This window comes from Blennius ocellaris, assembly GCF_963422515.1.
Source record: "Blennius ocellaris genome assembly, chromosome: 19".
NCBI classification, from domain to species: domain Eukaryota; kingdom Metazoa; phylum Chordata; class Actinopteri; order Blenniiformes; family Blenniidae; genus Blennius; species Blennius ocellaris.
Genome location: NC_137668.1, coordinates 17,050,072 through 17,176,579, shown reverse-complemented (window position 1 = coordinate 17,176,579; position 126,508 = coordinate 17,050,072). Strand labels below are relative to the sequence as shown.

The 126,508-nt window shown below is 41.0% G+C and overlaps 4 protein-coding genes across 4 annotated transcripts; 2 read left to right on the top strand and 2 right to left on the bottom strand.

Moving 5' to 3' along the window:
* Positions 1 to 13,762: 13,762 nt before the first annotated feature.
* On the bottom strand, positions 13,763 to 17,521 carry zfand1 (zinc finger, AN1-type domain 1). Its single transcript, XM_080515131.1, has 8 exons — positions 17,429 to 17,521; positions 17,029 to 17,071; positions 16,640 to 16,679; positions 16,375 to 16,502; positions 16,182 to 16,273; positions 15,907 to 16,025; positions 14,670 to 14,825; positions 13,763 to 14,111 (listed from the first exon to the last, which is right to left on the bottom strand). Exons 1-8 carry the CDS (start codon positions 17,481 to 17,483, stop codon positions 13,935 to 13,937), a joined length of 810 nt encoding a protein of 269 aa, XP_080371257.1. The 5' UTR covers positions 17,484 to 17,521; the 3' UTR covers positions 13,763 to 13,934.
* A 597-nt stretch (positions 17,522 to 18,118) lies between these two features.
* On the top strand, positions 18,119 to 20,889 carry chmp4c (charged multivesicular body protein 4C). The gene is made up of 5 exons (XM_080515156.1): positions 18,119 to 18,426; positions 19,401 to 19,578; positions 19,857 to 19,965; positions 20,112 to 20,238; positions 20,416 to 20,889. The coding sequence occupies exons 1-5, from the start codon at positions 18,216 to 18,218 to the stop codon at positions 20,475 to 20,477; spliced, it is 687 nt and encodes a 228-aa protein (XP_080371282.1). The 5' UTR covers positions 18,119 to 18,215; the 3' UTR covers positions 20,478 to 20,889.
* A 996-nt stretch (positions 20,890 to 21,885) lies between these two features.
* gimap4 (GTPase IMAP family member 4) lies at positions 21,886 to 25,320 on the top strand. The gene is made up of 3 exons (XM_080515176.1): positions 21,886 to 21,998; positions 22,586 to 23,356; positions 23,929 to 25,320. Exons 1-3 carry the CDS (start codon positions 21,968 to 21,970, stop codon positions 23,937 to 23,939), a joined length of 813 nt encoding a protein of 270 aa, XP_080371302.1. The 5' UTR covers positions 21,886 to 21,967; the 3' UTR covers positions 23,940 to 25,320.
* Positions 25,321 to 28,038: 2,718 nt separating this feature from the next.
* plxdc2b (plexin domain containing 2b) lies at positions 28,039 to 121,854 on the bottom strand. The gene is made up of 14 exons (XM_080515010.1): positions 121,683 to 121,854; positions 79,644 to 79,867; positions 70,796 to 70,942; positions 67,837 to 67,906; positions 60,567 to 60,689; positions 55,176 to 55,294; positions 53,403 to 53,502; positions 47,377 to 47,472; positions 47,146 to 47,227; positions 42,484 to 42,544; positions 42,171 to 42,324; positions 37,074 to 37,112; positions 32,808 to 32,974; positions 28,039 to 31,888 (listed from the first exon to the last, which is right to left on the bottom strand). The coding sequence occupies exons 1-14, from the start codon at positions 121,768 to 121,770 to the stop codon at positions 31,769 to 31,771; spliced, it is 1,590 nt and encodes a 529-aa protein (XP_080371136.1). The 5' UTR covers positions 121,771 to 121,854; the 3' UTR covers positions 28,039 to 31,768.
* Positions 121,855 to 126,508: the final 4,654 nt, after the last annotated feature.

Genomic DNA, 126,508 nt, shown 5'->3' with positions numbered 1-126,508 from the left:
TACTTTCTGCATTAGAAACCATGTGAAGACGCTGAAAGCCACATTGAGCTGCTTTGAACATGGATGTTCACACAAAAGAACACAGGATGAGTGTTTTTATTGTGAAAAGAGTTTATGTTCTGTCTTGCTTTTAAGTGGGGAATCGCCTGTGGACAAAAGCAGTTCACCCTTATGTACATTTGACTTATAAAAAACGTTATGTATGTCTCCGGCTGCATCATCTCAAAAGTGAGAATCTGTACAGAAAAGCTGCATGTACAAAACACTCTCATTTTAGTGTTAAAGTTGTAAAACCCACGTTTAAATACGGCTTCGTGTGGCTTTCTAGCTTATTGATATTTCCCTCATTGTGGACTGGTGAGTCGAGCCAAACGTAAGAATGCATTTTAATGTAATGGCGCCATCCAGAGGACAGATAAATATTTACTTTTACAGGATTTCTAAAAGAAAGGAAAAGTTAGATGTATTTGGAAACTTTGTGTAAAAGGAGAGGACAGTTTTAACATATTGAATCCTTGAAGAGTTAAGAGTCTGGGTTACTGCTCATGCATCGCCTTTAAAAAGTCTCCAAGGAATTTCTCCTGATTGGGCAGATGAATATCTAATGTGTTCTGGCCATTAGGTCAAAGGCCAAAATCACTATCATTGCAGTTTTTAAGTCTTTACAACATATAGACAGGCTACAATTGTAGACTATTAGTGTTTGTTTCTATGACTAGGTGGAGGAGGTTCCTGCTGAAATATCACAGTTGGACCTGGCTCCTGATGATGTCATGATTCTTGACACCAAGGCCACGGTATATCTCCACTGTTTTTCACTAGCTGCTCCTAGTGAGCTGCTCCTCCGGGATCGGCCTGGTTTTGGCTGCCCGCATCGCAAAAGACGAGAAGAAGAGCTTCATGGGTACATTTGGATTTGAAAGGCTTTCTTTAAACACGCTGAGAGGATTTAATTACATTGTTCTTTGAAATGCTGTCATGCTTCTTATTCTCTTTAGCTTTAGATTTCAATTTCATCCCTGTCTTTTTGTTTATGAGTCCAGTTTGCTGCACTGCGTTACTATTGCCTCAATTTTCAGCGTCAAATTCAAATCGTGTAAATATCACTGGTACAAAAAAGGAGTAGAAGTGGCAAGGATGATGCTGCGTTCAAATTAAAATAGGAATGTAGACGAGAAAACATGTTCACTGAAGCTGAAGCGACGACTCTTAGCAGACACACACTTGAAGAAAAACCACAAAATAAAGTTTATCCACTGTTGTGGATTTGTGAGTTTTTTTTGTGCTACAAAACATCAACAATCATAAGGTTTAAACAATGAATATAAAGTACAAAAGAATGCTACTCGTCGTATGGTAATAAAAACAAATGAGAGAATGAGAGTGAATTTTTATTTTTTAATTTGTCACTGCTGAGGTGGGGCGGCAGCGGGGAGCTGTTCGTTTGCTGCAAAATAGCCAGCAATGTTCTGCAGCTGATGGACCTGCCCATCACTTGACACATAGAACCACGCGACAGGCACCACCGGCGTCGGAGGAGGGTTGAGAGGCTGTTGTTGTCGCCCTCTCCTCCGTGGTCGTTTTTTGCCCTAAAAATAGAAAATACGTTTAATCACTAAGTTGATTAAAAAAACTAAAACTGTTTAGCAGTTTCATTGATGTCTTGTGAACATTTATGAGTTTTAGGTGAGGAGAGAGTTCCTACATAATTTGACGCCGTCGACCAGCCAGGATGCCTGTCGGCGTGGCACTCTGCCTCAGCTTTGGCCAACTCATAATAGCGCTGCTGCCCCTCTTGTGACAATGCCTTCCACTGTGGAGAGACGACAACACGTTGTCAGCACACACAACGAGAAGCCAGCTTCTAAATATGAGTAGTGAATTTGTAGCTCCAACATGTAGGAGCCGACAACTCACCCTCCTTCCGACCTCGGCGTTCACGGCCGCACTCCCCTTTGTCCCGATCGCTGCTGCAGCGATGGCTCTCTGCTCTTTTAAAAATAGCATGAATGCGTTGGGAGGCTTTTTAATGTGCGGCTCGTGATTGGTCAGGTGAGGATGTTTTCGTTTCCTGCAGGAACCAAAAACAAATGTTCAGAGCAAGCATTCAGGAAGACTTCAAACATAAATGGACGTGTAATAGGATGTCTGGTGTTACACTCCAACATGTGATTCACAGTCAGGCCTCACTGACACTTAATAAACGGAGGTTTTGTCGCTGAGCAATGACTCAGAGCTTGAAGTAAAGCTCTGGTAAATAAACTGAATGTATTGATGTTCATGTAGGTACAAACAGCCAGAAGTGTATTTAGAGCCAGAAATGGACAGTGGGACTCACCTCGAGGTGGAGGGTACGGGAGTCGGAGGAGCAGCAGGGGGGGCGGGACTCGGGCCCCCTTCAGCCTGACCTTCAACAGACTGGAGACAAAAGAAAAGTGTTAAAAGCACAAGTTGCACAAGTTGAGACTGTAAAGATCAACACCAGGAGAAACCAGATCACTTTGATTAATCATGAGGCGATACACACAGAGTGAGGTGGAATTTAAAGGCTACTTGCAGGAGGAAAGTTTAGTTTTGTTGACTGATTAACCGGTTAAATAATCCCTTGTATTAAATTCAATCTCATTTGGATCAAATGTGTCTTTTTTCAAAAGCGTATTTTGTTGTGTAATTAAAAGAGATATCATTTATCAATCAGAGTCCCACATTGTTCTCCATCTTCAACGTCTTAACAAGTGAAATCGCAGCTATAAGTTCCAGTGACTGAACGTCTCACCTGTCCCACGCCAGCTTGGCCAACGTCCAGCTGACGGAGGGCATCGGGCTCGATTGGGAGGAGCTTCCCCTGATGCCATTCCTCCAGAAAACTTTTCAGGTTGTCATCAAAGTGAATCCGAGAGACAGAAAGAGCATTGAACATTAGGATGAGGCTCACAGTAAAAAAACTGTGGCAAGAATAATGATGCAAACACTGGAACTAACAGTTATTAACATCAGAAAAGACTGAATGTTGTGGAGGCGGAGAAAGAGGAGACGGACGAAGGAGTCGAGTCGCTTTTTCCTTTATTTTCTCCAACCGTCTGACAGTTCACCTGTCAGATAACCAACCCCCTGTGTCACCGTACTACCCCTTATAAACACCTCCCACTATCAACACCACACCACGTGCCCGACACACCCACTCCATTCTGGTTGGGAGAACCTCCCTCTCAGGTGCACACCACACAGGCCCCCCCCGAACAATCAGAATGGTACTACTACAAAAAGCATTTTTTTTTTTTTTCTTTAGTCCCACTTGGGTGGTCTGCACAGCCGACCATATCGGCTGCGCTGCACCACCACAGGAGGAGGTGCAGGAGGAGGTGCAGGTACCGGCACCGGGGTTACTGCAGGTGCAGGCGCTGTGGCAGCTGACGACTTGGGGGGGCGCCCACGTCTTGGAGGCTGTGCCACCTCCACCGGCTGCTCCGGCATGGTGTGGGCCGGCTTCAGGCGGTCCAGTGAAACCCGGACCCGTTTACCCCCCATGTCCACCACAAAGTTCTTTGTCCCTGCCTCCAGGACATGAAAGGGGCCGTCATACGGCGGCTGAAGTGGGGAACGGTGAGCGTCATGTCTGATAAAGACATATTTGGCTGTCATCAGGGTTTTTGGGACGTATGACCGGGGAAGGCAGTGATGAACTGGGACCGGGTCGAAGGTGTGGACTGCGCCGTTGAACCTTGGTCGTCCTGCTGTGACCCCCCAGGGTTCAGATGGCTGTGGCAGGAACTCTCCGGGGACCCGTAGTGGCTGCCCCAACACCAGCTCCGCAGACGATGACTGGAGATCTTCCTTCGGAGCCGAACGCAGGCCCAACATGACCCATGGCAGTCGGTCAGCCCAGTTGCTGTCTGTGAGTGTGGCTCGGAGCGCGGCCTTCATTGTGCGATGGAACCTCTCACAAAGTCCATTGGCCTGTGGGTTGAATGCCGTCGTCCGGTGCAGCTGCACTCCCAGGCCTTTAGCCACCTCTGTCCACAGCTCAGACGTGAACTGGGAGCCTCTGTCCGAAGTGACGTCCAAGGGCGTGCCGAACCGTGCCACCCAGGTGGCTATAAAAGCGCGAGCTACCTCTGCCGACGTTGTTGAAGCCAGCGGGACCACCTCTGGCCACCTGGTGGTCCTGTCCACCATGGTGAGGAGGTGAGTGAAGCCTTGGGAGGGAGGCAGCGGACCCACCAAGTCCAGATGCACATGGTCAAACCTCCGTTCCGGGACCAGGAACGGTTCTAGGGGGGCTTTGGTGTGACGCTGTACCTTGGCCCGCTGACACGCCACACAGGAGGCTGCCCAGCTCCTGACGTCCTTCTTGAGGCCCGGCCAGACAAACTTTGCCCCCACTAGCTTCACCGATGCTCTCACGCCTGGATGCGATAGGGCATGAACAGCATCAAAAACCTGCCGTCTCCAGCCAGCAGGTACCATGGGGCGGGGCTGACCTGTAGACACGTCGCAGAGGAGTGTGGCACCATCGTCGTGGAACAGCAAATCCTGCAGTTGTAGACCTGTGGTGGCTGTCCTGAAGGCCTGGATGTCAGAGTCCACCTGCTGGTCGCTGGCCATGGCAGTGTAGTCCACCCCAAGGTGCACAGAGTCCACGTGTGCCCGGGAGAGGCAGTCGGCCACAGCATTGCTTTTTCCAGCCACGTGCTGAATGTCTGTGGTGAACTCGGAAATGGCAGAAAGGTGGCGCTGCTGCCGCCCAGACCATGGCTCCGAGGTCTTGGACATGGCGAAGGTGAGGGGCTTGTGGTCCACAAAGGCAGTAAACCGCCGACCTTCCAACAGGAACCTAAAATGGCGGACAGCGAGGAAAAGAGCCAAAAGTTCTCTGTCGAATGTGCTGTACTTCCTCTCGTTGTCGCGCAGTTGTTTGCTGAAAAACGCCAGAGGCTGCCAGGCTCCAGCCACCCATTGTTCACATACTGCGCCCACTGCGTAGTCCGAGGCATCGGTGGTGAGCGCTACCGGTGCCGTGGGAGATGGGTGGGCCAGCATGGCGGTGTTGGAGAGCGCAGCCTTGGCCTTTTCGAAAGCCAGGATCCTCTCTGTGGACCAGTTCACGTCCTGCTTGGCCTTTCCGCCCCTCAGGGCTTCATAAAGAGGCCGCATCAGCTGAGCTGCATGTCTGATGAAGCGGTTGTAAAAGTTCACCATGCCCAGGAACTCCTGCAGTGCCCTGATGGTCTTTGGGCGTGGAAAAGCAGTGATTGCTTTCACCTTAGCCGGTAAGGGCACCACTCCCAGTGCTGCCACATGGTGGCCCAGAAAGTCAATCTCTGAGAGTCCAAAACAACACTTAGCTGGGTTCACGATCAGTCCATGCTCCTGCAGTCTTTCAAAAAGCTGACGCAGGTGTAGCAGGTGCTCCGCGGGCGAGGCGCTGGCCACCAGGATGTCATCCAGGTAGATGAATAGGAAAGGTAAGCCCCTTAAGACGGAGTCCATCAAGCGCTGGAACGTTTGTGCTGCACCTTTCAAACCAAATGGCATCCGCAGAAACTCAAATAGTCCAAAAGGTGTGATCACTGCAGTTTTGGCTACATCCTGCGGGTGGACTGGCACCTGGTGGTAGCCTCTCACCAGATCCACCTTGGAAAATATTACCTTCCCTGCCAGGTGGACAGAAAAGTCTTGGATGTGCGGAACAGGGTACCGATCATGTGCCGTGACTGTATTAAGGCGTCGAAAATCCCCACAAGGCCTCCAACTCCCATCAGATTTTGGGACCATATGCAAGGGGGATGCCCACGGGCTGTCAGAGCGCCGCACGATACCCAGTCTCTCCATAGTGGCAAACTCCTCCTTAGCAATCGCCAGCTTTGCCGCATCCAGTCGGCGGGGGCGAGCAAACACCGGCGGCCCAGCCGTGGGGATATAATGTTCCACTCCGTGTTTGACTACGGCTGCTGAAAACGTGGGGACTGTCAGTTCAGGAAACTCTGCCAGGAGCCGCTGGTACACATCCCCCGAAGCCAAGATATTAGCAAGGGACACCGCTTCTCCTTTCCCCAACGTGCAGGAGAAGGAGGAGAATGAGACGGCGTCCACTAGGCGGCGATTCACCATGTCCACCAGGAGTCCATGCGCACACAAAAAATCTGCTCCCAGGATGGGCACGGACACAGCAGCCATCACAAAATCCCATCCGAACTGACGGCCATTAAAACACACATTCACGAACCTGGTGCCAAATGTGCGGATGGAAGTCCCGTTCGCAGCATCCAGAGGCGGCCCTTTACCGCCGCTCTCGACGTCGGTGAAGGAGGCGGGAATGATGCTCCGCTGGGCCCCGGTATCCACGAGGAAGCGCCTCCCGGATACAGAGTCTTTAATGAAGAGCAGCGTTCCGATGTCCCCGGCGCTCATGGCTGCTAACGAGTGCCGGGTCTGGCGTTTCCCTGCACAGAGAAGGAGCAGGGCGGCGTGCAGCGCTTGGCTCTGCTCCCGAACCGCCGGTGAAAAAAACACAGCTGGTTGTCATTCCTGCGCCGATCCGTAATCGTCCCGACCGCAAACTGCGCTTCCTCCTCCGGCCGGTGTTCCGGTGGCTCCGGCAGGACTGCATGCACTCCGTACTGCCGTGATGCGAGCAGGAGCTTGTCTGCCTCTTCCGCCAGCCCCCGATAGTCCTTTGTGTGCACGAGTGGAGAACTCGCCAGCGCCGTGCGGACCGGAGCTGGGAGTTGACGCAGAAACAGGTGGATAAACAGGAACTCCGCGTCCCCCGATCCCCGCAGCGCCAACATGTTCTCCATCAGCTCCGTTGGTTTACTGTCTCCCAAGCCGTTGAGAGACAGGAGACGCTCGGCTCGCTCGGCGTCGGGAATCTGGAACAGCCGCAGGAGCAGAGTCTTGAGGGCGGCGTACTTTCCTTGCGCCGGCGGGTCCCGGAGCAGCCCCATCACTCGGCGGGTGGTGGAAGAGTCCAGAGCTGCCACGACGTGGTAATACTTGGTGTCGTCGGCCGTGACTCCTCGGAGGTGGAACTGCGCCTCGATGTGCTGGAACCACGGTTCCGGATGATGTGGCCAAAACTCCGGTAATTTTACCGCTGCGGCGTACACCACGGGCGCACCGGCCGCCGCGCCGCCGGGGATTGCACTGCTGCTGGCTCCGGTCGACATGTTCGCTTGTCAGGGTCACCAATGTGGAGGCGGAGAAAGAGGAGACGGACGAAGGAGTCGAGTCGCTTTTTCCTTTATTTTCTCCAACCGTCTGACAGTTCACCTGTCAGATAACCAACCCCCTGTGTCACCGTACTACCCCTTATAAACACCTCCCACTATCAACACCACACCACGTGCCCGACACACCCACTCCATTCTGGTTGGGAGAACCTCCCTCTCAGGTGCACACCACAATGTATGATTTATTTTCTAATAAACACAAATCACAACTAAATCGCTGTAACAAGAAACGCTGAGTGGAAATGCACAGTGTGAAATGTTACTTTTCACACTCTCTTAGTTAAAACTTGAATGTATTTGGAGTTTTTCAGTAACTTAAAGAATACAGAATGATTTAAAAACAACAGAATGTGTAAACATACTCAGCCAGAGGACCAGAGGCTTGTTGCAATGGTGGGACCGGGTCTGGAGCGAACTCTTCCCCCAAAATGTAATTGAAAATGTCCATTCTGGAGATGGGAAAAGCGTTGAATATCAGAATGAGGTTCACAGTCACTTTAAAGCCAAACATGTTACAAGAATAATGACATAGACACTGGCACTAATAGTTCTTAACATCAGAAATGACTGAATTTATTTAATGAACATCAACCACAATTCAATAGCTTCAGGATAATCCAATGTAAGATAAATGATTAAAATAAACCGAAATGCAACAAATGTAACTCTTTCTAAAGCTTCTGGGTGAAAATACAGTTTGAAATGTTACTTTTCCCACTCTGCTAGTTAAAAATACTTCCGCCATATTTAAACACAGATAACAAAGGAGATTAAACATAATTAGAACATTTCTGAATTAATTTTGAGTGTAGCTGCCGCTCGGTGATACGTATATGTGTCTAATAACAACAATACTAGTGAAAAAGTATCAACAAAATACAAGTAATAGTGATAAAGTAGAATTAAAATGGCAGTTGTTTATTTGTGTTGCCATGGAGACGGCCTTCAGGTCATCACATTAGCTTTAGTAGCTAGCTGTCAGGCCTTGATGGATTTGTAGTCCTCAAACAAATGATTGTTTTTCGATAGCCAATTGACCAATTTGAAGGATTTTTGCACTTACAGCATTTTTACAGTGTGAAATGTTACTTTTCCTACTCTCTTAGTTAAAACTTGGATGCACTTGGCACTTTTCATTTTTTTTAAACTAAAAAGTTTGTCATCAGAAGTAAACTGTATTAAACCACCTCAGAGATCAAGAAGCAACTTAAAGAATCCAGCATGATCTAAAAACAACAGAATGTATAAACACTTACGCGGTTTGTGGCTCTCGCTCTTCATGAGGAGGCTCAACGGGGTCTGGTGGTGGATTTTTACTCCGAAGAGCCTCCCACTCCGTTCTTAGCATTCTGACCATTCTGGAGATGGAAAAAGCATTGCATATTGTTTGTATGAGCGTGTTTGAGAGAGAGAGATATGATATATTTTTATATATATGTATAATTCAATAACAACACAATCTCGTGAACATGTAGCAACATTAGCAACATTAGCAACACCAGCACTAAGTGACAGGAGTTGATCAATCACGTAAAAATAAACCTGGGAAATGAGTTGATCAATCAAGTGAAAATCAACCTGGTGAATTTTCCTGCATAAAAACTTACTTTGGTTGTTGATGCCGGCTACTTTTTTTCTCGTGGCTGCTCTGAGAAGGCTGACGGAGGACTGAAGCCTGGCGTTGGTTATGTCTAACTGCCAGTCAGGTAGTAACGGCTTTCTATTGGCTGCCACTGAAGCTCGTCACTGATTGGTTTAAGCTGCAGTCACCGCTGATTGGTTGCAACTGAACCACCGTTAGCGTAGCTGCAACTTCAGCTACGCTGATATATCCACAGTAACGGGTCAAAAACACTGGTTCTCTGTTACTGACACTTCCAACTTATTGAAGGAAAAATTACACTTTGAATTTCTTGATATTTCTACCGTTTTAGTGTTCCTTAATCAATGTAACCAATTTTTAAAAAATTTAAATTTTCCAGAGTTTGTATATATATATATATGTATATATTGATATTTATGTTTATATGTATTCATTAGTAATTATAACATATTAATTAGATATATATTAAAACTATTAGGTCATATTTGTTGGACGGCACTGTCAAGTTCAGCGACGCAGCGGTCCAGTGTTTCGGATTAGCTGGTTTCCATGTTAACTGGTGACCAACACCAGATATAACAAACCAGACAGAAATCCGTAGCTGTCCTCGCCACAGTCATTTACCCACATTTAAATTGGTCATCAGTTAACATGGACGCCAGTTAATCCGAAACACCAGCAGAAAGTTTGAAAGTTTGACGGAATCACGATACCTTATTCTTGCAAGTGAGCATAAAGAACTTTTTCCACCAGGTGAAGTATACCTGCTGCATTTTGTCATATGGATTCTGGTCAAACTCCAGCATTTAAATTGTATTTGAACTGCTGAAGGACGTTCATGTGAACAATGACACATCGAGAGTTTCAGATTTGTTATTCCTGGAGCTTAATGCTGCTTTTGACGCACTTGACTACAACATATGACTTGACATACTTGTTGGTAATTTCTGGCGCATTAAATAGGTTTAGATCTTGCTTGCAGGACAGGAACTAGTCGGTGCATAAATCAAAATGATGAGTGGATGTGTCGGAATGTTTTCCAATGTAAGGCAGAAAACATGGGAGGTAATTGTTTTTGGCCCCAAAGAAAAAAGGCTAAACTCTCATTTTGACTCCATGTCACTTGGGACATGAAATCAAGGCAGAAATCTGGACGTGATTATGGACTCAGACCTAGAATTCAACAATGACATTAAGAAAATAACTAAATCAGTTCACTACCATCTGAAATCTATTGCAAGAATTAAAGGATTTCCAACCAAATGAGATTCAGAGAAACTTGTTGATGCAGCTTTTAGTTTTTTCTCCTTTCTTCGTTGCTTTGTTTTAATGTGTTTCCTTGTCAAGCATTGTGCGTCGCCTTGTGTCTCAATGGTGCTGTAGAAATAAACTTGTCCTGCTTTAGTGTTAATAGACCTCTCTCTTTTAGGAAAATGTCCGGGCGCTGTCCAAAGGGGTTCAGTCCATCATGGGCTACAAACCAGGCCGCGGACCCGTCCTCGCAGGTAAAGCAGGATCAGAAACGATGGCGGGGAAACCTTGGAAAAAACACGGCAACAGAAACAAGAAGGAGAAAGTACGCGAATCACGAAGCATCTTGATGCTTGATGAGGTTCACATTACTGATCATTTTATCCTGAGTGGAAAACTTTTAAAGTTGACATATAATTCCAAAAGAATAAGTGTAACGACGTCGGCAGATGAAGGCTTCTAAATCCTTTAAATACTGAAAGGACCGGCTGTTTTATTACGGCAGTACATAATCTGCCTTGTATGCTCTGGTGTGAAGATCATGATTGATGCATTCCCTCAACTGAACGTTTTGCAGCGTCTGATGTCTATATATATGTAAAATATATATATCATAGATATAAATATATATAAAATGAAAATTGTCAAGTAAACCTCGGAGGTAGCAGAGGAGTACTGGGTTATTTTGGTTGAGTATCCACCCAAATACTTTGGGAATGATTATTAGAAAATAGTATCCTCAGTTGCCAAACTGAATAAATAATGTTTGCGATAAGAGCATCAATTAATTTCAATTTAATTAGTTAGATATCAATCAGTCTTGGACTGTATGAGAAATATTTAACTGAATTCTCTCCGCTTTTCATTCTACTCGCGGGACGTTATCGCCAACCATCGGTGGATTGCGGTTTAATAAGGATTATTTATTCTCCGATCGACTTAAATACTCTTTTTATTGGTGCGTGCATATGCAATATTGTATGCAACAATAGGTTACGTTAATTTGCTCTTTTATTATGACGACTGTACTCAAAAAATAAAGACGTATATCTTGTGTAATATTTTGTATGTGTATATAGTATGTGTAATATACAAAAATTATATAGTGTATGGATTTCATAGTAATATTGCATATTATCATGTATTATCATTTCCATTATTATTATTATTATTATTACGATCCATACGCGTTTATTTTTTCTCTATGAAGAGTCACATGTTAAAGAACTTTTATTATGCCGGCTTAGCCGAGCCTTTTGTGTTGTTTATTGGTGACAATAATTTTTGTTTTTGTTTATAATAAAGCAAGACATTATTTGGTGACTTTTAAAATGATTCCTGTGTGACATTGTTTGATGAAACTGGCTTTTCAAGGGCTGAAAGTCCAGAAACATTAATCACTTATACTGAATTTATTGCTACTGTTTCATTGTGTTTTCAGTTTTTAGTTAATCCGAACTAATATCATTATGACTTTCTGACTTTTCTAAAATAATACGAAAGAGCTCAGGGCCCTATCTTCCTTCAGTTTCACTTCTACTTATTATTATTATTATTATTAACAATATTATTATACTCAATTATAATATATAATGTATTTTATAATAATAAAACATGATAAATCTCAAAGACAGACCTTATTTCTTTAATAAAAAATAAAATCCCCCGCTGATTGTTTTTGTAGCATTGTCTTTTATTTCATTCTGTACTTATATGCAAATGGTTTCATAAGAGTCCTTGGTCGTTCTCTTGTGCCAGAATTTACGCCTCCTGGTAGGCCTACTGGTAAGTTTCTGCAGGAAGCATCACAAGGCACATAACTCTTTCTTCTCTGACGGCCCAGTGTGTAATCTGGGCTGGGTTCAAAACTCCCCCAACAGGGAGAAACCTTTGTAGAAACCAGACTCAAAGGTGGAGGGTGGAGGAGAGGAGAGGAGGGGAGGGGAGAGGAAAGACAGAGATAGACTTGGTGGAAAAAAAACGTGTGTATTCTGCTCATTCACAAAACATTCTTCTCTTTTCTTTGCTCTTCTCAATGTGCTGTTTGTGTGTTTTTGTTTGTTTACAACAGGCCAACCATCGCTGTGGAACACCTTCTCACACAGTCCAACAGGGAGACCTGCTCCCCAAACAGGACAGTGAGCTGGACATCATTGGACCAGATCTGCAGGTTGAAGTGCGGGATGAGGAGGAATGTCCTGATGTCACAATCAGTGATCAGCTGATCTCTGTGAGAGACCACCTGAAGCAGCCCACTGTGGGACACCATGGACAGTTCCCCTCCTCACAGTCCCTCTGGCCATGGTGGCTCCACTCATCCATCATCTCAGGTAATGAAGGATTGAACAAGAATGTTTTACAGGCACTAAACATAGAAATTATTCATTTGTACATGCTGTGAAGAACTCGTTACAGAATTTTTCAGCTTCCATGAGCAATTTGTGCCACATTTTTAAGCACCATGCACTGAAAAAAAAAACTACAGAATAAGAATACAACTGATGCAAATCATTGCCAGAGTTTCAGCTGCCAACCTTGTCAATTAGAAACCGTACCAAAGAGGGGATTATTGATGTTCAGCATAGTGAACCTGTTCATTCTGGTCATCAGATGACATGAAGTGAGCCTCGACACAAAGTAATCACATGTGTCCAGGCATTATTTCTAATGCTTGTGTCTTTCTTCCAAGGATACTAGTACCAAGGACACTAGCACCAGCAGCCACCACCAGCCTGGTCCATGTTTCCACACCAGCAGCCACCATCGGCCTCTTCACCTGCCTGGTCCTCCCTTGGGCAGAGTCAACAGCTGCAACCAGCTGCTTGGCCTCAGTATCAGCTGCACCAACCTCCACCAGCGCCACCATCTGTCGCCCCAACACCCCTTCGTCACCCTCCCTCTGTCCCCTCTTCATCTTCAGGTTCCGTTGCATCGACACAAGACGTGTTTCCTTCTTATGTGAACCGTCAATTAAAATGGAGGCACAAGAGGGCAGCACTTGAAGATGAGAAGCCATGGAGAGGGGGGAGACACCAAAAAAAGCCACCTTTCAAGGAGGACTATCACTACACATGTAAAATGTGTGGCCTCTCAAAAAACAAGAGCACTGGACACACTCAAATAAAGGGGAAATGGTACTGACCAGCATCTGGCAAGACTCTGATAGAATGGAGAGAGAGCCTGGAAAAATAGCTTCTGTCTTCTTTTTATTGCAATATTTTTGTTGGACAAATCTAAGACGCAATCATCTGTCAGTTTTGTGTGCAGAAATAAACTTAATTTCCTTGTAAATAGTTAAAAAGGTGCCTTTTTTCCACCCTCCTCTCTTCCTCCTTTCCCCCCCTTTTTTCCGTTTTCTTGCCCCACCTTAGCAGTCCGTTTTGCCCCATTTCTGGCGCTATGGATAAGGCATCGGCCTCCGGAGCTGGGGATTGTGGGTTCAAGTCCCACCTGGGTCGTTAGGCAATCATGTTAAAAAAGTGCCATTTTGAATGACTGAATATAATCAAATCCAACTGGTTCCCCATAATTTCCATTGCTAATTGTATCATTTATGACTCAGTCCAATTCTAAAATTGATATTCATAGACAAAAAACAAACTGCTCACCAGGGATGGGCAAAATAGATCATTGTTTGGCCACAAAAGTTTAATTCACTATACCAGAGTACCAAAATTGAAAGGGCTATTGCACAATCATGGTATGTACTATTAGCTACATGTACATTCTTCCTTGCTTCAACATGAATTTGGACAATATCCGGTGAGTTAGTTACAAAGAAGTGAAACAGTGGCTGATGTTGTCCACATCATCTGTAAACTGTCCGATAACTCCTTGATGTCGATGAGTCATGTCTGTGTCACATAGTCAGAAACGTCCTCCAGGCCCGTGCACTCATTGTCCAGATACTCTAGGATAACGTTACCCCCATTATATAGGGGCGTGTCTGGGTTAGATAGCAGGGAGAGGAGCGTATCATCCATCCGGACGGCATCACCTGTCTGAGGATGGCATAACCTCAGTTTCTGCAAATACAGAGGGGAAACTCTTTAGATGCATCAATATTTACTAAGGTAGTGGCATATGTGTATATAAAGCTGATTTAACTTTGTTTAAGCTGGATCATAACTGATTTAATTCAGAGTATCACTTAGACCCTTGAGATACTTTTTTACCACTACTAAAATAGAGAACTGAAAGAAACAACCAACAAAACAGTATGTATGACATCAGTATTATGGTCAAAGCATCAAGGACAGACACTCTTACATCAGCATTAGAAATCAGTGGTTAAACCCTCTTCCTGTAAGTAGAGGTCTTTTCGTGATGCCATCACATGCTATGAGCAGGACAGTGTTGGTACTTCAGCATTTCAAGTATGTAAACAGCTTTAATCTAAATGTAGATATGGAGGACAATGGTAATAAAAAAACGAGACAACGTCTATTACAGATAGAAGTACTGAAGTAAGAGTAGATGCAAACAGAATGTAAAGTGAAACGAGCAGATCAGGAGTTCAGCATCAGTAACAAATGTGTTTGCAAAATTTTGTGTATTTGTCAGTGCCCCTGACGTCGTCTTACCTTCGCAGTCGAAACATTGTTGTTGTTCTTGAGGCTGGCGAGTGAGGCTGCATAATCCACAACTTTTCCCACACTCCACTTGGAGGAGAAGAACATGGGCTGGCTCGAGTCTTTAGATTCTTTGGGAAGATACACCTGAAAATAGGTTCTCTCTGTCTGAAAAGCAAAAACAGAAGAGCACTTGAAACACTGAAAGACTGACCGGGCCTTTATAGTGTCAAACTGCAGGGTAGCACAGACAGTGGTCCCTGCCATCCTTCCAGGGATACACTCTGACCAGAGCCCACAGCCTCATCACTGACTTCTCACACCTACATCATGCACTGTACCTGCTGTTGTCTCTGCATCACTGCAGAAAAATACACATTCTGAAAATGTTTCATCCACCAAACCATCAGACTATTTAATATAATATAATATAATCATACAAACACTGCTCCACTCAATCCTCTACCTGTACAAGACTATTATATCCTCACAAACCACTTAAAAAAAACAAAACACAAAATCCTAAGATGTGGTTGATGACATCACTTTTTATTTATCTTTAAGGGTATTTTTGTTGCTGTTGATCATTTGATGCGTCACTGAATTGCTATCCATCCATCCATCCATCCATCCATCCAGCCAGTAGATTGTAATTTATCATTTTCTACAAACAGCAAATAACAGCTAAAATCATACAATGCAACCTATTTTCCTTCGGCATGATTTTAATTTCCTAGATTTTAAGATGAAAGGAATAATGCCTTTTTTCAACTAGGCTATTAAGTAATGTTTAACTTTTAGATCACATTATTGAAGAATTATCCAGCATATCTGGGCTCTAGTTGTGCATACCTTAAAAATAACTGTAGCATTTTGGTTGTATATAAAAAAATTGTTTGTCGTGTTCCTTTAAATCTAGCTCGTCAATCAAATTGTGCTTAAGGTGTATTAAAGATTACTGCACAAAAACTCAAAAATATTTTTTATTAATGAATTTCTGTCCAATTTACAGATGATACCACAGTCCGGATGTTTCACACTTACAAAGGAGTGATCTAGAATCTAACGTATATCACCCTGACAATCCAAAGTAACTTATGAAGGCCCAAAAGCCATCGAGCTGTTAGGCCTTTCTAAACCATGTCGGTCATTACATGTCATAAGTGTCTTTCGGCCCGTCAAAATGCGTAAAATACCCCAATCAGAGTGAAGCCTTAACTTTTAAAGCCACAAGCGGATTGGATGTTACCTGTGGCAGTCCCTTGTCTCCGGCAGCATGCATCTTCAGTTTCATTAGAGCAACTTTAGCTGCAGTGGCACTGTTCTTTGCTCCTCTGCGCCCTTTACTTTTGGATCCCTCCTTCGACTCTGTGCAGTAACGAGACAGATTTTCAACGCAGAATTAAAAGAGAACGCTTTTAGTGATTATTGTTTGGTTATGGCAGCGATGATAGCTTTGCTGTTTAATGCTGATCCCATGTGGACAAATGAGGAACAACAGAAGAATATGAAAAATAAACTGACCTATAATCTTCTGGACTAACTCTTTGGTGGCAGCCATTCGAGGTTTTTGCACCTCCAATTTTTCGCACCTGTGATCATCTTGATGACGGTGGCTGTAACACAAAAACACGTTAATTGAAACAGAGTAGAGGTCCATAAAAGTTTTGTTGCTTTGAAACAAAGTTAAAAGAACAAAAGAGGAAAAGAGACTTACGCCAAACAGAAATGTTTCTCACACTGTGGACATATAACCGGTAGCAGCTCTTTTCCTTTGCAGTCTTCAAATGAGCATGGATAACTTTTAGTGCCACCAACACTTTGGACGTCCCTTTTCACAGGCTCCTAAAGAAAAGCAAGATCACAAAGAAAAACAGGACACTCAACATATAGTTAAAAGAAAGAGAAGAACAACTCCCAATAATAATTCCAATGCTATCATCTGAAAACATGAACACTAAGTTGTAAACGGTATGACCTACCTCTGAGCATGAGTGGGCTTCTCTGTTTCTGTGGTCCAGACTATAACATTAAGAAGAAATCATGTTTCAAGCTAAGTTATGGTCTCCACCTGGAGAGAAAAATACCTGCACTTACAGTAACAACGCATGTTTCAGTGTTTGTTTGTAAACTTAAATTAAACTAATTCATGTCTTTTGATAATGGTAACAGGATCCTGCTGAAATAGCCTGAAAATGTATGATTGTACAGTCTCATCTATCCAAATAAAAAAGACAGCAGTGGGGCTTGAAAAACGGACATGTATCATAACTTTGGAGCTGCAGAAATATATATTGTAATTCAAACAACGTGACTATGAAATTGAACATCTCTACTTGAAATAATTCCCAGAAAGAGGATAATAGCTTACCAGAAAACTCCATTGCAGGAATCACAGACAAACGGAAGAAAATCTATAAAGAAAACAAACCGAGTATGATTATTCTTTTGATTATAAATCATACAATATAAACAGAACAGCTGCAAAGTCACCAAGGATTCAACGTTATTGACCCTTAATACTTCGCTGACGGTTGCTCACTCCGTTGAGAATACCAGAATCAAAAAACGAATTTTTAGAGAAGATTGAGTTCTTTTTTTTTAAATATAAAGCTGAACACTTCTCGTCACAGATAGTGGTTAGTTTGTGAGCTAACTTGGCTAACAAGCTAGTCATGCTCGAGAGTAACTTCTCCATTAAAAAACGACAACCTAGTAATACCGTCCCTTAAACGGTATATTTGTGCTAGTTTAGGTTAATTTCAACAGACCTTTGACATTGCAGGACTCTATCTGACAATGCTTTCCAATGTCTAACGCAGCCATCTGTTAGCCGAAGAGCTAGCGAACATGTCAACACGAACTCTGACCCCGACACCATGATCACGTGACTATAAAAAAAAAAAACGGGATCTTTTCATTATTTTCAAAAAAAAAAAAAATAATAATAATAATAATTAATAGTAATGTTTCTTATTTCCACAATATAAATAGTTTTATGTATCGTAAGAAAAATAATTGTTGTCACTCACGGCAAAACTGTATCCACGGTAACGAGACGTCAGAAGTTAACATTAACTAAATAGCGAAATAAGATAGAAAAAAACGAGAAAACTGCGAAACTGTCGTTTGTTGTCTTACAATTTTGCATGAATGTTTTTAACTGATATGAATTGACGTCACAATAGTTCTCTTGGAATGGTACTAAAATTAAAACAAAACACATTTATTGATCGAAGAGATAGCGTTAAAAGTTGTATCTGTGCTTTGTAAAGCGAGTACAGAGGAGGAGGAGGAGGAGGAGGAGGAGGGATGATACCGCCAGGTATGCAGACGTCACGCAGGTGATGATGAGGGTAAAGGTGTGGTGGTGGAAGCTGACTGGCTGCTTTGAATGGAAACTACCAAGTCGCCAAGCAGGAAATTCTGCCCTCTACAACACACACCCGCCTGTAGAGAAACAAGAGACAGGACGGCTGTACCCGCAGCTCCGCTCCCAGTTTGTGATCCTTACATACCTGCGTAGTTTTAGTCTCCAGGCTGCGGGAGGGAGACAAAATGAGTAAAATATCCAGCTTCTTTAAGGGGGGTTCCTCCAGCACCTCCAAGTCCAAACACAGCCGGTCTCGGGGGGCTCCGTCCCCCCAAGAGGCCATCCACAAACTGCGGGAAACCGAGGAAATGCTGACCAAGAAGCAGGACTACCTGGAGAAGAGGATAGAGCAGGAGCTGGCCACTGCCAAGAAGCATGGCACTAAAAACAAGAGAGGTAGGAGTTTATTTTATTTCTCTCAGTGCACCTGTTGTCCACCTGCCATGTAGGCCATGCTTTCCACCTGTTTGCTGAAACCTCAGTTATTGAATCGTTTTTATCAAAAACAAGAACATTAATCTATATTATTGACATCAAGGACGATGTTTGACCTCACTAAGGTGGTAATTTGTGTCTATTTATACCTGTTTTCTCCCTTATTAACTCAGATGACGTCATGTAAACACGGAAGTGAGGTCTAGCTATTGAAGTTGGACACGATCACAAAATAAACTTGGGAAAAAAAACATGATTCATAAACTTAATCTCAAAGAACAGGTCAAACTCTGATGAAACAGTTTATTTTTTCTATTTTCACACTACTCAGATTTGACATTTCCTGATAAAACACTTTTTGAGCATGAGTGTATCAAATTGCGTTTAAAAGCATTACATTTCCAAAGTTAGAACAGCGCCATCAAATAAGTCCTTCGAGGAATCACAAGTGTAGTTTCACATAAGGGCAGTTTATACATTTGGAATCTACATTTGTATGAATTGCAAATGGAAAACCTTGTTAATGAGCAACTTGATTTATCAGACTTTAGACTTTGACATGCTGAAAGGGTTTAGTTGATTGAAAACACGATAAGTTCCTTTGACACACTTGTATGACTGATCTGCAGTTGCTATATTTAATTGCTTTATTGTGGGGTAAATTATTCACAATTGATTTGTAGGCAAGAAAAAGTTATATAAGGAGTTTGTAAACCTGAGAGATTTTCTTCTTCTCAGGAATCCTATTGTACTTGTCATTGTGGTGTATTATCTTAGTGTTATGCATGGCTCACCTTTAAGTCCACATAGTTCAGGGAGGAACCATGTTTCCTTTGTTTGTGCACGCCCAGATGCTTCTCAGCCAGAGGAAAGAAATAGATGAAATTACAGGTGAGGATCACACAAATGACTTAATAACATATTTCCTTCATCAGCTGCCCTGGCGGCGTTGAAGAAGAAGAAGCGATTGGAGCAGCAGCTTACCCAGATCGACGGCACGCTGTCCACTATCGAGTTTCAGAGGGAAGCTCTGGAGAACTCGCACACCAATACAGAGGTCCTGAAGAACATGGGCTATGCTGCCAAGGCCATGAAGCAGGTCCATGAAAACATGTAAGAAGAAATAAGATAGAAATTAGGTCGTTTCGCGCCATTTGTTCTATTGGAAATAGTGAATGTTTCAATATTACCTTTCAGTATTGAGAATAATAATAAAGTAGGTCTCTTCTCAGAAAAGCTGAGATGTAAATCATCCCCCATATTCACTGAAATAAAACGATAGAATGTACTGTTTACATTTTTTATTGATCTTTTTTTGAATAAAAAAATAATTTGAATCTAAGTTTTTCCAAATGTTAAATCTATTTAATCCATCTCCTCTGAATCTTCAGGGACGTTAACAAGATAGATGACCTCATGGCGGACATCACAGACCAACAGGACGTGGCTCAGGAGATCAGCGAGGCGATCTCCCGACCTTTCGGCGAGACGTTCGATGAGGTGCATATTTTGGTCTTCGTCTCGATCCAAATGAACATCTTCCGGTTGTTTTGAGAAGCCAGTGTTTGTGTGCGTGTTTGTGCTTTTGGCACAGACTGAGTGTCACATGCTGGTGTGTTTCTCATTTTCATCATTCGTTTGGTCAGGATGAGCTGCTGGCTGAGCTGGAGGAGCTGGAGAATGAAGCAGAGGAGGAAGGAATGCTGAATATGGGCGGACTCCCCAGCGTTCCGAGCGCCAACCTGCCTTCATTACGGCCTGGTCAGCGTGCAAGTAAGTCTGGGACACTGTGATATTCAATGAGACTAATAATCACAGACAGCACTCCATTGCATTCTTTTTGCATGTAATAAAGTAATATAGAGTTTGATTGGATACCTTTTTTCAAAATGTCTTGAGTATCTAATGACCATAACCACATTCATGATCGACTGTTGTTCTTCCTTACAGCCACCAGGAGAAGGGTCGAAGAGGATGAAGACATGCGAATGCTGTCGTCATGGGGAACCTAAGTACACTGACCGAAGTTAACATGAAATAAATGTTACATTCAAAAAGTGCCCAGAAAGCTACATCATATTTGTTTTTGTATCATTATTGAAGGTTTTTGGGGTAAATGAAGAGCATTACATTTTATTAAAATAAGCTTTGTGCTTTGCAGCTTTTAGTCCCTCTTTATGGTTTGTAAAAATTCAAAGTGAAGGAATAAAGATTTTAGATTTGTCTGTCTACTTTGTCCTTTTTGTTTTGTTTTAGTTAAACTACTTCTCAGACTGCTAACGATAATTTTGGACAGGCGATGTTATTTTCCAGGGTGAAACTATCCAGGCAGAATTTTTGTGCAGCTGTAAATATTGCCAGATTTAACTTTAATGTTGTACATATGTTGCTTCTTTGTCACAATAAAAACCTTCTACTTGTTGACATACTGTCTCTACTGTAAATATATGTTACTCTTGTTTATTATAAGACTAGTTACATGCTGAACATTTTTGTTTCATTCAATGTTTTTTGGTATCTGGATTTCAATTATATAGTACTTTTCCACCAAGCGAGCAGTTCCCAAACTTTAACTGCATTCACCCACCAATGGAAGCAGCTGCCATGTAAGGTGTGCAGTCCATCCATTTCAACATGTGGATAGTTGGGGAGTCAAACCTGCAACATCAAATTGAGAAATGACCCACTGTACCAACCGAGGCAAAGTCACTCTTTTAATGTGTTTAGTATCCTGATCGCTTAACATTCTTAGTTGCCTTGTTTTAGTGTATTCCCTGGTAAAGCAGTGTGATGAGCTTTATGTCTGAATGGTGCTATAGAAAGACATTTGCCTTGCCTAATAACACTCTTGAAAAAAAGAATATATGAAATATGTATCAGCTATAGTTATGTATACAGTAATTACTATTACATTATATATGGTGGTAACAAAGGGTGCTGACACAATACAGAATGATTTTTTGGTGCCGCATCTGATGGTCTCACCTGTCTGAGTTTAAAGACGGAACTCAGATGTTATTTCTCAGAATATTTTTTCAAGATTCTGACTTTAAAGTTGCAACAAAATTACCTTTAAGTTGAAATACTAACTTCAGTATTCAGATTAAATTATTTTTTTTTATTATTGTGACGAGATTCTCAGAACTCTGATTGTAATATCGGACTTCCTAGAATTCCGACTTTGAAGGTCAGAATAAATTCAGAATTCCGACTTATTTCTTCCCTTTAAAGTTGGAACAAAATAAATGCATCCATTTTTTTATTTGATATTTGTCAGGGAGCCCTAATCCTCTTCCGTAAATCTGAAGTTGCATTGGTGTGTTTATTTGCAATGAGCTGAAGTGTTCTCGCTGTGTGACGACGCTGCAGTGAGTTCAGGTTCCGGGTTTATTGTGAAAAGCCGCTGCGGGCTGCCGGTAAGTTCTGCCATCAGGAGGAAGTCTTTTCTTCGGACTAACCGCCCAAAGACAAGTAACCTCTACAGTCCCGAGTAAAACCCACAATGGCAGAAAATAATCCACTGGAGACGACGGGTGAGTTTATATATTTACTGTTTTCTTCGCCTTTCTTGCTTTCTGACATAGAAATTCGAGGCGGGGCCCTAAAAGTTGGCAAACTGTTTCCCGGTTCAACAACTGAACCGGAGTTTGACACGTTCACACCGACCTACCTTATAAACACACAATAACTATAGCTGGCCTCTATTTACCTGCATATTTTCGTTGTTAACATCTGTTAAGGCTTTATTACCAAGGAACTTCAGCTAAAGGCTGTTGCTTAATACTTGGGAGAGTCAGTTCCATTTTAACTTGCATCATCCACAGAGAGCTATGACAGTTTCTATTAAATGAATCACGTCTTTTACTACATTAATATATATATTTTTAAAGATACATATTTATCCAAAGATGATTGTTGTGATGATATTGTGAACTCTCAAGGTTGTTATGAATGCAAATGTTGATTATAATTTACTTTTACATTACGACTGCAATACATATTTTTGACCTACTTTAACAAAAAAATTTTTTAATATTGGGTATGATGAAGGATTCAATCTCAATAATATTCTTTCTATTTCTCCTCTCAAATGCTGAAATCGCTGTCTCCCTGCATGTAGCTGGAAATGCCTCTGGACCAGAGGACGAGGCCAAACAGGCAGCAGCTGCAGCCAAGGCGGCCATGCATCTGCCTGAAATCCGTTTGGTGGTGCTGGGCTGGAGGTGGCCGGGAAAGAGCCTCACAGCCAACACCATCATGGGCAGGGAGGAGTTTCGCCTGGAGCGAGCGGCTGAGTTCTGCATCAAGAGGGAGACGGAGGTGCAGGGTCGCCAGGTGACCGTGGTGGACACTCCGGGCTGGTTCTCGGCCCAGGACACGCCCGCGTCTTACAAAGAGGAGTTGGTACGGGGTGCCACTCTCTGTCCTCCGGGCCCACACGCCTTCCTGCTGGCCGTCCCCGTGGGGATGTTCACAGAAGTGGACCGGGCCCGCATCGAGGAGCATGTGAGCCTGTTCGGGGAGCACGTATGGAAACATACCATCGTGGTGTTCACCTGGGCAGAGGTGCTGCGAACCATTTCCATCGAGAGGTACATTCGCAGGGAGGGCAAAGAGCTGCAGCGGGTGCTGGAGAAATGCAAGCGAAGGTACTTTGTCATTAATAATTGCATATTTGGGGAGCATCCCCAGGTAGAACGTTTAATGGAGAGAGTGGAGAAGATGGTGGCAGAGGAGGGAGGCCACTATATTCCTGAGGTTGACAAGGGGGAGAAGAAGCCTCTGGATGAAAACAGGAATCCCACCGGGGACGTGCAGGAGCTGGGGGCCCGGCCCAAACAGAATTCTGGACTGGCTTTGTCGGAAGCAGCGAAGTTGGAGTCGCTTTCCAGTGAGTGAAGCTTTTTGTACTACTGCTAGTCAGAAGTCCCATAATGAATTTCACATTTTATATTATGACTGTTTAACCCAATCATGGTGAACACAGAATCGCCACCTTCTGAGTAAATAAACACTCATTCTCAGTCTTTTCAAATTTGATGATTTTGTAGTCAATTAAGAAAAGAATTAAGACTATTGTCACTATCCATCTAGTTCATTACAAGTACAAACTGAAAGTTTGATTTTAGGATGCAGTGTCTCAACGGTAAGTCTCAAAGCATTTCACGACTGCATCTTCACAGCAGCAGAAATCTGAGGCTCAGGGAAATACCATTTCCAAGAAGGTTATTTTCACTTAAATATACGAGAGGAAATCCTGATAAAATCAAATAATGAGAGCATAAAGCTATGAATAATTCTGATCAGAACATGTTTTCATTTCTGAGTTCCATTACAGTTGGACATTATGCTGTGAAACCTGTTAGAACAGGAGATAACATTGTTTAAAAAAACAAACAAAAAAACATGAGCATTCCCTTTATTTTTCTGTTCTGAATATCATTAAATGATCTTTGTATTTAGTTTCAGATTAACAAGATGATTTGAAGGATCCTCAGACGCTCCAGACCCTCGACTCACATCCACCTGCTGACAAATCTCATGCGGAGCAGAAAAAGGGTGAAATAACTGAAATGTTACTGAATGTACAATCCTGTGTGATTTATTCTATTTATTTTTTAAAAATCCAACATGTTACTGCCTGTATTCTCGACATTGCAGCCCTCACAGAGATATGAAAGGGCTTTTAACTTTTTTTTTCTTTTTTTCCATGCTGTCCAGAGACTTTTTTTTAATGTTTTCACCTGTAATCATGTCAGGAACACAATTGTCTAGATAGCAGTTTGATGCGAGAAACAAACACTCATCTATAAAAAGCCACCATCATTATTACACCCCATGCTTACACTCCTCTGCACTGACAGATCTACACTGCGAAACTGTCACTGTAATATTCTGCTGTTGAGGGAATCAAACATTTCCCACTTGTGACCAAACTGTAAATGTTATTTTTTTTCTCATGCGCTGTAATGTGTGAACTGCTTTAGAGCAGTTGCGTAGGTAGTTATTGATCAATGTTTCAAATCAAGTCGATCTTTTATGTGTTGATATCACTTTGTAATAGATTGATCTATTGAAAGAAGAAAAATAAAAGAGGAGCCACTATATTAGCTTTTGAGGAGTTGAATCGGTTACTACACATATTGATTTTCCGAAGCTTTCCTGTATCTAGTAAGTAAGGATGGTTTTCTGTCACTGGTCAGTTTGTTATCTTTTCATTTGTTGCTGTTAGTCGATTAAACATTTTGGGGTTTAGGATCTTTTTTTTTTTTTTGTTATCTGGTTTGTCAGTGACGTAGCCTAAATACCTCCTCATTCACACATCAATGTTCACCGTGATTTAAAAAACAACCTCAGGTTCAGAAGTCAGAAATGACCTGATGGGTGGAACTCTGTTTTTATTAGTGTTTAAGATGTTACAGTTATTTCATATTGGCATATATGCATGAGGAGCACAATCATTCCCATTTACCCATATAAAGAGAGTGGGATGATACTAACATCTAAAAAAATTTATATATCTTTATTGCTGCTTTCATATCGTTTCCCACCATTTAACTCTTCTCAGTCTCTCTTTTTTTTAAATTGTGGTTTAAAACTCGCATTTAAAAGTGCATTGACTGATATGAACATCACAGATTTTGTTCTACAGGTAAACCACAGGATAGATTTTGGTTTCAGGCCAAACAAAGAAGACCCTGTTGCATAGGAAACTAGAATTATTGCATGACATAAGGAAACAAAAGAAGAAAAAGGAAATTGCTGATTCATTTGTATTGTAATCGTCACATTGTTGTTGCAGTCTGAGTTTTAAAGTTGCTGTTTTATTGTTTGAGATCTCAATAAAAAAAAGACTTCCTCATCCCTCAGTTTCGATTTTTCTTCATTTACAAGTTCACGTTTGAACCCTGTGCTGAAGTAATATTTTTCGATCTTTTTTCAAGTCTGTGTAAAACTTTAACAAACCAGAAATACCAGAAGAATGGGATGGTGCTCTCTCAGTTAGATTTGTTAGATACAAATCGTGACCAAGACTCTGCCCTGTACTTCGCTCTAACGCTCTTATATGAAAAAGAGAAGTTAATCCAACTGAGGTATTCGTGACTACATGCACTATGTGCACACATTAACTTGCATTAAAGAGTCAAGAACGCATTCAGGCCCATTCATAAGTCAAAGGAAGTTATTTGTGAATCCTCTCGGATCACAAAGAAGAAACTTCCTGGAGTAAAGAGATCACTGCACAGGCAGGTGTAGCTGGTTATTCTGTAGCTTATCTGAGCTTCTTTACTTCATCACGTTCACAAAATGTAAAAAAAAAAAAAAGAAAGAAAAAGACACCAGTCTGCACTGAGATTGTGGGAGGCTTGAAGACATGGCTGGGTCGCTACATAACAGAACTGCAGGACTCTTCTGGATGCAGCCACCTGGAGCTTTGTTTTATTTATTTATTTATTCAAGTGACAGAGGAAAGTCAGCTGCTGTGGACAGACACTCAACTCCTCCACAAAGAGCTAGCTATCTCTACAGTCATTCAAAGCCTCATTTTGCCAACTGTACTGACTGTAAGAACCAGGAAGTGGATATAATCACTCACAGTAGTTTATGATTGCTGTCCGACCTGGTTTGGTCACTTTTAATCGCACAATCAGACACGTACTGTGATTGTTTGGCTCAGTTTGTTGACATCTTTGTAGTTATATACCACTGGAGCCTGAAGGTATCATTGTTATAACTAATATTTCACTGCATATTAGCATATAACACGTTGACTTACGCTGCTACACCTGGTTTAGTGATGGAAAGACTCTTTTAAAAAGACAGTTAAGCACATTCAATCATTCAAAAGCAAAAAAAAAAAACAGATCGGTAACCAGGAACAAAGCATGCACAAAAGGTGCCCTTGGAAATGTAACTGGATACAGTACACCTTTGCAGAAGTGCTTCCTGACAGTGTTTAGGCTCATACTTGGGGTTTGTTTCACAGTGCTGCAGGAGAGTCAAGTTACTCTTAAGAAATTCATGAATCCAGAAGGCTGGGTCGCCTTTTCAGGCTTCACGCTGAATTACTGACCAACACAACTGAATTCTGTTTGACATTATAAAATAAATGTTTGACCGCAATATGATCTGCACCATTTCCTGTACAGAGGAAATAAATGTCTATGTGATGATCGACTGCACATGACATTTGGCAAGAGGTTTTTAAGTGACATTTCTCTCTATTAAGCCATGGAGTTAGTGTGTCTACAAATAAGATTCTTTATCAATGAAATGTTAACTTAGTTTAATAGCCATTCGAGTCTTTTTCAGTGGGATATCTATCTATCTATCTAATCAACACTTATAGTCCTTTGAAGGAAACGTTTTAAAATGATTTTGAGGGTGACAATTGCAACCCTTGTGAAATGATTAAGGTTGTCTCACTTGTGTGATTTTATTTGTCATTTTTTTGTAAAAAAATGCTATTTCCAGTCAAAAATATATGTGTATCATATCTGTTTTTGAACATAAATCTGACAAATCATGTTGTAAAGCAGGCATGCTATACATTGTTGTACAACGTTTTTCTTTTCTTATGGAATCTTAATCTAATCTTAATTCTTTATTTTGGTTTTAAGCAATATGGATGGAATCAAATACCTGCAGAAAGTGTGTAAAAAAAGCTGTCAGCCACTACTTAATATTAATGGAAATATTAGTAATAAACGTGAAGCGTTCGTTTCCATAACAACCTGCAGCTCTCTGGTTTGGCCACGAGATGGCAGTAAAGCTCGGGCCAACGGCATAATCCACAGCACTGGTATGACCTTGCTTAACATAGATTCATTAACTTGATTTGTAAACTGCAATGGCTGGCTGCCCAGCCATTAACACCCACCTTTTCTTGTTTACAATGAAAACATGCAGTGGTTTGCATTTTGTAGCACACACTGGTCATTCTGTTTAAATAACAGCACTATACTTTACAAACTATACCACTGAGCTGCCTTTGTCTCAACACCGTAAATTGGAAAGTCGGAGATCAGTGTGATATCACGTTTCTTAAATCTGCTTTGCTCCCAATTTGCTGAAGTCGCCTCCATGTCTCTTCTGCCGTCGTGTTTACTCAGCTTTCTCTCACCGACCTGCATCCGCTCCGTCTGCAGACAGGCACTATCTACCTGATGCAAGGGTTCCACAGAAACTGGGCACACAGCATTTTTCACAGGTTTATATCTCAGGGCCAATAGAGTGTTTAAAGTAGAAAATTGCATTTTTTTTCCCCCCATAGAGGTGAGGATGGATTTTGTGGGTTTACTGAAATTGAGCACAGCAAAAACATTGGCTTTCATACACATTTGTGTTCTCTTATGAATTTTTCCACGTAAATGATGGTGGTACTTTAGCTTTTAATAAGGCAAATGTAATCTTTCAGCTGCACAGTTCCGTTGATTGAATCAATATTTTCTGCCTAATTGAACTAAAAGGGGAAAATTGCAATCCAATAGCATTTAAAAATGCAAGCTTTAATGAAAACATCAACAATTTTGTGTCGAGACACCAGACACACAAGCGTGGCTGTTTTTAGCAACATTATTTATTATTTCAAATGTAATCAAAACAACAGTAGTTACAGAAATTACAGACAGCTATGATACCATGTGGTCTTATTGTGTGCTATGAAGTGTCATGAGATAAAACAAGGTCAGAAATGGAAGAAGGCTCCCATTCTCGTTTCTATATATTGAACTTTTATGGATTGTCGCTGAATCTGTGATTCAACATCAGTGAATCCAACTCATGAGATAAGAAAAAAAGAGCACACAGCAGGTACTTATCTTAACAACAACCACTATGCTGCTACTCACCATCTAAAATAACATGTTAATAAAGGAGTGAAGGCAATTAGTCATGCCTGTTTGAAGCAAGCAAACTCTTCTGCTGCTTGACCTGTTCCTGTTTCTAAGATATGACTGTTTCAGCTTCGGCAGACCAACAAATTCAAGCGTCAGCCACTCCCAGTTTAACTGTGGCTGTGAAAACACTTGCAGTTTCAGGTGGCAGCGTACAGCAAGCAAGTCTTCCTCCACAGGGACCGATCGCTGAGGTCACTGACCTTCAAACCTAAAAGTTTTGTGCAAAGGGCATTTAAATTAGGAAATTGTATCTGTGGTCGACACCAATGAGACAATATTAGTGTTATTGTCAATAAGGGCAATTATGAAATATTAAACTCGACTACATCTTTGGACGAGGTGTGTTCTTACTGAGAAGGTGAAAACTTTAATCTCAGACAAACAAGATGGCCGTTAACTAAACCCCGCAACTTGGTTAGTGTTGTTAAGTGCGTATAGTGGTTTGATTTTGAAGGTGAGAATAGAAAGAAGAATAGAATTTATTGTCACTGTTTAAGAATCAACAAAAAAAAAAACCAGCGAGTCACCCTGAACATCTAAAAATGAACTTCACCTCGAGGTTTGAGGGAACTGATAACATCACTTGTTAAAGGAGAATATTCCCACGTCTTAAAGTTCATAATTGAAAACTCCAAACAACTTTCATGTAAAATATTACCTCCTCTAAAAACATTGTTTAGTCATTAAAACTCATATCACTGTCTGAAACTTAGTGGGCTGAGTATATGTTTTGGCAGTAAACATTTTAAGTGCTTAGAAATTATGCTTTTGAAACAGTGTAATTGTGTTTTACAGTGATTAATATGCTCATCAGCTCACGGTTAGTTTTGTACAGTTTAGCAGAGATCATCAGAGCTAATAGTTACAGGATGTTATTACTTCAATTGTGTAATATACAGTATAGAATTTTTTAAAAAGGTGTTACCTTTGATATATGGGTTTTGAGAGGAATGATATAAAAACACACCAAACCAAAGACGCATTATTGAAGCTTGGAATCTGGAAACTTATTGTAACAGAATGATTAAACCAAATCAGTCACCATATATCAGAAAAATCACCAACAACATCGTCATTCATCGACGCTAACACACAATAACATGATTGAAAGGTCATTATAAAAATCTACAATTTGGAATTTAGTTTGAAATTACTGCAGTCATTTTCCAAAGTTAACAAACTGAAGAGGCTAGGATAATAAAGTTAGACTATGTCACCCTTAATTTAATTTATTTAGTTATTACAGACAGAGTCATCTCGAAATATGATTAGTCCGGAAGATGTTCAGATTTTCTAGGAGCTGCCTTAAGGTCTCCTTTGCCCTTGGAGGCTCAACGATGACAATACTTTGATGTATATTCTCAACTTGGATATCAAAACCCTTTCCCAGTTAGTCAAATGTGACAAAAGAAATCAACAATGTTGGCCTCTTGGCTATGATTGGACAGTTGCTACGAGGGGAGGAGTTCAGCAAATAGTCAAAAGTAACGTCCGGGGTATTAAAACCAGTCAAAACTCTAAAGACATCCTCAGACTTTAAAATGACACGAAAATGCGAGTCAGACCACAACTATCACTGTGAGCAGTGAGGCAATGGAGGCTGTGGTGGAAGCTGAGGTAAATACTTCAGAATATAGCTCATTTAAATGCTGATCAGTCTTTGGTCTCAATGCAATGGTGACGAGATGTGACTAACAATAATTCGGATGATTGTTTTCCTTTTTTTTTTTTTTTTAAATGCATTCGAGTTGAATGGATGTAATATTGCACATTTAATTTTCAGTAGAATTCCAGGATGTCGAGATTTAGTGTCTCTAAAAAAACAAACAAAAAAACGAGTCTACAATCATTGGTGTAAAACATGAACTGTGAAATCTTGAACAGTATAAATGAGGGTTCAAAATGGGTTTTGAACTGTGACTGAACTAACTCCGACAGTATTCACATTTAAGTAAAAAAGTAGAGAAAAAAAGGCCACTCTTAAAACATAAAAAAAAAAGTTCTTCTGTATCATCACTGCTATACGACAAATGTTTGCTCTGAGTTACCTGAATCTGCAAATATTTGGGCCTTGGTATGTACAATTATTGTGTTGACATGGATGAGCCAATCATTCCACATGAACACAAAACTGGTTATGCTTGGCAATGTAAAAATAAAAATAAAATGAATCCATACTTGAACCTCCGCTCTGACAAGAAAAGAAAATAAAAAAAAAAAAAAGAAATCCACTCAAACCAGTGTGTTTTCCGGCTCACACAAGCTGTATCCAGATTCCACTGAATATAATCAAGAAAAGTCATCTGTGCAGAGCCAGCTCAAACGTACGCACCTAGAAAGCAGGTGGATATCCAATCTCCACTGTAAACGGCTCGTCTGTATTCACACACGTATGAATCACACGTCAGAAAATATATTCACACTCACAAGCGCCTGTCTTGTAAATTTGCATTAGTACCACATGTAAATTGAAGAAAAAAAAAAAAGTGTGCATGGCAAAACTGTGCAAAGTCTAGTCGGGAATAAAATGGCACGGCAGTAATGAATCCAAAGTGATAATAAACAATAAAAAAAAAAAATCAAAGGGAAACATAGTGTGCCCATCACCCAAGTAAAACACAGATATTGTCAGTGAGCAGGAAAAAAAAACAAAAAAAACAGCCAAATGTCCCAGCGATGCCGAATGCTCAGAGCTTGACTCCCTGCTGTCATTAGTGGCGGTGACAGGAACACTGCTCACATCACGACGAGCGGCCTCCGCTGAGTGGAAAAGTCAATTAAGCCTGCTATGGTATTGAAAAGCAATACCGACGGTCTGTACAGATAAATGTGCCAACCCTGGTGAAAACAAAGCACTGGAAGGAAAAGGAAAAGAAGTAAAAACTTGATGGATATACAAAGGCCTATACTGTATAACCCCACCAACAATGAAGTGGAAATCTCTGTTCACATACTTGTTTCTGAAAATATATATTGTATACTTCACCCTGCTCCAACCCTCAGATGCCATCAACATCATCATCTCGGCAGTCAGGCTGTACAATACCTCCACAGCAACATGATGGCCACAGTATGAACTTTAAACCGTCCCCGCTCTCCCCTCCCTCAGTCCCGGCAGGTCAGTTTCTTGCCCAAAGAAGCTGAACAAAGGGCTCGTCTAGGATCAACTTGCCCGGATTTCCTCCCTTCCTAACGTCACTGTCTGCTGCATGCAGTCCCATCGGCTGCTCGATGGGCCGACGCCACAGTCTGAACAAGTCATTGTGCGCACCGAGCTCCTCCGCTGGTGAGCACGTCCTGGAGGTTCCTGGTGAGAAGTTCCCATGGAGCAGGATGGAGGAGGGCCGGCATAGGAAGAGGGCTGAGAGGAATGTAGACGCCCCCCCCCCCCCCCTCCTCTTCCCTCAGCACTGCTCCGACTCAATGAAGCCCTCCTTCTCCTGGCCCACTGGTTCCACCTCTGCGTAGGCTGGGTGACCCGAGCCGCGGCGGAACTTCATGGCCGGCCACCTGCTCGGGCGTCTCTGCAGAGGTGAACAGGACGGGAGTTCAGGACAGATGTCACAGCATCATCAAGATCAATGAATGTGTGTGAAGAATGGATGGTTCAAATAGGTGGAAAGAGCAATACACTCCCTCAGTTTTCCAAAGTTTAACTGTCTTTATGCATTAAAAAAAATACAAATATTCCATTACGTAAAACTATTTGAATTCTGAGTTTGATGGACAGTGGAGCTTCTTTTGAGTAAAACAACAGTTGACACCAGAAGCTCCTGTGAGCGACGGTGACCTTGTAATATTGACAAGGACGACTTTGAGGTGCCATTTGTCTTTTGAGATGTTTGAACATCATTCGGTGTCGTGGTCTGAGAACAGCTCCCACTCTGCTTCAGTAAGTCCACTTTCATTTACAAACAGACTGTGCTAAGTTTCATCATCTCCTCTCGGAAAATCACAATGCATATTTATGAGTCAGAGACTTGGCTGTGGAACTGTTACAATAGAATCTCAGAAAGTTGGAGAAACTTCCAGCTAAATTGTAGTGATGTGCATTTTTCTGAATTTGTGAGAAAACTTAAATGTTTCACTTGTTGAATTACCAGACAAAAACCATAGCTTTGATATGTAAAAAAGGAAAATACATATATAATACAGAAAGAAAAACTCTGGGAAATCGTTCATCCTAAGCTCAGGTGCTAACATCTAACAATGTTTACAAAAATTAAAAGAGGAATAAACAGACATTCCAATGGTATAAGATGTACTGCCAAGAAACAAAATAAAGAAATAATCTTGCAACCACAAAATGCACTACCTTTTTATATTTCCAAATATAGGATAGTTCATTTTCAAATCCATATTTACACTGAAACCACCAAGAAAATAAAAAAGCACAAATTTGTGACATTTCCACACAGGCTCTAAACCTGTAAAACACTTCACCTCGATGAGGAAGAGGCTGGCTGCCGAGGTTGGATGGTGGTAGATGTAGATGGTGATTAGTACGCCGGCGATCATGATGAGCATCACCAGCAGGATGCCCAGGATCAGACCTGTATGCAACGGATGTGTCCCTGGCACCTTGTCCACAGCACTGTCACCTGACATCGCTGAGAAGCAAAGAACAAATCTGTTAGTCTTTATATACTGATGTACATAAGCTTGTCTTTCTCTCAATGTTGGCTGCAAAAAAATTCAAGAAGGAAAACCTGAAATGAAGAGCTGAAACCCTGCAATTGTGTTGTCAAAGCACCAGGGGGCACTCATCAAACATCAATACCCTTCAGCCTAACGCGCGCGCGCACGCACACACACACACACACACACACACACACACACACACACACACACACACACACACACACACCTCAAAAGTTAAATCTGCTAGATATCATCAATAGGAAAAGTCTATATAGTTTGATAAAATTAAATTTTCAGATCATCTGAATGTGTCCATGGAGGTTAACATGACATTTCTTTTACTTTGAGAGAAATTCAAGGTTAAGGGTTTCACAGTCTTTTGCAGTCTGTATTGTGTCTCTTTAGGTATTCATGAGCAGTTCTTCTCTCCCATAAGTAGGAATAAGAGTTAATCCCATGCCAAGGTTAGTATGGTCCAAATAGGAGGTGGAAGAGGAGCTATAGATTCTGAAAGAGTCACATTTTAGCCTCCAGTCATGGAATTGCAAACCGAAAAGACTGCATAATGAGTCCGTCCTTCAGTGAGCCTTAAAGGTCGTCACTCGTTTGCAAACCACTTCATCACATTCATGTTTGAACCTCAAAGTCGAGCCAGCAGGTGTTTTTTTTTTGTTTTTTTGAATTCTTTTAAACAACCTTCTGTGAACCCACTGGGGATCTCTTATTTTCCTCTCTTGGGGAAACAATTTCAGGAAACACAAACACAAAGTGAATTCCAACTGCAATTTTTCCACCCAGAAAAGGACATTAGGTGAGAATAAAAGAGGTAAATACAAAGACAAACAGTTCTCTCATGTTCCGGCACAAATGAAACCAGCAGTGAGGAGGCGGTCTTCATTCCTCTTAAGCTTTATCTCTCGCAGATTTATTACAGGTTTCAGACCAGCTCTGTTCACATATCTGTGGGTTTCTACTTCTTTGCCCCTTTGACAGCCTCTCCTCAGTCTCCACCCCGGTTTTAATTAGCAGCTACAGCCTTCGCTGAGCCCGTCAGCGAACCAGCAGCTCCCCTGGAGCCCTGCCTCATTGATTTCCAGCACACAGAATAACCGGGTGGTAATCAAACCTGTCCGATGCGTGTGGGCAGTCAGTGCGAGTGTGTGGGTCTGCAAGTCAACATAGCCATTACGCACACGCACACACACACACACACACACACACACACACACACACACACACCCTCGCTGAAAGTAACACTACGCGTGGTTAATCTGTTGTGCTGAAACAAAACAACTGATTACTTCCAGCGCCCATAATGCAGCGGAGGAGGTTTTCATGGTGTCATTTAGTTTGAGTATATAGTCAGTCAATTTTAAATACACAGTATTAGAAGCATCACTCCTTTAAAAAGAACACAACTTGGCAGTGTTATGTTGGGACACGATTTGGCTTTTAATCAAACAAACAGCCTGTAGGCATTTTATTTTTTTCTTGGTTTTCCTTGGAGATCTATTCTCCTGCTATTCATCCGTCACGGCCACACGGTTTCAGAGGCGTCTCCTTATTCAGATGGAAGCTCGAATGCAGCAGGCTGTGGTTTTCTGGGGTGTTAGCTGGGCTTTACCGTCTGAGCACTCATGATCAGAGAACATAATCAGTGGCAGACATTTTTCCATTGCAAATATGGCAAAAAAAAAAAAAAAAAAAAACACCTGCTGCACAGACTTGAGCTGATCCTTATCAAAGCTTCTCTAAACATGGACTGAGAACTGCTCCTGTTTGTTTTGTCCACGCCAGTGTTCAGATGGCAACCCTTTACACTGTACACTTTACACTGAAATACGATGCACGTGAGGAAAAGAGCACCACAATGTGTAATTATGTATAACACCACAATGTGCAATAAAAGAAAAGTCCTATTTATTTATTTATTTATTTATGCATGCATGCATATTTTAACTCACCCTTATCTGGACCAAACTGACTGAGTCGATCACACCAACACCAGCGTGGCTAAGAATAATTCCGTGCTTCTGTCTGTGAATATCAGTACAATGCAGCCCGTGACAGGGACACAGCGAGAGAAGCAGCGCTGGTCCTCAGCGGATTGAATGCGTTGCTAAATTAGCTTTATCCTGATGACTGCTTGGGCCTGAGGAGACTGAACGAGCACTAATGGACAGCCCGACTCTTCGACAGCAATAAAATGCATTAGAGCTGTTGAGAGCGGCGGAAAAGCAGCCAATCTGTCCTTTTCCTGCTCTGCATTAGTGCCACAGCTGCAGCACAGGGGTACAACTGTTCTCCCACTCCGCTAATGGGTCTCCGGAAACAAACAATACAAAACTGAGCAGACCTCTAATTCAGCCCCTTTGTAAACAGGTGCTGAGGAGCGGCGGTGGCTGGGAAGCACATCCCGAGAAAATGACAAGCTTGCTGGTGTTGTTCTTCATCTGCTCAATGATTGTAGGTGTAATCACCTCAACCTTTCAACCACAGTCAAGGTCAGTGGCCTCTCTGGTTTTACAGCTGGAAATTAAAGCTGAATGTTGAAAATTATACCACGGCCTCACTAATCACACCTTCACAAGGGCCCCGATGTCAAAGATATAATTTTTGTCATCTTTGATTTTAAACAAAGCCATATGGGGGTAATTTCATGTTCTTTGTGTTGCGTGTCCCCAAAGCTTTCCTCACATTTCCTTTTCACTGCCTTTGTCAGGTATGCGGTGATAAAGGCTCAGATGCATGAGAAAATGCGGCGCGATATTATCACAGCTTCAGGTCCAGAGCGCAGAGGGCTGGAGTGATGGGAGACATGCAGCGCTTGTGTAATGAAAGTGTGATAGAAGCGGCGGATTTCCAATTCCTCTCAAGCAGGAAATGAGACATTTGAGGGGCTACCTGGGAAGACTGATGGGGTTCAAAGTCAATTCAGGACTTTGGATGTTTCAGACTAATTAGCAGCTAAAGAATACAAAAAAAAGGGCTGGATTCTGGAGGAACTGTAAGAAATGATGCACTTTCACACAGAACTATAAAAAAAGCCTCAACCTTGGACCGAGGGATCATTTCTGTCTTTTACACCTCTCATGCAGGCAATGTTCTGCTGCAATGATTGAATGAAGCAATGATGATTTAGAGCTGAAATGGAATTGCTCTCAATCAAATCTTATCAAACATAGCTCTCAGGGTGGGATTCTTTATGGGCAAGATATTAAAGTGATGAACTCAAATACTCTATAGGTCAATGGCTTAAAAAAAATCAAAAGCGCATGTGTAAGTTGCACCTTGTACAGAGTTGCCAGGACTCGCGCTATATTTGACAATCTAGAAATATAAAAAAAGAAGATAATTATCAAATATGCATAATTCCCAACTGAATCTGATATAATAACAGAACACATCTATACGTTTTGTGGCAAGAATGCTTTAAATGCTGGAACACTGACTAACTATGTTGTTATTTTTTTCAATAACATAATACACATTACAAGTGACAGCCATACTGTAGGGCATTGCAAACCGTTATGTGGTTTTATATGGACATATTTATTAATTGTGTTGTGCTGGCTTTTGGGATGGTTTTTTTAGTGGCTGTTCAGCTTGTTTAGTCTCAGACCTGGCAACCTTGACCTTGTATGTCAAAAATTCTGTGATATATTTGGTTGTGGTGGAATCTGGGAGTAAAGTACGTCCTGCCTTGTCTGACTGAACCCACACTACATTTCAAACAAAAGCATAACCAACCACAGCTGTAACTTTTGGCCGTAAAGCCTCTGCTCCCTATTGCTTTGCCTCACACCCGTCCAGACACTGTAATTGATCGCTGCGGCCCACAGAGGACAGTTAAACATTATAGTCGGCGGCTGGATAAAGTTTATCAGCTGATTGAGCCATACGTCCGCCGTAAAGATAAAAAAGCAATCAGGGACCAATACCTCAGTGGTAAAATCAAAACCAGGAGGCAGGCAGGGAGACAAATGCAGGCATTAAGAAAACAAGAGAGCCAAGCAGCCGCAACAGCTTCTGTTATTTTGACGCAACAGTGTGGCGGAGGATACATACCCTGGTTATCTCTGAGATGAAGCGCAATCTTGGTGTCATCTGTGAAGAGATGAAGACAAAGCAACCATTAGTGTCAGACATAATCATCAAGGAATCTCTTTGTAGCTTGTTATTGAAGCTCAGATAATATAAATAACTCCCCAAAGGCTCCAAATCCAGTTAACCATCTTTAATTAGTGAGCCATCTTGCTTAAAATCTCGTTAAAAATTAATGCTTTGAATATAATGGCTCAGCATCTATTATTCAACACAGAAAAGCTGTCTGGGGTTAACACTACTTGTGAAATATGGAAATGTAGTATGACCCACTTCTTCTGCAAGGGTAGGATGCATTTACACACACCATCGGATTCACATTATGGAAATTTGGCACATATACCACCAAGTGTATTTCATTGAATGATCAAATGCAAAAGATTTTCAATTTTCAAAACGTGTGAATGCAGCCATGTTTCAGTGCATGAAATTAATCATTAAAGGAAATGACATTCGGAAACATTTTTGACCGAGTCTGAATTGCACCAGAGTGAAGGCCATAAATATGAAATAACATGGGATCGGTTTGGATTTCAAGACATTTTCCCTCATGCAATAAAGTTAATGCAAATATCCCCTGGAATGTTATTATTTTTTAAGATTGCACAATTGTGAGTTTAGTTGCATAGAAAAATATGAAGAAAATAAGTGATATTTCAATTATATGCCTGAATCGAGCATAAGAAAATAGTTGTTTTGTACTATTACATCAAACATTTTTTGTTCATAGTTCTTTTTTTTTTTTTGTGTTATGGCTTGTATTTGCTGACTATCAGGTTTTGTTTGGAGGGGATCCAGTGAATCTAAAAAGAAAAAAAAGAAAAAAAAAATCGATGACAGTTCTCTTCAGGGTCGGGTTTAGATCAGGATCACAGCATGGCACAGTACATTTGTTGTTGAAGCTGTCGCAGTTTAGCAGGTTTCAGAAAACAATATTCAAATTAATTACGTTACTTTATTCTATTTTCACACTTGAGTTTAAAAGTATAACAACCTGACCCTAGCTGTGTGCCTAATCAAGAGGTGTAATTTTACAACAATACATGATTCTGCGGAGCTCGTCGATGATAGACTGTCATTCGATCCAGCTGTCTTGCGTCACGGGGCTGATAGGACAGGTAACAGTGGCTCACTGCCTTATAATATTTCATTTTGCAGCCTGAAATCAAATATCAGAAGATTTAAAAGCTCAGATGTTTCAATCCGTACGTTTACATTTCCCCTCCCGAGCTTACCTCGTCGCCCTTTCCCCTTCACGCTCTCTTCAAGCTGCGTGTCGCCAGCACGTGCAAGCACCCCGCCCCCAGCCTGCACCCGACCCTGACATTTGACCCCTGCAGCTGAAGAGACAGGTCGGGGAAACCGATCTGCTGTACGTGTCCGACAGTCCACTGGAACAAATGCAAATACCATAGGATGCCCCCTCGACCTCTCGGATACCAACACATGCACGGACCACATATTTCATCCCCCAGTAGGTCTGCTCGTCCTCGCGCCACGCCCCGGTTTGATCTGCGGGCCCGCTCGTCGTGTCTCACCTCGCCGCCGGACACTTTCTACACCCTTCCCTGAACTCGCTGCATCTGTCCTCGTTACAGCAGCGATGCCAGTTTAAACTTGGCACCCCGCCAGATGATTAATGGGGGTGTGATGAGGGAAAGTTTGACCTTTGCTCGAGCCAGCCATGAAGGCAAATGCCTTTTTGAGAAAATGAACTAGTGGATGACCCAGCTGAGGATGTATAAAGTCTTAAAATAGAGAGAGACAAAAAAAAATTATCAGTGGAATTTAAGTAGAGTGGAATAAGTAGATGCAGCACTCCAGCAGTATAAAAGAGTCTGCTTTAGGTTATTTGGATGGGGAAAAAAACAACATATTTTGCAGGGCTGCTATGAAGGATTAAATGCTTTAAAAGATACTATTTTGGAGCTCAAGTTCAAAAATCAAATAAAGATTTAACAAAGCTGTAGAGAATAAAAGAGAAAGCCAGAATAAAAAAAACATACAACACACTATAAAGCATATTGGTAATCTGTTGCTGAATTGAAGATACTGAGAGTTCAGCTGTCAGGGATCAAGGCAACTAATATCAACCTTTAATTTCTTTTACTCAAGGTGAAAGCAAAACAACTTTTCAGGCTGATTGTGTGCAGTTAGAAGAAAGTATTTCTTTTCAGCCCTTGTTCCAACTTTTCCCATTACGTCCCCTCAGGCGAGGTCAAACCCCTGTGAACATAACGCTCATTGTTTTCGAAAAACTGTGCCAGTCTGAATTGTCCGACAAATTCGTGCTGATTTAATGTTCCCCAAAACCATGGATACATTTTTTTTTCCAAAATGTACCGTTCACCAGTGGAAGGAGTAAGTTTTGCTCAAAAAACACATAACCCCAACTCGAAGGGTGCTGGTGCTGATCTCAGTTGACTTTGGGCAAAGGCAGGACACACAGAGCGACAAACCGTCACACACACTGACCTCCATATTGGTGCTTGTGCATGTTTTTAGACAGTGAGAGGCTAAAGCACAGGGAGATCATGCTAACTGCACACAGAACGGCCCACAAGCGGCTCACAATGTGGGAAATTAACCAAATGACCTTGATTTCTAGGATTCATAGACTGAAAGACTCAAAGAGATTAATATTTTACTTTGGAGGTCAAGGGGCTGCCATTTCATGGCATGATTTCTTTTCTTCCATTTTCATCATGATAAGAAATTTGTGAATTTTTTTTTTTTTTTTTTACTGCACTACATTTATTTATATCACATTTGTTACGATAAAATAAAGTTTAGTGCAAAAATATTACGTGTAACAATATTTTCCATCTGTACAAAAAGACATACCAGATTTTGGTAAAACAAGAAGAGTTGTTTTTCATATCAACCATTAACAATCATATCTCGTAATGTGTTAAACATGATTAAATCAAGAATTCCATCTTAAACCTTTAGTGAGACAATACACAAGTAGCCTGAAAACCTCTGCTTCAAGCAATATCATTTTCATTCTCCTACTCGTTGAAGCTCCATTAATTTTTGCTTTTTTTACTTGAATCAACCAAAGATAAATTATATATTTTTTCCATGTTTTCATTTCTTTCAGTGGCTACGCTTTTTACAGGCATTGGAAATAAATATTTTAGGTTGTATCACATCCTGCAACAATTCCACTAAGCCAAAAAAACCCAACAAAAAAACGCAGTGAATTCATTCCTCACAGTGATTAGAGTGGACGTCTGAAATAACTGTTTGTCCATTAGCTCATTGCATGGGGTCACAGACAGACAACACAAGTACACGAAAAAGCAGAAAAGTAATGAACAACATGTTTGCTTTTACTATTGATCAGTGGTTTATATGGCAGCATGATGATACATGAAGCTTCAAGTCATTGTGATCCAATATAATCACAACTAGAGTTGACTATCAAGAATAAACTACTTGTTTACAGATATAAATTGCTTGAATGCTATAAAAAGAGAAATTAACTTAAAATTGGGACTATCAATTCAGGTGACTCGCCACTCTGCCGTCAAGAGACAAAGGAAAAGAAGTAAACAAAGCTTAGAGGACACCTTGGCTGATTTCCCATCATCAGCAATAGAAGCATGCTCGCGACTTTCAAAGTGAATTTGCATTAGATAACTCCAGAAATCACGCTGCAGTGTGGCTTGGGTGAGCCTCCTGCTGGGGTGCAGCGAGTCACGTGCACAATGCTGTAGGGTGCAATGTCAAAGGAAGTTAAAACTCTTTGGGCTTTGGCTGTTTTCACGCAAGAGATTTAAAAAGCACTTAAAATTAATATTAAGTGATGTCATGAAGTGAACTTTTCCTCTCATTCTGCAGTGTACAGGTTAAGCCTGATGTTCATAAATTTCCTTATTGCCGTCAACAAGGACATTTGGCTTTTTGTGTATATATAATTCAAATATATTGATTTCAAAATGCAATACTTGGAGTCATATATTTGCATTTGTTAGACCTTGAAGATTTACCTCGCACAGCACTTTTAGCTTGTGTTGTTATAATTTCTTATGCATGCCATGTTGAGGGATTATATTTCTTGTTTGGCCTCAGAGCGAATTTGGGCCCCACCAGAAGAGCAAGAGGAAGTGTGATGCCATGTGGACCAGGAGGGAAAGAATATGGGTGGATGGATAAGTGTTTTTTACAGTATTGAATATCGCATACATACTCTGGTCAAAGGACACAAATGCTGGAAAGCTGAACCTGATTAAGTACATTCACATGATTTAAGCTGTGTGCCTGTCCTTGTTGTTATATTGAAATATAGGAATTAAAACATGAATGGAAGCACATTTTGATTTGTGAATCTGGTGTTAAAATGGGTGAATTTGACTTTTTCTTCTCTGCTCTGATTTTTTTTCTTCTGATAATGTATATTCATTCTGAATGTCGAACAACTACCAGAAAAAAATGTCTTCAGTGCTAAAAGTTGTCTTTGAAAGAGATCGTATTCAGTAATGAGCTTTTTCAGGGAGCCATTTAAAAAACAAACAACTAAATTCAAAATCCATTCAAAATAATTATCTACTTATTGCAACAAAGTTCTGTTCCTCAGTTCTATTACACTTCAAAAGCAACATTTGGCACAGACTGGCTAACTGGTAAATTGATAAACTGCTTTGGTACAGTGAGAGGATGATCAGGTGATATTTTCAAGTATGATTATAAGCCAGTAGAGCTGAATGAGTCGATCGCAGGCTTGTGCTTATTTAGGAAAGGTGAGATTTGTCCTGATTCAATCTGCACTGGCACAAACACTGTTTCGGCGCTTTGCTCCACTCCCTGCCATCAGCAATTATTTCTTTTTCAGCTTAAGTAGCAAGCTAGCAGTGCATAATAATGCATTTTCTGAACAAGAGAAATGTCTCGGGCATGTTGTGAAAGTGGAAACACGTCAATACCAATATAGAAGAGTTCCTGCAAATGCACTTCATTTAACGTCGTGCCAGAACAGAGCATCCATCATTGCTTGATTTAAAGCAAGTTCAGGGATCCTGCACGGTGAGCGCCGTGGCCTTCATCCAGCTGCTTTACCTTCAGTGGGGACGCTGGTGGGAGGGTGGGAGGTGAAAGGCGTGTCCCCTTCTGCAGTGGCATTTCTGCTTCTGGCTGTTGTTTTGGCGACGTTCGTTGTGGTGAAGGGGTAAAGGTAAGTAGTGTCCACAATGTCACACATCTTGTCCTTTGTCTGGAAAAAAAACAAACAAACAAATAAAGTGAGACTCTTTTGTCATGCAAACCAAGAGCATAAAAGGGCATCCATCACATAAAGGGGCTATATCATTAACAAACTTCAATGTGTGAAATGACAGAGTGGCTCAGTTGATAATTTATCATTCATGTTCACCTCATCTGGACAGCTGTTGTCCACCCAGTCCTGTCGATGGCGGTCAAAGCCACTGGAACATCTACAGGCAACGCAAACAGCCGTCACTCAAAAGGACAGTCATCTGTCAAATAAAACCATCTCGCATTTCACAAAAGATACAAGATTGATTAACAGCCTGATGTCATGCTAATGATGCATGACGCTGCCCTGAAATACGGTGAGTTATTGCAACTGAAACAGAGACGCGTGCATCAAATTATATAACAGCCCTTTTGTCCAAAGCAGTAATATCAATTACCGGAAAATGTCAACCTAATGGAGACACTAAAGAAAAAGTGACAACCTCCAAATCTTATGGAGGAAAAAATAAAATAAAACATGGCATCTTATAGTGATTCACTCTGCATTCAAATGTTCAACATTTGACCAAAAACATGAGCAGAAGTCATATGGAAGAGTTTTATGTTGTATATTAGGACTAAACCATATGAAATACCACGGACGTGCTTAAATACAATATACAATATAATTTTTTTTTTTTTTTTTTTTTTTTTTTACAATGAAAGTCCATAATAATGAATGACTCCACAGCACAGAACAATTAAATATGGTTTGGTTGGATATATGTTGATACTTCAATACAACTGCTCCACAGTTTGCATGGGATCAGACCAGCAGTCTACATGCTGTGTTTTCACACCTTTCACAAATAAACTGCATGAGCAAACGATAGCAACAGAACCTGAAAGTTGAATCAAGATCTCTTCTATATCTATATTTTCCATCCCGATTCAGTATTTAAGCTCAAACACATGTTGTTGGACTTTGCGAGGAAAGTGGAGTTCCATGAGAAAACCCAAGCACACAGTGAAAACATGCAAATGCCACACAGAATCACCATCCGATTCTAACCGGGGATATTCTCACAGTTTAGCCTCAACCAATAATACTTTCAGTTTTTCTTCACTGATTCAAGCTGTTCAGCAAACATCTGTACCTCCCACCCAGCGCCACCCTCTGAGGTCTGAATCCTGAGCTTAAGGCGGGAGCAGCTTTGTGCGGTACGAAGAGCCGCAAAGTTCAATCAGGCACGGGGGCCTCGGGACGAGGGTGGTGCTAAATCAACAGTGCATCGCGGTGTGAGACTTCTTATAACCTCATGAGGCAGTAATTGAGGCGGCAGCTACTAATCCAGCTTGATGTAAACGGATCAGAAATACAACTTCTTCTCATTCTTTCTGCTGGGAATAAAAGTAAATATGCAAACTCTCTCACACACTGCGCGCCATTCACAAAAGAATCATACAAATATAAAGCGCCTGTGACTCATAAAGTAGGTGCACGGTGGTGTTTGTACTTTGTGTATCCCCAGCAGGCCTTATTTTCTGGTGAACACATTGTGATGGTAATGGCTTTATCTGAAGGGGTCCATCTCCATCTTGCTACATCTCTAATCATCCCATTTCTTTTATTCCTCAACCCCCCACAACACATTTCTGCCCATCTGTTCATTCAGGCGAGACAGATTCCTCCGCTTAATCCCCCAACTTTTCCTCAAACTGCTTTCACCACCCGAAAGGGCAGCGCAGGAAGCAGAATGAGACGCAATAATACTGAGCAGGTCTGGGCTAACCTGTCCCTCCTGGGAGTGCTTGTTTTGTACCATCTCGATAGCATCCATCCCAGCCAGGTACCGCCGAACACAGTGAGCCACAGTGATTCTAATTAGAAATGGGCTGAGGTACTTCATTTGAATATAAATGAACTGATGAGGGAGATCATTTCTGCACAGGTTGCAAACGACACAGCAGGATAGATGGGCTGCATTATAGGCTTTTCATTCTCAATCTTCCATGGAATATACACTTACTTTGTGCAGGGAAAAGAACAATCTATTACATTCACTGCAGTATTATCCATTCCATACCAACTAATAAAGATATTTTTTTTATAAAAGCTAGTTGGTCATTTTGGACTATTTAAAACATTTTCACACTTCCCGTAGATTCAAATTCACATGGAAATGAGACGTGTGTGTCTTTTTTTAATGATAAATGTATTCTGCTTCCTCAAAGAGGATCTTCTAAATATTTCTATTTTAATTGGAACCTTGTCATGTTCTGTTGGGCATCATAACATCAACAAGTTCTAAATGCACTGTTTTATTCCCTGTTCGAGATACAGTAAAGAATATGAAGTTATCAGTTATAACTGCAAATCCCAATTTGTCAGTCCTGGAACAGGACGAATAATATTTAATTTTGAAATGTGGCCTTCCTGTTTACTGCTTCAAAGGCAGGACTTTTGAAAAGTTGAATGTGTGAATTGTGACAATTAGTCAAAGTATGTTTCTCTTTACTGATTTTACAACTAGAAAAAGAAAAAAACTTATTATTTCCAAGGACAAAACAAAACTTTGGTATGTAACAACAGGAAGTATAAAGCATTCGAGTTGGAAATATTGGACTATAAGTCTTTTAATATCACATTTTTGAGAGAAATATTTTTTGTTTGAGTTCAGAGTTACAGACTGCAATCGAGTCTCATGATGATTCTGCAGACTACAAAAACAAACAATTCAACTGGAATATTCATCCAGATGTCTCCAATCTTGCTTTTGTGCAAGACTTTTTACTTCTAACAATGACAGATTTTTTGTTTGTAATGAAGAAAGGTTGACTTATAACAGTAAGAAATTAAGAGATTAAGACTTTAACACTGGTAATAATAAACAAAGCTTAAATATGACTTATCACAAAATTGAACAGAATTTTGAATCTTGTTAACATGAAAAATAATCTGTATTCTACTACAGATTAAAATGCAACATCAATGTTGCTCAGCCACCAACAGTCCACTGCCACATCTGTCCTGCTTCTTTAAGTCGCCCCTGGAGGAGCTGTACACATCTGCCACAGCAAACAGATTCAAGTTGTAACTCAGCCTGATGAGAGGATGTGCGTTCTCCCTTTCCCAGCACTTTACAGCGAGAGAAGTTCATTAGGGCTGTTCTCTTAAAATGTCAGAGCCTTTCATTAACCCTGGAGCCAGCGGATCGCTATGGTTTTTAATCAGTGCGTGTTTAAGGTCCGTTTGCCTCCCCCCCCCCTAAAGGAGGTGGCTGAAGGATACAAAGGGTAGAGTCTGGATGATCTATGAGATATTAACACAGCAAGAGCGCTAATTAAAATGCCTCTTAATGAGATCACTGCCACAGGCGTACAGTATCTCTCCACGGCGTCCATAAATCGCTGAGCTGGTAACAGGTTTGCATGTCGCTTAATGGTAATTCTGTTTCCCTCCATGTAAAAGGCACAGGAATTAAGGATACAAAGCCAATAGTGAATCAAATAGAGAATTACAAACAATAATGTTCCCATAAAAAAAAAAAGTGTTGTGGGTATTTTTCCTCATTAAAAAATGGCATTCAGAATAAATGTGTCCATAAAAAGCAGTGTGATACATTCATATTAGGTATACGGAAAAGTAAAAAGAAACTTAAACCACCATTACAACTCTGAAGAATTGATGTTCAGATATTATCAAGAGAGCGAACATGCATAAGTTGAAACCTTCTGCACTTCAGTGGAGGATTAATTCTTCGTCTCCCTGTCTTTCTCACAAAGACCCTTTCTACTCGACAAAACAAAACCTCACCACATCTCACATTTCAGCTGTCAGGAAATTCTGGGGAGGAACGTTAACACTTCTTTAGCAGCTCAAATATTTACTTTGGTTTGAAGTGCAGGGAGACAGGAAGGATGAGATAAAAAGTGAAGCAGAGGCTGACAAAACAGGTGTGACTAGAATGAGCTGCTGTATCGTCGCTTCACTTTCCTGATAAGCACAACTGTAGGAGAAGAATATACTGGGATTGATATGCAGTCCCATAAAATTAATTCTACTACAATTGATAAGTACTTCAAACATGGGTATTTGTTTGCCTGTAAATTTAAGAAATCAGCCGAATGATCATTTCATTCATCACATAACTAGACATTTTCTTTACACTTTAGATTTTACACCATGATTTGTCACCACTGTCATCAACTAAATGGCAACTTATTTGACCAACTAAACTAAAGTTGACCTAAAAATCCACTTTACCGTTGCAGTCTGAAAAACTTCCTAAATGAGGCTTTATACTCCATTTGAAGACAGTAACATACATTTAGCTGCAACACTTAGTGAGACAAACACTGGACAGAACAACAAACAAAAGAAGTCAGACTTTACAAGCTTCTTAACTTCTTAAACTGTTCAAGAAACTTTCACCACTTAATTCTAAACAACCAAGCTGATGAGAGGCCCTAATATTTGTTGTGGTTTGATGACTTGATGGTGGATGCAGACCATTTTGGGATTTAGTTGCATGAGAAGCCAAATGACCACAATCACCTCTGGAGTTGCCATCAAGGAGACACGGCTCTCTGTTGGTTGTTGGAAAGAAGGCAAATGTGTATTTCCCGAGGAAATGAGCAGTGTGATGTTAGTTGGTATCTGACACACCTGGCTGCGTAATACGTAATGAAGGCCCAGTGGAAAGATTAGCAATGACAAGAGCCTGCAGGTATAAGTAATTACCTCCATCCAATGTGTGGTATACCTCCAAACAAAATACAATGAGGAAATAATGTATTGAAATGAAGAATAAAGATGACAAGTATCTTGGAGTCCGACCTGTTGAGCCGATGGCACCAGCTGCAGTTGAAGTTGATCTGTGAGGAGACGCAGGAGCCACAACTAGTGAACTGCAGGCAGGCTGCAGAGGAGAAAACAGGTCAGATCATTTACTCAATGGGTTCAGTTTAGTTGATAGGAAGGCAGGAAAGTGGTCTTCATGCTATATAGTAATAAGGAACCCACTCAGACCACCGAATGAGCTATAAGATTACAATTAAATATTCTTACTGGGTAAAGGCATCATCTCCACAGCAGTAGAATTGGTGATCCTCGTCTTCGTCAGCTCCACGCGGTGGTACTCGTAGATCGTCCGCCGTCTCACATCTATAGTTTGGTAGAGGAAAAAAACAAAACAACACAAAGGGAATGAGCAAAGCCACCATAACAAATCCTCCACCCTGAGATAAAAACTGGGACGAGCGGTCCCTGAAGAAAGAGGAAAAGCAAGCGGCAGGCAGATTCAGGTCATGTGGGATGCCAACGCAGCACTTTATTCCTCCCCTCGCTTTGTGCCCAAAGTGTCAGCCATGACACGCCAGACACCACGACTTGGCAATAGTCCGTCGCAATTTCCCCTGGGACCTGATATCAATCTGACCCTGTTGAAAGGCTGCCTTCCCCAGTCATCTGTAACAGAAAGTCATCAGCGGAGGTAAGATGGAGCAATTGATTAGATACATCATTGACTCCAATTGCATCCTGGTCCTTGAAAAGCCTCAGAGTAACTGTTGAACGGCGTGTTTGCTTTTGCTGGCAATGTATCTCCACTGGGATGACTCATTGTTTGGAAATAAGTCAAAAAGTCACTCTTAGTATTATAATTTCTTAACCGATCCGACGAGGCCCTGCCACTGTTGATGTTGTGATTATTTAAACCCTAATTGGATTTTTATGTGACTTTCTGAGCAGGCGCTCAAGGAATGACACACTAAAATTGCAGAATAAATCACTGCGATATACTGCAATATGTACGGCGGCATTGCTCAATACGTGACATTTCTTATAGCGCTTGTATTTGCTCGACCAATGAGCTACAAAATTGAAATTCAATAAGCCAGAGACTGGCGGTGTACGAGAGATGACTGAAAATGTCTCATTTATCATGGGATATTTAGCAACTGACAAAAACAGTTTTAAAGTTATATTTAAGGAGGCATGTTTAGAGATAAGCTCACTGAAATGAGAAGATCAATCCCACTTCCATGTGTCTTTGTTAAATAGGTAAATCCACGAAGGGGTTAGCGTAGCTCAGCATTGAAAAGGTAAGACACCTGTGACCACTTGTTTACATCATAACATGTTTTGCGTAATCTTTGTAAAAGTGTACAGTAAACAGATATTGTGCCTGACCTTTGATGACAACATTTACTCTAACTGATATTGCGTACACTTGCAGGATTGTTATGGATCATTCATTGTAAGTCTGAACATTCCTTTAAAGGTCAAATTGATCTTTTTTGTAATTAAACCACAGACTGGAGCTCATTATTATACTACTATAGCATAAAAACAGGCTGGAACAAAGAAATTAAAAAGAAATAAACCAATAAATAAAATTGATGCATTGTGTGTACAAATTTGTTCTAATTTCTCTTTTTAGTTTCCATTGTCCATAGACAAATCCACATTACAAAGAAACATCACAAATCATCTAATCCTCTGTGCCACTCTGCATTCAGTCAGTTTACCATCACTGGAATAATTCTCTGTGAAATGTTCCTTTATTTTTCCTCATGGTTGTTTGATTTTTGCTCTGGGAATTGTGGCCCACGTCTGCCTGCACTGTTGTTCTCATGTGATGATGACGCCGTATCCCTGCAGGCCTGCTTGGCTCGATTACACACAGGACGACTGATCAAAGCGGCGAAGGCGAGCCAGCTCGGCGCAACCTGAGAATAAGACCACCCTTCCTCTCCCTTCTCCGCTCCCCCGGTGACTGACTTCCTCCCGCCTCGAGCAAAGGGATTATCAGGTCCTTAATGATACGGTGGGGTGCCAGAGGCAGGTCATTTCCCCTGCTCCACGCTGCTGATGTGTCGGCAAACTGCACAGCCTCACTGACCTCTGATTCTCGGCGAACTCAATCCAATATGGCCACCACATAAACCATCTCTAATAGGCATTCGGTTCGAGTGTGCCATCAATCAAGTAAAAGAGAATCATTTAACCAATCATCAAACAGTAAGACGAGGTTATAAAAAAGACATTTGGGGAAAAAAGAAGGCTTACCTCCAGATGTTCACTCATTAAACACACAATAAGGGCGGCTGCGGATGACTAATGCATCCATATCGGATAGATTCATATGAGACATATGAAATCTCTCTGTATGCTTCTACTGACAGAATAAATCGTAAAATATGCTCAATCAACCTCTGCAACCTCGTGTCTAATCTTTCCATATTTAACATCAGGTTGGGCTTAATTGCATTTGTGATTAGATGGATTTGAAGAATTTTACCGAGCATTAATTATTGACAGCCACACACTGTATCTAATGAGCAGCTCCAGTCTGCATATTCCTGAAGCGGATCAAGATTATAAATCCAGGTACTGGCAAGAAGACTTAAAAAAGGATTGAGGCGGTCTCACCTTCATTTGAAGAATATCTCAGTTTGACTGATAAGGTGTAATCCAGCATTAGGAGAGTATATTAAAGCCTGGGTCTTGACATGTGTGTGTACCTGACCTGTTAATTACAAAACCTGTCCACGGGAAACTCACTAATCTTTTCTCTCATCTCTTGCCTTTACAGGGTGGACTGTGTGCCTGCATGCTGCATAAAATGTTTTATTTGAGCTTTTAAACTGAAGCGCTGCAGCACCGGGCTGAAAAGAATTTCCCTCTGGTTGCTCTGCAGTAATTGGCCGCACAAACACTTAACAGAGCGGCTACAGGCTTCCTCCCTATATTAATGTATCAATTATTAGAAAAAAACAACTATTGATCAATGATGACAATCACAAATTTGTCACAATATCTTCCTAAATTGGATTAAAACCCTATAAATGAGATCCAATTGAAATCAAGGCAGATCTGCTTCCAGGGTGTAGATCCGACTTCTTTTTTAATTTCCCTGTAAAAAAAAATGCCCACTCAGCAGCATTTTCTTTACAACCTATACTTGTACTTTATATGCAAGAAGCAAGAAGACTTGAGGTAACACATAAACTATAACCACTTCGAGGAATGTGCTGATACGGTCTCCTTTTGTCATATAAAATCTGCTGACTCAGGGACTAACCTAAATGTTAGTCCTTGTCCTTTTTAATCAATCCTTCCATTAGAGAGTCTTTTTTGCTAATTTGCATCACGTTAATGACCATCATCAGGAAAGATCTCTGACCGTAGAGTCTCCTTCTCCACACCTCGTGGGGCAAATCGGGCTTTTCAGACCCGCATGTGTGAGATGCAAAAACTGCCCTTTTGTTTCAAATATGAGCTGATGGGACTTTGCAAATATCAAAAGCTCCACAAGAAAATTAAGTCTTGTTCCAGCACATGTAAAGTTTTTAATTTCATAATGTTGAGTTAATAAAAACTCCATAAAACACAATTTCCATAGGCATGGTGACTGTCCAAACACAGTGAGGGGACTTCAGGAAGGGATTCTTTTTTTCCCTTTCATGTTAGCTTAACAAATGTATAACAGATCAGCAAATGTGCAAATAACATATTCCATCTTGTTATTGTCTGTTCGGCAATAGGCTCTATCGTGCTCTTCGTTTGTTATTCTCCAACTCCACTTACTGTTACCTTCCAGACGACAGAGCAATAAAAAACACAATAACTTTAGTTCTATAGCCCAGGGCTTAAATTGTAAATTGTAAACATATAGATTTAATGACATTAATGATCTAAAATAACAAACAGTGATAGGCCAGTTGTAAAACAAAACTCCAATGTTTGATAGAAATGGAAACATTTTCAATAGTTTCTGGGATGTTTTTTTATGTTGTATTCAGCCTAAAAGAAGCTTCTTTTTTTACTTTATTTCTTCAAAGACATTTGTTTCACAAAAAGTAATTAAACATACATTTGTTAACATTTTGTATTTGTATTTTAACAGTGTGGAAAACAAGAATGGTTGAGAGGATAGGAGCACAATGATGGAGATTATAAGATAATACTCTTTTTTAATTAATCCAACAAACGAACAAAAACAAAGTAGGTTATTGGCTGTAGTTGAGAAGAATGTGTCCCATTATTTCCAGAGAGCATCATATTTATACTTTTGGAGTTTTAAACTCAAAATCATGCATACTATACACTTTGAAGGAGGGATTCTCCGTTTGTATCACCATGAAATGCAACACTTCCTTTAGTCACATGGGATTCATAAATTAGTCAAGTCCAACATTTTATCAAGAAGAGATTTATGTTTGGCTGCTTCATCTCTACTTGAAGAATATAGCATCTTGTTTTCAGATCAAAGATCAGAGCAGAAAAATCAGAGCACACATAAGAGACATGATGTCATGTTCAACAGGACACTCTGGCCTAAATCTGCTTCCATTCAGGATTTCATCACTCCATCACAGAGCAGCTGGTTTCATCACACTGTGTCAGATGCATCAAAGACAGCTTTGGTTTATGAAGTCCGGGAGGACCGCGCTAACAGGTTCTCTATTCAGATCTCTCAGTGCCAGCCGTAACCTTATGGAAAGAGATGCCCTACACAGGCCGTCAGATGAGACAGAAAAAAGTCCACGTCAAAAGAAATCCCCCACCATTTCTATAGAACGGGTATCTTTAAGATTTGTGTTAGTCGCACCAAACTTACAAAACAATTATTATCACTACTGCTACATAGAGCACAAGAGGCCAAGTGGGGGATGAAAAAAAGCTCCTGAGATTTTCACTTTGACAAAAAAATGCTCTCCAACTTAAACACGCACCAGCAAAACACAGCGTAAATTACTGAATAAATCAGATTTGACAACTTATTATTGCAGCAGACTAGGAATCAGAGTCCACCAGAAGTCTGAGAGAGTTAGGATTAGATTAAATAAAAAAAAAGCTTTGAAGTATGTCTTGTATGCTTGTATTTTGCTTTTAGATTTAATAGGTCTAAATTACAGTAACTCTAAAGTCAATGGGACAGGCAGATCTGGAGCGGTGCCCAATGAGAAGAGGTGATGACAGTGGAAGCTAAAGCAAACCAGACAAGGCTGAACCATCATCAGGTCCACTCTTGAATATACCCTGAAGGTAGTTATGCTTTCATAACTACAGTTGCTATTGCAATGCATGTCAGCGTTTCCATTTCTGGAAAACAGTTTTCTATGATGACCAGAGGAAGATGCAAGCTGTAAAAAATAAATAAATGAATAAAATAAAATAAAAAATAACTGTAGTTTTAAACCAAGCAAATGGAATTCCTCCACTGGCTTGGTTTAAAACTACAGTGATATATATATATTTTAAAGTATGGAGCAGGGCTTGGGTATTGCTTGTGCAGAATACACACTTTTTTGTATCTATGTGAAAGAAGACAGTGAGAAATGAAAAGGGATAGAGGGAATATGGTGATAAATACTAATACATTTAAAGGGACTAGTTTTGATAAATAAGCTACAGGCAAGAAAAAAGATTTTAGCACCCAAAATCCAAAGACATCATTAGCGTCTTATGCTGTGGCCACAAACTGTGTTTTATGTCCTCAATCTGCACTTTGAAAGAACCTCCAATAGAAAAGAATCTTATCAAAAATATCAGCTCCCAACATGATGGTATGCTCAACAACATCAGCAAATCATTTCAAAGATGAGGATCTGAAAATAAAACACTGGAGTTATCCTGAAGGCTGAAGACAGTTGGTGTGGAATTATAATACGACGCAGTATATGTTTTTAAAATGTGTGCAAGATATTCTTTAAACATGAAAAAAGGGTTTTGATCGACAGATATATAGTATAATGTTTCCCCAAATCATACAAAGTGCGAAAATGAATGCCAATATTACCCTGAAGTTGGATATTTTAAAAACAGTAGCTCCAAAAATGCCACAAAGCTTTGTTTTGCATGTGATCTAATCTTAGGTCTAATCAATTAAGGTCATGATATCTTGCATGGTTTTGTACCAATTGGTGGGTTGCAATGCTATTTTTCTTATTATTTTCAAAAGCCTTGCAATGAAAACTAAACCAAGCCACATTTAAAATATGTTCAAAGTTGGCATATGGGTGAATACAGACGTTCCTTGCTTGTCCATGTGAAGGGATATAAGCCAGAGATTCATGTTTGAGACTCACTGGGTATCTGCTGGATCTTGTGGACGACCACGAAAGCATCAGACAGGCCCACCTTCACCGGATGATTGACAGAGCTGATCTGTGACACCTCAATGGGGATCTGAAATTGAAAAGTGGAAATCAATTATCGGGACAATGACAGTCTGGGACCGGCTGTGAACTGGTAACAGGCAGTCTGACCATACTGACAATCTCCCATAGGAATCTGCTGAGGCAATGAGCAGCTTCAGTCAGCATATGGCTATCTTTGGAGCCCAGAATAAACATTTCAAGCACAGATGGGACAGAAATAAGCAACAGCTTGGTGAAGACCGACTCATCTCTGGAAAAACACAGGATCTGACATCCGTGGTGTTAAAATCTGGCATTTTGACCGTGCACACCAAAAACACATATGTGCACAGTACAGTGACAAACATGTGACATACAAGGATGGATTGGTGATGGAAAAGTGATATGAAAGTGCAAAACACCTCTTGTAATATTTAAGGTTATGTAAGAAGTTGGATTTTGTGGAATGGTCGAGTTGGTCATTTTAAGCCAATAATAGCAGCGTAATAAAACATTTTGGCAGCCTTGAGATTAGCTCGCATGAATGTGTGAAAAGAACAAATTATGTAAAAGCCATAAAAGATGGAGCCCTGCTGTTATAAGAACTGCAATCATCATAGATCATTACTTAGTTATTGCAATTTCACACTCCTGGAGCAGTGTCTGCTGGATAATATTTTTCATTACCTCCTCTTTCTCTCCACTCAATTAAGTTGTTTTTCAATACATTCATGAAATGTGGAAGTGAACAGACACCTCTGGGCTCTGCAGTGACCCGAAACATTGTTACGGCTTAAAGCACAAGGAAAAACTTAAAATACAATCAAGTGATCTTTTCTCATTAGTTTGTGAGTAATGTTGGCATCAATTGTCTGTATGTCTATACAGAAAACACAAAAATACAGCTTTAAAAAAAAAAATGTGGATGTGAAAATAAGAAATACAGCTTTTTTATTTGAAATAAAAAAAAAACGTATGTATGCGTGTCTTGAAAAGCCATTATTTTGAAACAACTATTACTTGGATTCCCCGAACAGATCAGCGGCTCACGACAGGGCAAACACAGAGATGTTCTACCACATACACTCACAAATGCACCAAGAGGCGACGTCGGGTCACAAATAAATCTCAAACATGTTTTTGGACCCTGGGAGGAGACCCACACATGCCCAGGGAGAATATGAAAACTCCCACAGAAAGGCCTCATGCCTGGACTTGAACCTGGGATATTAGGGTTATTTTATTATTTTTGTCTGGCTGTGCTCAGATACAGGAACAAATAACAGATATTCACTCATACTTATTCAAACAACATATGAAAAGTGAGCAAATGACAAAACCCAGAAACATTGTAGAGAAACTACAGAAATTGTCACGTCAAGTCAAATGAAAAAAAAAAAAAAAAAATCTAACATTTATGCAGCAAAGGTCTACATGATTGCGCATAAAAGCAGGATTTTCTTCCAGGAATTTGGCGCTTACAAACTGAATGTCGTTTCTCCAACCTTGGTTCTGACTCTGGAAACAGTGACCTAAACCAGCCAGAGCTCTAGGAGTCGTCAAGATGAATTTAAACCTTCAGGAGGCCAAGTCAAGATTTGTGGCAAAGCGGCATGTATGACACAGTAATAAAAGCTTTACTCATTCATCTGGAAAATGACACAAAGTAATAAAGGAGAACGGGGGGGGGGGGGGGGGGGGGGGGCATAATTGATTCCATACTTCTTTATATGCAAAGACGATCCTGCCAGTGTTGTGCAGCGTGGCCTGAAAGGTGAAGCTCCCCAGGTTGTAGTTGTCCTGCAGGTGGACGTGGTCCCACTGCACCACCAGAGCAGTACCTGAAGGAGGGAAACAGAAACACACAGTTCATCGTCACATGCAGGACGACACAGAGAGAAAGGTGGATTAAAGGAGATGACAGCGATTACAACAGCTTGTGTCTCCTGTGTGAAATGAACTGCTGACCGGACAGGGAAGACCTCGGGGTAACGATGATGTGTGGAAAACGATCTGTTTTTGAGGGATTATACTTTGGCAGAGACTTCATTCCCCTGGTGGTTGTGAGGTGTGAGGTGACTGGCACTGATATGAAAATACTTGACTCGAGAAGAATGAAGCCGCAAGAAAACCAGAGGTTTTTTTTTGACGAAGCCGACTCAAAGGTGTGGCCGTTACCGTGACGGACTGTATGCAGCTCAGGCAATTTTCACAACATTGGTAGTTTCTCAGAAAAAATGTGCCGAATGACAGAATAGTAAATTACTTTTGCTGTACGTTGGAATTGAAGCTTTAACAGGGTTTCTTCACGAGAGAATTCAGGGGAGAAAACTTGTCTTTACCCAAAACATTTCTTGGAATATACCAGATCATCATGAGCAAAACTGCCCAAAGAAGAAAATATTTATATTATGAAACCTGTTCTAGTTCTGCATCATTAAGGGTAGTGATATGGGGGAGTGGCATTGGTAATAAGGGTTCTGTGCCCAACAGAAGCCTAAAGAATGCCTGTTAATTTTATTGAAATTATACTGAAGTGACTTGAGAACTCCATGTTGGGAGGTGGAATAAAGAATAGTAAGAGAATCTGCAATGTCATATATATATATATATATATATATATATATATATATATATATATATATATATATATATATATATATATATATATATATATATATATATATATATATATATATATATATATATATATATATATATATATATATAGAGAGAGAGAGAGAGAGAGAGAGAGAGAGAGAGAGAGAGAGAAGAGAGAGAGAGAGAGAGAGAGAGAGAGAGAGAGAGAGAGAGAGAGAGAGAGAGAGAGAGAGAGAGAGAGAGAGAAGAATGTGACACCTAGAATAGAGTTAAATTAATAAACACGTGTTTCATTATGCACTGATACATTCAATATTTTGTATAATTTGTTGTAGCTTAAAAAGTTGCTAAAATACCACTGTAATAATGACTGTAAAAATTCATGTTTAGGAGAATGTGATTAATCATATTTGGTTTGGTAATACAGCATAAATGTAAAGATTAAAACTTCAAATCAAAGATAGTCATAAGGAGGATTTGCTATAATATGGGAAATAACTGAAGCACCAGACTATATGTTGATTTACTGTGGATTCTGTTGAAACTATCGATATGAAAGCCGTTGGCCCCCAGAGTCAGTCATTTGGCTCTGTGCCACGGCAATAAAGGTTTGTTAACACAACCGATCAATTTTTCCATCACACAACCAGAGCGCCTCCATCCAGAGCAAAGCCGAGCTTTCCTCTTTCCTGCCGACAGTCTGGAGAGTCGAAGCCACCGGTTGTACCGGAAACCTTATAATAAATTACATGTGGTGTTTGGAGGGCCTCTTGCACTGGACATGGATATTTCATGTGTTGAAGCAGGAGGTTAAACTAGTATGGGTCGAGCAGTATTGGCATTTAACATTGTGGGACGAATAATATTTTCACAGCTTCATGACTGGAGGTTAATGGGACCGACACGCTGCACAGGGACGTATTAGCAGAGGACGAGAGAGGCAGCAGAGTGTCAACAGCAACTTATGGCAGGGCGGGTTCACTCAGTCAGCACAAGTTAAGTCTAATCTAAGTCTGCTTAAAATGTGTCGGGCTGAGGAGGGGGGTCTGTGGTGCTATCCGGGGCTTCCCAGCTAAAAATACAGAGGGAGTGAGGAGGCGTGGAGGGAGCAAACACCAGCCTTGTTTGTATTGCCACCGGCAAGCTTAACATGCTGTTTTAACTTGAAGCAAACAAAACAAATCCAGCCTGTAAGGCCAGCGTACCCTCATCCCGATGAGGGTTTTTATTTCTCTAGATGTAGTTACTCAATTTTTGGTTGTTGTTGAATTTACTCACATTTTATTCACCATGATTGTCACTTAGCCAATTTTCTAATCAGGCCACACTGAATTATTTAACACAAATCAATTTCTACTGTCAAATAAAATGAGGAGCATCTTTAAAAAATGAGAAAAATCTGAATACATCATTGTGAGAAAGAAAAACTAAGGAGTGATATAACCAGAGAAGCAACACAGCCAATATGGAAGGCTGGAAGTAACAGATAAATAGTACACGCATTATTATAATGAAGAGTACTATTGAAGTAATATTGTAAAATATGTCATTTTAGAGATACTTAAATACAAATCACACTGTCTAATCTACTTCACACATTTTAAAACCACAAGTTACTTTTGAGAAGGAATTAATCTTTAAAACTAAATGTTTAGAGCTCACATGTTTATTCTTCTAAGAGAGAAATACAATTGATTACCATTGTGTAATTTTTTATATGGTACATTGATTGTTTATGACATTTGAGATATTTCCACAGGGGAATTGAATGTCAGATATTAATTCAAATCTAGTAATAAAGTGAATGAAAATAGTGTAGCTTTTCAAAAGTCCCAGCAGTGCTGGTATAAGTAGTAAGGCATGACATAAGCTTATTCTGGACATGTAAACCAATTAACCATCATTAAACACCAAGAAAGAACAATCATTTCAGTCAAATAGTAAGAAAACAAAGCTGGTGTCAAATTAAAAGCAATTCATGCTGCTGCTTAGCAGATGAAGAGATGATTAAATGACTTATTTCAGAGAAACTGTGACCTCATAGGGTAAATACACTGTACATGTATTGAAACACCAACCGATGAAAATCTACTTTCTTGCAGCTCATTAAACTGCCCGTCAGCACACTAAGGGCTCCTTAAGCCATTTCGTTCCTCTGATAACAACACTGATATGTAGAGAAAGCAGTTTCGCTGCTGTGTTAGCCACTGATTGCAGTTTAACTAAAGAGTGTTGATAAAAACATCCTGAGAGGATGCCACTCAGCCACTTCATTATTCATACTTAGTCTCGCAGATCACTGAGTGGGTGAGCTAATCAGAGATTTGATCAATGCTACACACTTGGTGCCTCATGTGTCCATCACTGTGTTGATGAAATGACTGAAGTGGAACTGATGAAGTTGCAGATGGAAAAGTAGTAATTATGCACCGATGAGACACATGCAGTCACACCTTCCAGCTCACTTTGTGTCTTACGGGCACCTTTCGGCTCACTCCGCTGAGCCTGCAGAGCTGTCGGACTCACTGAAGTTACAATGAGTGTAAATGGACTCTGACAGCGAGTCATCTTAGTGGGGCTTATAAAACCGAATCTTTAAAAGAATTCTGCCATTATTTCTCCAATTTTATTCTCCTCAGCTGTGCTTTTCTTCACTTTGACTCATCAGAATATCTTCAATGACAAAATGAGTACTTTTACTATCAATCCTAAGTCAGGGGTGAATACTTGTCATTATTCTGTACCTGGGGTGGAGTGAGTCTAGCTTTGTAGTTCTGTGCCTGTCTTGATGTAATGAAATTGTTATTTTATCCACAGCTGCTGGTGCAGCAAGTTATAAAATTAACTTGTGGAATCAAAAATTAATGAATACTGGTGTGGCGCGATGGGGTATTTTTACCACGGTGCTGTCACTGTGCTCCCACTGGCAACAACAAGTCATACTCACAGTGCCGGGTGTTGAAAACAGTTCCCAACTCCAGAACTGTAAATTAACTGGAGGACAGCTTGGGAGGAGGTCTTCATTTTGTCTCGACTGATCACATGTATTCTTCAATCAACAATACATTGGTGGTCTAAGGATTAGAGAAGCTGGCTTGTGACTTAAAAGGAATAAATCCCTGGACTTGCAAGAGACTTCAGTTGGTACAGTGAAAACCACCAGTGTGGTCTCTTGGTACTGCTGCAGCCCACTGCTCCTAAAAAGCTTTTGTCTGAACAGGATAGGTTAAATACAGAGAAATAATCTGCCCAAGGGATTCAATGAAGTTTTGTTTTGGTGAACGTTTGAGAAAAAAGCTTCACGTGAGTCTTAAGCTCATTTCCGTCTGAATCTAAACTGAATCTGAAGGCTGGTCAAACAAATAAATGCACAATAATTTCCAAATGTTAACACTCAAACTTTTGCACAGTGGAAGAAACCGCAAGTACATTCTGAAAATGTTCACATTCAATTTTACTTCTATATATATAATAACAATCTGAAATCCTCAGAAAACAGGAGCCTTACTGCCTTTAGCATCCATGTTTTTACACAACTCAACATGGCACTAATGTGTTTCACTCAGTTCTCTTCCACAGTTGTACAAGTTCTCAGCTACAAACACCGTTGCCCTCTTCAGATCAGTTCCAGGAATCCGTGTTGTGTTTATGACCTCTACTCTTACTGACACAGGAAGGAAAATTAGGGACAGAAGTTACTTTTACTTAGAAAAGTCAGTTAATCTCAGCTATTTTGACACTTTACAAGGTCATGTCTCACAGGCCAGTTTTAACCCATGGCTGTCATTTCTCACACTTGTTTGTACATAACAAAAAATAAATAAATACTTTGAACACCTCATGACTGTGCTCAGTAATACTTTTCAAAATGGATACTCTGATTCCTCCTTAACATACGGCGCATGAAGCACTTGTGGACATTGACTGATGGACGGCGTACGGATGAGCAGGCGGGCTGAGGATCGACAGGCTGCCTGTTTGGTTCTAGTCTGATGAGCTCTGGAGTAGAAGGTCACACAGTTAGCCAGTGACTCCGCTGCAGAGGGATCAGACGACAGTGACGGACATGATGGATAACAACCATCATGGACCACGAAGGAAAGATGTGGAGATTGAGGAGGGGCATCTATGTAGTTTAAAGTGATTATGTAGAATATAGAGGCCTGTGAAGGAAGCTCCATGAAGAAAGGAAAAAAAAAAATGTACCAATGAAATTATATTTTTAAGGACATATTGGCTACTTAAAGTCTGTGTGGCTCTGGTACTTGTATATTTGTTTGCATGTTTTCTGACACGTTCTAATGAAGGAGATATCCAAGTAGAATATGCAGAATCTACACCAAAGCAGTGTAGAAGATTGATGGATATTGTATGAACCAACACATTTTTGCCATTTTTCTCAGTGGGAGGTCTAAATCAAACATTTTGCAGCCAGTTGAAGTGCAGATTCATGCCTTCCATTAAAAGAGACTGAAACGGATTCTGGCAGAAATTACTCATCAGGGGTATTACCGTTGTCAAAGTAGATGACGGTAGAGTTTCTGGAGACACTGGGGTCAAAGTTGGCCATGAGAGGAGCGATGTACTGTGTGGCTGTCAGCATGCGGTGGACCACGTCGCCAGTATAGATGAACCCTGAAGGAAAAAAAGAGACAAAATGCTGGATATTAGTGTTTCAGAAAATTGCTTTCACATATAGATTGTTGAGGATAATTATAATATAAGTTCAAAATATGCAGGCAGATTCCACCAACAATCTTCCCCAACCCCCAGTTCTACCTTTCCTCCATCAATAAAGCTATTAACAGATACAGTATCTATGAGGATGACAACAACATGTCTGCCCTCCAGTCCAAAGAGCGAACTCTTCATTAAACGACAACCATCGCTTCCCTCCCAGTCTCTGGTCCGGAGCTGGAGGCAGCTCCAGCTCGGAACAACCATTAATTAGCACTATTATCTTTGATCAAAAACAGAAGGACAAATCAGAGGGGCTTTAGAGGAAGATACGCCATTATGTGCAACACTCAGGGCTCTAAACCTCATGATTTATTTAAATTCCTCAATTGCAGTACTTTCCACAATTCTTATCTTCATCAGTCATGGTCATTAATGAAGAGACTGTGACAGTAAAAGTAACTTTGTGTTAAAGTTTCTGATTGATGCATTTTGTCAGAAACACAACGGTCCCACAGCGAGGAACGTGCTCAGACAACACAACCTGGAGCAACATCATTTAGCAGCATGTGAAGACAGATATTCCAGAAAAACAAGGAAAACACCTACGATCCATCAAATGAGAGCAGCCTTTGCATAAAAAAAACAACAAAAAAACCATTTATAATGATGACAAGAGAATCCAACATCTTAATGTCTTAATTTATATGCTGTGGTTAGAAAAAAAACCAGCTGCTGCTGCAGGATTTATTCAAGACACAAGGTATTGTTCTCACTTTGACTCGATTGTAAAAAAAGCAAAAGCAAAAATAGAATGAAAATCTCATTGTCATGTTTCACCCAGAACAAAGAGAACACACCTGACATTTGGGTCATGCAACATCGTGGATTCAAAGATTGAGCACATGTTGACACATTGAGATTATAGGATCAGATGTTGGATTAAACAACTAGAACGCATCGGCCCATTCTGCCTTGTATCAACTGGTCATACTGCTGCTGGTAGTGTGATGATGTGGGGGGCTGTTTGCTTCCTCACTGCCATTAGGAAGCTTGTCATGTTCTTCCAATTATGAGAGGCAACAGAATAAAATAATCAGGCACGCCACAGTGAAATATATCCCCTTTTAGTCTGATGTAGAGCAATATTGTTTAAGAGGCTGCAGAGGCATGGAGGCAGAAAAACCTCTGCTGAGAAGGAAAAGAATATTCGGGGGGAAAATGCTCATTGAAGCCAGGCTCATAAACCCCTATTCCATGTCACCATATGTCTCTCATACAGTGAGAGAGTTATAAAAACACATCTATCACGCTGGAAACCACAGGCAAACCTATACCATGAGGGAAATCAATCTTCTCCCAAAGACCTCTGTGCTCGGTATTACCTCTATATACAGCACTGTCAGCACTGAGAGCAGGAGAGGAGTGAATCAGATCTGACTTTATTTAGTCATGTGAAGTCACGACGGCAGAAAAATCCACCTTGCAGAGGAGTGATCGCGAATTAGTCCTGCAGGATGAGTTGCTGGCGTTACAGTTACTTTAATCTCGATCAAAAGCATCTCACAAAAGAACTCAGGCTTGAACATTTTTAAAGTTAGTTTAAGTGATGTATTCAATGAGACTAGATGAAATGACTCCAGTATTGAAAATATCTGTTAACAAAAAAGGTGCAAAACATTCTACACATTTACAGTATACTTTAAACGTGGTTTAAACCTATTAAAAAAGACATAATGGATAATGTAAACAACTCACAAAAAGATATATGCGCTTTGAGTGAAATTTCAGAATTAACATAAAAAACATGATAGCTTTTACAGGTGAACTTAATTTGACCTTCTCTTAACTTTTGAATGCACATCTCTAACTGCTCCATGTTTTAGTATTTTATGCACAACTTGATGTTTTCTAACAAGAAGCTTTATGGCAAAATTCACAACAGGTGTTTCATCATGAATCAATCAATAAATGTCTTTGTTCAATTAGATTTAGTATTTAGCCAGACTTTCTCATTTTACTGTTTACATTTTTGACATCGTGAGACCAAGAACACACCGAACAACTTATTAACATTACCATCAACAACAACACTATCACTGAAGCTTCATGCAGGATTTTCTCAGATGCAAGTGTTCACTGAGTGGAAGAGTCACACAAAGTCATAGAAGGGGACGTCCTTTGGCCATGTCCTATACTAATGACCACTTCTTTGTGAACGGTGCCCTGTGGAACTGGATGATGGCTGCCACTCAACCTTCAGGAACAATTAAGGGAGATGAGAGGCCCCCAAGAGTGACATCAGACCATTAGAAACCTTTTACATCAGCGTGGCCTGCATGCAAGACGACCTGCAAGGGTACCTGAACACACTCCCAGGCACAGGCGTTGTCTTGCATGGACCAGGGAGCATTAACGCTGGGCGAGGGACCAGACGTCATGGAGAGCACTCTGCATCCATCAGCCTCTGTTGTCACCGGAAAAGTGTGGGCAGGAGGGTCTGGTCAATACAGAACTGCCCCGTTGTGTTGTTGTTACAGTGACACCCCCCCCAATAACGTCATTAATCCAGTCATTGTGCTCCTGCATGAACACAGGTTTATTTCGTCTTCATGGACGATGATGCTCCAGCTCGCCGAGGTTACCTCATGATTGAATGGCTGATGGAGATGGGGTTACCTCAAAAGGAGTAACTTACACTTTCTCCAGACCTGAATCTCATAGAAGACCTCTGGGATCAGCAGAGCCTCTGTGTAGAGGCTCATAGCTCAGTGATTTCCTTGTCATCATAGTTTTAATATTCAGGTTAAAACAACGTTTTATCATGTATCACGAATGAATTAAGAACAATGAGCGAATGAACTTTAGCTTCAAATATGTAAAAAAAGCCTTGTATAACTAATCTAAAAATCTTTAGCAGAAACGGCACAACGGGGCAGATAAAAGCGTTCAAGTTTTGTCACAAAGCATGAAGTACAGAAAGAGCCAGGTTTGTTTAGTCTACCTCTGAGAAAGCACAGTGAATATAAACGCAACGGTGCGGCTAAACAAGGAGCAGTATACTTTCTTTTATCTGACGCTCCACATTCCATCTCATCTCATATTTTGCCAACATCCAACTCAAGCATGTTCTCATGTCTCCCTGTCATTCTTTTGGCTTCACTTTCAACCTCTGAAAATAAATCCCCCAACCGAAAACATGCACACACGCACACTTCGCCTATAGCCTGGCATCCAAGGTTTTTTTTCTTCTTTTCTATAATATACAGCCTTTTACTTTCCAGCAATCCAACCTATTTGACAGTTTAAAGAAAATCAGACAGCTCGATACACTAAAGAGGTGCAGGCTGCAGGGCACTCAATACAGAAGCAACTCATTCATTATGGACGGCAATTCGAGCAGAAGGGTACTGGGCAGAGCACAATGAAAACCGCGGGGAGACAGCAAACAGACGAAGGAGAAACTAGATGGCGTGATCGAGGTAGGGAAAGTATTTTAGGAGGGTGGGATTGTGCAGGACGTTTCTGTCTTGCATGTCTGTGTGTTGCCTCTCACAAGACGTGGATTGTGTATGTCCAAGAAAAACATGAAAGAGAATTAACAGTCCCGCCAGACTAAAGCTTCAATTTATTAGACATTGTGTTTAGACAAGGTCTTTGTTCCTTCAGACAGAGCTTAGTTTAACCTACAGGATATTCTCTGTTTTATTGGAGATGTTTGGAGCTCACAGGAGTCAGGGCAGGGTCTACATGCACACTCACTTTTAATTTAGTAAACATTTATTCTTGTGTTATTGTTGAGGACACAAAAACTCATGTACAATAACCGGAGTCATCAGAGAACCTCTGTATTGTGTGCAAGGTCTGCAGTGTAGATGAATGCTTGGTATATTATATAAATCTGGGTAAAATATAGATCTCACAAGACTGCTGATGTGTTTCCTGCAAGTCTTTATTTGTATTCTGCTTGTACAACAGCTGGTTTGATAAACAGCATGCCACAGCTGGATATTCGTCGATACAGCTGGCAGTGGTCAGATCGTATATCATCAGTGATATTCACCGCTGAGCTGTAAACACATCGACATGAGAACTACAGATTCCCTGTTCTGCCTGTCACTTCACTGCAGTATGTGGTAATCACAGTTACTCAAACCTACTGCCCTCCTCACTGTGAGAATGACTTTAATTTCATTTATTTTCAAGACAAATTAGAGGAATCTTCTAATGTGTCCTGACTTGATTGAGACTTTGTTTGCTGTTGAATCGACTGTGTAAAATATGGATGTATTTAAACAAGAAAAGATCAGTAATAAGGGACATTTCTGAGACTACCACTGGATCAAAGCTACAATCATTTTACTTTTGAATTTCCAGTGTTTTGATTGGTTATTCAAGACCTGAAAAGATTTTAAATGCCTATACCTCTAAATACAATACATACTTAAAGCTGTGATTCATGGCATTGTATATTTCCTCACCAATCAATCTATTGGTCAGTCGACAATCAATTTTATCTTTACACTTTAACTGTTTTCTGCAAAGTATGCTGCTATTGATATTTGAATAGCATCATTTCACATATTAAATTAAGACATAAGTTGACCGTGGGCCGTACGGTGGAGCAGTGGTTCGCCTCACAGTGAGAAAGTCAGAGGTTCCAATGACCGTAAAGGCCCTTTAATGTTTGTGATTGTCTGTTGTGTTTACATTGTGATGGACTGGCGACCTGTCCAGTCTGTACACTGCCGATAGTTAGCTGGATTGGCTCCAGTGCACCACGACCCTGAACAGGACAGAAGTGGTATAGAAGATGTATGGATGGAGGAATAGATGCACAAGATGCCCTCTAATGGCTTCAGAAATTACAATGGAAACTACCCAGGATATAAAATGAATGACTGCAGTAACTATAGAAGCCTGCATCAGGAGGTCGGATGAATAAAGCATTAGAGCTTCATCAAGAAGGCCACTGTTTGTATCTCATAAAACCGCAAAACTATCTACCAACCCATCTGTGCACATGATCCACCACGAGCCAATTTCTGCAAACATTTCTTCCTGTTGGAGGGTTTTTATTTTCCACTGTTGCATATGCTCACTCGTGTGGAATTGGGTTTTCCCTCTGTAAAAGTGTCAAGAAATAACTGTGTTGTATTTGGCACTATACACAAAGTTGAACTGAATGATACAAGACACCTTTAAAATTACGGGAAAACACTGCGGCACAGAATAAAAACCTGATTCAAGTTGGTCAATGGCACATTACTGAAGATAACAGTGCACTAACTACATGCCTCTCTGCACCTCATACATTGTTTTTTGAATAACTTAGACACTGGAAAAGGAAAACTGTGCTTTGAACAATCTAGCAGAGCCGAGTAAGATCAATCCATCCATCTTTTATCCAGTTCAACTCAGGGTTACAGGGCAGATCCAAGCTGACTAGAGACTAACAGACAGGTTGACAGTCACAAAGCACCTGGAATGTTAAATGCCTCCATTCCGGAAACCTGTGCATCCAGCTGGTTTGTATTTGCAGGAGTTTGTGGTCAGCAAACAAAATCTATGATGTTGCACGAAAGTAAATCATTTACCTGTTACGACGGGAGTGTGTACGTTAAGATTTACGATATGCAAAACCATGAAAGTGGACTTGGACCTCAGATGTTTCATTAGGCAGAATTCCAAACCCACTCTTACTGCCCGTAACCTTAGGATGTTGGAGGACTGGCTGCTGTGCCGTTCACAACGTTATTGTATTGGGTAATTGTAAATCTGGTGCAGTTTCATCACGCTACATGGCCAAAAAATTATCTTTTCTTGCAGAGTTTCAGTGTAGGAAGCATAAAGAAAAATATTTGCTATAGTTAAAAACGGGGAGTTGCTTGAGATGGTGTGGTGGCGAGAGCTGAGGAAGAGCGGAGGGCTCCATCCTGAAAAGGAGGGATATGAGGAGGACGTCTCAGAGAAAAAGTCCTGGAGGCCTGCGAGAGGCAGATAGCCGCCGCCTTCTCCTCTTCGGTTTCCCTCCTCTCCTCCTCAGTCTCGTCCCTCCATCTCTGTCTGCAGGAATGCAAATTCTGGTTATCTCCTCTGCGCTCCGAGCGTCTTCTTGCCTCCTCTTCATCATTCAGAACATTTTCTAAAGCCAACTCAGCATCAAGTTGGGAAAAACGAGATGGCGATGATAATGACGATAAGAGACACAGCGAATTATTTCTTTATTATTCCAGTGCAGTTAAACGCAGCACAGCATCTTTCAAATAGTTGGTTAAGAGCAGGGGTTTAGTCTTTGATGTGATAATAGTGGGCTGGGGTGTTGCGGTTTCGCCGTCGAGACTCAAGTGGAAAATTGTTTTGCACACGCTGGCGAACACGTCTGCCATGTCATGTGTCTCACCCACACATTCACATTTCCTGATCCCCCCCCCCCCCCCTCCCTCCTCACCAGTGTGTATCAGGGCGTACTTGCCCGCTTGGCAGAGCAACTCCTGTTTCCAGTCCAAACCCACTGGTCTGGTTTCTTCTCCAGCTCAGTCTGGTGTGCAGTGGCTGCTTCTCAGCGTTGGGAGCGGTTTGTTTTTTTTCTGTCCACAGCTCTTGCAGACTATCCCGCGGAGGTGAGGGCTCGAAATGCTCTTGTATCAGGCCGACTGCTTGGCTGGCAGAGTGTTGTTGGCGGTTTTGTACAGCGGCTTGGTCCAGACGAGGGTTCTCAACCCTGAATCTTCTGATTTACTTTCCCAGCAGCAACATATGAACAAATAACTTATTGCTCGGTAGAATTTTTTTTTCCAGTATTCCAAGGTAGGAATCTTATTCTTTTACAGAGGCCAGGTTTCACTCAGGACTCACAGAGGACAAGAAACACATTCGGACATACTCGTATACGGACAAATGCTGTTGGTCTCTTTTGAAATTTCACAAATGCCTCGGTAATCCAGACTCATTTCATAAATCTCACCACATTCCCTCCTGAACCCCACAGCAATAAAAGCTGTCTGTGTACAATATTGTATGCCAAGCAGATGCACCATGTCCAATAATAACACTAATAACTACTACTGAGAAGGAGCAGAGTCCAGGAGTGGTGTTCACTTACCACCAGTCGCCACGGTGATTTCACGCAGGAAATGTCCATAAAACGGGAAATCGAAGGACAGATTAACTCTCTGTGAGGGGAAAAACAGACAGATGACCCCAGTCAGGAAGATACAGGCAGGTGGAGATCAGAAACAGAGACTGTTCTCATGTGAGAGACAAGCTGATGATTTACATCTGAAGGAAAAGGGGAATGTAAAGACAGAGGTGTTCAAAGTGTCACATCCATTCTGCTTTTTGTTTTTCCTTCTTCTGTGTTAACACACAAAGGATATCTACAAATTGTGTCACATTCAGATCAAAATTGGAGTGTTCCTTGTTCCGTGAAAAAAATAGATGATGCTTTTAAGTGCTGAAGTACTTTTTATTTTTTGTGACTGTAGCATCTATGTGTTGTTTGATGCAGCTTAATCTCACATTTTATATACGTTTTTTCCCCAGGACACAATACAAACGTATTGAAATCATGGCCCACAAGAAAGAATTTAATAAATGGTATAATGGATTAAAGTAAATATATATACCTCATCTGTCATTTAGAAATCTTTTTCTGCCCTCAAGAGAAAAAAACCTCCAAATAGATGACATAAAAAGAGGATAGTGTCTGACCACCAGTTTGTCAATGTGCACTCACAAATAAACTTAACTCCAGACAAAAAAAGTCTGTTTTAATGATGGTGTTAATGGAATAATTAAAAAAGAAATCATGATGTGTCAACATTTTGACTTATGAACAGTTTTAGCCTAGGATGTAGAGAAAAAAAATCCGTCATTATATACTGAGTATTAATGTCACTCATCTGCTTTTCAATTCTTGGCAATGCCAGGCTCATAAACATTTTAAAATATATGTTAACATCAACTAACACATCATAAAATCATATGCAAACCATGGGCATTACCACAAACCATGGCTTCAGTAGTCATTATTTTTTTCCGCGGGATGAAAATGCCACAATCATCTCCAGATATTGTTGCTGTAAACATGCAGCTTTTCCAGATGAGCTCCTGGATGCTGCTGATGGGAGTAATCCTGTGGCACATCAGGCTGAATTTCACTGACTGGACAACTGATCCAGAGTTTAACTTCTGCAGTCCTGTGATGAAGTTGACCCCTGTGGCTGTGTTTTTTTTTTTTTTTTTATTAGCCAATTTGCTTCAGTGTTGGGACCGAAGCCTCGGCAGGCAGCGGAGCTAGACAGGAGAGACTTTTATGTAGTTTCTTTAACTGCCATCATAATAAACTATTTATTTAAACTGTTCGTCTGTGCCACAGATCATTTCAGCACAGATGATTTTCCATTCTTCTTCTGCTGTATTCTCACACATTTTTCAGCCCAGATTCCTGCGCCTCTCTTTGACTCTGAATCGCTTGGCTGACCGTTGAATTGGGAAATTCACATATTGATTCTTTTTTTTTTTTTTTTACCCCCGGATGAAGCCAAAGTCAGAGAAACCTCCCACATCCCTCCGCTGCTGTTTGGATGAAAAGCCTCGCCTTTTCGCCAGAATGTTCGCAGGGCTAAAATGAATGGCTTGCCTCAAATTGTATGGCTCAATCCATCATTACCAGACTGAAGGTGGAGGAGCAGAATGCACAATGTGGGACTCTATTCTATCTCCTCGCCAGCTATTGTTCACCCGGGGTGCTTTCTCTTTTTGCTGCTGCCATGCTGCTGCGTTTCTCCAGACAGTTCTCCTGCTGCCTTGTGCGTCTTCATCAGTATGCAGCTCACACAGGTCACCTGCCAGTGCTGAGGTTTCAACTTCACTGCAGAGGAGCTTTAAAATGCTTTAAACACATAAAGAACACTTTGCAGCTTTATAAACCATATGCTCATGATTTTACTGTCACGGTAAAAGACACAAAGTGCCGTCAGTTGTCTTCCTGGCGGATCTTTTTCATAGTACTGTACAGAGTTACTGTCCAACTTAAAGTTCGGGAAAAGTTTGAGACTGAACTAACGCCTGAACACATTCACACTTTATTACCGTGAAAACACATCTGGGTTCACACACGCTACTTTATTTTTCATTTCGAGCAAACTTTACTGCCAAAATTAACCAACCACAGTGTCCCAGCAGCTGATAACTGACCTGATCGACATTCTGTGTGGTGATACTACTTCTGTGTGACCTTCACTGTACAGATATTGCAAAAACCTACTGTCATTTCTCATTGCTGCTGGAGATGCTGTACATACAGGCAGAGATCTGGCAGAGACAGTAGACTCTGGACCCTATGTTCTTTGTAAAAACACATTATTGTCTCCTTAATACAGAAATGGTGGACCTCACCAAAACTGTGCCCTTGAGAAGCTTTTTTAATGAAGTATTGGACATGTTGAATAATAGCAGGGTTTTTGGGGGTTTTTATGACTTTTTTAACTGTGGCTGTTGAAGGTTGTGTTTTTTTCTCCATTGAACAGACACTGTAAGTGGTCATTAAACAGAGTCATGGTCTTTGGGTGTGTTCACACTTATTATTATGGTCCCTGTCAATGTGGTGCATATGCAGAGTGCTGTTATTTGAACCGTGTTGTGTGCCAAACAAGTAATTTGAGGAGTGACTCAGCTACGAAAGTAAAATCTATAAATGAGGCCAAATGACAGGCGTCTGAATCTGACGTCAGGAAAACATGATTGTGGAATAAAATGATACTGATAATAATAATAATAATAAGACAACGTGAAATAATGTCTGATATTTTAAGTAAAATTACTCATGGGACTACAGGGGACTAATTAGGCATCTTTGCTGTGGAGTGACACAAATTATTTGGGACATCAAAACTCGACTGGAAGCTTGTACACAGTATGGTGAAGTAGTTATGTTGTATGTACAAGCTTTTATAAAATATGATGTCCATGCATTCAAATGTTCTGAAAAAGAAGCAGAGGGCTTGAGTAATTGCTTAAATACTTGAATCTTATGCCGCTCCTTCTTTTTGTTGACTTACCGCCGCTTGCCTGTGTGTGTTGGACAGAATTCCATGGATCTTCACTTTCTCCTTGTCCATCTGGTCAATATTTACCCACATATCCTTGCTCATGGGGTCTGTCGGGTGGTACACCTTCGATGTGTAGTAGTTGTGGTCTGTGTCCTCCTGAAGAAAGAAGACAGAAATTGTAAAGAGACTTGATTTATTTGATGTGTTTTTAGGTGATCTCACCAGGCTTTTACATCAGTCATGCTCACCTATTCACAAACACACACACACCAGTGGTCAAAGTTGCCATGCAAGGTGCTTGAGGTTTACTATCTCATTCAAGGACACTTTGACTGGTTATGTAACTGAGCTACAGTCACAAGCATATTGTGTCCTGTGAGTTTGCATTCTGGTTTCATTTAAAACAGTGAAGCACAACGAATGTTATTTAAAAGAAGTTAATACAGCATGAAAGGGAGATGTTATAGTGCTGCCCTGTGAATTACACCAACTGAATATAGTGTGAAGAACGTGCTGCTCTGGGTTCCGACCTCCAAAATAACAACAAAAGCACAGCTATTAGAAAAGTCGATACAAGAGAATATTTTAAAATTTCGCTGCAGAACAAATTGCACATTGAGCTCCATTAAAAGACAGTACAATCATTTCCAATATACAGACAGCATGTGCTATTCTTTAATTCAACCCTTTCCATTAAAGCACAATCAGCACACGCGTTGGCTTTAATGTTGCCTAATCAAATTAAATAAATGGGAAGCCAATCAACTTCTTTAAAATGCCTGCACCAGACTGCATAGTCAGGAGCACCTTTTTTTTTTTTTTTTTTTATAAGAGAAACATTCAACGACTTTTATAAGGCATGCCGGAGAGGCTTGTCTGCTTTTATTGTTTCCTGTGCAGAATTAGGAAGGATGCTCGTGCCGTCGTCTATTCCCCTCAGGGTATAATGAGATACCCCACAGCTGTACCTTTTATCTAAAGCCCTGTTAAAGTTAATGTTTGGTCTGCACAGGGAGTCGGGGATGTGCGTCTACACTGCATCTGACTGGGACACCACAAATAGGAACTCACACAGCTCAACAAATACTTTGATACACCAGTGATGTGATTCAGACTTTTTTTTGTGTTTCCTTGTCAAAAGGCCATGAGACACACATTAATTAAAGCTTTCCTGTTCAGTTTGTTTTGCTTCATGGAGTGACATTTCCCTCGGAGAGTCATTATCTAATAGCTCCACTCAATATTCAGGCTGGAATATAAGAGCAGGAGAGATAATGTTTCAGGCTTAGCGAAGCCTCTGCGGGATTGATGAATATCAGAATTCCAAATAGAGTTCAGCCACGTAGGTGGTGTTACTTTTGATTAATTTGTAGATTTTAAACAAATACTGCCAGCAGCCTTTCATCGCAGCTTAAAGTGCAGACAAATCATGTCAGGGAAGAAAAAAAAAAGGCCCCTCCATGCAGCCTTATTCAGCACATTGCTTCCAGGAATGAAAAGGAGCCCACTTGTAAAAAGAGTAGACACAAACTGTAAAAAGCTGTAAAGTTTCCTGCTAATCAGCACAAGATGATTTTGAAGAAGGGGCGAGGAACACGCCGGCTCGTCAGTGTTGGGGGGGGGGGGGGGGGGGGGGGGCAGCTGGCAGTTCTTCCCCTCTGTGGGGGGGGGGGAGTTAAAGGGCAAGGGTGGGCTGGCTGTCGTCCTCTAGCCGAGTGTAGGTGGACATGAAGCTGTGAACACTTCAGGTTTCACAGGGAAAGTTTTGGTGGGAGGCTGTGGGAGTAAGAATCTGTTTCTTTAAATCAGCCTCAAAATGTGCCAGCAAGGGAAGTGTAGTGTACTCGATATCTACGTGTGAAAACACAAGCGGAGTGTGAAATGTGCTGCTACCACCCTGGCTCAGTTTCTACAGGCAACTAAAAAACAACTAGGCCCCAAGCCAAAGATCATATAAATGTGTGGCAATGCAGTGACATTGCCACACATTTATATTAAAAAAAGAAAAAAAAAAAAAAGTCAGAGTATGTTTTAAATCCCAAATCCCTCAAACACATGCCTCTTGGTTTATGGAGCTCACATAAACAGCCATTTTCATGAAGGCATTTCAACATGTCACTAACATACAGAATAAAAGAAAAAGCTCAACTGTGGAGGTGGTCAGAGAGAAACGGCTGTTGACAGAGAGACATTTAGTCATATTTGGTTGTGAGCCACAACCGGACTACAGCACTCATTCCAGAAACCCTCCAACCTCTTTCTGAACATCAATATTGCATTAGAGTGAGACCTGAAACTCTCGAGCTAAAATATTTTCCCATCCCTTCTTTCCTTGAATAGTCTTATAAAGGAGGAGAGACCCCACATAAAGGATTTTAGCGTTGTGCCTTTATGGGATTATTCTGGGTGTTTCGGTGAAATGAAAGAAGACGTTTGAAATGTTTCTTAAAACGGTCTCTGAAGATGTGACTGCGTCTGTGATTCACTTTCGTTTGTCAGAAAATAAAGGAAAAGTACACGAGGAACTGTAATCCCCTCAACTGTGATCACAACTCCAGCTTTGAATAAATGTTTCAGTGTGTTGGGATTAAGATGCTTGTCAGCCAGCCTTCCTCTTCGGGAGTCTGTTTGAAGAAGCATTTAAAGGACGCCATCGCTCATGTGTGCAGCTTCTGCTCAGCTGATAATGTCTGCCATCCATTACCCGACGCTGTGCTGCGACTCTCGCGAGGCACAGCAGCTTGGTGCGTTTCTGGGCTGTATAAAGCAAAATCACAGATTTGTTTGAAAATTCTTTAAAAGATAATGAGTAAAAACATAAATTCCCTGAATTACAATAAAAAAAAAAAAAGAAGTCATAATTGTTGTGTTTATTTTGTCTGTTTTGGACTGAAACAAATATTAAGAAAGGTCAATTTCTTTGATAATGATCAGAATCTCCATTTATCATAACTGCAAAGTGTCAAATTGTGGTATTAAGTGTTTCAATCTGTCCCGTTTAGTGTCTTTCACCATTCGCCATTGTTGCTGTGGTAAGTTCGGTTCAGCTTCTTTTCCCTTCCCTGTTGTGTTTTCATGCACTATACGTCTTGTGACTTTTACCATGTTTAGTGGACATTCCAGCAATTTTCAGTTCAGGTCTGTTTATTGTTCTTGGATAATCTTTGTCTGATTGTTTACTAAATGCATCCTGTGTACCAAAACTCTGCTTGCTCTCCGCCTAAACAAAGTCACTCATGTGTTCCTGTCCTCTGTCTGAGCCCTGACTGTCAGTAGTTTTCTGGTATTTCAAAACAATCATATAAGAAGGTCTTTGCTAATATAACTTTTCCAACTGTAAAAATAACCAAGACAGTCTTTGGCACGCTGTCACCAAATCAACCACCACATCCTACACTAATAGTGGGTTCTCCTGCTAAATCACTGTTGGCTCTGGATCAGGAAGCTACAGCACTTGGTCGCTGCCAAACGTTTCCAATGAAACCTTCTTGGGAGTATTTTGATGGCACTTGTACTATAACGACACCTATGTTTGATCTTATTGACCAAGGCGCGGTTTAAACAGTGGAAAAGGAAAAGAAAACCGACTTGAGCCAGATAAGTTTGTGTGTGATCTGGATTTGGTCCTAAATGGGGTCCGACGTCAGTCGACCTGGACTGATCTGGACTGTATGCAAGTGATTTTACCTCCATAGAACCCGTGGATCTGTAGGATGCTCAAATAGGGTGTATATAAATCAAAAGACCCCCTCAAATAAATTATAACGCATCTCTGTAAAAGCAAAGGAAACATTGTGAGAATATATTGAATACGCTGTCTGAGGTGATTCCAGGCATCTAATGTATAATTTAAGTGTACTCTCATCTGGTGTTATACAGTAGGTCTTATGAATTTGATTTGCTAACTGTGTGATGTGGCTGCACTTTAAATCAATGCTCACAGACCCAGAAGAAATACACACACTACCTCGGCTGTCTTTGTTCATCTGAAGAAATGACTACAAACTGACACGCTGGCTGGCCCACTGAGAAAAGTCCGCAGCCTTCCTGCTTGGAAGACGGCGCTCAGTCAGAAAAGCCAAAGCTGAAGCAGAGTGGACTGAAATTTAAACAACCCCGGGTTCATCTGAAGAGCACATCCAGGCTGCTGCAGCTGCCTGAGACGGTATGGTGTCAGAGTCAACACACTGAACAACATAAAGGCAGTAAACATCTCTTTCAGAATACATTATCACCTGGGGACTCCTCTCAATATGGTGTGTGGCAAGGGTGAAAGCAGTGCTGGGACTCAAGTAATGAAAATTAGTAAGCTGAAAAGCGAGCTGCCTCGCTGTGTGTATTTTCCTCTTTATGAAAGACAAATCAACACCAAATGTTGTGAAGCGCATAACCCCCAAGGAGCCCTCTGAGCTGTGGGGTCCCAGGCATCCAATAACAACCCTCCACCATAAACCACACCCTTATTACTTCACATCAAAGCAAGCTAAACAAACAGCGGGTGAATCGAGCCCCCTCGATGCTGATGTATTGAGTGCTTTTACCTTCATCCTGACATCAGATAAATTACCAGGATGAGCTGCATTTCTGTGTAGAAACCAACGTCCAGACAGTAAAAGTGCCGCCATCAGGTGTACACATTCATTTTAGGGGAAACACCAGAAGGCTTTCGTCCCTCCTGGATCCACTTGTGGTTCTGCAATGTGACACGGTGGCTGTAAATGGAGCAGGCGGGTATTTCATCACACGGGTGGCTGCCACATGTCCTCTGTATGTGTGCTTGAGTGGGTTGTTTCACTCATAAAGATAAGACTTGAAATGTTGCCACCTGACAGCTGAAGTAGATCCCTTCACAGGATATTTTTGGTTTACACAACACCACGAGCCACCCGAACTCCAACATAACAGACAGACATTTCCACAAGCAGCTGGAGTTATAAGGAGAGCTAAGAAAAAGGGGCCATGACTCAAACAACTCTTTAAAGAAATTGAATACGGTCATAAGCGACATGCCAGGATAAGGCAAATCGTGCAAAATAGATGTTGATAAGATCTGATTTACAGGGTTATGCCGACTCATTTCCAAAGTCTGTTCCAGGCTTTCTTAGACTGTCCTGCTGTGACCTGAAGACACCTTAAGCAGAGAAGCTGTTTAATCTGGGTTAATGATCCAGAGCGCTGGTACAGTGAGTAACAGCCACGGGGGGCGTCACACAGTCTGCTCTTAAAAGCCGCCGTTATAAACCTGCAGACTGAGGTGAGAGGAAGCTGTTGTCGGAAACTTGTGTTAAGGCACCAGTTAACACAAACACAGACTGACCTCAGAGCAAGAACTATGGAGGGAGACAGACAGATTCCTTCACTTCTGTAAACATCTGACTTCATGATGCAGGCAATAGTAACTCAGTGGAACTCAGTTTTGATGCACTGGGTTCATGTAAAGTAACGATCCCGAAAAGGAAAACGCTGAAGCTCGTCTGGAAATGCGTTTATTTTGCTTTAGCAAAACAGACCTGACCTTGGTGATGGAAATTACCACTGTGAATTACAATGCTATTAAAATAAATGACATGGACATACTATAAAAGGTTAAAAACAAGTTCATAAGTATTTTTAACACAAACAAGAGAAGTTGAGGACACAACAGAACTGGTATAATCTCAAAGACCTTTGCGTATTATCTAGCAGGAGTATCCAGATAACGGTGAGCTGAGAGATGAGAAATCAACAAGGCATCTTAAATAATAAATGGCATTAATAAGAATCAAGTGTGAATTCTGAAAGTAAAGTGATTATTGTCATCACATCCACTTACTCAAACAAAAACAACACTTTATGACTTTATGATGCTTTTTTCAGTCGAGTTAACTTTGAATACATGAAAAGAGGAAGTTTCTCCCTGAATAATAAAACAGCTCAATGTATTATACTGCACACAAGTGTTAATTATCCGAATACGTTCTAACTTTTTCATTGCTTCATTCTAACATAACGTATCCTCTTACTTGCATCCTCAATCAGAGGTTTATCTATACAAGGAAGACAACTTTTGACTGATACTTCTTTTAATGCATGTGTGGGCTTCAGGAAGCATGTACGTACACCCACAATCTGTTTTATATCATGTAGTCATTACCATCCAGATTACTCTCTGTTAAGTTGAGAAATCTAATTCATCACTTGAGATGACTTTAATAAATCAAAATTTAAAAGATCAAAGATTATGTAGGACTCATCTCAAGAAGAGGGACTGTCATTGAAGAAAGCACAGGACAAATAGAATGAAAAAAAAAAACTGTAGGATTTCCTTGCAGTTTTTGAGAAGCCATCTTAAATAATTAATTATTGGTAGAAGTAGTATTTCTTAAATGGAAGTAATAAAACATCAGTAAAAGTGAAAAAAAGAAAAGAACTTAATCATGTAAAAGCGGCTAGAAAAAAAACGAGAGTAAAGGATGAGGCAGTTTTAGGCCATAGGCAAATTAATTTATTTATATAAACACAAGGCAATTCAAAGTGCCATAACTGGTGACTGACCATCATTTTCAGGATATATGTTTCAGGATGCATGGCAACAAGACGGTTTACAGAAACTTTCTCCAATCATTAATGAAGTCTAAAATCTAAGCGAAGCAAACAATACTGTTATAAGATGACGCCACATGTGTGAAATTTAGGATTTTAAATTCTCTTTATTATTGCTTGACAGCCTTCAAACATTGCCTCATCTTATAACACTAATACCAAGCTGCTAACTCATTCAGTTGAACAGAAACTGAACATTGCTTGTCAGTGCACAAAGAGGGATAATAAGAAAAGATTGTATTTTTTACACCGCGTCCCTCTAAAGAAAATCTTCAGAATTAATAACTTAGCATTTTAGTAGTTGGTTATCTTAAATAGACTAGAAATACAATATGAGAGAAGAAACAGCTTCAAAACTGTGCAGCTTCAGTCATACAGTCTTCTGATTGAAATGCAACGACGAATCACAGACTGATCCAGACAGAAGGAGGCTGAAAGTGAGCAGTTGATGTGTTTATCCTCACAGACTGGTTATAAATGCTTCTGAGAATAAAGTGAAAGTGGACACAGTTCTCTATCAATCCCTCTATCATTTCCTGTCCCCACTCAAAGCTCTCTCACTGTGAAGGAGACAGCTTCTTAAATCCAACCGGCTCGCTGCTCTGCGAAAGATTTGAGCATGAGCGTCAAATGTTTCTGCTCGCTGAATACACTTTTCTCGTGTCAACAAAAAGTGCTGGTGGAAGGTGAGGAGATGGATATGTGTGTGTTGGATGAAGAATGAAGGAGTGACAGGGTGTTTGAGCCGTGGAGAGATTTTCCATTCTGCAACTACAAAACGATCCAGAGAATCAAAACAATGAGGGTGGATGTGCAGGCGGGCTCATGTGATGGTTTGTAAAAAGGTATACATTGTAGGTGTGGAGAGGGGGTGTGGCATTTGAAGCATGCATGTGAGGTTTAAAGTGGTGTACATGAGTGTGTGTGTGTGTGTGTGTATATCTACAGTACATCTGATGATCAAAGCTCTCTCCTGTCTCCCCCGTCACCGAGGAGACGCCAGACTGTGAACCTGAGATGATTAGAAGCCACGAGAGAACTTAATGAGCTGTCTAAACCCAGGCGCCCGCTCGCTGTCATTATGACTGAGCGGCTCGATGATGTGCGCCAGCCAAGGCACCATAACAAGGGACACGGTCGATGTTTTGCATTTACATAGAGACAAATGCAGATTGACAGAGGCTATAAGTCTTCTCCATGTCCACCGGATTCATTCTCACTGGAGGAGGTTGCGTTCATTTCCTGTTCTGGATTTTCTGGGGTCAATTTAAAGAGGAGTCAGCCCCACAAAAAAGGCAGATGAACACCTGAGGGCTCAGCCTAATTTGATATCAAATATTAATTCTTGAAGGTCCCTCATCTACCTCTTCATTATAAAACACTGATTCTGCTGAGGAGATTTAGAATTGCTTCAAGGAGTATTTTTAGGTACAGTACTGCTCAATTGTATTGGTTATGTTTAAATTGGTTGGATTTTCCATGGCAGAAGATTGTTTGTTATGGAAGACTAACAACTAAAATCCTCTGAATCAAGGTCTGCAAACTAAATGCTGCATTGGATGCAAACTTATCAAACTTGAGTTCTAAGCCCATGTACAACATGTGGACCTGCCCGCTCATACAATTAACCAGTAACCACTACATCCAAATGAAACATTTGGATCAGTTTCAGGAATTTTCTGATTTTGCAACCTTGCATTGAGTATTTATTGTTATTTATCTAAGACAAAGTCTTCAAAAACAACTTAAGACTGAACAAATAAAGACAATGTGCGACTAAAACGTTGCAGAATATGTGATTTGAGTTCACCTCAGCCTCATTTCTGTACTTCCTGATCATTCAGGAGTCTACTGTGCACTATACATGAGGTAACTAGCGATGAACCTTTCCTGATCATGCACCGCATTATAACCATCTGATCAAAAACAGCTGAGAACTGATAAACTGTGAAGCTCAGATTTTAAAGCTGGTTGAACGTTGTATGATTTCAGAAACCATCAACTTCAACTTACCAACTCACACGATATCCGATGTGTTTATTCATCCATTAAGAGCAGATCAGCGGGTGGTGATGTCGCACTTAAAATCTGTTCACCTACTAGCAATGAAGTCGTCTAAACTAAAATGAATTAGAATTGCAAAACTTTTAATGAGAGGAAGCTCTGAAGACAAAAAATAGATATGTATTTAATGTGGACATCAGCTGTGAAAACCAGACAATCACTGGTTCTGGGTGCTTGTCTATGTCAGGTGTATAGTTTTATCCTCACAAACCTCGATCTGGGAGCTGTTGTCGGTTTCCTCTGTCGACATCACTCCAGGGAAGCCGTCCACATCGTCCTGTTCAGGCTCCTGGTCCTGCTCCTGACTGGCCCTGTTACTGTCCATGTTACGAGGTTTTGGAGGAAGCCATCTTCTCCACCGGTGACTGTAGAGCTTCACGTCCACGGCTGCATCTTCATCTCCCTCCTGTCCTGGCGAGTATGAGTAGGAGACTCCTGAGGAGAGAACAGAAGCACATGTTAGTAACAAGCAATGCTACGAAAAGATGACTGGTAGCGAAAATTACCTTAAAGATGTCAAAGACGACAATAATTACATTTTAAAATGTTTATTTTACAAACTTGTCAAATCACAGATACGGCAACTGTTCAAGCCATTAATTCCTCATGTCTATGGAGGCTTTTCTCATTTCTACAGGAAGAAATCTCAGCCTGCCTGAAACACATGAACATTAGGAATGACTCAGCAGCCATCACACAAACCAGTGGGCCATAGTCATTGGGCAATCACCACCATTCCCCAGTCTGAAATGAGACACTGGTGACAGGTGAGAAATATAATGTAAACACTGACTCGATTAACCGAGTTCAAGACTGGTTGTTGGATCAGAGGTGAAATGTGCTGCATCATTTTAAGGGATTGTTGGCTTTCGTGGGATGACTCAGATTTTCCCTCATTATGACACCACAGTCAGGACAGAGGTAAACAATCATTTGAGTAAATAAACATCGGTCTACCATGAACAGATGGCCAAAACACAAAGAAGAAGATACATTTTCAGAGATAATTAAAACATTTTTTTGTGTAAAGCTCTTTGTCCCTTGCAGCACACCGGAGCAGAAATCTCAACATTTAGTTAGTTCCTCATGATCTCATTCTGGCTCATGTTGCTATTCATCCAGTGTGCTGCTTCCAAATCTGTGCAGCATATCTTGCAAGAATTATGACCTTGATTGTTGTTTTTCATTACATTGCATTCATTACGAGTCAGCCTCTTTCCATTGGGGAAGTTACAAAAACTTTTTGTCTTTTTCGCAATTTATAATCTCATTCATGCAGCCTCGATGCAAGCACTCTTGTTGGCTTAACTGAATGACACTGAAAAAGAGAATCAATATAGAATAGAATTGTATCTTTATGTGTTGGGTTTGTTTGTCATATCAGAAAACTGCATACCATGCAAGCATATGCAGCAAAGCACCGACTCAGACTACAAATCAGTCAGTGTGGGGGCAAAACAATACACGAAGCTGATAAAAGTCTGTGGTCTGTTTGCTTGCTTGTTTTCACTTGCAGATAACGCACGCACCACACCGTTTGAAATCAGACGGGGGGATTGCCGCGCAGGCCATTCGCACACTAGTGGCACACACTCCAACCTCTCAGCTATCAGCTCGTCACTTGTGGCACCAAAATCAGATGACAGATGTGCTGTGTGAGCACAAAACAGTGACCTTGACTGCGAAGAGGAGGAGATAATTCAGCCTACAAGCAGCTACATGTTTGAGTGCTGATGTACACTTTAGTGCTGGAAAAGCTCCAGGAGAGATTTACAGGCGGTCTAAGGTATAGCATCACAATATCCAAACATAAAAACACAAAGAAAAGAAATGCTGCAACTCAGGACAATCCCATGACTGACATTAGACATCAACACATTCCTAAAGGAATGGCCTGCAGAATAAATTTCTTAAAATTATTATTCTTACAGCCTGGAAAGGGCAAACAGAAAGACAGTCAGTCAAAGTGACACCTCGGGGCAAATTTGGGGTCGCCAATTATCCGTAAATGAATGTTTTTAGACTGTGGGGTAAGTTTAGAGCAAGGAAAACCAATACACACACAGGGTTCAGACCCATGACCAGTAATTATGAGTGAGTGGCAACCACCATACCACTGTGCTGTGTTTAGTCTCCTTAGTATGATGGCCTACGTCAATAATGTGTCAGCTTTAACCTAAGGCCAGTGGTTTGTTTTTTCACATTTTTGAAAAAGTGCACCATTGCACTTTCTGGGAGAATTATAATATAATTCCCTGTCTGCTTAAGTTAAATTCTGTTGCAGGTTCCATCTCCTTCAGTTCAGTATGAAACCAGGTCAACAACTGCTCCTGCATCCCGAGTCTTTGCACAATCCTCCTCTTGGAGTCTTGAGCAGTGCCCTTATAACTAACATACTGTCCATCACAGCTGATCGGCTAGGCCGTCCTGGTGACACTTGTAGTCCTTCCTTCGTAATAGTCCCAGAAGAAATAGATGTGATTAAACCCAGTCCTCCACTCGCTCACACGTTTCCCCGCTTTATATGGATTACAGATGGCACAGAAACTGTGTTTATCTGTTAGACTTGAGATGGACTGCAGGCTTGTTTCCCTTCAGGCTAATGCTCTGCATGCCTGGATAAGCTCCTGGCCCCAATGACCTTAATAGGATTAAGCATTTAGAGACAATTAGTAATGAACTCTATTTTTTTAATAACACTCATCTACATAAAGTTTACAAAAGTGCTTGCATGCTGTTGCGGCTGTGGAAATTATTTCAGGTTTAAAACAGAAAGTATTGCTGAATTCTTAATTATTAGCCAACATTGCATCTTTTCTTCTTTTTTTTTTTTTTTTGACTGAGACAGAGGTTACTGGGTTTAACTAGCACAGTGTTTTTTTCCACTCTTTACACCCTGTGTTTTTTTTTCTCTCGCTCACATTTCGTTCTCCTGCTCGTCCCGTCCCCTCCACTCTCCTCCTCCTCCTCCTTCCCTGGGCCCCCACTCTTGAAGGGGGGAGCAAGGCAGTGAGAGCAAGTGGAGAGGCTTAAGATGCTAATTTACCCAAAGAGGAGGCTGACAGACTCACTTTATAATGAGCGCTGGCAAAGCAAAAAGCAAAGAGACCAATCTGCTCAGAGAAGTGGGTGCTGATAAATGTTGGGGTATTTTACTAGCGCAGAAGGCGGAGCATGAAACAGGCCTGAGACGACTGTGTCACAATTAGCAGCTGAGTATTGTTGGAGAACAATTAAAAGTCACCTTCAGGCACCAACACTCAGACCGAGCCAGAAATCTTAAAGCAGTTATGGACTCGTACTGAATTTTAACATCCGTATTCATATAACGAAGGAACGACTGTCATAAATCAAACATTTTAAAGACTCTTCCATCAGCATCACTTGTCCATACTTTTAATCTCAGTGGGGCTCAACTAATGTAATGGTGCTCAAAGGCAAGTTGAGTTCACAGTCCATGAGATAAGCTCTAAATGTCAGTTCCTTTAAAGTAAGATGAGAAAGTCACGGTGTAAGTGATATTGTATAATATGTGAGAATTCATCCATATAGTGTATTGGACTATTTATTTATTCATAAATTGTAAGTTGAACAACATCAGCAGATATTTTGTCAAAGTTACTAAGTTAAGTTTCAAAATCGTGCAATTGTTACCAAGGTTGACAACAACAGTTTGGCAGAGAAGAGTTGGTAAATCTGTCATTGATGTAACCTGCATACTCAGATCTGCTCATACTCATCTCACAAATGCGTGTTCTGAACATGTTCCTTTGGAACAAATGCAAAAGCTCCGGAGGCCACCTGTGATCCAAAAGTCAAAAGTTTTGCTGCGTGTTGTCCATGAATAGAGGCAGATTCTCTGCAGTGTTTCTTTTCACCACCTCTTCCCTCACCGTCTCCTCTGCATACCTCTAATACTTCTTGACACTCACTCCATCTCTGATGGTCATTAGTCACATCCATGTGGACAAAGTAACCCAGGCTACGTCCTGTCAACAGCAGTTATAAACACTAATCCAAGAGGCACTTACACATTCCGTTCCACGAAGGCACAAACATCCATTTTCATCCTTTATAGGCTCCTTGTCAGTTCCTCAATATACGGTGGAAAACTGGCAAACAGCAGATGCCTTAAAATACACCATGACCACGACATAGGGGCCTTGAATTAATGGATGTTCTTTACCAAGCTTGTAAATGGCCGTGATGAGTCATCCTGAAGAGATGTGCATACACCTGCATTTCTCTTGGGAACACAACCTCTGTGATTCTGAATTTTATACTGAGTTTTGTAAAAAAATTAATAAATAATAATAATTGTGTTTTGTCAAGCCTTCAGAAGCAGGCCAAGTCCGGACCCCTGAGGGACCCTTAAAATCAGTCCACAGCAGGACCAGGTTTCTCCTCAGGACCAAAAAGCCCCTCTGCTTAAGGGTGAAAGGAAATCTCTCCCCTCTTGGTTTCTTTCAGTGCCGCTGAAAGCCCCCCGCATACCTTCATCCTGACTCTGTCGAGCAGCCTTGTTGGCCGGACTCACGCCTGTCAACACCTCTGATTCACAAACACCAGAGGGACTGTAATTTGGTTCCACCTAAAACCTCTCAAGGACACCGAGGCAGTCATAAAATAGGAGAATAAAGGTGCTGTCCACACCACTTCTTTCACTCCATTTCTGCTCGTTTTACTCTCTTTTGTCCTAATTCCCCCTGACTCAGTGTTGCCGACAGCAGACCGCCACACATGACTGGCAGGTCGACGACGTGGAATGCTTCACTGCACCCGTGCAAGCTGTCTGAAGAGTTATCATTAAAGTAAGGGCACTAACACAGTAGAAATGCTTTATTACATGGAAACAAATTATATAAGATCACAAAACTCTGTGGCCTCATTTCATTTGTGTCTCACACTTCCTTAAAGTGCGCGGACAAAAACTCACTCAACAGGCATGTCCGCCCTTGAAGTGCAAAACCTGCCTCAATGTTCTTCATCAACAACAACTTCACTTTCACAGATCTGGTTCAAATCTGAACGTGTCAGCAGTACAGCGAAGAACCAAGATGTAGAAGTGTGGAAGTGTGTACTGTATTCACATGCCTTGCAATTGCATGTTTTCACTGTAAACACATGCTTATATGGTAAATATGGATGTCTATGTTTGTGATTTCTGTCACATTAAGTGTGAAAAAGCAGGTATAGAAGATGGGTGGTTGAAGAAAGTGGCTACCTTAACACTAGTCGGCGAACGTGCTGATCCCAGAACAGCATTTTTTACCTTTTACAGTTTATTTTTTTCTATTTCTACTCCCGTGAAGAATGTGTGGACCTTTGCCACTTCTGTCCATCAGTGATTTCTAAGGCCTTCTATCTGCGGCTGCTTAATTTAGTGCCCACTGAAAGCACCTTTATCAGTGTACCGACAGGCCCTGCCAAGCACTCTGGAGGACCTCCTTCTCTCTCTGCTGTTGTAACAGTGCCGACTTTGTGCACATCGCCTCACAAGGGTCAACTTGGATTAAGTTGATGTAACTATTGCAGAAGCCTCCGACTTTCTGAAGCTGTTATAGCAAAAAAAATAAAATGGGGAGGATGCGCTGTGTGATTCTAAGAATTGTTGCTCTAAAAGTACATAAATTCACACATTTTCAACAGATAATGTGATGAACAGTGTCAGTCCATATTGTGTTTAAAGGTAATGAAGTGCTTCACCTGTCAAATGCTCCAATTAGCTACTGCTAACTATGAGATTCAGATAATTCAGAATGAAAGGTTAACGTTTAGTGTTATTCCATCTCTGTTTCTTATCAGTAAACATTACCACATTATTACATGTCTAATATTGCGTAGCATTTTCATGCCCCACAAATGTCCTGTTAAATGAAAAGACACAGACAAAGTGAGGCATTCGATTTAACAGATCATTTAATGAAGCGGGATAATATAAAGTAAATGGCTACAAGTTTTATCATTTTATTCTATCTGAATAAATGCAAGTCATAACAAAAACTAGAACACGTTTTTGTATTTGTTATAATGGGCCATCATTTATATCAACAGCAAGTTCTTCTCCATGACAAATCAAATTGCCTAAAATTTGAAACGTCTGTCAAACAAAGAAACCAAACACAAACTGAGAACAGTCTAAAAACTCCAGACAGGCAATTGTCTAAAATCATTATGCAGAGCAAAGTGTGATTTTGTGACCTGCTGTATCTTGCATCTCCTCTTAAATTCCCAGCCTATCATTAAGCGAAGACATAAAAGACATAATTCAGGCTGCAGCAGAAACTTAGACACAAGTAGACTCAGTGGCAGCACCTGGAGAACAGATCCCGTTTCAAACGGAGCGTGTAAAGTGATGAGCATGCATCTGAATGCGTCTAAATCTGAGATAATCGACACATGAGCCGAGTTAAGACGTGAAATAAAACAGCACAGCAGTTTGTAGACGGAAAGAAGAACAAAACCCCTGTTGTTCTGACTGAAAAGCTTTAAAATGAAGACATGTGACAACTTTCCCCCCGGAGAGAAGCAGGGAGTCAGCGTCCTGTCTGTCATGAATGCCTCATTTCACCACAGATTTGTTTTGCCAACAATCAGTCACATATTTCAAAGTGGGAGCACTGCAACAGAAACATCACGGTAAACACACAGGGACAGACAATCACACATATTCACATTTCTACACACGGGCAACTTACAGTCACAAGGTAAATTAATTTCAAGATTAAAAAAACAAACAAACCACACACCCACAGGGAGAACACTTTCTAACAGTTGCAGCAGTTTAGCAGAATGTTGCAACACATTGAGTTGTTTGGGCTTTGCTGAATAATATATTGTTTGCACATTGCGCTGTCCAGAAATTCAAAATGTTTATATCTTTTATAAACAGTCACACTGAAATGTGGAGTAAAAAAGCTTGAAAGATGTTATTTAAAACCTAGGACACTGGGGCAGAGTTTCAAACAGCTTTTGTTAAAATGTTGATGGTGAATTTTTTGCGATGGACACTCGTCCAGCTTCTACTTTTCCAAGTATCTTATTGAGAGCTTGGCTTGATCACAGCTGAAATCAGAGTAAATTTCAAGTCACTTTCAAATGCATGTTTTTGGACCACGGGTGAGGAAACTGGTGTACCTGAAGAAAACACATTCACATACAAGGTGAACATGAACGTGAGCAAGCACTCAGGTTTCAACCCGTTAAGAGGCAAACAGGCTATAAATAAAAACAAATTCACAGACTCTGAAAGTGTTAATTACAATATGGAGAGGAAGGAAGGTGGAATGGAAATCATTAGCTGACTGGGGGCTGATGATTGCAGAAGCCTATCTGTCGAAGATTATCACCGAGATGTCAGCTGTTGTTAACGACAAAATGTTGTGTGACTACAAAACATTAGGACTAAGTTACACTCGCATCAGGTTTTGGTATCCCTTAATATTTGGCTTTTTCTTTTTTTAATTTCACTACACTGGCTTTCACCAAGTGTTCAATAATATGAATACTGTTGCATTAAGGTGCTTGAGGAAACATGGCCACTGTGAAAGCAGCAGGTGTCCAAGCAGGGGAGGAAGAAAGAAGGCCAGAGAATCGGGAGGCAGTTGAGTAATTTTAAATAATCTGGAGAATGAGGAACAATTGCTCATTTCCTTTCCCAAGCAACTGCTTGAAACAACTGAACAAACTGGACACAAAATCAGAGCAAGCAAAGCCGCAAAGCACCCAGAAACATGCCCGAGCACACAGTCACAAACCCCAAAACACAGGGTTTAAAGTGCTGGAGTCGACCATAGTGGAGCTCGCTGTCACCGCCGTGGCTTTCTTTATGTAATTGGTGGTTGGCTTGGCTCTGACGCTGGTCAGTGCAGGAAGTGTAAACAAAAAAAAAAAAACCCACAATGGCACAGTGAGAGACAGCGCGGAGGGCTGAAGGCAGCGGGATTACAGTGAGAAAAAGGTTTCCTGAGTGACACTTGGTCTCAGGATTTCAGGACTCCAGTCAGGCGCGGTGTCCGTCTCATATTTCAGGAGATTGAGTGATCGAATGCAGGACGATGAAGCGCCTCCGTTGGCTCTCTTTCCACTTTTCAACTATGCCAATGAGTCGCCCGGCGCAGGAGCCCCGAGGCCTTGAATCACTCCACTGCCAAGAGCCCGAGCATGGCAGGCGATGCATCACCAGACACTGGACCTCCTGCCAACACATTATTTTTTCTCCCTCCAGTGCAGACCATTACCTGTGGTAATATTACTGTATTCTTACGGGTCACTGGCTGAAATCCCCTCTCAGAAAAAACCCCCCAGCATCTCACAGTCTGCTTAATCTCTCCGTGGAAATACAAAATCAGTCCGCTCACCGTTCCCACAGTCCTCCAGAGCCTGCTTAACAGACCTTAAAATTGAAAGTGGCCACGACTGCACCGTTGAATGGGGAGGGATCAGCGGGAGAAAAGCCTGTGCTCTCGTCCTGAAACGCCACATCACAAACAATGGGGTTGCCTTTATCCTGCAGGTTCACACACCCGTCAGCTGTGGACAGAAACACACCTACACCTCTCACATCTGAGACACACTCCACAAGGTAATCGCTCCATTCATTCGGTCACCCCAGAAACACTCTGAACCTGCGAGAAGCTGATCTCTCCATCTCTCGCGCTCAGACGGGTTTGAGGTTGTGACCTCTCTGGCTCATTTGTGCCCTGTATATTTTCAGTCAACTGCACGGCTGCTGCCACAAAGCGAGGGCGAACAAAATATCGAAATATTTCTGGCAAATTTCAGTGGCTTGGACTTGAGCTGAAGCTCCTTCACACTTGCAGAAACAATGAAACTACGAGAACCTGTTTCCTGCCGCATTTCAAAGTAGAAGAAAAAATAAAAAAAACAAAAACGCTGCCACGATGATGATGCAGAGTTGGCCATCAAAACTGCCACCTCAGTTATTTGTGTCTGCACAAGTAGAGGTTCCTGCTCAGAGGCAATTTTCGCAGCAAACATTTGATTTGTCTCAGTAGGAAAATCACAGGTATCAACAATGACAAAAGTTCTCTTTTGCTTTGTTGCTGACCGACCTCAGAGACCGGGAGTTTGAAACTGAAGCAGCTGCGTTGAATGCAGTTGTTAGTTTTATTGTAAACACTTGTGCTTTTCCACATATGAATGAAAAACAATGCAAGAACATCAGCAATAAAAGTTCACTTGTAAAAGGTCTTTTGACAGCGTCGCTGTTTAATAGCTTTTTAGCTGCTGCTTTAAGTCAGTATCATTTATTGAACTTAAACATAATATTCCATGAAGAAGCTTTTTTTTTTAATAGATTTGAAGTTTACTGAAACAAAACCCCAGTGAAACAGTGCAGAACAAAGATCACAGCAACAGTATACAAAGAAAATCCAAACATTATGCATGTATTACATTCTTCAAAGCCATCTTGTGAAAAGTGGAAAAGTATCTGTTTATTAGATAATGACTTATCTCATTCTGAGAAATTAGACTAACAGATTCATGTTATCCCCAATACTCTGATGTCTTTATGCATATTTACCTGTTTATCTAATTTATTAGTTAAATTCCATGTAAATAAAATGAAAACTCTATTCGCAGCTAATCGAGAGACAAGATGAAGCCAGATGTTTGGATTTTGAGTCTTATATCACCATGTATACAATACTCCAAAATAATTTCAATAACAGGCTAATCAGACAGATTCTTCCTTTGTATATCACATTAAGATGTTGAGGGGACGTCACAGGTTTTTTTTCAGTCAAAGCAGAATCTGAAAACATGCATACTGTCGGTTGAACTGTAGCAGGACTGTAGCAGTGATACTTTGGAGTTCACAGCTGTCGCTGGCTCCAATCTCCACAGATTTGTGGCGTCTCTGTCAAGTTAAATCCAGATTTGTATGATTGCAGGAGATTTGATGTTTCACCCTCAGTTGTTATTGGTCAATTTCAGACATCCAATATGGATTTCCGGATATTGTGACAGTGGGTAAGACTTTATTTCTCACGTTATTTGGCACCACACATGTTATTTGTTTGTTTTGGGTTGGTATATTTCCTTGAAATAATTAACTTGTTTGATTCCAGTTTTTTTTTAAACTTCCTTAAAATCCTGTCATTCCTTAAATGTATTACAAGCATGACAAGTCCAGTAAGTTTTCATCTATTTGGCAACTCCCATTGGTCCTCATTTAATTTGCCTTAAGTAAAATACTACCTCGGACAATAAATCTTTAGTTTGACCAACTGTATATTATGTTGCATCCTCACCACAGACACTCAGGAGGTACAATTTATTTTCCCCAATAATTGTAGCAGCAACCTTTGTCTCTATATACAAAGTCTAGAGTTTCTTTTTCTCATACAGAAGTGATTTTTATGATCTCATGCTGCCAGTACCAGTTAGCTCCAGCTTTAGCAGGTAAAGTGAGGCAGAGCAATTCTGATGATGTCTTGGTCTGCAGGTCATTGGTTTTCTTTCATTATGATATATAATTTGGAATAAAACAAGCCATTTCTACACTCCAGTTTTGCTACAGAAGCTCTATATCTGATGATCTCCACTGAGTTTTATTTTAATCTGGCACTTGGCTCACAGTGTTTTCATCTTATTGCATAAAAAATAATCTATAGCATCATCTGTAACACACTGATCAGAATTCGGGCCGAAAGCTCATTGATCACTTCTAGTTTTCTGTAAATCTGAGAGGAGTCAAGTCTTGTTTCTGTGAAAACGGTATAGTTGCATCTTTGCTTTGACTCAAGATTGATTCCCTTCAATATGGAAAAGCCTCATTTTGAATGTGCATAGTGGTGTTTTATGTGCATGTGTGATCCATCCTGCAGGTGCAGACTGATCGAGTGCCCATGTGAGTGTATTAACTATGTTCTTTTTTCCACTTTTGCTCGGGGCCGAGGGCTCTCGGCGAGGCCAAGCGGGACCCTTGGGCCTCTCCTTATCCTGCCCACTAATCCATCAGCATCAGTGAGCCCCCGAGCCCTCCACCCTGCCAAACCTCTCCACACTTCACTGTTCTCTGATCGGAGCGCTGTGTAAACACATGAACACAGGTCCAACTCGTAACCCAGTAGACCTGCCATTTCTCACAGTTAAAAAAATACAAAAAAAGACAGAGAGAGAGAGAGAGAGTCCAACTGTCCAAGGAAAAAGATCATTATGCAGTTATAATTTAATAATTTAACCCTTGATCATCAAACATTTGACAGAGCTAATCTAGGGTCTGTTTGTTACCAAACGTCTGTAATACTTCAGGTTGAGCCCTTTCTGTCATCCAGTTGAAGTGGTTTCACGTCCTCGAATTCAGTGTTACATTTTATGCACATTTCATCAAGTTTGCCCAGCAATGTCATGGAGAACTAACATTTTGACAACTGGCTCCATTTACAAGGAGAACATCTGGAAGTTTTTACCACCAACATAAACAGCAAGTCAGAAAAAAAAAACCTTTAATGTTTAATCACAATTTGGACAACTTAAAACACATTTATGGACATTTAAGTGTGAAGCTTTTTATTTGTTTTTTAATCCTGAAAAAAAAAGAAAAACTACTTTTTTTCCAAGCATGGATGGATCCCACCTACTGCATGTAAGACCGAAAGTGAACGAAAGTCTTCATCTGATAGAAGGTGGTTTTTAAAAGCCGCTCACACAGAAAGTTGCTATGCGATTCCCAGCAAGCTTTGCCAAAGACATTCACTTTGGACCAAGTTGAATTCTGGAATCAAATTACACTGTCAGTATGGTTTATAAAAGTTGAGAAACAATGTTTGTTCCATTACCAAGGTTTGCCATATATGTTTATTATACATAACTATATAAATCACTTAAAGAATTTGTGAAGCCTTAAATATCAACTGCCTTTTTAGCCATGAGGTGTATTCTTCTATTGTTTCTGCTTTCACTGTGAACTGAACGCCTCCTGTGTAGGCGCACGAACATACTAAGAGAACCGTTGTCACTTTCCAGTTAAACCTGCTGTTCTGTTTATTGTCCAACACAACACTGACATGAAACCTCCGCCCTTGGCTCTGAGTGCAATATATGACACATAAGCATGTGGAAACACGAAGACACAAACACAAATGGATGCTTGTATTCTATCAGATAGAAAATTATTATAAAGTTAAAAAGTCTGTCCATTTTTGCAAATTCCACAATTTTTAATGTTGGGTTTTTAAATAACTGAACCGAAGAGATTATTTCAACTAGGTTTCAGTACTACAACCAAATCAATACAAGATTATTTCCAGCTTCAAAAACCCACCATCCTTCATAGTTCCACACTTATTTTGATAAAACCTCTCATGCAGTTGATGATATGAAAGCTCCCAATTTTCCTCAGCGGTACATGCTCTTCTCAATAAACCCTAAGATTCACAAATTCAACCAAAAACACGAACTGTGGTCACCAAACTGTACAGTTGGTCAATTTTCCAGCACCAGGAACCAGCCTCTCATGAACCCCATTATAATCATACTAATTTGCAGAAGCCATAAATGCTTAACATATGAGTGAAATGAAAACCTCTTCAATAAAGAAACATATTACGTTCAATGTTTTTCTCTCTGAATCTGGATGATTTTCGAGGGAGGAGATTTTTGATACGTGACCAACATTTTTTCATGACTTCCAGAAATATGTGAGAAAAACATAAACTGCTTAGAAACTTGCCAAATCCTATTTTCAACATCCTACACCACCTACAGCGTCCAGGCACCCAGACCCACAAGCAACAACAACAAAAAGGCTGAATATAGCAAAAAAAAAATCCACAGCAGCAGCATGAGAAGCACACGGATGATATATATATATATATATATATATATATATATGCATTTTCAGATGCAGTTCTCCTGCTGCCTGTACAGAGCAGAGTGAGACAAAGGGGAAACAGAGGGGTAGTCCCCCCGGCCTCTCACAGCTCAACCATCGCTGAACATCGCACGCATCTGTTGACAAACTGTGGGACACATCCAAGTCACACAGAGTCTGTAATTGCCTCAAACTTTGTTCCATCCAGCATAGGAGACTTCAGTCACTCACAGGAAATCAATATTAAATATTGTTGACAACACAACCGCAGGAGTTTTTCTCTGCAGAATATGAGACTCACAGATTTGTGTTTCAGAACAGCCGGCCAATTCCCTCTGGAAATCCAATCATGGGAGGGAGTGTGTTATGTAGAAAAGCGTCTCAAATTTAGATTCAATCATATGCATACGTCTGCATTGGCTTCATTTTGTGCACACTTATAATTATGCAGATTTAGAGCAGAATATTCAATCTCACCTCTGCAGTTTTTCTGAGAGAATATGAACAAACCCCAAACAATCTGTCAAAGTATTCAAGTTTAATCAAATGCATTTAATTTAACATTCATCCCATTCCTCTATATTGTGATTATAATAGTATTGGAACAAAACTCGTAACTGAAAAAAGAAAGATCAGCAGGCTTCTAATGAACATTAAGGTTTTTAATGTCTCTGTGGATGGTGCCTTTGAGTCAGAGATGATTTCCTCAGGAATTACATGCCTTGGTGGGATTTAAATTGGCTTCTCGGAGATAAGACGTCTGACTCGCTCATTCAATTCAGTGGCTTTCAGGAGTATTGGCAAGAGATAAAAATAGACGTGGAAGAAAAAAAAAGTTGAAAGATTGAGCTGCAACGAGGGAGGTCACTTGGGTCGGAATACAAAAGTGGAAGAGAGGGTAGGCTTTTCAGGTTTATCACTTCCAGTTGCAGACTATGGACAGCTGTGGGTGCAGCTGCAAGTTGTTAATAGATACGAGTGTGTGGGTCAGCGTATCCCCAACACTGCTCAATGCAACAAAATACAAGTTATGCCTGATTATTATAGGGCTGTTTTAACCAGGTAAGAACTCACCAACTTCGAAAATGCATTAATGTGTTAAACATTGTGCACATCAGCACTCAGGAAGCCTGTGTTTGTTTTGCTGCATTTAACTTTGATCAAACCGAAGCAGAGCTTGTTTGAAAGTCAGTTTGAGAAGCTGGACTCATTTTGGAGCTTCCTGGTTGTGAGGCATTCACATTGTCAACATATAAAATCGCAATGTTTTCTGTAATGCAAAGTACTCCAACAAAAACTTGCATAAAAACTGGGTTCAAGCCACAGAAAAAGGGAAGGAAAATGACACGCTTTAATTATTCTTACTCAGTTTAAAAGATAGCACACTATATTTAATTTGTGCATCTCGAGCATAAAAGAATAAATTATTCCATTCTTCAATATGTCTCACTGAGGTGGGACAATTTGTCTTCGAGGGAAAATCAAATTGGACAATTTTTGAGAAAAATGTAAAATTTCATATTTGGAACTTTTATGCATCTACTGTGTTTTTCGTTTTTCTGAAGAAGTTGTGCACGTTGATTTTCATGTGGTTCAAAGACAAAAAAAAAAAGATATTTTTTAAAATCTTTTAGTGTTTATAGTATCCTTGTCGAGATGTAGTTATTTCCGCATCTACATAGCCCAACTGTACTTTGTGAGGAAACACATTTTTATGTCAGGCTGCAGAAGAACATGCAGGTCACTACCGTACTTGGCCTCAAATACAAACTGCTCTGGATTGGATTCATCTGCTCTGCGGGATCCTTCGCAGATTCACGACGACACCGTTTTGCTGGCCTCCTGGTCTTTAAAGTCACAGGTGAGGCGAGGCTGCCTGCTCCTGCTTGCCTCTTTGTCCTCGGGCTATCAGACATGTGCTGACATGCATGTTTGTGGTAAAAGCCCCTCGGTGGCGATAGAGGGTGAAATTAACCAGGCGACGGACCCTTGTCGGATATTTCGCTCCATCGATTCCCTAAAACATGCCTATTGATCTGATTCACACATATTTGTGACCCTTGTGGAGGACACGGGAGTAATTGTTCACTTCAGGACTGATGGTGCCATTTGTCTTGTACAGGCATTTTCTGGCTGCAGTGAGACTTTAATGGAAACAGACAGTCCACTGCCCTCTGACAAACAGCCTGGGAGGCTCTGGGTGTGAATGCAAATGCGATACACTTGTTCTAAAATATCTCCCAACTTTCTCTCCTTGTTGTTTTGCTCCCCAAGTATTCAATCCGTTGAGGGCCAGTTTGTTGCTCGTGAGAGGATGATGAAGAGGGAAGGAGGAGTAGGAGTGGCTGTGTCACTGGGCAGATGGATGTACCACGGCGGTCTCAGCCCAGACGCGCACAAACCCTCACGATTTTCCCAGCAGACCTCCGAAAGACGTTGTTTTGGCTCAGAGTCAGTGAGATCGTCTCCTAATCATTCAGTGGGAGATTCATATTCAGACCTCGCTCTGCACTCTCTTAATGTGCGGGGAAAATAATGGTGTAGAGAGAAAAATAAGATTGTCTAACAGATGCTTCAGGGTTTTTTTTCTACAGCCTTAGCACCTAAAGTTACATTCCTACATGAGTAATTACTTCCTTATTCTTTAGTATTAAATATATATATATATACACACACACATGTTGAAATAAAGATAACAGATCACATTTCAGTTGGAATATGGGTGTCAGTAGGAGCATGTAAAATCATGTACAAACTTTACAATAAAATAAATATAGAGCGCTTTAAGACAGATTTACATTGGTTTCATAAGCTTAACAATTTATGGGAAAGCCAAGCCCAGAACTCACTCTGGCTCTGAAAATCACCCTGTTTTGGGACTTTCAAGTGTGACAAGTATGCCTCGACCCCCTCCCTCCCCAAACACTCTCCATGCCATGCTTCTGGGCACGTTGCCATCAGTGCTGGGCCTCATGCTCTGCCTCTCCGGGCTTCGCTGATCAAACCCAGGGGGCCCGCGGCACTGACAGAGCCTTCACCACTTTCTTCTTCTTCCTTTTTCTTTTCTCTGGTGAGAAAATCCCATGCAAGAGGTAAACTCACAACATACTGATTCAAACACATACATGCTATAGGGCATATTAAGCTCAATATATAGTGACTGAAGATTTGTCTAATCTTGTTGGGAGATATCAAATATTATACATATTTCTGTTATTTAGAGATCTCACTCACGTTTGTGTTAAGAAATGAGAGAAAGACTATATGGAAATATACCTATGCGACATAAAATTGTAATGGTTTTTATCCCATTTATCCTCTAGATGAGTTTGGTATTTAAATAAAGGCGAAGAGTTGATATACAACTACCAAAACACATACATTAAACACTTCACAGCCTGTCGTCCATGTATCAGAACAATACAGCAGATTATATAAAGCAGTTATGGTCCATCATATGGCTCCTCTGAATCTTCAAGTTCATGTACAAGTTGAATACATGTGGAAAGAATCAGCAGCACATAATCATCATCATCATCATCACATGAGTGTTTGTGTGCCAAGATCAATATCACACATCTCTAACCTATCAAAATATGATGATATTCAGTTTTATGAGAGTAAACTAATGTCAAGTGCATCATTTATGTGTGCAAACTCAAAACAAAGGTAGAAGTCACAAAAAAAAAATCTTCCTTCACTGGAGCAGAAGCTATGGGAACTGCATTAAAACAGAGGTTGTACACAGTTGCTTAAAGATGGTAGTACTCACCTCCCATTAATCCTACCATCCAACCAACTAAGATTGAGGGTTCGCGCTCAGTCGCATTTCTTCTGTGACAGGTTGCTATTGACTCTTCAGTAGATTTCGTTGTATGGTTTTATACTTTGTTATTGTACTGAAGTAGATTATTTTTAGATATCTATACTTTACTAAACCATCTCATTACTTCATACTTTTGCACTTATCCACATTTTGGACACTGTCCTTTCTTATTTTTACCTAAGTGAAGTGGTCATTTTACTTGTAATTCAGCTCCATTCACATCAGCCTTCCACCAAAAGTGTTGACCCGAATTCGACCCGGATAATTAACGAGATCATTTTCAGCACCCGGTCTCCAGCTGGTATAGTTGGGTTTAATCTGTGAGCTCATTAAAGAGAATTTCCTCTTGTGTGCTAAATCTGGCCCATTAAGGGGATAACCTGCTCTTTACCATTTGATAGTAATCGATATCCTGATCAATAAGTTGTGCTTTGTTGAACTTGCTTGGTTGAAGTCATGCTGATTCACCTGAGAAATAGCATCAGTATCATTGGCTAATTGCTTAAAATGTTCATATTGGATTTGTCTCATCTACAGAGCTCCACAATATTCTGTTAGAATTGATGGTTGTGGCAGAGTTACTGAAGCACAAAACACCCTCAGGCTTAAGTAGAAAACTCCAATAAAAGGTACAACTACCTTCCAGCATTGCTTTTCTCAGTGTGTTGTGGCTGATGTGCAGAGGACTCCATGCTTCCAGACAAATACCCAGAAGTGTCGACGCATGAATAAAACATTAAAATCTCCCTGCAGTAACAACCTACAACCCTCCAGATAGAACACAGGTCAAAGTAACAGGTGAGAGACCAAACTTGGGCTCTGACTGAAGCCTTTGTAGACAGGGTGTCAAGATAAAGTGAAAAATGAGATCCTATAAATACAGCGATGTCAATAGGTGTTTTATAAAGCATCTGTGGTTCAATGTGCCAAAGCTCGGCTATCATAAAAGAAGAAAACGGCAGGATAGGAAGCTGTCAGAGCCACTGTGCAGCAGGGAGGGAAGGGCCTGAGGGGATTCATCACGGAGCTGAGTTACTTTAAGCCACCGTATCTGCAGCAGGTACCATCCTCCAACTTCACATCACCCGTCTCTGCAGATTCAGCCACAGGAGGAATACTGCCGGAGGCTTTAAAGGCAAGAAACACAAGCCACATTAGTCTGAGACACATTGAGAGCCCATGCAGTATCTGACTGAGTGGTCAATTCCTAGTACTGCTGCTGAGCAGCAAACAGTGCAGACTGTCATCATCAACAGGTTGTGACAGGTACTTTGTCATTTGTGTCAAAAAGGTATAATTCTGTCCTTGCATGCAGAATGAAAGTTTGTTGTTTGACAGTGAAAATAATTACAGCATTAGCATACCATTACAGGCTGGCAGGGAGACAATGGATCAACAAGACTCCGCTTTGGTCCAGCTCCAACTGCAGCAACAATATTTGGCATGATTATACTTGTTTCACTAATTGATTTCTCCTTATTTTGCGACGAGGCTTCAAAACTTCATCTCAAAAATAATCGATCATAGGGGTAAAGACACCATTCATTATAGCTGTGGTCTATCTATGTTCATGCGGCTTCTATTTAATGCACAGGGAATCTGCAGCAGCTCCGTTTGGAGACGTTCGTCTGCAGGTCCTGCACACTACAAGGCCAGGTAGGTTTGTAGGGACTTGCCTCATGACACCACATGGCAGGCACTGTGTTAAACTCTCCGATGACGGACAACCTCTTTTACGATCTAGAGAGAGTACAGTTGTGTGGTGTGCCTGCCTTTCCCTCTAATCAATCTACTGTGCTGCGTTTATGACCCTGTCAGCTGGAGAAGTGGGTCAAAGCGCCCAAATACAAACCTGCCGAAACAAGCCAGAAACAGCTGCATCTGCTGATCTCAAACAATGACCCTGACTAACAAGCTTGTCCTTATGCCGAAACGCATTCAGAGGATCTCTGCTCTTTTTCTCCTCTCATGACAGCTGACATTTGAGGCAAACCACCGATACTTTGTCGGCTATTAATCAAGGCTCATGTGCATCCAGTGTCATGAACTGATTAACACCTGGACAAGATCGCAAGGATTTCTTGCAAAGGCACAGCCACAGATTCACTCATTCAGATGTGCAATAAAGTGTAGATGAGCATGAAAAAACACATAGTCCCTCCAGTTTGACATGTGGTAGCATCATCAGTCCTCTTGACGTGAGTGACTCAACACATGGAAGCCATGACATTCAGAAGATTTGCACCGACGTCGCCCTCAAGCACGAAGACTGCAATTCACATTAAAAAGACCAAACAACAATCGATACGATAATTGACGGGTGTGTTTCTGCTTCAGTCTCCACCCACAATGGAACATCAATGGTAGTAATACAATTGGGGGAGTATGTCTTTGAACATTTCATTGTTGCTTGTACACACTGAGGTTTTTCATATTCATTGTTCAACTGCCCCATTGATACTGATCCTGTCTCTTTATATGTGCCTCACCCTATTTTGTTTCACTTTATTCATGCGGCACTGTTACACAGCAGTCTAAACCCCGCCCCCCCCCAAAAAAAACCCCACAGCCAACAAATTATCCACCACATAAACTCAACTTTTTCATAGTTCTAATGCTTGGGTAGCAGCAGCTTTATTGATGCTATGAAAATGGTTTTAGCCCTTTTTGGCTAGCGACGTGTCTAGTTTATCTGCTTCCCTGCGAATTAGAAATCGGCGGTAAATTTGTTAATTTTGGGCTCACAAGCATGACATTAAAAGCCTCTTTCACCACCTCAGATGGGTTATATGCCGATATGAAGATTCAGTTAAAATAAATACAAAATGTGGAAGGGCAGTCTATGCACCTCCTTTAAAAACCTACGGGAGATAACTTTATTAAATATGAAATGTTTACAGTCTCTGTGCTATTCAGTAAAAAATAAATGATGTTTTCCTGGCTAATGGAGCCGAGATGATCCTGCGCTCCACGGATGTTTAGAGACCAACAAAACATCTGCAGGAGAAAAGAAGGGGAAGATGTGGAAAAATAGGTCTGGAAGAAAAAAACCAAATAAACAAGACATCCGCAAAAAATTCTGCTTTTTTTTTTTTTTTTTTTAAAGACTCAGCTTTTCGTGACAGGCTGTGGAGCGTGGGCTCTGTTTTTCTGCAATCACGCAAATGTGTGTGTCAACAGTTCCTGTTGATTTGAGTGAAAGAAAGGAGACTCAAAGGAGAAACAAAAGATAAAGGAAAGCAGAGTAGCATAAAATTCCAGGAGTTGAGAGAATATTGCTGACAAGAAAAATCCAACAGGTTTACTGAAAATAACAGAGCATCAAGATTTTCCCAGACACAACATTCAGAGTGTATACTTTTCTTTTACATGACCTTTTCAAAGCTGCAGCCATAAAACATTCATTTCATAGAGGGGCTCTTCCACTTGAATTGCAGTGAATGTGCATAACAGCTGAAAGTGAGCTGGTTTTGTTCCAGTTTCTCAACAGGATGAGCTCAGATCCTGATGTTGTTCCTCTTCGGATCGCCATCACAGCCGCTCTCCAATCTCCAACCGTTTAGTTCTTTTTTACAATGCCAGGCGAATTTTATTCCTTCAAGACAGATGGCCATCGCTGACTTCCTCCATTCAAACTGAATGCCAGAGAATGAAACAGCTGACAGATGGAGGCTTATCAGCACAACAGTGCAACATACGCTGTTAAATTGACTTATCATGATAACCGGCCAGTTCCAGGAAGTCTCATCATGTCCAGGCTCCTGCATCCTCGTGAAAATGATGCGAGTCGTCCAGTTTCAGGAACCAGGCCGCCATAAACACACAAGCCACTTGACAGATTGAGTATATCCACAATCTGAGCATATAACCCATGACCACCGAGACAATCAGGTCCTGTAGTGATCCCACTCCATAAAGAGAGTCGCCCTGACAGACAGGGTCAAATTATCACCGTCAATCACTCTGCAACCCACTTTAGCACCGGCACCAAATGGGACAGCCACGGTGTCAGGCAGACGAGGCCTTTCATTACATTCCTGTCACCGTGATCGTACCCTCATATCAAGCTGGGTGTGTTGTCTGTCATGTCCCAGCATGGGCCTGTCACTGCAAATCTGCCACGGGACACAAACACCCCTGGGGCGAGGCACAGAAATCCCAGAGTCACCCGGACTGAGAGATGATTTACCTGTCTGCATGCATGTTATAGAAATATATACAATACGTGAGCAGCGGCAAGTATGCACAGACACCACCCACAGAAAGAAAGTGAACTTCAGAAACAAACTGAGACCAAGAAGCAGCTATTGTATCCACATTTGATTGTTTTGCACAAAACTTGGAGCAAATAAAACACTTCAGAGTGCCTTTTAATCAGCTGTTTTCTTCAAAAACATTCAAGTCTTTCACGATAAAGCAAATGGAAAAAAAACACCCCTCAACACCACTTATGACAAGATGTCAATGTTGAAAATGTACCAATATTCTGAGATGTATCTAAATTTAATGGATTTCAAATCATGGTTTTGATTTTGCTTTCAGGCTTCAGATTTATTTTCTATGAATTGATCAAAAACTCCACTGTACTTACAATCTTCAATAGATGGACATTTAAACCAAGACTTGGTAGAGACCAAAACTGAGGCAGTAGGAGAAAATGAGGTACTATTGATTAACCGCATCACCACCAGAAGCACAACTTAATGACTATGTTACTTTAATGTCTAAGATAAGTTTCTGTTTCTCATCACCCTATTGGTAAGGTGCAAAGAAATATCCTCAGTCACCACTTTTATTAAATAAATCACAAACAAAAAACAACCATATGGTTATGAAAGTACAACTGATCTTATTAATTTTTTTGTGTTTTACTATTTCAACTATGAGAGAGCCACATGTCAAACTACCAAAAAAGTATAGGTTTGGACAGTACGAATGAGTGGAAGTTCAAAACAAGTGGAAAATAAAATGTGATTCTCTGGGTGGGTGAGATACAGTAATTAGTGTGTGCAGCTCAGGAGGAGACAACAAAGTGAACAATTTCCTGCAAACATTGGCGACACAAGCTAAAACAATAATACAGGAATTACTAAAGTTAATATAGAGCAAGATCTTCTGTGAAGTTTGAAAGAAGGTTTGAAAAATGTGCAGCTTATTAGCAGTTGACCACTGAACAACCCCCAGGAGAGTACGTCACTTCCAGTATGTGACCTTATTGAACATGTGCACGTGACACCACAGTAACTTTTAACGGTGCACTAAAAGAGGGCAGAAAGGGGAAAGTATTTACTTATAATATTAAACTTTTCACTTCTGTTGAAGCTGAATCATAAACTTTTATGCCTTTTCAGGAGCTCGTTGGGCGACAGATTTACACAACGATGTTTCTGAGGTTGAGAAAGTCCAAATATATTGTAACATTAGCAAAGAGGGCAAGAGAGAGAGAGAGAGAGATTACGTCTCGTCTGAAAAATGACAACCTTTATGAGACTCTACTGACCTTAACAGCTCTAAAAGCACCCTAAAGCTTTTCTCTGTCAGAGGCTTTTTGTATTAACAAAGATTTATCACTGAACGTTTGGTGGTCTGCAAAAGGCAAGATAAAAAGAAAAAAAAGACATCAGATTGCCAAAAGTGCCAAGAAATGCCAGACAGTTTGTTTACAAAAGGCAGCAGAATTATTAATATGTTTTTTTGGGATTATCGCTTTTGAAGCCACACACCAAATAATTAGAAACTTTCAAACTGTCCTGTTGACTTTCCAGGCAAAAATATTTAAAGGATTAAAATGACTCTTGGAGAAAAGCTTCTTTTCCTTTGAATCAGTGTTTCGAAAAGTCGATGAGTCTGCCTCTCCCGTGGGGCTACTGAAGGTCTTTATTGAAGCAGTAAAAGGTTGAGGGGTTACGTGCCTATTCAATCATGCATTTGCTCATCGATTAGAGCCTTTTTTCCAGTGTCTACCATATTTATATTTGCCTCCAAATAAAGTAATTGTTCAAGCTCTGTTGGAGAGGTTTTTTGGGCCAAAGGCCGACACCATGGTGCTCATGTCTTTACTCCTCCCTCACTCAGGCACACTGCATACTGATGAATTTAACCAACAGACCAACAGAAAGTCAGACAGAAGTGCTTTATTGCTGTGGGAGAAAGGTCTAGGGTCAAGTGCAGGGGCAATGCCATCATACTGGTTGCCTGCTCTATTAAGCAGACATAACATAACATAACATTCAGTAAAGCCAACTGAACGTGTCCTGCAAGTCAATGAAGATCAACACATGGTGATATTATTGTACGAACAGTGCTTCCAACTTTCAACACCATTTTTCACCGCAGTGACAAGCCAGGATTTAAACTGCATTCTAATTGACTCTGTGGGGCCTCTAAAAGCAAAACAAAACAAAAACAAACAAAAAAACATGATTTATTAACACCATTAATTCAACACTATTATTAATGTCCACACTTCGCCATCTCTGGTGTCACATACTTCCAGCCCAGGGCTGCACAGCTGTGTAGCGCAAGCGTGCCAACCTCACAGAATAATCTCCAAATTAGATTGCAGCCTTGTTGGCCTTTCTCTGTGGAGTTTGCATATTCTCCCACTGGTGTTCCTGAGCACTCCTCTTTCCACTGTCCAAACTCAGGCTTTTGACATGAATTGGTGACTATAAATTGCTCTTATGTGTGAATATGAGTGTGTGACTGTATTACTGCATTTACTCTGGATGGATAGATGGATTGATATTCCAAAACCATTCCACTAACATTCCTGTATCCTTGTTGTTGAATTACACCATTTTTCCAGGTTTTTTTTTTTTTTTTTTACTCACATCTCCAGTGTGGCTGTTTGGTGATATTATAAACTGTGGCTTTTTGGATGGCACAATTTGCAAACGACTACCCTCGAGCATAATCCACACTTCGAGAGGACGACACCTGGATGTTTTGCAACTTGCTGCTCAACTGCTGCAAGATTAATGTCGCCATGGAATCGCCAGGGCTGGAAAATCCATTTTAAACATCCAGAGGTTGTGGATGAATTGTGCATAGCCAATGCAAAACAGTCATCTCGTGGCACTTTTTCAGAGAAGAGCCCAAATTAAAATAAAACAAAACACTCCAATCACTCCACTGCCAACACCACATGACTGCTTAAACTGATACCACAGTAGCATGTCTGTCTACATGTCTGAATGATGGCCATTTGAATGTTTTTCACATAACAGCCAGTTCTAGTTAATCATTCTGTATTTCTTACCTAATGTGTACCTGGAGTAATCTGCCCCCACCGCCACCACTAGAATTGGTCTTTGTGTTGTTCAACAGTTTTATATCAAACCGAGACTCAGACGTATATAACAGTTCAGGTCATCTCACTGAAGATCACTACATATGTATTCTCATGAGTTTAATAGCAGCAAGATAAACTGTAAAGGGGTAAAGGCTATGGATACGAGCAAAATTGTCCTTCTCTGCACTTCATTTAGCTCGTCTGTATGTCCGTCTTCTTCTGAAATTTTTAATAGTTGGACCAATGGAGCAGTACGGCCAGTAGCTGTCAGACGGGGTTGAGATTACAATCCAAAACCAATGTCTTAGTGTAAGTGGAGCAGCTGTGTGCCACCTAGAGGTGTTGAAGAGTCTCACAGAACACCGCCACATGCCTCCGATTGTTCCCCGTTCTTATTATTCTGCTGTCGCTATTGTAGTAATCATTTATTTCTATTTCTTCTCTCTAAAAACAAAAAGAAAACCTCCACTCTTCTTAGTACGGTATGTTGAGTTAGAGCTACACTCTCTGGTTGACCGAATACTAAATCCAAAAGATTGGAACACATGGAAGTGTAAAAGTATATAATGATTTTGAGAGTCCACAGCAGCAGTAAAGGACAAAAGGTGCAACTATGATGAAACTGCTCACAAGTTTAGAAAAAAAAAAAAACTGGGGCAGGGATGGAAATTAGGCGAGGACACTGGGTGGGAGGGGAAATGAGAGCCAGAGAGATAGCAAGGAACAGATAGGACAGAACACCAGATAAGAAATCCAGGATGTGTGAATGCTCATAATACATTACGTGACCACCAGCTTATTAAAAACGTATCCTCTGTCCGGAGCTCAGGGTCATTCTGGACTCCCTTGGAGCAGAACAGGCAGCAGAGTGATTAAAGCTTGATGGAGAATCAGAGTCAACACCACAGCCCAAAAAAAAGGAGCAGCAGAACACAAACAAATGTTTTTTTTAACCCTTTATTCTCCTCAAACATGTGGGAGTAAGTAATGTGTCAATTTATTACTAAGGTGTGTCCCTTCAATTCCCTGTCATGAGACGACAGACAGACAGCAGAGCAGCTACTCAGTTGAGAAGTTTTGTCAGTCTGGGAATTAAAACTAACAGCAGATTGAGCACTAGGCTTCTGCCAATGGGGGATCTGACTCAATATAGGTTGTTGCTACAGGAAAAAGCAATCGTCATTCATCCCTTCTAAAAGAAAATTGTGCAAAGTTGTCCAAAATGAAAGCTAAGTTCAAGCCAAGTGCATTTGCCACAATTTTGTGAAAATTGTTTGTGAAAATCTGCAGTAAACCCATAATTTACACACTGTGCAGCTGCATCTGTGCACTCTGGATGAATGTCAATGCAGCAGCTTTTCACATAGTTAATTTTTCCTCCAGATCTGTTTTGGACAGAAACTATCAATTCGCACAGCAGGAGTCAGGACGGACTGGAAATAAAAAAAAAACAACAAAAAAACCAAAACAAGCAGCATATTGGAGATTCCATAAGCTCACTTTTTGAAAGCTTGCTTTTTTGGGGGGTTAAAAAAAAAAGGGGTCCTACAAATCTTTTAATCTGTTTTAATTGCTTTCGAGGAAGTTAAGGTACAAATGTCTTTTGTTTTGGTCTTGAATTTCAATTACTCAATCCTCCTAATTCTGTGTGCAACTAAACATTTATACTTTTTTTGTACGTTATTGTAGTTGAATTGGTGCCCTCACTTTAAAAGCAATATGAGCACAACTTGAAGAAAACGGGTTTTGGTGCACTGATATGGTTTAGCATCCTCTTATAAATCTCAACATTTAACAAATAAATGTGGTCCTGCACTGTGTTCATTAGATGAATAAAGAGCTACAAATGTATTTTTTGTCTCCTGTCTAGTCTTTTTATTCAAAGCCAGGCCACAAGCATTTATATAAACGAGGGAAAGGCAAGTGAGAGAGCTGCTGTCTTTCTTTCATGGTGCAGTCGCTTGTCACGAACGTCCCACCATCAGCCAAATCAAGACAAGGATTTCAAGTCACACACCATAAGGCAATAAAAATCCTGGAACTGATACAGACTGATGCAAAAAAGATGTATTTGGGTGGCATTAAAATAATGTACTCAAAGGTTACACCATTAAAAGAGGAGCCAAAAATGCAGAATTTTCTTTGCAAAGAATGAACCCAAAGTGACCATCTGCTCTGAATCAGCATCAAACACAGGGACGTCCCACTCATTTCAGCTCAGGGGACACATAAAATCCAGGTTGTCTTCCACTCTATCTGCCAGTATTTCCCTTCATAATAATGTTGGTTAAAAAACTGTGGCTTCCATGACCCCTTGCACATACTGTAAACGCACGGCAGTACATCTGTCTGTTGAAAAAAAATTGTATTAACATATTTGGATTATAAGGGCTGGGACTTTAACACAATAATTTAAATCAATTATGGTAAACATTATATATATAAAAAGGTATGTATTTGAAAATTTTTACACACCAACAGAATATTTCTCATTGCACCTGAGAAGGTTCTTTTCAACTCCTGGCAAATCAACCATGTAGACAATAGACCCATCAGACCATAAACATAAATAAAATATAAGTAGTAGACAGGCACTTTGTGCATACTAGATGAGGATCTGAAGAAGTCGATAAAATAATCATAACTTGCTGATTTTTCAGCCCGTTATCATCACGCGGTTTGGATTGTTACAAATGGTAGGCTTGCAGTCTGGGACTGCGGTGGAGAAAAAGTGCCTCTAACATAACCAATACTACCACACCCAGTGTTTTACTATGAAAAGCCAAATTTTTCATACACAAAGGGATCATCACTGTATAGGTCTACCATTTAGAACAAACCAAACTAATGTATTAACAAGTCCGTGAGTGACAATCTTCTTACTCAATAGAAATAAATGCACTGGTGATGAAGCAGATCCTCATCCAACATGGCGGCCTCAGTGATGCACAAGCTCTAATTGCTGCTGCAATCAATACGGCCTCTACTTCTATAATGTCTATGACACCACCGCTAATGTTTTTGAATTATGCAACGTCCCCTTGACATGCTCGTATTATCCATCAAATCTCTGATTTAACAGCTACTGATGCACTTGGTGACTCAGCAGCTCATTAACCTCAAATATGACTCGCATATAATAAATTCCCTTTTAGTTATGGACTTTATTTACAAGATCAGCCACAGATCACTGACACAATCACAACCAATGCCGTCAGCAGCCATACAACATGCTCATCCTTCGGGTTCAGTGTGTTGATACTTGGCCACACATGCGGTTTGTGAAATGGAGGACTGAACCGCCAATCTTGAGAATGGAAGATGATCCACTCTAATAATTGACCAACAGCTTCTCCAGACAGTTCATAATTAACATACATGAGATAAGTAAGTATAAACAGAGCACTTGTACTGTAGGGGCACAGAGAGACAAGACTAGATAGATTCCCAAATTCAGCAGTTCCGGTTCTCTTCTTCCCTTTCTGCTTCTAATTACTTACAGAGATGATGTGCAAACAATAAAACAGTCTTTCCCTCTGCGTACAATCTGATCGGTTCCTCTGAGCCGAGCTGATCCTCTGAGCTGCTGAGGGAAGGACTCCCACAAACCATCCGCATCTGCTTGTTAAACATCTGCCAAGTCACAAAAAATGCAATTATCTTAAATATTTAGAAAAAAAATGACTGAAAACATTAAAACTCTCAGGTCAGTGTGGGCTGTTTCTTGGTCCTGTTGCTGCAGCATCGTTCAGGTTTTTTATTCCACTTGGATGGTTTTCAGTTGTTTTGTTGTGCTCGATTGAGGAGACAAACATTTTTCTTTCTTTTTAAAGCCAGCCCTCTAGATTAATCATTGTCTCAGCATCAAGCATCCTTTAAATCTAGTGGCCAAAAAGTATGGCACTGGCATCACAATGACATTTAATAGCATTTGCAGAAAAAAAAAAAGCAAAGTCACAGCGAGTGACGGTAAAAAAAAAAAAAAAAAAAAAATCATGTTGTGTCACAAACACCAGAGTGATTGTCTTTGTGGCAGCACAGGGAAGATGGCTCATTGGAGGAATAAGTAACAGATAGATGCTTTCAAAGAAAAAGCCAGCACGGCTGCCAGGCCATTTGGGGTGAGCATGTGGCAAAAAAAAGGGACACTGAATAACTCATTTATATTCATATCACCTGCTCACATTTTCAGTTTTGGCTCCTTGTCGATAGATAGGATTTTCAGGGCGTATATCACGAGTTTGGCAGCTCTCTGGGGAGAGGGCATTTCATTTGACCCGCATTCAATATATGCTTGGGAGCAGGTCTTTCTATTGAGCCAAAGACAAAACAGGCGGGTATATTTATTGCATCACAGATGTCACATTACATCCCCACAAGTCGTTATTTATCACATTAATAAATGTGTTGTGATGAAGTTTGGGTTTGGCAGCGGGCAGGTCTCGGGCCGCAGTGCGTTGGCACCTTCGCCTCGCCCGGCGTCTGCGATAGCAGAGACCTTCAGGTGATCGGGGAGCCGGCCAGACGGTTAATCAATAGTGGGACCTCTGGAGGCCGAGACACTTAAATGCTTCTGGTTTCTGTGGGACACCACAGCAATGATAAACCTATGAATAAGACATTTTGGTGTGACGACAAGAACAAAATGAGGCTGAAGCTTCTGAAAAGGTAGATTTTTGTTTGTATTTGTATTTTAGTTATAGAATCTCAGAGGGTATACAACCAAGAGTATTAAAACACACTGAAGAAAATATTTAGATATAAATATAACACCAAAATAAAAAACAAAACAAAACATGATGCTTTAGTAAAAAGTAATTAAGCTATTGTTTCAGGCCTTGCTTACATGACACATTCATTTGGAAATGAAAAACTTTGCGTTTTGGGGTCTGTTTATGAGACGGCTGTGCTCAGAGCTACTGAAAACACAACTTTTTGGGGGACAATGCAACTTTAATAGTAGTTAATAGTTCTTTGGAATATGTGCAAGTAGATGGACAATAACAACAAAGTTTTCCTCCAGAATGTCATGACTCTTAGTCCATATTCTCCTGGGACTTGGTGGTTTTAGAGTTGATAATCAATGTAATAACAACCAGTTTCGTCAATCGTCGAATATCCATGTGCTCCCTTTGTTAATGTTTAGAGCATATTGTTCTCTGCGTGCATGCGTGGATGTGGTTTTATTACAAAAAAACAACAACACCCACTATTGTTCAGAAAAACTACATATTTTTCAGCATATTTGTCATTTTCCACGTAAATGGACATTTTCAAAATGCTGCTGTGTAAATGTGAAACTTTTCTGAACTGAAAATGGAAAATCAATGCATTTTAATTTGAAAAGTTATGTAAGCAGAGCCTCATTAACTATTTGAATTTTGTGGAGAAATATATACAATATTTTTGATTAATTTGCCATGCAGAGAAATCAATTAATAAAATCCTTTATTAAAATATCGTGTGAAAGTCATTACAGTTGTTCAATTTGTATCTATTTCATTATTGCATCCCATGAATATTCTGTGCTCTGGGCTGTTATTTCCTTAAATGTCATTTTTTGTGTTTATTTGTTGCACTATTTTGAATAAAATACATTAAAGGAAAAGCTTTTAATGTTTGTTTTTCTATACATACTTGATCACCAAAATGTGGCATTTTTGCAATGGATTTTTATTTTTTGTTTCTTAAATAATTATTACAACTTTGTGTATTGCAAGTTATTGTGTTTTAATGCATTTCGTGCAATCTCTTAGTAATATATTTCTGGAGTATTCAAAATGTGTTTTTATCTCATTATATATACATGAATGTTTAATTTTAAACATTTTATGGCTGTATTTTCGAAACCACTTTGAAATGCTAAAATGCCATCATTTCCTCCTCCTGGTGTTTTTGTTTGTTTTTTTTTGTTGTTTTTTTGCAGTTCTGCCCTTTTACAACCATTTAGGCGAATGTAAAACTTTACTGTTACTCATATTGATCGCTGTCTTACACTGCCACCCCACCTGTTTGAGAGGAGGGCACATTTATCACCTCTGCGCACTGGTATGAATAACATCTCCATAATTAAAGTGCTCATAGTAATTCACTAGCCGACTAATTAGTGAATTTCGGAATGTGGGAGACAAAAGGCCTTTAAATAGAAGTCAGTTACTACTTTATGAAGCGGTTAATGCTGAAACCCTCCATAACAAAGGTTGTTTCTCATTTTTTGAGTACAGGACATTGTTAGCTGCCTGAAGCGATTGTGTTTTAACATTTTATTACATTTTCATTTTATTACATTCAGAGGTAGAACAGCCCAACATTCCTGAGGAGGTGACAGATTGTTCAAATTCGGAGGTGAATATCTTTCTGTGAAACTCTCTCATGGAACACATCAGCTCATGGGATGGATATTATTGAGTCACACTGTCATCATCTCTCAATTTTCACCAATTTTGTCTCTTTTATTGATAGAAAAAAAACATTTACTTTGAGAAATTCACATTTATACACCTTGCGTGAGAGAGCCGTCAGCCCAGAGCCACATCCACAGTGTGATATACCGTGGTCATAAAATTGATGTGTGTCGTTGCTTTGTGGACCATAACGCCTCACCCTGAACTCCCCTCGGGTCGGCACACCTTCTCTCTAGGACTGTACAAGAAAACACAACTCAACTTCCACTGTCAGTGTCGGACACACGGCTGGATTAAAGACATGAGAGGAGAGGGTCTCCCTACCTGGGCAGAGCCCAACAACAGCTACCGTCTGGTCTGTCCCACCTTTTTCAACACTCACACACACACTTGAGGCTCTTACACCTTACAATTCATCACCACAATGACTCAAAGCGAGCCTTTGTTCCTGGCTCTGTGCTTGAGGACTGTGTGAGACTCTCTGCCAGTAAAGCGGTGGAGAGGAAGCCTGAACACCTGGCACACACCAAACAACATTTACCAGAACTACTTGTGGATTTTGGGAAAAGGGGGGGTAGCTCACTTTTGGTAAATCAAAGTTGTGAAAAAAATATGTTATTAACAAGTAGGGCTAAACGTGGGTCCATTAAATATCTCGCTTTGCAGAAATGAAGATAAAATCTTTTTATTGTTGGTCTGTTGGAACATCTTTGTGTCAACACAAAGAGCAGGATTGTTCAGTTCAGGTCATTCAGCCACAGGTTTTATAGCTCCATAACCAGAACACAGTGACTGCAGGAGGACACAATTCAACACTTATGGCCAACTGAATAATTATAAATTCTATTAAACAATCACATGATTAATATTTGTGAAAATTGGAGTTTAAAAGGAATAGAAAATCACATCAAGCATGATAACATTAGCATAATGTCAGATACTGTTTTCCATCACAACATTATGCAAATGTTAAAGACTTAAACTGCTTCATTCATAAACCAGGTTCTTAGCATCCCTTTTTCCTAAATGTGGAAGAAATTTTTTTTTATTACTCCTTTTAAAATTGCCAAATTAACAAAAAAAAAGTGTCCGTTTTAAATTTCCTGCCCGTGTTGGATGGGTCCTTCATCACTGGATCTTTAAAAGTTAAGTGCACCGTCTGGGAGCACAAAGTTTCAAAATACTCCTTTGAATTTACTTCAGGCTTGGGTGTCTGCCAAAGCAATAGATTCAACATCAACAACATTTAATTTAGATACTTTGAGCCAGAAAAACACATCTTGCTCAGTTCCATTTCATGGTAATACTAGTACAACTAGTATATCATTCTTGCAAATATACTGTCATATCAAGTTTGTCTCCAATTGTGTCCAGTGTATCGTTTGTCCCACCTATAAATGGGATTTTCTGTTTTCAGGATATTGAATATCTAAATAATGTTTGATCAATATATGTGGTGCAAAGACATAAATGACAGCATGTTCAAGTGCTGCAACCTTCATCATAAAACCAGAGCACAAGTGACCTCCTGTTTACAGCTTCAGGATGAGCTCAGCACAAAGTTAGAGGGTCAGACAGCTGGGACACTCTCCGCCTGTCCAGGACTATAAACTCTAAACAGCAAACCCCACTGACCTCCAGAAACTTCTTTTGGTTTCTGGGAAGACTCGGTTATCCCCGTTTTCCTGGCAGGTTCCGACTCCTGAAGGGTCATTTGATGAACAGCTGAAGCAAGCGGAAAGCCTCGCAGATGTGTTGCAAACGGCACTGTTAAAGCTCTGTGACTCATTGAGGGGGAGGATTTACCAAAAGAGGGCTGCAGAACAATGCTGATCGTTCTCCTCACAGCTCCATAGTGGCAGATAACAAAGTCCAATTCTAATTCCCGGAGGCTACAGAGCCCGTAAATCTGACTCAGTTTGGACATCAAATAACAGCATTGAGAATACTGAGACATACCTCCAAGGCTAAATAACGGCAATGTGGTCAGTAGAAAAGCACAAACCAGAATCTCACACACCCGCTCTGCCAATCTTTGCATTATGAATGAAAGGCAGCCAGCAGAAAACAACTTTGATACCATCATCAAAGTCACCCTCATTTCCCCGTCGACCTGCACAGAAACATCCCGGTGGCTATAAAACTTTTCATTTCACCCAAAAAGCACTCCGGCCCATCTCGAATTGTGTGTTGCATTGTGAGGAGCATTGCCGTGGGGCATACTTGTTCTTTGTCAGGGCGTGTTTGGGAGAGGAAAGAGAAACTCCTGGACAAGGGGACGTGGAGACACTTTCCGGGCAGGGAAACAAAGACGGTGCTGTTGGACCTACAGCGAGGAAAAACACAGCAGCGTCTGCGGGGATTGGCTTGGCAGTGCACAGACCGTTGTTTGAAGGTGCACGAGGGTGCACACCACGAGGAAGCTAATCACTACAAAGGCTGCAAGTTACAGCAGGCAGGGAGACGAGCAACTGTCTACATGCTGTAAAACTGGAATTGATGGGTTGTGCAGGGAGCATGCTATTAACATGATAAAGAGACACACACAAAGACATCCTTCTCATGGGTTAGAAACCCGGTTAAATGGGATTGCACTGGTGCTTTACATTTTGCTGACACAATTTACCTGAAGAAATGCAGAGAAATCAATTCCCAGAGTGAATCAACTACGGTCTGGTCAATGGATGTTTAGATTTGACCGCTCTGAGATATCTTTGTTGAAGGGCTTTGTTCACATTAGCCAAAGGTTTCTTTTTTTATAGAAACATCAATAGCAAAACCTATGTGAAGTCAAAGTGGCTTCAAATAAGACTCAATTGTTGTTTCAATCATTGCATTTAAGGTTTGCTGCAGACTTCAATTAGCTTCCATTAGAGTCAACAGCCAATATTATTCCAGCATGCAGTTGACTGTGTTCAACTTGTATGATGTTCAGTAAATCACATTGTTAGTCAGACCTTGACATCACATGCTCTGCTCGTTGTATGAAAAAAAAAGTTCTTCAAAGACATTAAAACCATTTCAACGTAAAGGCGCATCTTGTTGATTCTATAATTTGGAGACATTTGTGGATCATATGGAGATGAGCAGATTTAGTCAAAAACCACCTGACTTGAGACAGAGTCAAGACTAGTACAAGAGCATCCCAACACTTTAAACGGCCGACACACAGTCAAGACTAAGACCAAGACCTGTGGACTCAAACCTGTACAACACTAGCGTCCACTGCTTCCTCTTTGGTTATAAAACAGACTAAACAATAGAGTGACTCACATCAAAATGTTCTGGAAAAATGGAATACTTGGAGTAAACAAATTAGTGCTAAATGGTTAAGTTACTTGTGCCACCAACACAACCCACACTAATCTTTAACCAACATGCTGCTTCCAGCTGGTGGGAGGTTAATTTGGAAACTCAAAATAAACAAGTTGCCAAGACAAAATTGAATTTCTGGAACAAACGTCTTAAGTTACCAAACTTCAGCAAATATTTTCAATCCACACTGGTAACTTGGACCAAAAGCTCCAACTGGAAGCCATAATAGTTGCTTTATGACATACATGATGTGACAGAACTTCCATAATAAAATCACGTTTCTCTGCCTGGAATCAGTTACAGAAAATACTGAACCTCAAGCAGCTGCTTTCACTGAAAGCGCTCAATCGATTTTCTCAAGAAAAGGCCGATGAAGGGACATTCAGGAGTAATGCTGGTGGTTTGATCTCCCACCTCAAGTTCAATATGTGTCGAAGTGTCCTTGGGCAAGACGTGTGTGTTTCAATGAGTGAATGCAACCAATATTAAAAAGCGCTTAGGGACTACTGTTATATAAGTAAAGTCCAGTTTACCATTTCAATAGCTACAGCTGTTTGAAGTTATGCAGATTTCTTTGACTCATGTTTAAATGTTATGCGTTTCAGCTTCTCTCTTTCAGTGGATCGTGTGATCTGCATGTTTGATTTGGCACAAGTTTTGTATGAGACATCCTTCCCGAGGCAACCTGAGCCTTTCAGGGTTAATTTTAACGAGATTAAACCTGCCAATGTGAACACCCAATAAATTTGACTCACTTGGACTCATATACTGTTAAAGCTTGAAACAGAGCCCTCACTGCACAATCCAACCGCCTTCTCGCCCGCTCCCTCCTCTGCGAATTTTAAAAAGACTGGAAACTGCTGCATGGGGACCGACAGACAAGCAGGCGTAGATACAGTGTGAGAGGTGAACGCATGCAGCAGCATGCAACAAACCCCTCTGAGTGACACTTGTTTCTGTTTGACAAAGACAAGCTGCAGCTCCCGCTGGGTTCAGGATATGAAAGCAGGGCGATGTGACGGACACCTTATCTTTCTTCGGCACGCCTGGACGGCCAGAAAACGTCACACTCCGCGCTTTCCTCCGTGACAGACATACGTGTAGACACTTTGTTCTTCCCTTTGGAGAGCCGCTTCTTTCAACTTTCTCCAGTGAGCGCGTCAAATCTGTGGCGCCTTCCCATCACTTCGGTGCAGGTGCCGCATGAAGAAGCAGCAGCGGGGACTGCGCATAATTCTCACATTCGAGCAAGCCGAATTATGTTGTGACGCACAGACACAGTACAGGCACCTGCTGAGGTCTGTGTTGTAAAAAAGGAGCTCGAAAGAGGTAAAAAAAAGAAATTAAATCACTTCAGCTGTTTCAGTAAACACAAACAAAGGAGAAATACACCTGTCAAAGAGACGTGCGTGCATGAAACTGCACTATATGTGCTTCATGTTATTATTTCTTTCAAGATGTTTGAACAGATTTTTTGTGAGCAAAACTCCCCCAGTTATAAAACCCACAGCTGGGTGTCCATCAGATATTTGATGCTACATAACAGATACAGTCCAAGATCATGAACTTGATGTTACTATCCTCCAGTATCAACCACTTACTGGAGTGCATCGGGTTTCTAGGTGGCGGTGTCTAACCCCTTTAAGACCTGCCATGGTTTAATGAGTCGCGAGAAAAGACCCTGCATAAACACCAAATGAGCCAATGTAAAGAAACACGGGACAATAACTCCATGCTCCAGCAGCCGTCAACTTTACAGGCAAACCTCAGTGGAAACACTCTGCAATGTTAACGAGAGCTGGAATAATTTCAATAGAAAAAATGCAAACTGAATAAGCCGAGAACAAATACCCAGTGGAAACCACGCAACATTTGATATGTTGGTCCGATAACTAAAATGATTAACCATGTGCGTGAAAGTACGACCTAATGTATAGACCATCTGCACCAGATTTAATCTGAGAAACTCAGAAGAGGGGATACACCAAATGATGGACCAAGTGCAAAAAAAACCTGACAAATCCTATGGCAACATGCATTTTCACATGTGCTAATATCAAAAGAAACATGAACAGTAACTGACCACTGATATGGCTCATCTTCCAGGTGACCCCACCTGAAAAGCGTTAAAGAAATTCTGATCGTTAAAAAGACCAATAGTTCAATTTATCCAAGATCATGCCTTTAGAGGATTGTAGAGGCCAACGTTTACACATTACAAACCTCCATCATTATTGACTTTACACATGAAAAACAAACTTAAAAATAATCAATCAACTATTAGTCAAAGCTATTTTACCCCAAATGGAAACTTCTTTCATCTCAGTTTTGCTCACAGGTTTACTTTATCAGGACCGATTGACTGACTAACAATAGAAGATCGAGAAAAAAACTTTGCCTGCTCTGATGTGTATTGATTTCATGTTATGCTATGTTATGTTATCCATCCTGTCTTGTATTGAAGGTTCAGGCTGCTGGTGGTGGGGAGATTTTCTTGGCACAATTTGGGCCCTTCAAATTGGTTTCTTGAACATGAGAAAGAGCTCACTGCAGTTGCCTCCACCCTCCCCAGATCTCAATCCAATAGAACAAATTTGGGATATGATGGAACATGGCATCATAGATTTTTCAGCAAACAAATCTGGAGCAACTATGTGAAGCTACCATGTTGATATGAACCAACATCTGAGAGGAAAGTCATCAGAAGTGCAACATGACTTATTCAGTGAATTAATTAGGGACATAAGTTACTAATTACACTTTTGTTGCCTCATGGAAAAGATGAGCTTTGAGTCAAGCGGACAAATACATCATCATCGTGCATCAAGGAACAACCACACAAAGTTCAGCACGAATCAACAATTTCAAACATTCTCCTAATTACGGCATACTTCACCTCCCGCTACTTTATTGGAAACCAATTGACGTAAAAACTAAGCAGCCTGTTTAACTTTGAGGAAATAAGCAGATGAACAGGCCATTAAGACTTATTTAACCTCTGCATGACTGGTTGACTTCAAAGCCAATAAAAGGACAGAGAACAGGAGAAGTTTCCGTCATTCCTGCTGTTTACATTTCTCCCTGTAATCTGTGTAATAGTCGATGAGTTTCTTAGGTTTTCCTCCATCTTTGGAACTTTGCATATTGGCAAAGAGAGAGACAGAGCTGCTGTTTCCTGAGCCTCCTCCCTCTAAATATTACCCTCTTGTTTTTTTTTTTCCCCCTGGAGGCCGAGGAAAACATAACGGGCCAGGAGCTAAATAAAAACATTTTACTCGTTCCACAAATCAGATGACGAGCTAACATCTCTTGTAGGGCAGCTTTCTCCAGCAGAGTCAGAAGACGGAGCAGATAAGATCCAGACTGTGGTCGGCTGGCAGCTCGTCTGAGGAGAACGGATGTTTATCCTGAATGGAAAAATGCTTCTCCTCTGGGTGAAACACTAACATCCAGATTCCTTTTTAAAGTCTCTTGCCTCCAACCTTTTCAGAACCTGTTCGACAGAAATGATTTCATGCACAGGTTTTCTGATCTCATTTGACAAAAGTGATCTCACAGAGGAGAGGGTTCCAGAAAGTGATTACAGCCACCTCAAAAGGAAAACGATAACTCAGTCAGAGCGCCGCTACAATGTGAAGTGAAGGAGCTTTTGAAGCACATGAAAGACAAAGAGAAAGAGGCTGAAGAGGAGCTTAGCTGCGTCGGGCTTCATTAACCAGTGGCCTCTTGGCTCTTTGTCTCTGAGCTTATTGAACTCTGTGTGGCGCTTCGGCCCTCTCAAGCCACCGGGCTGAGCTTCTTCATGGAGTTTAAAAAAAAAAAAAACGGGTGTGGGGGGCGAGGGCCCGGCGTAACTAATGCAGGGACCTGCTGCTGCATGCTGGTGACGGAGGATGACCCTACCCCCCCCCCCCCCACCTCTGAGATGTATGGCATGGCCCGCTGTTGCCTCACACAGGGCAGCACAATGAGCCCGGCCGCCACCGCCGCCACCGCTGCCCCTCCCTGTCTGTCACACCCCCACCATCCTCATACTACCCCACCCCCATCATCCATTCATGGCAGCTCCTTTCAGCAGGTCATTCAGAGGGCCAATAAAGAAGCCAGCTCATTCTGCTCGCTCTGAAATGTGCAATGTCAGAAAGAGGGACAGGTTGGCGGACGAAACGGCGGGGGAGAGATTCCAAAAAGGCTTACGATCTCCTCTCCAGAGACCGAGTTGGGACTCTCATTTCAAATTTACGCACAGTCCATGTGTGCCAGCATCTCTTTGAAGGCCAAGAACAAAAAGAAATGCACATTTCTCATGAAAGAGGAACATCCAAATATTAAAACAATTCATGGAAATGTTAAAAATTAAATTCCCTTGCACTTCCAAGAAATTGGAGGCATAATGGTGAGAGGTCTGACCACACAGAGCAGATATCCCCGGGTTGAGTTTGCAAGTTGTCCCTGTGCATGTGTGAGCTTCCTCTGTGTACCGCTATTCCTTCCAACAGTCCAAAAACATGCATCTCAGGGCAACTGGCTACTGTAAATTGTCTATCGGCGTTAACGTAAGAGTGTTTCACTTTGGTGACCTGTCAAAACTCTTCCCTGTCTTCACCCAGACAGCTGGGATCAGCTCCAGCCTAGCTTGTAGAGAAGATGGATGGATAGCTGAATGGAGATAATGAGATGGCACATTGTAAGCACATAACCTGACAAGAATTAAAACATTCAAGACTGCAAACTGAAATGTGATCCTGATCGTGGACTCTTTAGGAAAAAGCTTAAGCTACACAATAGATGAAAGTAAAGCTCTACTCCTGGAGGATGATCGTCTTGCAGGTTTTGCATATTTTCCTAAATTTGTATTTCGGATATCTCATAATTAACAAAGTTTCTATCAGCCGTGTTTGCCCATAGTGACATGCAAGACAATGACAAAACATGGCTGCTTCAGCTGACCACTGCATCAACCTACAATTAACAAGAACACATATAACGCAACCACTTGGAAATGAACGTAAAGAATCATGATGAATTAGTTTGGATTTGCAACATCACAAGGCTTACCTATTTAAGAGACCTTGTTATCACGATCCAAGTGATTAAAGTATATTTTATTGATCCCCTAGGATCAATGCAGGGACCTGCTGCTGCTTGGAGCAGTGAACTGCCACTGAGCTGGTTGGAGTCAAATGTATTACACTGAAGGCAACAGTGAGATTCAAACCCTTCAGTTCCCAAGTCTGCTTCCCTAACTGGCCATCACCGCCTCGAGGCAGTAAAGCTGCTCTACTTTAAATTGTTGATTGTAAACTAAATTGGTGCGAAATGTTGCATTGAACACACTAAAATGGTAAATAGACTTCACTTATATAGTGCTTTTCAACTGTGTGAGCAGTCCCAAAGCGCTTTACAACTTCAGTCACATTCACCCATTCAAGCACCAAATGGAGGCTCCAGCCCTGCAAGCCATCGGGAGGAATTTGGGGTTCAGTGTTTTAGTGTTCAGTATTTTAGTCCACATGCTGAAGTACACTTCGGCATATGGACAGTTGGAGATGGGAATCGAACCAGCAACATGCAACATTCCAATTGGGAGACGACTGCTGCGTATGCATGGTGTGTTGTAGCTTAACCGAATGAAGGTGCACATGGTGGTTGGTGCTCACAGTAAAAAAAAAAGAAAAAAAAAAAAGTCATAAATCTGGTCCAGACCTTTCTTCCCAGGTACACTGCCCCCACCACAGTCCAAAAACAAACATGTTTAATCATCGTGCTTTCATTGTGATGGACTGCTTCATCTGTACTTGGCTAGGATTGGCTACAACACTCTGTGATGCTGAAGAGGATAAAGTGGTATTGACAATGAATGGATGTTCTAATGACTGCTACCTTAGCCAAGTCTCTTTTGCAAAGCACATCTTGATCTCAGTGGAAATTTGTGGTGAATATATAAAAGAAAAACACCTCAAATTCCTTCATGCTCTTTTCTAGTTATTTTTGTTTGCGACTTTGCTGCTTTGTATGCCCAATTATTTCTTATCTGAAAATGGGCAGAGGGTGTTAGTATGTAGATAAAAGCACCAAAGCACGTGACAATGACACTCTTTGAGTAAAAATGTTAAGAGAGAGACTTGCAGGCAGAAAAGCCAGTGCTTCCAGTATTTTCCACTTGGTGCAATAAAACAAGACGCTGGTGTGTTTGTGTGGCTCTTTGTCAAGCACACAAAATGTATATTTGATATTTCCATTCCATGTTATACAAACATTGGATGGAAAGTCACTTGTGTACAGTAGTTAGGAAAACACATCAGTGTTTTCTGCTCATCAGACACCTGTAGTGACTATTGATGAAAGATGTGGATTTGTAAGTCATCATATTTTTACTTGCACAGCCTTGGATGCAAAACACATCCGGAAATTCTCAGTGTTTCTCTGCATCTCGCATCCCCGTGTGCCTCTGAGAGTGCTTGTATGATTGCAGGGGCAGCTGGTGGCATTATGATGAATGAGAAGCTCTGCGCTGGAGCCGGAGACGTCGTATGGCTGTAGCCTGCGAGCAGATTAACCCTCTATCAGCCTCCTGGAAACCCAACTCCCAACATTCACAACAAAATGAAATTCCACACAGAGCCACAATCTTAGCACATTAGCAGCCTTCAGCACGGGCCTTTAAATCAGACCACATCATTACACGAGGCCAGACTCGCTCTCTCTCACGCTCTCTCCGCTTATTCCCCCAATAACATGTGCAGGCACTCTCTGGAGTCTAGTGGAACATCTCTTTTTCCACTTGGAGAACAGCACAGGAGTGCAAATTGACCCCAGAATCAGGCCCAATTTTCTGGGGGTGCCACTTCTGAGTGTTTGCTGGGTGAATGTCACAGAGGATCAGACTGAAAGCAAAAAAGGGAGAAAGCGGAGAAAGCGGGGAAACCCCCCCCCCAAAAAAAAAAAAAAAAAATCCTACGCACAAAGCTCACAGGATGTCGTGTAATTTCAGCCAGATGTGCTCCATAGCTCATCTAACTAATAAATGCAAGAAGGGGAAATGAATGCTTCAACCAATCCTCACATCTCAGGCTCTACTAGAGCTGCTGAGGCACTTCCAGAGGGTTTGAAGGCTCATCTCGTAGTGAGTTGTGCATTATGTGTTCCCACTGGACATGTGGAGAGAAGGGGGAGTCCACCTGTGCTCTATTAATACAAGCCTAGCTGAAGTGAGAGAGCAATACGAGAGAGGGTGTCAGTCCATGACGAGGGAAAAACCTCACCCAGATGTCTAAAAATACTGTCCTACATACGACCCAGTGTCCAGCTCCAGCAAAGGATACAGTGATAAAGCACTCTTGGACACCAAAAAAAAAATCTAAATTTTGTGAAAAAAAAATTTTTTTTCCAGCCAAGCAATGATGTCAAAAGCCGGAGGTGGATTTGGCTCACAAGTGCCAAAGCAAAAAGTTTGTGTGCAAATGGTTGAATAGAGTGATAGCATCGCTCGTTGCCAAACAGAGCTGTGCATTCCTGTGACTGTGGTCTGCACTCACACACGAGAGTTTAATTTACAGTCACTGTCAGCATACAAACATTTCTCCAACCACTATCTGATACGTGAGGGAAAAAAATCACTGCCAGCAATAAAGGCTCTGGGAAACAAGAGTCAGCCTGTGTGAACACAACTAATGCTGGCATGAACTTATTCCACCGACTCATCTGAGGGCCCAGCTGATGTGGGATGGAGGAGATCTGAGACGTGAACAACCTAAAAAAAAAAAGGTAGGGTAGCTTCACATTGGGGGACGCTTGCACCAGTTCTCCTGCATGGGCTGTTTTCTGACAGAGCAGAGGAAACACCTGACTGAAACCATTCTCCCTTCCCGATTATAACAATAAGACCTGCTCAAAGCTGTAGATGAGTACCAATTCCATCTCATTGGGTCTTCCAGACAGAGATCAGACATACATAAGTCATGAGAGAGAACAGCATGGGTTCCAACATGATGCACAAACATTTGAGAGTAGATTACTGTATCCACATCAGTAATCAGCTCAGCCTGAAGGCACTGCATGAACAAACATGGGATTTTTTTATTTAAAAAAAATAAAATAAAACAAAGCATTTCAGGGAACATTGCAGCAGTTGTGGAAATATGATGAATATGAGACTTTGATGGACACAAACCAGAGTAAGTTGGTAGGTCATGGCAGCTGCATTTACTCGAATTATTCCTAAAACATAAAAGAAACAGCCTTGGGGCGTGTACACACACACACACACACACACACACACACACACACACACACACACACACACACACACACACACACACACACACACACACACACACACACACACACACACACACACACACACACACACACACACACACCTGGTAAAACTGGGGTCCTCGTTGTGAGTAAATGTCATTCTCCTGCAGAAGCAGAGCACCTCCACCTGTGTGTGCATCACCCTCCCCATACATGCTTTGCACACAGACTTGTGCACAAACTTGGCTCATTAAGACGCCGGGTTTCCACATAACAATCTACTTCAGAGGCTTGAGGTGTTGTTCTCTTACCGTCACTGGTCTCTCCGTGCACATTCCCCACGCACTGCAAAACTAAAACAACTCCAAGGAGAAGGTCGATCGCCTTCACAGCCGCCATATCCAAGTTCCGCTGCTGATCTCTCCTCACAATCCCGGTGCTTTTTCTTATAATGGAGAGAAGTCTCTCTTCGTCAGGCACTCTCCGGAGGACTCCGTTGCAGGGGAAAACCTGCCTGCGCTCTGCACTCAGCTCGGTGTGCGCGTCGGGGTTTTGTTCCAGAGTGTGTGCCACACTGCGCGCTCCTGGGCTGGAAACGCGCACTCCGCCTCCAAAAGTCAAGCCAATTTAGCGCAATATTGGAAAAAGAAAAAAGTTCTGCGCGAAAAGGCACATCTCAGCCTTCACGCTGTGGTCTCATCCCATCGGACTGAGGTGCAGAGTGAGTGTGGGGAGAGAGACAGAGAGAGAGAGGGAGACGCGCTCCTGGAGAAGACGGTGCGCTCTCTTCGTCATCGACTCCTCAGAGCCAATGACTCTTCTCCTTCATCCGCTGCTGCTTGATGCTCCAGAGGAGGCAAAACACTCAAAGCCGCCCGCAATCACATCTTGTCTTGGGCTGTTATCTGCATATTGTTAGACATGGAGCGACTGAGTGATGTTGCTGAAGATTCTGGCAGCAAAGAGGCTTTTGGAGCTCCAGGAGCTGATGTTACTGGCTGATTTAGTTTAATTTTTGTTTTTTTCCTGAAATGGCTTTTGTTTTTAGTCATGTGTTTCAGAAGATAAAGAGATTTAGATACTGAACGGACTGTCTCGAGTCAGAAAAGTTGCTGGTTTTTGGGGATTAGATTCAGGTGTGTGTTGAGCTTCACGTCCCCTCCTGTGTATAAATGAAGAAACAGATAAATGAATGAATAAATACATGTTCGTAGTGTGCAGTGCAGCTCCTTCTCACCTTTCCTGGAGAGTCAGGTGATGGAGCAGTGAGAGCGCCCTCTTCAGGTGTGAGTAGACAACTTGTGTTTTTTTACACCATTTAAAATACCCCCAAAATAATAAAATGTTTCTATTTGGCTCCATTATACTCCAGTATATGTCAAGAATTCAATAATTTGTAAGATATACTTTTTCTCAAAAAGTTCCCAAGACAATATATATATTTTGCATATTGATGTTGCAAGAGATAAATGAGTTAATTTAGATCAGTGTTTTCTCAACCCAGGTCTTCAGTGCCTTCTATCCCGCATGTTTCCACATCCCCCTGCTCCAACAAACCTGATTCACATCAATAAGTGATGAGCTTTGCAGAAGCCCCATAACGTCCCATTCATTTCAATCTGGTGTGTTGGGGAAGGGAGATGGAGAAAACGTGCAGGATTCCAAGCTTGAGAAAACACTAATTCAGATCTTAAAACAGTGGCCTCCTCATTGCACTCCAGCATGTTGCAGCAGGGAGAGGTTCAACCATCCTGCCCTCCAGGATTGGACCACTCATGAAGATACTGTTAAAATAATAAAACAAACAACTGAAATTGTTACACTTAGACTTCCTAAATCCAGGACAATGTACATTTAAACAACAGATTTGAAAGTGCATGTTTGACCTTTGAATCAGAAATAAAACCTACGTTTCTGTCACTACATCCAGAAGGGGCTCCAATAAATTTGGGAGAGATTCTGAAAATGTCAACCTGTTTTCCTTCCTGCAGTTTCTCTCCAACAGCACAAGACATGTAAATGGTTGGTTATAAAACTCCAAAGTAGTCTCTTATTTCTTAGCAACAAAATTCTGAAGCTGAATCCAAATGTGTGATGATGAAGAAGGTGATGACGATCATGTCATCTCTGTTCTCGGAAACAGAGAGAGACATTACAATAACCTCTCATCAGAGAACATTTCTTTTCCCCCTTTCTTTCTTTTTTCTTTTTTCTTTCCAAGGGAGCTTTTTGCACTCGGGACGACTCACTTTACTTTTTCTTCCTTGCTGCTCAGCTGGCACTCGTTCTGCACAGGAAGAGTAACTTGGACCACATGCTTGTTCCAATTAAGATGCTCGCTGTGGGAATTCAGGAGCTGCACCACAGTCATGGAAAAGCTTAATAGAGGGGAGAGAGTCCTGCATGAAGGACCCCATTTATAATTTACTTGGCTGGTATGTGCATTCTGAACATTTAGGGCATAGTTGTGATGAAGAAAATGGATTTTATTGGGGGAAAAAGATAATAAAAGTTGTTAAAATTAGAAAGCATATGTCTCAGTTGGGACCCTGGAAGAAAACACATCTATGAACTGCAATTGCTTCCATGGTTTTGTTAGTAAATCTTGGTGGGTGCAGCAGTGGAAAAGTGACGATGCATTAAATAGATCTCCGTTCAGTCACTTTTCAAAAAATAAAAAATAAAACACAAAACTTGGTAAATCAGGACATGAAGTTGTGCTTCAGAAGCTGCCTGAGAATATTTCACATTCAGTTTTTACCGTCTTCAGTATTCAACTGATACTGTAAGAACAATCTTTGTCTGCATTCATAACTTCCAAAGATGAACTTCTTTTGGCAAATCGAATGTATTTTTAATGATGCCAAGTTGCAAAACTGAAGAATTATAAGCTCTAAAGTTCCCGTTTAGCAACTCGAAAGCATAGCGCTAGTTGATTGTCTTAGATTTATCCTCCAAAGGCAAAGATGGAATCATAATACAAATAAAATGAAATCTATGCTATATTATTGTACTAACTTCATTGATGTGAATTACAATACCACCAACAAAGAAGCCAGTCAGTCACATATCTTAAAATTTCTTCACAGTGATGAGATGAATAGTTGAAGCTTCTTCGGCAGTGATCACTCGACACATAGAAGTCTGCTCTCAGGTGAACAGGCTAATTGCAATAAGTTACCTCAGTTCAATAATCCATTCTCAGATACCTGTTCTCCTTTTTAATATTGCCTTTCACCTTTAAGATCAGATACGGGTTTGTTGATGATATCGCCACCATCTGAGAGAAAAAGAAGAGACGGGACAAATGTGGGAATTTATTAGTTTAATCTACTTGCTGATTTTGTTGAATCACTAAATGGTTTGTGAGGTGGTTAACAGCACAGGATTAAGTTCTGTAACAAAGTCAAAGTATAAAAACCCACATTTACAGGGCTTTAATATTTGTTTTATATTCATGGGCATTTTGACACCTTTGTCTGACCTCAAAAAGCCCTCTGGTCAATATTCTAAATCCTCTAATTAAAAACAATTCTGGAGGTAAAGCCTCTAAGTTGCTCATATCTAAAGGAAATCCTTGTCTTTGCAATGACTTACTGGTCCACTGATTGTTGAAATGCTCAAAGGTCCTGAAGGCAGTTGTCACAGTCAATTGTCCAAGTCTGTCAGTTGTGTGAATGAGGCATTTCGGCGCATCCGATAACTCATTAAACCCACAGTTTAGAAACAGAAGACAGATCAAACAGTGTTGATGTGTTTATCTTTCACCACCTTCTGAAATATGTAGCTCAAGGAGTCAGATTTGGCATCAGACTTAAATAAATATCTCTTTCCACACATGGACGTAAACCACCCTCAGTGTGATATGGTCAACCAGCTCATCTGGAACCACACAGTGTGTCAGCAGAGGAAACACAAACAGTCCCACCCATAAAGAAATGGGCAGTAAGATTTGTTAGGTATTCTATCATTTAAAAAAAAAAGGAGATTATTGCTGACTCGTGCAGTACGGGCCATAAACCATCTCCGAATCAGATGTGGTCCAGTGTCAACATGTGATTCAGCTCTGCACACTCTCTGCAGCTCTAACCAAGCAGTTTAATCGTCACAGTGGTGGAGACTGAGCAGCCACAGCTCTGCACGCAGTCTGCTGCTCTAATCACCTTGTTCCAAAACTGTAGCAGAAAGAAGCCAGGCCAGTCCTCAGATGACCACTCTGAAAATCTCCCAGAGCATCCTGTTTCTCTTAAGCCCTTATCCCTCTTCCATCCTGAAAGCAACCAGTGTGACATGAAGCCGGATCTGAGCTGATGCTGTGAACTTTTGCTTGGCTGCAGGCTGCAGCGTGCTCGTTCTCCCCTGGGTGACCGTAAAGAGCATCAGAAGGTTTGTGACAATATTGCTGAAAAGTAATGGAAGGCTTTGGGCTGCGTTAATGCATTAAGGGCCGAGGGCGTCAGTGTGTGTACATTTTCCAGGGAGTGCTCACCCTCATAGTTGGGTCCCACTGCATCGAGTGACTGCTGCATTTATGACACCCAGCCACTTAAACAGGGAACAAAGAGGCATCAAAATCCTCAGAGGAGAACAAGCTCTGCACTGTTTCTGGTCTTGCACATTAGAGCATTGCTCATTATTTCCTTTTCTGTCTCAAGTGCAATATTTACCAGACCTGACATCACAATCATTCACCTTCACACTGAGTGGAAATGTGAAAATACTTCTGTTTCCCTATAATATTTAGGAGTGGTGAACACGCTCAATAAAACTTTCACAAATGAACATATTTCTGCACAAATAACACAGAAAATACAAATAAAACTATTTTAAGTTGAGCCTTTTGCAGTGACTTTGTACCACCTGTGCTTGTTGCTGCATCTCTGCATGATTCAGAAGCCAAAGGACTGAAAGCAGGCAACAAAACTGCAAAACAATCAACACCTGAGCTGCTTAGAATAACGGATGTCATTATGTTAGCTGTAATTTCTAGCTTGAGAACAGCATTCATTCTATCCAACTCATACAAATAACTTGTCTATTTCACCTTTTGCCGCCTCATACATGCACACGTGCCAAACAAACATGGGCTCCTCAGTAAAGCCAAACACTTAGTTCACCATTAAGCCCACATTTTGAA

Coding starts and splice junctions, on each gene's coding strand:
- zfand1 (XM_080515131.1), bottom strand. CDS start 17,483: ATGGCTGCGTTAGACATTGGAAAGCATTGTCAGATAGAGTCCTGCAAT. Junction 17,072..17,428: donor AGAGTCCTGCAATGTCAAAG/GTCTGTTGAAAT, acceptor TTTTCTTTATAG/ATTTTCTTCCGTTTGTCTGT. Junction 16,503..16,639: donor AAGCCCACTCATGCTCAGAG/GTAGGTCATACC, acceptor GCTTTTCTTTAG/GAGCCTGTGAAAAGGGACGT.
- chmp4c (XM_080515156.1), top strand. CDS start 18,216: ATGAGTAAAATATCCAGCTTCTTTAAGGGGGGTTCCTCCAGCACCTCC. Junction 19,966..20,111: donor TCGGCGAGACGTTCGATGAG/GTGCATATTTTG, acceptor TCGTTTGGTCAG/GATGAGCTGCTGGCTGAGCT. Junction 20,239..20,415: donor ACGGCCTGGTCAGCGTGCAA/GTAAGTCTGGGA, acceptor TCTTCCTTACAG/CCACCAGGAGAAGGGTCGAA.
- plxdc2b (XM_080515010.1), bottom strand. CDS start 121,770: ATGGCGGCTGTGAAGGCGATCGACCTTCTCCTTGGAGTTGTTTTAGTT. Junction 47,473..53,402: donor CAAGATCCAGCAGATACCCA/GTGAGTCTCAAA, acceptor ACCAAACTATAG/ATGTGAGACGGCGGACGATC. Junction 42,545..47,145: donor TGGTGCCATCGGCTCAACAG/GTCGGACTCCAA, acceptor CGTTGCCTGTAG/ATGTTCCAGTGGCTTTGACC.
- gimap4 (XM_080515176.1), top strand. CDS start 21,968: ATGGCAGAAAATAATCCACTGGAGACGACGG. Junction 21,999..22,585: donor TAATCCACTGGAGACGACGG/GTGAGTTTATAT, acceptor CCCTGCATGTAG/CTGGAAATGCCTCTGGACCA.